This window comes from Salvelinus fontinalis, chromosome 41 (genome assembly GCF_029448725.1).
Source record: "Salvelinus fontinalis isolate EN_2023a chromosome 41, ASM2944872v1, whole genome shotgun sequence".
Taxonomy (NCBI): domain Eukaryota; kingdom Metazoa; phylum Chordata; class Actinopteri; order Salmoniformes; family Salmonidae; genus Salvelinus; species Salvelinus fontinalis.
In genome coordinates, this window is record NC_074705.1 from 17,891,985 (window position 1) to 18,036,163 (window position 144,179).

General features: G+C 43.9%; 2 protein-coding genes across 2 annotated transcripts in view; one reads left to right on the top strand and one right to left on the bottom strand.

Annotated features, from left to right (window-relative positions):
• Window positions 1–11,320: 11,320 nt before the first annotated feature.
• LOC129840428 (parathyroid hormone 2 receptor-like) lies at window positions 11,321–103,156 on the bottom strand. Its single transcript, XM_055908317.1, has 13 exons — window positions 102,332–103,156; window positions 100,609–100,708; window positions 91,543–91,653; window positions 89,832–89,953; window positions 89,514–89,611; window positions 88,724–88,907; window positions 78,751–78,904; window positions 78,424–78,484; window positions 77,930–77,996; window positions 26,757–26,851; window positions 24,113–24,251; window positions 17,062–17,103; window positions 11,321–16,173 (listed from the first exon to the last, which is right to left on the bottom strand). The coding sequence occupies exons 1-13, from the start codon at window positions 102,437–102,439 to the stop codon at window positions 15,799–15,801; spliced, it is 1,656 nt and encodes a 551-aa protein (XP_055764292.1). The 5' UTR covers window positions 102,440–103,156; the 3' UTR covers window positions 11,321–15,798.
• Window positions 103,157–126,170: 23,014 nt separating this feature from the next.
• LOC129840497 (alpha-1,6-mannosylglycoprotein 6-beta-N-acetylglucosaminyltransferase A-like) overlaps window positions 126,171–144,179 on the top strand; it is a 115,758-nt gene continuing 97,749 nt past the window's right edge. Inside the window, exon 1 of the mRNA XM_055908414.1 lies at window positions 126,171–126,336. The gene's annotated coding sequence lies outside the window, so the exon portion shown is untranslated. The remainder of the gene's footprint in view (window positions 126,337–144,179) is intronic.

A 144,179-nucleotide genomic window follows, 5' to 3' on the forward strand; every position in this document is an offset into this window, starting at 1 on the left:
TGCCCACCAACTGTTATGGCCTACATAAAGCTGTCCCAACAGTAGAGTCCCAACAGCAGTCCTAACATCTTACCACTGCTACACCTGGCTTTCAGCGGAGCCTTGTCTGGCAGCGAAACAGTTCATTCAGCCTCATTTACTGCCTTTAAAAAAACCATAGCTGATATGGCTGACTTGCTTAAGAAAATGTGGTTTCTACTGACAATTGTGATGTACAAACTATGGCATAAGTGGACGACAAGCGGATAAGAGGCAATCCGTAATTTAAGACAATGAGTGAGCTTGGACGGACGTAAAGTTAGTCAATATAACTATTTGTTAAGCACTTTTGAAATGTACAGCGACAGAATTCAGAACATGGGCCTTTCTTACAGTACACCAGGTCAGAACCCTAGGATAAATAAAGGGGGCATATAAGCAGACAATGAAAGCTCTTACAATATTCAATGATTACATTTCTCTAAAACAGGTTATAGGCTACAGTAGAACAGCCAGAACAGTAGGTGAAATTAAGAGGGGTAAATAGACTTTCTTAGCTACAGTATACATATCTCCCTGGCATGTTACATCATTTATGAAGCAGAAAACAAAACATTTTTGGACTCGCATTGTTGTGCTCGGCTCACTTGAACAGGAAGGTGGCGCCATGGTCCTCCAAGTTAACAGTTGTTTTGAGCGCAGCACAAATCCTGTTTCGTTGACAGCATGGCCAATGTTGACTGTTTATCATTTTATATTTGGAAAAGAATTCCAGATTTGGGACCACACAGCCACTGTCACTGATTCCTTCCAAACCACTCGCTGAATTTGCGATTTCCAACTTGTTGTGTAATGTTCATGTCCCAATGGCCGATGAGCACGGATACGGTTTATCTATAATTTCTCTTCATATGACAAGGATTAAAAAGGACTTGCCAGTAGACGCTCTATATTTTCTGCTGGCTTGCACCACCACAACAGAAAGCACTGAGCCAGGCTGAAACACCTGCATTTTGGAGCCGCCTTACTCAAGAATACAAAAAAGAGACCATGTTTGTATGCAACTTTATTAACTCAATGATATATATTATTTTTGACATTGTTTGCAAACTGATATGTGACAAGTATTAATGCCAAAATGGGATTAAAAAATGTGGGTCTCAAAACAGGTGCGGTTCTGCCTGGTATACTGTACCCATACCCAGTTTTCTTTTCAGTGGGCATTGCCTATACTCACTCCTTAATCCCTACAATTGCGTATCAAAGTATAGTGGAGGTATACGACGTATTAATTATGTAGTACAATAGAGAAATCATGCACAAATTAGCCTACACAATCGCAAAGCACGTGAAATATATTCACATGCGCGCTGCACACAGCCTAGTTTTAGCGGAATATCATCTGCAGACAGCAAGAGTGGGCAGCTCTCAACTGGTTTTGACATGGATCAGCTCACAGAAGAATGACATCGGTAGCCGGTAGGGTAGAAAAGATATTTCAATTTATATCTACCAGTAAACACTAACTAAGGCAACAATGGGTATGCAAACTACGTATTGAAAAAGTTTGGTCCATAGTCTTGGTTACTAGGCTATTTGAGATGTGCAATTCAGTCATCATGCACTGTTCCCTTCCCCCAAAAAATATTGCAAACTGCAGTTATAGTGCAGTATAAGTGAGTATTCTGCAAACACCGTTTTTTTTTTAACCGCAGTAGATTTGCAGTGTAACTACAGTTCACTATTGCACAGTGGCCTTATGGCCTTTGAGAAGGCAGAAGTTCTACCCATTACAAGTCAATGTGATTGGTTGATTCCACTGTCACTCCGAGTGTTTTGCCATAATACAGTTGAATGGCAGATGCCTTCTATCAGGTGTCTGATGGTCTAGCCAATGGCCGATTTAGCTAGCTAGATTTATCCCCCCAGAGACCACCAAAGAAAAATCCTGATTGGATATTTTTTTCTCTTCGGTGTTAACCCTTTCCTTTCTAACAAGAAAATGCAGAGATTAAATCAGATCATCGAAAATAATAATATAATTATAATATAATCCTTATCATTGATCAGCTTCCATACTCATTTGCGTGGACTACCTAAATAATGGGTAAAATGTACAACAAATAATAATAATAAAAAAAACCTGTAATTCCTCTAACCTTTTTTACACAAACTGTATGTGAAAGTACATTTGGAGTGAGATTGGGTTTACGTAGGCTACATTGACATCTGATTTTCCCAACAAAGGACACCATAACTTCAATGTGTACCTAGGTATAATATCATTCATCAATGGTTGATTGGATCTTTGGAAGTTGTAGTTAACATTAGGCCTATAAATAGGATACCAAATTCATGATATACCTAATACACTTACTTTTACCTTTGAATATTATTGTGTATATGAAGGATGGTTGGTTGATTTAAAATGTAATCTACATGTTATTAATATGTTGCATTCATGTCTACATATCAACCAAAAATCAAAGTTGAAGAAGAGGACTAAATCAAATCAAACTTTATTTGAAGTGCATTTAAAGTTTGCTTTGATTTAGTGCTATTCTTTAACTTTGTTTTAGGTTGAGATGGAGACATGACTCCAACATGTCAATCATTCATTTGTCGACAAACTGGATATTGAATTATGAATGCAACCAAATATCAACATTTGAAGGATCTTGTTTGGATAGTATACTGTATATACTGTAAAGACAATACCCAAAGGTAAAAGTTGGCATCCTATTTATAGGGCTAATGGTAAATACTTCCAACGAACCAATCAACCATGGATGAATGATTTGTATACCTAGCTTCACGTTGAAATGGTGTCCTTTAGGCAAATCAGATGTCAATGTAGCCTATATAAACCCAAATTTCATAACTCTCCTGGGACGATCTGAAGGATCAGGTTACAGGTGGGTCCGCTCTCTCATAGAGGGGGAGAGCAGGAAGTCGATTGATTTATGGTTGGTCATACAATACGTTGCCCCTATGTTCTGTAGCGTTCGAGATCAGAGGGTAATCTGTGGAACACAGAGAGACACTTTGACATCAAAAAGTTAAATAATTAAACAATGTTTCTACTTTTGAGAATGTGGGAATGGTCCGTCGACACTTAAGGGACAGTCATGACGAGTGTGTTTCATTTGGTGACCTCATGAAGGACAGGAAACACACATAACTGTATCTTTTAACGCCGAGCGCCTTCTCCCTCTTACCAGCAGAAACACAAACAATTATCAAAAGACCACTTCTGGTTACCCTCACCGATTCCACAGTACCCAACTCTGTTTTCACCCACCCTGAAACCACAAATGGATCAGCCAAAAGACAAGGGTCCACTTTTTCCAAAAACTTCACTCCTACTGTCACAGGCTCATCTTTATCCAGACCCTCGTTGATTCTTCGCCCTCATTCACTTTAATTTCTCCTCCTGTCTTCAGCTCACTCTGCTTACACTTTCTACCATTCTTCTTTAACAAACCATCTCCCTTTTTCCCACTATTTTTAACTGACTCAAGATCACCCTCTTCCTCCCTCTCTCTCTTAGACCTCCTCTGACTCTCCTTTCCCCTCTATTCCTCCTCCGTATACGTCTCCTTATGATAGTACTGCATACATTTTGTTCTTGCTTTCTCAAGGGACGCCATTTAACCGGCTGTCACAATCTCAGTAAAATCAGCACGAATCCCTCGCAATGTAGCGCTCAACAGTGCATCCCATTTATAAAGCAGCTGCTTCGTCTTGATGTTATTCTTTATCAAAAGCTACCGCGACACTTTTCAATTTCAAACAAGCGCGCTCTCTGCCTTCCTTCTCCGACGTGGATGTGACCGACTTTGCTAGAAGGCAATTAAAGGGGGAATTAACTCAAAATTCTAAATGTAAAAATCTAAACATGGACTCAGAACTCAGACGGAAATTCAGATAGATAGTTAAGATAAATTCAGTAAGATGTTGAGGGCTTAACATTACTCTTCTTTAAGTCACCACACAGAGAGAGAGAGAGACTCGGTTAGTCTACCATTTGAAGTATTTTATTAGGCCTATATGGTCTTAAAAGGAAGGAAAATACAATCATGAGGATACACTTTTATATTTTATACTTTTATACAATATACCGGCGTGCAGACAGCGCATTGCGCAAACAAAACAACCACCCTTGCAATATAAACTGGAATTACATGGGTCTATTACTGAACTTTTTGTTGAAAACAAATATTTGAATGGGAAGAGACTGTTACTGGCAAACATGGTTACAGACCAACAACATTATATAGTATCTCCTCCTCATCAAGAAAAGCACAGGAGCTAATTATAATACACAAAGTAAGCAAAACAATTAAATCATTCCAACATTGCCTAAAATGATGAATAAGATACTAATGAGATATACCTATATAAGCAATAGGCCTATAACAATTGAGATGTACAAACTATGGCATAAGGGAACGATGAGCGGATAAGAGGCAATCTGTCATTTCGATATTAATGAACGAGCTAAGATGGACGTTGTCAATATAACTCTTTGTTCAGCACTTTTGTAATGTTCAGTGACAGAATTCATAACATGGGCCATTCTTACAGTATTCTCCATGTACACCAAGTCAGAACCGTAGGATAAATAAAGGGGGCATATAAGCAGACAAAGAAAGCTCTTACAATATTCGATGATGACAGTTCTCTAAAACAGGCTATAGGCTACATGTGCACCACCAAGTCAGAACAGTAGGCTAAGTTCTGAGGGGGAAAGGGCCCAAATTATTAGTGTGAGGCACATGGGCTACAACACAACATAAACTTAGTATTACTTTTTTAGCTACAGTATACATATCTCCCTGGCATATTACATCATTTATGCAGTAGCATACAAGACATTTTTGGTCTCACTGTTGTTGTGCTGTGCTCACTTGAACAGGAAGGTGGCGAGGGCGGTCCTTCCCCCTTTTGCCCTCAGACCATCCTCAAATGATCGGAGCATGGACTCTACAAGGTGTCAAAGCGTTCCACAGAGATGCTGGCCCATGTTGAATCCAATGCTTCCCACAGTTGTGTCAAGTTGGCTGCATGTTCTTTGGGTGGTGGACCGTTCTTGATACACACAGGAAACTGTTGAGCGTGAACAACCCAGTAGTTTTACAGTTCTTAACACAAGCCGGTGTGCCTGGCACCTACTATCATACCCTGTTCAAAGGCAAAAAATCATTCTTTAACCTGTCTCCTCCACTTCATCTACACCGATGGAAGCGGATTTTACAAGTGACATCAATAAGGGAGCATAGCTTTCACCTGGTCAGTTTATGTCATGAAAAGAACAGGTGTTCTTAATGATTTGCACACTCAGTGTATATACATACCTCTATTTTTAAAGGCTTGTATCTATCTATAATACCTGGAGTGTGAGCACACATTTCATAGCCTGGTTCCAGATCTTTTGTGCTGGATAGCCAACTCGTATGGTTTTTATCATGCAGCACAAACAGATCTGAGACCAGGCTGTCTGCATACAGCTTTAACTGGTCTGAGGCTCAGTGGTGGAGGGAGGTGGCGTAGATGACCTGGAAGCTCTTGCCCTCATCCGTCCCGTCCTCCATAGTGACCGTCCCCCCACAGCCCTCAGGGCTTTCAATGTGATGCTTAGCCCTTCTGATAACAGAATGCTATGTTACCATCACTCCTGACTCACAGCTATCTTATACTTCCCAAAGGATGGCATTGTTGGATAAACCCAGATATTCTGAAGAATAGATCCAAGTTCCCTTGATTGAACCAGTACAACCAGTACTTTCTACCATTGATAACATCTCATCACTGTTCTTCAGGATTAGTCAGCTGATGTACGAAGGGCTATATAAATACATTTGATTTGATTTGATTAGTCACCCTGAATCAGTGCAGCCAGATTTGGAATTTGATCTGAGTGCTAGATGTATTTCAGCATCTAATGCTTAATTCATTCATATATATCAGTGGTTCCCAAACGTTTTATTGTCCCGTACCCCTTCAGACCTCCAGCTGCGTATCCCCTTTAGCACCAGCGTCAGTGCACACACACAAGCCTGCCAGACACACACACTATATGACACATTTATTAAACATAATAATGAGTGTGAGTTTTTGTCACAACCCGGCTCGTGGGAAGTGACGAAGAGCCATCTTACTATAAAACCTTATTTGTTCAACAAAAATTGTGAATAACTCACCACAGGTTAATGAGAAGGGTGTGCTTGAAAGGATGCACATAACTCTACAATGTTGGGTTGTATTGGAGAGAGTCTCAGTCTGAAATCATTTCCCACACACAGTCTGTGCCTGTATTTAGTTTTCATCCTAGTGAGGGCCGAGAATCCACTCTCACATAGTTACGTGGTTGCAAACTGCATCAGTGTCTTAACAGTGCGATTTGCCAAGGCAAGAAACTCTGAGCGCAGCCCTATCCAGAGATCTGGCAGTAGTTTCTGATTAAATTAAATTTTCACAGAACCGCTTGTTGCAATTTCGATGAGGCTCTCTTGTTCAGATATCGGTAAGTGGACTGGAGGCAGGGCATAAAAGGGATAACAAGTCTAGTTGTTTGTGTTGTCCGTTTCGGGAAAGTACCTGCGTAATTGCGCACTCAGCTCACTCAGGTGCTTCGCTATATCATATTTGACATTGACCATAAGCTTGAGTTAATTTGCACACAAAAAATCATACACCGATGGAAAGACCTGTGTGTTGTCCTTGTGAATGCAAACAGAAAAGAGCTCCAACTTCTTAATCATAGGCTCCATTTTTTCCCGCACATTGAATATAGTTGCGGAGAGTCCCTGTAATCCTAGATTCAGATCATTCAGGCAAGAAAAAACATCACCCAGATAGGCCAGTTGTGTGAGAAACGTGTCATCATGCAAGCGGTCAGACAAGTGAAAGTTATTGTCAGTAAAGAAAACTTTATGCTCATCTCTCAAATTAAAAAAACGTGTCAATACTTTGCCCCTTGATAACCAGCGCACTTCTGTATGTTGTAAAGTGTTACATGTTCGCTGCCCATATCATTGTGTAATGCAGAAAATACACGAGAGTTCAGGGGCCTGGCTTTAACAAAGTTAGCCATTTTCACTGTAGTGTCCAAAACGTCTTTCAAGCTGTCAGGCATTCCCTTGGCAGTAAGAGCCTCTCAGTAGATGCTGCAGTGTACCCAAGTGGCGTCGAAAGCAACTGCATGCACGCGCGTTACCACTCCACTATGTCTCCCTGTCATGGCTTTTGCACCATCAGTACAGATACCAACACATCTTGACCACCGAAGTCCATTTGATGTCACAAAGCTGTCCAGTACTTAAAAAATATCCTCTCATGTTGTACTGGTTTCAGTGGTTTGCAGAAGAGGATGTCTTCCTTAATTGGCCCCCCATAAACGTAACGGACATATACCAGGATGACAGGCCAGGCCTGTCACATCTGTTGACTCATCCAGCTGTAATGTATATAATTCACTGGCTTGTATGCGAAGCAGTAATTGTTTCAAAACATTTCCTGCCATGTCACTGATGCGTTGTGAAACAGTGTTGTTTGATGAAGGCATTGTCTGTATAGTTTTTTGGGCCTATTTCCCCCAGCATTGTCCCAGCCATATCCACGGCAGCAGGAAGAATGAAGTCCTCCACAATAGTATGGGGCTTGCCTGTCCTAGCCACTCGGTAGCTCACCATATAAGACGCTTCTAGCCCCTTCTTATTAATGGTATCTGTTGCTTTCATACATGTCTTACTATTAGAAAGTCGTCTTTATTCTTGCTAAAAAAAACTCCCATGGCTTATTTTTCTAAATGTCTGCGCAAGAGTGAAGGTTTTCCGCGGGAGAGTAAAAGGTTAATGTGATTGCATGTTAATTATTTGACTACCTGTATTTGACATTGTGTTGTTATTTCGCTACACACTAGATGGTTTAATTTTATTTTCGGCAGTGAAACGAGGCTACTCAGGCGAGAAAAAAAGCCAAATGTATAGCCCCGTGTACTGTTTGAAAATGTGAAGAAAATATGTATTTATTTTATTATTTAAAAAAACATGTGAATCACATTTTTATTTGGCGTACCCCCGACGGCATTGCATGTACCCCTGAGGATACATGTACCCCAGTTTGGGAATATCTGATATATATCATACAAAATTGTGAAGAAAAAATGTGTGATTCTCATCCTTGATAGCGAAGGTCAGGAAAATCTTTATTAATGATATCTCTCACTCTGAGATGAGAGGGATTAATGCAAATTATAAACTGGGTGGTTCGAGCTCTGAATGCTGATTGGCTGATGCCGTGGACCGCATACCACTTTGTGTCGTGCTTAAGAACAGCCCTTAGCCGTGGTATCTTGGGCATATACCACACCTCGGGCCTTATTGCTAAAATGAACCATATCTGCATCCCAAATTAAAGTGCACTACTTTTGACCAGGACCCATAGGGCTCTGGTTAAAAGTAGTGCACTGTATACGGAATAGGGTGCCATTTGGGATGGAGTTTGTTTCACTCAATTTCATGTTAACTCAAAGAGTATTAGATCAATGGCCAACAGCAAATCCTCTCACTATCTCTGTGTTGCCCACATGCTTGCACAGCATGACATCCAAACAACACTCACACATTTCACAATAATACACTACAGAGACTAATAATGATAACTACAGATAAGGGGTGTAGGCTACTGAAGATTATTGCTCATTATTTCTATGTGTGTGTGTGTGTGTGTGTGTGTGTGTGTGTGTGTGTGTGCGCGTCTGTGTGTGACCGTACTGTGTCTGTCACTTATCAGAGATGGAGACATTACTATCTTCAATTGAGTGCGGTTTCCCCAGAATAGTGGTTTCCTCATTGATGCTTTATTGCACTATTTGTTCTAACAATACCCCTCAGATGATTGGGATCAGAGTGTGTAGATGTGTACCACTGCGTGCCCCATCGGTCTCCACCTTCATTATTCACATTCCTGTCATTATATCCCCCCCACAAAAAAAATGTACAGTCGTCTTTTCACACTCCTTTGTGTCATTGTTTGAATTTGTATCTGCGTGGGTATAAATGGAAAATAACACCACCTATTCCTATCATTATTGCACACAGTATGATCAGAGAGGTAGGTGGAGGTTCCAGGATGATCTAGCTCATCATTAAAACGTCTGGCGGTTTCATGGGAATCTATGGCTGTGTTCCAAATTGCACGTTATTCCCTATAGGTTTCTAGCACATCATAAGGCAAAATATTGTGTAACATGTATTTGAATACCTGCTGTGTGTGAATGGTCTAATAGACCATGCAGTGCTAGATTGGAACAGCTGAGATCAACACAGGTTATTCCTATATTGTGTGGAGTTTTGATAGAATCACAATTTGTGCTTTCTTGCGAGTAATGTGGCTCGATGAGGCCTAAGTATGGATGTAAGTGAAGTTACTCAGTTGCTATTGAATCTAACGTGCCACAGCACAGGAATTGTGTACTCACCATTTACTGAACCTAAGGACATTCATCGACGCCCCTTCTGGGTGTTCGTCGATGCACCTATATCGGCCCTGTCATTTTTCCGCTTTCATCATATCAAAGCCATTTGTTTGGATGGACAGTGAAAAGCAAAAGAGATAACCATAGCAATTAACTTGTACTGACTAAGAACAATTATCTTGATGCAATGTTCAAGTTCATTACAATCTGCCCCATTTCTTTTTTTTTAATCAGCTTTATTATTACGATAGATTGTAGCTTTCATCATTGTAATTGTCTGCATTATTTCCAATCCCCCATATATTTTTTGGTAAATATATATATATATATATATATATATATATATATATATATATATATATATATATATATATATATGTATATGTATGTATATACAGTACCAGTCAAAGGTTTGGACACACCTACTCATTCAAGGGTTTTTATTTATTTTCACTATTTTCTACATTGTAGAATAATAGTGAAGACATCAAAACTATGAAATAACACATATGGAATCATGTAGTGACCAAAAAAGTGTTAAACAAATATAAATATATTTTATATTTCCCTTGACGACAGCTTTGCACACTCTTGGCATTCTCTCAACCAGCTTCACCTGGAATTAATTTCCAACAGTGTTGAAGGAGTTCCCACATATGCAGAGCACTTGTTGGCTGCTTTTCCTTCACTCTGCGGTCCAACTCATCTCAAACCATCTCAATTGGGTTGAGGTTGGGTGATTGTGGGGGTCATCTGATGCAGCATTCCATCACTCTCCTTCTTGATCAAATAGCCCTTACACAGCCTGGAGGTGTGTTGGGTCATTGTCCTGTTGAAAAAGAAATGATACTCTCACTAAGGACAAACCAGATGGGATGGCGTATCGCTGCAGAATGCTGTGGTATCCATGCTGGTTAAGTGTGCCTTGAATTCTAAATAAATCACTGACAGTGTCACCAGCAAAGCACCCCCCCCCCCCCCCCCCCCCCCATCACACCTCCTCCTCCATGGTAGGAACCACACATGCGGAGATCATCCATTCACCTACTCTGCGTCTCACAAAGACATTACATTAACGTCATTTAGCAGACGCTCTTATCCAGAGCGACTTACAAATTGGATATATATATACACTGCTCAAAAAAATAAAGGGAACACTTAAACAACACAATGTAACTCCAAGTCAATCACACTTCTGTGAAATCAAACTGTCCACTTAGGAAGCAACACTGATTGACAATACATTTCACATGCTGTTGTGCAAATGGAATAGACAAAAGGTGGAAATTATAGGCAATTAGCAAGACACCCCCAAAAAAGGAGTGATTCTGCAGGTGGTGACCACAGACCACTTCTCAGTTCCTATGCTTCCTGGCTGATGTTTTGGTCACTTTTGAATGCTGGCGGTGCTCTCACTCTAGTGGTAGCATGAGACGGAGTCTACAACCCACACAAGTGGCTCAGGTAGTGCAGTTCATCCAGGATGGCACATCAATGCGAGCTGTGGCAAAAATGTTTGCTGTGTCTGTCAGCGTAGTGTCCAGAGCATGGAGGCGCTACCAGGAGACAGGCCAGTACATCAGGAGACGTGGAGGAGGCCGTAGGAGGGCAACATCCCAGCAGCAGGACCGCTACCTCCGCCTTTGTGCAAGGAGGTGCACTGACAGAGCCCTGCAAAATGACCTCCAGCAGGCCACAAATGTGGCCTGCTGGAATTAGCTCAAGAATGTATCAGAATATATCGTTATCATACCAGTCATCCATTTATCATTATTACCTCATATCAGTCTCATTCTGATGTCGTTGGCCTCGTAAATCTGCACAAACCCTAGTCTAAATGATGATTCAGCGATACACAAATTGGCTTAATTATTTATTTACTAACTAACTAAACAATAACACAGAAATACATAAACACACACAGTATAGGTTCAATTGATTACTAACATAATGCAATGAAATGTCCCTAGTGGACTAACCCGATGTAGAGGCTTGTTACACAATGGAAAGGGAAAGTGAAAAGTGTTATTGGCTTGTTTATTGTTTACTCCATGTGTAACTCTGTGTTGTTGTCTGTGTCACACTGCTTTGCTTTATCTTGGCCAGGTCGCAGTTGCAATTGAGAACTTGTTCTCAACTAGCCTACCTGGTTAAATAAAGGTGAAATATATATATTTTTAAATAAATAAAAAGGGGTGGGGAAAGAAAGAGCGGGAGAAACAGAGGGGACCCATCTTACATACAGTTGGAAAACTATGCTCATGGAATGTGAATACTTTGCACATGAACGACCGCTCAATCGTAAATAATTGCAATGTATATATTTACGCTTGTATGTCTGTCATCTATCTCTGTTGAAATCGCCCAATGGGGAGTCGTCCAATGCAGGTCTCTGATTGTCCACCAGAGGTCACAGTGTCTTTAGTAGTTGTAGTAGGCTTCTTTGTCTCAGTGTTTGTTAGACTGGATCCTTCAGATGTACCACAATGGTAATGATAGGGAAATCTTCTTCCATCTTCAGTCGAGATTTCTAGACTATTTTACATATACAGCTGCAGACTGTGAATGTCTAGTCTTCACCTTCGTCGAGAGTTTGAGGGTCTTGCCATTTTCTGGTCTCAATGGTTGATTATTCAGGGTACAGCTAGGACCACTTTACACACTGGCAGCCACCCGTCATGTTTTGGTCTCTAGAGATTTTCTTCTTCACGCGTGTTGAGAGTTTCTAACCATTTCGTAACATTCAGAAAATCGTCCCACTTCGCCCCCTTCCTCTCTGGTGGGAGATGGGGGGGCTCTCTTTGATCTTCACCCAGGAGGAAACGTCATGGGATTTGTCATAATCTGTTATATGGTCATAACACTGTCATGACACATATTTCGTCTTGTGACATATATTGCATTATTTTATGGCTAGTTATGACACCTATACAAGAGAATCAAAACCCACAAAACTTACCACACGAGGCAAAACATTCCATTACACCATAGCCTACGTGTCAACAGTATGTTTGTTATATATATATATATATATATATATTTTTTTTTAATTGACCATATTAAATTCTAATTGTAATTGCCCATACATTGATGTCAGACATGCACCTACCCCAATGCTCTTTTGCCGATGACTAGGATAAATGCAGGAGCAGATTTCAGGAGCAGGACAAGACACCCTGTTTTTGACTGATATAAGGGCATGTACGTGATAGGTCTATCTGGCTTACATGATTATGATGGTTCTTGACTGCGTCATAAATTGTATTTTCTTAGTCCAAGTAAAGTGACACAGGATGCTCATAATGCTTCATGACAGTGTCATAAAGTGTATTTTCTACAAGTTATTTCAAATATGATGACAAAACATGACTTTTAAAAATTCATTAAAACAGCAAAAGATTTAAGAAACAAACTAATCAAACGAAAGGAAACTTCTTGGGAGAGAAAAAACAAATTTTAATATATGTGGGATTTGACCAGCCATAAAATAACACAATATATGTCACAACAGGTGTAAATATGGGTCACGACAGTGCTATGACAGGCTATGACAACTGTTATGAAATATTATGACATGGTTATGACACTGGGTGTCAAGTAAAGTGTTACCGAAAAGTGTGTTCCTGGTATTTGGTTAAAGGGGCAATCTGGTATTCAAACGACATAAAAGCAGTCACCGCCCACCACTTTTTCAGCAAGCTGAGGGATGGAACTGGAGAGATGTAACCACTCTCAAATGTATAGATGCGGCTACTAATGAATTCTAAAGCTACTAAAACACATGGGCATTTTTATTGTACAGGTATCGTACTGCACTATAGTACTACCACAAACTAGCCAATTGACATGTTCAGATAAAATGTGGCTGAAACCACGTGCCATTTGGAGAATAGATCTCTGAGAGAGAGGTCTAGGTTAAAGTAAAATGCCAGACATACTACCACTAGCTGTGCCGTGTGAAATTCCACATGCTTATTGGACGAGTTTCCTCTGTGAAGCAACCAGGTATATATATATGTATATACTGCATATACTTTAGTTGTCAGTAGTCACCCAGGTGTTCCATTTAAAACCAAATTGGCATTTGCCTTTTTCTGTCAAATCTCACACTGCTTTGTTGAATCCACTCTGTATTCTGATTCATAGTCATTAACTATTACTCGTACAGGAAACCAGAGTGTTACTGGCTGGAACTGGCTGAGCAGTAATGAAAGCATTTTCTAGATAAAGGCCATTAATTGGTCCATATAGAATGTGTTCAAAATGGCACCCTATTCCCAATATAGTGTACTAGATTTGGCCAGAGCTCTATTGGGCACTGGACAAAGTAGTGCACTATAAAGGGAATAGGGTGCCGTGTGGGGCTCAGATGTAGTGTACTGAAGAAATGACAGGGCAGGAGCACAACTAATGGGGTTCTATTAATACAGACATAGAACATGGATATGGTCGGTACTAAACACATGGGTTTGAAGTAGGGTCTTTAACCTGGTAAGGGGATAAAATCTCTAATGGCCTAGCTTACATCATAGCCTGATCTTACATTACTGTAAGTTGATCATGTGTTATATTATCACTGAATGTGATCGATTTGGTTAATGTGCATTATGCAATCAAGTGTTTTATTATGTACAATTCATTTTGTGGCTCTGCTATCCCGTGAACTGTAACATGGCCACTCAGGAACATTCAATGTCGTCTTGGTAAGTAATTCCAGTGTATATTTGGCCATGCGTTTTAGGTTATTGTCCTGCTGAAAGGTGGATTGGTCTCCCAGTGTCTGTTGGAAAGTAGACTGAACCTGGTTTTCCTCTAGGACTTTGCCTGTGCTTAGCTCTATTCCTTTTCTTTTCATCCAAGAAAATTCCCTAGTCCTTGCCAATGATAAGCATGCCCATAACATGATGCAGCCACCACCATGCTTGAAAATATGAAGAGTGGTACTCCGTAATGTGTTATGTTGGATTTGCCCCAAACATAATGCTTTGTGTTCAGGACAAAAAGTTAATTTCTTTGCCAAGTTCTTTGCAATATTACTTGCCTTATTGCAAATGGGATGCATGTTTTGGAATATTTGTATTCTGTACAGGCTTCCTTTAATTTGTCATTTAGGGCCGGCAGGTAACTGAAAGGTTGCTAGATCGAATCCCCGAGCTGACAAGGTAAAAATCATCATCACCGTCATTGTAAATAAGAATTTGTTCTTAACTGACTTGCCCAGTTAAATAAAGGTTAAATTATTATTATTTAAACTCTACCTGGTTTAAAATCACCATTGGCCTCATGGTGAAATGCCGGAGCCGTTTCCTTCCTCACAGTCAACTGAGTTAGGAAGGACGCCTGTATCTTTGTAGTGACTGGGAGTATTGATACACCATCCAAAGTGTAATTAATAACATCAGCATGCTCAAAGGGATATTTAGTGTTTTGCGGATACTGTATATCAGTCAGGTCTGTCAGTGTCTGCTTTTTTTCTTCTACCCATCTACCAATCGGCGCCCTTCTTTGCGAGGCATTGGAAAACCTACCTGGTCCTTGTTGTTGAATCTGTGCTTGAAATTCACTGCTCAACTGAGGGACCGTACAGATAATTGTATTTGTGTGGTACAGAAATGGGATAGTCATGGAACGTATTATTTTTCTCCTGAACTTATTTAGGCTTGCCATAACAAAGGGGTTGAATACTTATTGACTCAAGACATTTCAGCTTTTTCATTTGGATTAATTTGTAAAAATGTCTAAAAACATAATTCCACTAACATTATGGGGTAGAGTGTGTAGATCAGTGACACAATCTAAATTGAATCAATTTAAAATTTAGGTTGTAATACAACAAAATGTGGAAAAAGGTCAAGGGGTGTGAATACTTTCTGAAGGCACTGTAATTTTCTTCAGCATTACGAATGACAGACACAAACTAGTCTGTAGCTGCAGCACTTCCCGTCCATATTTAGCCACAGACCTGACTGATTGTCTAGCCACCACTCGAAGTGACAAATAACAGTCCATGAAAATAATAACCAATGACCATATAGAAAAAAAAACTGCAACTCTTAAGCGCTAGCTGGCGTAAGACAAGGATATGGTGATATACAGTATCCGCAAAACATCAAACATATCTGCCGGAGTCTGGTCTAGTGGTAAGGCTGCCGCCTCCGAACCACGTATTCCCTTGGCGATGCGAATTCGAGTCTTGAGTTCGGTCTCAGCCACTTTCTGTTTGTGGCCCTCATTCCTGTGTATCTCCCGCTCTACCTTCCCTCTGTCCTGTCATTTAAAAAATATAAAACAGAATTGTTGTCAGCTGTACATTCCCACTTTCCCTCTACTCTCTCTCTCTACAGTGTCTCCTCCATGTCCTCTCCTATGCTGGTGATATTCACAGGTAAGGACTCTCGGAGGGAGATGTCGTCCACCTGCTTGGCTCGCTCGTCTGCCTCCTCTAGGATGGATGGGGGCAGGCTATCCACCTCAGAGTTGCTGAACACGTAGCCGGGCAAGGTGCTGTGGGTGCTGACGCTGTGCCTGGCTTGGCTGCTGCGGTACACATGGCTGGAGAAGAGAGAGGAGGTGCCCGAGATCACGGCCAGCGGCTGGGTCTGACTGGTAGTGTTCTGGTTGAGGCCGTACCGGTAGTTGGCACATGCTGCCGGTTCCTTCCCGTCAAACACCAGGTTCCAGCGAGTCCAGGTCTTCTTGATCTCTGCCTGGACCTGAAGAGAACAAGAGGATTGTGTGGGTCAAGTTATAGTATAGTATGGGTCATGGTATTGTGTGGGTCATGGTATGGGTCAGGATTTTGTATGGTAGCCTATAGTACCAGTCAGGGCAGAAACTTATTTGGGGAGTTCGGACAACTTTTAGAATGGACGCAATGTTAGCGCCTTTGTCCTGAAACCTTTGTTGATGTAACAATACAAGAGCACCTCCGACCATTCTCAATGAAATTACTCGCTGCAAACAAGAAAAACAGAGTAGTGAATTCAAATGTTGTTTTAACCGACTGACATTCACAATGACATTTGTTGACAACACAACACAAGAGACTTGAATACATATTATTGCCAATGCCAAAGTTCCTATTGTGTTGTGGTGCCCACAACTTTCATATTCGCTTTCACTGGACTTTTTCAGAGGTTTTAAAAGCTATCAGAAATAAACAGCCCAACCCAGAAGCGTCAATTATCACTTAGCAACGCACATGGACGAGAGTAGAGGTGCTCTCGGAACATTAAGTTCTAAAGGACCAAACTCTAAATATTGTATATAGGACTAATAAATGTGGAAATTATTGGGGGAAAAGTAGCACTTTATTTTACAGTAGCTACTGTTTTTACAGTGGTATATACCTGGTATTGACCAGCAAGTTATGCAGTAGTAATAATGGGTATTTTCTGGTAGCCTACTTACAATACTTCAAAACCCTGTTTGTGGGTATCACTGATGGGTACAATGCGTACGCACAGCATGAGTGTTCTATTGTTCTAATAAATGACATCACTAAGTTCCATTAGTTCTAATAAGATCTCCCCGCCCCTCTCATAGCTCTAGAGTGTAGAAGACCTTAAACCTTCTGGCCGGGTCTGGTGAACAGTACTCACCTCTCCGTTGCAGTAGCAGTAGATAATGGACACAAAGAAACCCTGCGAAGAGATGAAAGCGAGGAAGGTTATAGGCATGTGTTGAAAGCTCAAATTCCCACTGACAGTATAAATGATGTGACATTCTCTACAAATGAGAGGTGTCCATGACCTTTGGAGAATAATATCGACATGATGTGCTCAGGAAAGAGAGCTCTTAAAGAAAAACAAAAGACAATGGATTGTATTTTTAGTTTTTTTCAAAAGTAGTGTAATGTTAAGATAAAACCATGTCCCACGACATCAGTTGTGTTGTGTATATCCAGCTATACACTTCAATCCCAAATGAATGGAAAAGATGAGCACCATCTAATTTCCTGGTTTTATCTGGTGCTCATCTTTTCATTCATTTATTCATAGCTGGATTTGCACATGTCATGAGATGTGGTTTCATCTTGACATAAGACTACATTAGAGGTCAGAAAACATCTGAAATAATTGAAAGTGTAATGTCCCTTTAAGCTATAATGCTCAAATTCTCACATTTAAAATCGTATCAATATTGCTTTCAAGTGCTGAGCGATTAACTGAAATTTCAGTTATTTTTTTAAAAACAAATAATTTACTAATTAGTTCAATTATTTGAATTTGATTTCATTCCGTTTTTTTTCTGTGAGCTCAATGCGCATTTTCTCACTGTAGTTTCTCGAATAGAGATACATCAGATCAAGCCCGAACTGTGCAATGTAGTAGGGAGTTGTAGTTTACAACAGGCCAATATTCAACATAGTTTAGAGCAGAAAAAGTGGTAATTAACTACAATGACCATAATCCATTGTGCGCCTACTTGTCCGGAGACCGAGAGAAGAATGCACAATCAAGAGGGATGGAGCAGTTGCTTCACGAGGTATCTCTACCTGAAAATACATGATCGATAGTATTCAATTATTCATAAAAGTATTTTTTTTAAATAATTTAACCGATTCGACCTCAAAAAGCACTAATTGCTCAGCACTATTGCTTTCTACAGTTTTAAAGCTATTAGCAATGGACAATACAGTGCATTCGGAAAGTGTTCAGACCTCTTGAATTTACGTTACTGCCGTATTCTAAAATTGATTACATTGCTTTTTCCCCCCTCATCAAGCTACACACAATACCCCATAATGACAAAGCAAACAGGTTCAGACATTTTAGCAAATGTATAAAAAAAAAATATAAAAAAATATCACATTTGCATAAGTATTCAGACCCTTTACTCAGTACTTTGTTGAAGCACCTTTTGCAGTGATTACAGCCTTGAGTCTTCTTGGGTATGACGCTACAAGCTTGGAAAACCTGTATTTGGGGAGTTTCTCCCATTCTAATCTGCAAATCCTCAAGCTCTGTCAAGTTGGATGGGGAGCGTTGCTGCAGAGCTATGTTTGATCGGGTTCAAGTCCAGGCTCTGGCTGTGCCACTCAAGAACATTCAGAGACTTGTCCCGAAGCCACTCCTGCGTTGTCTTGGCTGTGTGCTTAGGATCATTGTCCTGTTGAAAGGTGAACCTTCATTCCAGTCTGAGGTCCTGAGCGCTCTGGAGCAGGTTTTCATCAAGGACCTCTCTGTACTTTGCTCCGTTCATCTTTCCCTCGATCCTGACTAGTGTCCCAGTCCCTGACGCTGAAAAATCCCCACAGCATGAGTCACATGCGCCGAATACAACAGGTGTAGTAGACCTTACAGTGAAATGCTTACTTACAAGCTCTTAAACAACAATGCAGTTAAGAAAAGTGTTAAGTAAAAAATATAAAAGTAACAAGTAATTAAAAGAGCAGCAGTAAAATAACAATAGCAAGGCTATGTACCGGGAATACCGGCACAGAGTCAATGTGCGGGGGCACCGGTTAGTCGAGGTAATTGAGGTAATATGTACATGTAGGTAGAGTTAAAGTGACTATGCATAGATAACAAACAGAGTAGCAGCAGTGTAAAAGGGGGGGGGGGGCAATACAAATAGTCTGGGTAGCCATTTGATTAGCTGTTCAGGAGTCTTATGGCTTGGGGGTAGAAGCTGTTAAGAAGCCTTTTGGACCAAGACTTTGTGCTCCGGTACTGCTTGCCATGCGGTAGCAGAGAGAACAGTCTATGACTAGGGTGGCTGGAGTATGACAATTTTTAGGGCCTTCCTCTGACACAGCCTGGCATAGAGGTCATGGATGGTAGGAAGCTTGGCCCCAGTGATGTACAGGGCCGTACGCACTACGCTCTGTAGTGCCTTGCAGTCGGAGGCCAAGCAGTTGACATATCAGGCAGTGATGCAACCCGTCAGGATGCTCTCGATAGTGTAGCTGGAACTTTGAGGATCTGAGGACTCATGGCAAATCTTTTCAGTCTCCTGAGGGGGAATAGGCTTTGTCGTGCCCTCTTCACAACTGTCTTGGTGTATTTGGACACCAAGGAACTTGAAGCTCTCAACTTGCCTGTTGATGAGAATGGGGGCGTGCTCGGTCCTCCTTTTTCTGTAGTCCACAATCATCTCCTTTGTCTTGATCATGTTGAGAGAGAGGTTGTTGTCCTGGCACCACACTGCCAGGTCTCTGACCTCCTCCCTGTAGACTGTCTCATTGTTGTTGGTGATCAGGCCTACCACTGTTGTGTCGACAGCAAACTTAATGATGGTGTTGGAGTTGTGCTTGGCCATGAAGTCATGAGTGAACAGGAGGGGACTGAGTATGCATCCTTGAGGGGCCCCTGTGTTGAGGATCAGTGTGGCAGATGTGTTGTTACCTACCTTTACCACCTGGGGGCGGCCCGACAGGAAGTCCATGTTTCAGTTGGAGAGGGAGGAGTTTAGTCCCATTGTCCTTAGCTTAGTGATGAGCTTTGAGGGCACTATGGTGTTGAACGCTGAGCTGTAGTCAATGAATAGAATTCTCACATAGGTGTTCCTTTTGTCCAGGTGGGAAAGGGCAGTGTGTAGTGCAATCTGTGGATCTGTTTGGGCGGTATGCAATTTGGAGTGGGTCTAAGGTTCCTGGGATAATGGTGTTGATATGAGCCAGCCTTTCAAAGCACTTCATGGCTACAGACGTGAGCGCTACGGGTCGGTAGTCATTTAGGCAGGTTACCTTAGTGTTCTTGGGCACATGGACTATGGTGGTCTGCTTGAAAAATGTTGGTATTATAGACTCAGGTCAGGGACAGGTTGAAAATGTCAGTAAAGACACTTGCCAGTTTGTCAGCGCATGCTCGGAGTACACATCCTGGTAATTCCTTCTGGCCCTGCTGCCTTGTGAAGGTTGACCTGTTTAAAGGTCTTACATCGACTACGGAGAGCGTGATCACACAGTCGCCCGGAACAGCTGATGCTCTCATGCATGTTTCAGTGTTACTTGCCTCGAAGCGAGCATAGAAGTAATTTAGCTCGCCTGGTAGGCTTGTGCCACTGGGCAGCTCATGGCTGTGCTTTCCTTTGTAGTTTGCAAACTCTGCCACATCCGATGAGGGTCGGAGCCGGTGTAGTACGATTCAATCTTGGTCCTGTATTGACGCTGTCGTGTCTTTGGCTATGCCGGATTAAGTGATATGACATGCTATTCTAAAAAATAATTTCTCTGTAATTAATATTACCTGATTAAGCTAATCATGTAAATGTAATTAACTAGAAAGTCGGGGTACCGCGAACGAATGTTTATAGAGCTGTTATCTTCTGAATAAACTCTTAAAGATCTAGTAATCTTTTACATCAGTAGCAGTCATATTTAATCCTCGCCTTATTCAGTCTCATCTGAAAGTTGTAAATTCTTGGTTATCTTCACGAACCCTGGCTAACAAGTCGAATCAGCAATACAAAATTTGGTTTAATTATTTATTTACTAAATACCTAAATAATCACACAGAATTACATCTACACAGAATGGATCATACATTGATTACAAATTATGTCATAAAGGAAAACGGGATGACTGAGGAGCAAAAAGGTTTTGTCTCTATCGGGCCGTAGGCAGTTATGCTATCGTAAATACAGTATCTTATGCATTCTAAATAACCGCCCATTTGAAAAAGGAGAATGCAATAAATATTTACTCTGAGCTGCGCTTCGGTAGATTGGTTGTCGATAGAAGGCGGGTTGGTCCAGCATGGATCTCTGGTCCTCTGAAGAATGTCTCTGGTGGTAAACTGGATACGTTGTAGTATCGTTGTGTGTGTTAGACAGATACGTCGTCCGTCCTTTCCTAGCCCACGTTTACAGCGACTGCTGCTAACTCAACGGCCAGGAAGTATCACTTCTGGAGTGAATAAGAGTTCAAAGTTCATACCAAGTTGCCATACTTTTAAGCTCATGCTATATTCTGGCTGGTATAGTCAAAATTCATCCTTTCAGCGTGTTGACCGTCATCTTCACGTTGAAATTCAATGCTAATTTTGTTAGGTTATTATCTGAGTACAGTTACAGTTTATGTCGTCCTATCATCAGTAATAATGTCTCAGACGCCAACTGATCTGACATCATATTCATTAAGTACCAACGCATATTTTCAGCTGGTTGGATTACTGAAATATGGTTCAGTTTCCCACCTTTTGATGTTACCAGACTCTCCATGTTAACAAAGGGATTTTCAAGTCACATCGGTAGAGTAGAGAGAGGGTAAGGTATTTATGGGGGTCATAAACCTCCCCCATCAGGCCAACGTCATGACAACGCTTTTCATGTTTGATGTTTCGGCGGAGGGAATACCGGGATTTCTTATAAGCTTCAGGGTTAGAGTCCCGCTCTTTGAAAGGGACAGCTCTACCCTTTAGCTCAGTGCGGATGTTGCCTGTAATCCATGGCTTCTGGTTGGGGTATGTAAGTACATGTGGTGTGGTGTACTCCTCAATGCCATCAGAAGAATCCCAGAACATATTCCAATCTGTGTTAGCAAAACAGTCCTGTAATTTAGCATCTGCTTCATCTGACCACCTTTTTATTGACCGAGTCACTGGTACTTCCTGCTTTAGTTTTAGCTTGTAAGCAGGAATCAAGAGGATATAATTATGGTCAAATTTGCCAAATGGAGAGCTTTGTACACGTCTCTGTGTGTGGAGTAAAGGTGGTCTAGAGTTTGTTTTCCCTCTGGTTGCACATTTAACATACTGGTAGAAATGAAGTAAAACAGATTTAAGTTTCCCTGCATTAAAGTCCCCCGGCCACTAGGAGAGCTGCTTCTGGATGAGCTGCCTCTGGAGGAGCGTTTTCCTGTTTGCTTATGGACGTATACAGCTCATTGAGTGCGTCCTTAGTGCCAGCATTGGTTTGTGGTGGTAAATAGACAGCTACGAAGAATATAGATAAAAACTCTTGGTAAATAGTGTGGTCTACAGCTTATCATGAGATACTCTACTTCAGGCAAGCAAAACCTTGAGACTTTCTTAGATTTCGTGCGCCAGCTGTTGTTTACAAATATACATAGACCGCCACCCCTTGTCTTACCAGAGGCGCCTGTTCTATCCTGCCGAAAAAGCGTAAAACCCGCCAGCTATATGTTATTCATGTCGTCGTTCAGCCACGACTCTGTGAAACATAAGATAATACAGTTAATGTCCCGTTGGTAGGATATACATGCTCGTAGCTCGTCTATTTTATTATCCAATGATTGTATGTTGGCTAATAGGACCGATGGTAAAGGCAGATTACCCACTCGCCGTCAGATCCTTACAAGGCACCCAGACCTACAGTGGGGAGAACAAGTATTTGATACAGGTTTAGGTATTGATTTTGCAGGTTTTCCTACTTACAAAGCATGTAGAGGTCTGTCATTTTTATCATAGGTACACTTCAACTGTGCAAAATGCAAATGAATTACTTAAAAATCATACAATGTGATTTTCTGGATTTTGTTTTAGATTCCGTCTCTCACAGTTGAAGTGTACCTATGATAAAAATGACAGACCTCTACATGCTTTGTAAGTAGGAAAACCTGCAAAATCGGCAGTGTCTCAAATACTTGTTCTCCCCACTGTATGTCCCCGATATCTCCGTCTCTTTCTCCTGCGAATGACGGGGATGAGGGCCTTGTCGGGTGTCTGGAGTAAATCCGTCGCATCTGACTTGTTATTGAAAGAATCTTCTTCCAGTACGGGGTGAGTAATCGCTGTCCTGATTTCTACAAGCTCTTTTCGGTCATAAGAGACGGTGGCAGAAATATTATGTACAAAATAAGTTGCGAAAAAACCCACGCAATAGCACAATTGGTTAGGGGACTGTAAAATGGCAGCCATCTCCGCTGGCACCATTCATGTGAAAGGGATGATGCTGCCACCACCATGCTTCACCGTAGAGATGGTGACAGGTTTCCTCCAGACGTGACGCTTGGCATTCAGGCCAAAGAGTTCAATCTTGGTTTCATCAGACCAGAGAATCTCGTTTCTCATGTCCTTTAAGTGCCTTTTGGCAAACTCCAAGCGGGCTGTCATGTGCCTTTTACTGAGGAGTGGTTTCCATCTTGCCACTCTACCATTAAAGCCTGATTGGTGGAGTGCTGCAGAGATGGTTGTCCTTCTGGAAGGTCTCCACAGAGGAACTCTGGAGCTCTGTCAGAGTGACCATTGGGTTCTTGGTCAACTCCCTGACCAAGGCCCTTCTCCCCGTGATTGCTCAATTTGGCCGAGGGCCCAGCTCTAGGAAGAGTCTTGGTGGTTCCAAACTTCATCCATTTTAGAATGATGGAGGCCACTGTGTTCTTGGGGACCTTCAATGCTGCAGACATTTTTTTGCACCCTTCCCCAGATCTGTGTCTCGACACAATCCTGTCTCGTAGCTCTACGGACAATTCCTTCGACCTCATGGCTTGGTTTTTGCTCTGACATGCACAGTCAACCGTGGGAGCCAATATAGACAGATGTGCCTTTCCAAATCATGTCCAATCAATTGAACTTACCACAGATGGACTCCAATCAAATTTTAGAAACATCTTAAGGATGATCAATGGAAACAAGATTCACCTGAGCTCAATTTCGAGTCTCATAGCAAAGGATCTGAGTACTTATGTAAATGTGTATTTTACATGCAATACAAAGCAGGATCCCCAATTGGGGTGAATGCAAGCACCTGGAAAGAGTTGAAAAAGAGCTCACAGTACATTCGGACCTCCCATCCGACCCCTTTGAACGAGTGTGGCATGCCCACAAACACTATGTAGTGGACCCCGAACACCAGCACCAGCACTAGAGTGGACTTAGCCAGTTTCCTGTAAAAGAGACAGTAGAAAACTGTATAATCCTATTATGAGGGAATCCTTTGTGCAGCATCAGACAAAAATCTAATACAATACAGAACATAAGGCCAGGGCAGGCAAAATCAATCTCTGGAGGGCTGTGTCTGCTGATTTTTGTTTTTTCCATTTAAATTGTGTCCATTTAAGATCTATACAACTGGCTGAGGGGAGTTCTTAATCAATGACCAATGAATGATTGATCAATCAAGTACAAGGGATTGAGTTTGACACCCCTGCATTAGGCTGTATGAGAAAGCGTACTGTCCATGATATGTGTCCGGTAAAGTGCATGCGCTACGTGTCTGGTAAAGTGCATGCGTTATGTGTCCGGTAAAGTGCATGCGCTACGTGTCCGGTAAAGTGCATGCGTTATGTGTCTGGTAAAGTGCATGCACTACGTGTCTGGTAAAGTGCATGCGCTACGTGTCTGGTAAAGTGCATGCGCTACGTGTCTGGTAAAGTGCATGCGCTACGTGTCTGGTAAAGTGCATGCGCTACGTGTCTGGTAAAGTGCATGCACTACGTGTCTGGTAAAGTGCATGCGCTACGTGTCTGGTAAAGTGCATGCACTACGTGTCTGGTAAAGTGCATGCACTACGTGTCTGGTAAAGTGCATGCGCTACGTGTCTGGTAAAGTGCATGCGCTACGTGTCTGGTAAAGTGCATGGGCTACGTGTCTGGTAAAGTGCATGCGTTACGTGTCCGGAAAAGTGCATGCGCTACGTGTCTGGTAAAGTGCATGCGCTACGTGTCTGGTAAAGTGCATGGGCTACGTGTCCGGAAAAGTGCATGCGTTTCGTGTCCAGGAAAGTGCATGCATTACGTGTCCGGAAAAGTGCATGCGTTACGAGTCCGGAAACGTGCATGCGTTTCGTGTGCGTTAAAGTGCATGCGATGTGTGACTGGAAAAGTGCATGTGATGTGTGTCCGGAAAAGTGCATGTGGTGGTGATGGGGTTTGAGAGGGACAGGATGGAAAAGACATGGGTCAAGCTCAACCACATGCATCGAGCTAAAATAAAGATGGCTGCCAAGAAGTTCAATTATCTGACAGTCCCTTGCAGTGCTTGACTTGGACTGAAATATATGCCAGTACTCATTTTGGGTGCCGGTATTGTTTACATTTAGGTGCAGGAGTTCCGCATTAAGTTTGAGGTAATATTCTATAAGAGGAAGAGGAGCTCAAGCAGCAGAACATTTCAGGTGCCGGTACTCCGCTCCGGTGAGCTCCGGCCCGAGTCAAGCACTACTCCCTTGAGCACTTTCCAAAAACAATCCCCTCAACAGATTTGTGATACAAATGTCAATAGCCAAGGATGATTACACATTGCAATCTGCACGTTAACATCAATATCGAGCCAACCTTTGCATCTAAATTGTTCAAAGACACTCAGCAGTTTAAAAAAAATGGAATAAATCACAGCTAGAGAAAGAGTTAGATGAAGTAGAGTGAGGGAGAGAGCAAGAGGAAAACCGTCTACATTCCCTATATTGTGCACTACTTTTGACCATAGCCTTATCAGTGATAATCCTATCTACACCTGTGGGAATGGAGCGGCTCAAGAGACAACCTGGATCTGATGTCGTGTCTGTTTACTAATGACTGACAGGAGGGTTAACCCCTCAGCCTTCAGCCTCGGCACAGACCTGCCAACCAACACATTACCCCAGACAGGAGTGGGAATTAAACAAAGACTCAGGCAGCCCTATAGGGATGGCTTCACAGAATGTCAAAATGTGTCTTGCACTTAGATATGAGAAGAGCGTGTACAAACACTGCAGCTGGGACACTGAGCTGTCAACCTCTGCAGTGAACAGAGTAGTCAGGAAGTCCAGCAGCATCATCAAGGACCCCACTCACCCCAGCCACGGAATGTTCTCTCCCGAAATGGTTCCTGGCCCAACGCTTTTAACCGCTAGGCTACCCGCCGCCCACAACTGGCTTTAATAGACCAGTGGAGGCTGCTGAGGGGAGGACGTCTCATAATAATGGCAGGAACGGAGTCAATGGATTGGTATCAAACACCTGGTTCAGACTGCGTATTGATGTAAAAATAAGCTTTTTGCCTGACCGTAATGCATTATGGGAGTCATGTTCAATTAATCTTTTCCAAAACACATATTAGAAAATAAAATATGCATTCTCTCATGGCTACGACACAATACATTTAATAAAATCCCAACATTTCAACAGCTAAGCTGCCTTCAGGGTTTCGGGACACAGATGAACCCGCTTTAAATTCATAACACAGCCTGTATCCTCAGCCTCAGTAGATGACGTGTTTGCAAACATAAACAAATGGATCGTGAATATAAAAGAAAATGAGTTAACTCAAAGGCACATTTAGAATATGATATTTATATAAAAAAGGCACATTTACTGAAAAGTGGTATTTACAATATCTAATGTTTTTTCCTACAAAATCACATAAATGAGATTGACTAAAGCAACAAGGCACTAATGAGACATCAACCCTACCTGCATTGCTTCCGAGTGTCAAATCTCCCAGCATTTGTCTCTCTGATTTTTGTGGCCAGCACTCTCACAATATTCACAAACAAAATAAAGTTGAGCTGAAAATCAAATCAAAACAAGCACGATTCAATGCTCATTGTAGTAGTTCTACCGTTCTGTAGGTGACATGGTCAGATTGTCTCATTGTGTCTCATTGTAGTAGTTCTACCGTTCTGTAGGTGACATGGTCAGATTGTCTCATTGTAGTAGTTCTACCATTCTGTAGGTGACATGGTCAGATTGTCTCATTGTAGTAGTTCTACCGTTCTGTAGGTGACATGGTCAGAGTGTCTCATTGTAGTAGTTCTACCGTTCTGTAGGTGACATGGTCAGATTGTCTCATTGTAGTAGTTCTACCGTTCTGTAGGTGACATGGTCAGATTGTCTCATTGTAGTAGTTCTACCGTTCTGTAGGTGACATGGTCAGATTGTCTCATTGTGTCTCATTGTAGTAGTTCTACCGTTCTGTAGGTGACATGGTCAGATTGTCTCATTGTAGTAGTTCTACCGTTCTGTAGGTGACATGGTCAGATTGTCTCATTGTAGTAGTTCTACCGTTCTGTAGGTGACATGGTCAGATTGTCTCATTGTAGTAGTTCTACCGTTCTGTAGGTGACATGGTCAGAGTGTCTCATTGTAGTAGTTCTACCGTTCTGTAGGTGACATGGTCAGATTGTCTCATTGTGTCTCATTGTAGTAGTTCTACCATTCTGTAGGTGACATGGTCAGATTGTCTCATTGTGTCTCATTGTAGTAGTTCTACCGTTCTGTAGGTGACATGGTCAGATTGTCTCATTGTAGTAGTTCTACCGTTCTGTAGGTGACATGGTCAGATTGTCTCATTGTAGTAGTTCTACCGTTCTGTAGGTGACATGGTCAGATTGTCTCATTGTAGTAGTTCTACCGTTCTGTAGGTGACATGGTCAGATTGTCTCATTGTGTCTCATTGTAGTAGTTCTACCGTTCTGTAGATGACATGGTCAGATTGTCTCATTGTAGTAGTTCTACCATTCTGTAGATGACATGGTCAGATTGTCTCATTGTAGTAGTTCTACCGTTCTGTAGGTGACATGGTCAGATTGTCTCATTGTAGTAGTTCTACCGTTCTGTAGGTGACATGGTCAGATTGTCTCATTGTGTCTCATTGTAGTAGTTCTACCATTCTGTAGGTGACATGGTCAGATTGTCTCATTGTGTCTCATTGTAGTAGTTCTACCGTTCTGTAGGTGACATGGTCAGATTGTCTCATTGTAGTAGTTCTACCGTTCTGTAGGTGACATGGTCAGATTGTCTCATTGTAGTAGTTCTACCGTTCTGTAGGTGACATGGTCAGATTGTCTCATTGTAGTAGTTCTACCGTTCTGTAGGTGACATGGTCAGATTGTCTCATTGTGTCTCATTGTAGTAGTTCTACCGTTCTGTAGGTGACATGGTCAGATTGTCTCATTGTAGTAGTTCTACCGTTCTGTAGGTGACATGGTCAGATTGTCTCATTGTAGTAGTTCTACCGTTCTGTAGGTGACATGGTCAGATTGTCTCATTGTAGTAGTTCTACCGTTCTGTAGGTGACATGGTCAGATTGTCTCATTGTGTCTCATTGTAGTAGTTCTACCATTCTGTAGGTGACATGGTCAGATTGTCTCATTGTAGTAGTTCTACCGTTCTGTAGGTGACATGGTCAGATTGTCTCATTGTAGTAGTTCTACCGTTCTGTAGGTGACATGGTCAGATTGTCTCATTGTGTCTCATTGTAGTAGTTCTACCGTTCTGTAGGTGACATGGTCAGATTGTCTCATTGTAGTAGTTCTACCGTTCTGTAGATGACATGGTCAGATTGTCTCATTGTAGTAGTTCTACCGTTCTGTAGGTGACATGGTCAGATTGTCTCATTGTAGTAGTTCTACCGTTCTGTAGGTGACATGGTCAGATTGTCTCATTGTGTCTCATTGTAGTAGTTCTACCGTTCTGTAGGTGACATGGTCAGATTGTCTCATTGTAGTAGTTCTACCGTTCTGTAGATGACATGGTCAGATTGTCTCATTGTAGTAGTTCTACCGTTCTGTAGGTGACATGGTCAGATTGTCTCATTGTAGTAGTTCTACCATTCTGTAGGTGACATGGTCAGATTGTCTCATTGTAGTAGTTCTACCGTTCTGTAGGTGACATGGTCAGATTGTCTCATTGTAGTAGTTCTACCGTTCTGTAGGTGACATGGTCAGATTGTCTCATTGTAGTAGTTCTACCGTTCTGTAGGTGACATGGTCAGATTGTCTCATTGTAGTAGTTCTACCGTTCTGTAGGTGACATGGTCAGATTGTCTCATTGTAGTAGTTCTACCGTTCTGTAGGTGACATGGTCAGAGTGTCTCATTGTAGTAGTTCTACCGTTCTGTAGGTGACATGGTCAGATTGTCTCATTGTAGTAGTTCTACCGTTCTGTAGGTGACATGGTCAGATTGTCTCATTGTAGTAGTTCTACCGTTCTGTAGATGACATGGTCAGATTGTCTCATTGTAGTAGTTCTACCGTTCTGTAGGTGACATGGTCAGATTGTCTCATTGTAGTAGTTCTACCGTTCTGTAGGTGACATGGTCAGATTGTCTCATTGTGTCTCATTGTAGTAGTTCTACCGTTCTGTAGGTGACATGGTCAGATTGTCTCATTGTAGTAGTTCTACCGTTCTGTAGGTGACATGGTCAGATTGTCTCATTGTGTCTCATTGTAGTAGTTCTACCGTTCTGTAGGTGACATGGTCAGATTGTCTCATTGTAGTAGTTCTACCGTTCTGTAGGTGACATGGTCAGATTGTCTCATTGTAGTAGTTCTACCGTTCTGTAGGTGACATGGTCAGATTGTCTCATTGTGTCTCATTGTAGTAGTTCTACCGTTCTGTAGGTGACATGGTCAGATTGTCTCATTGTAGTAGTTCTACCGTTCTGTAGGTGACATGGTCAGATTGTCTCATTGTAGTAGTTCTACCGTTCTGTAGGTGACATGGTCAGATTGTCTCATTGTAGTAGTTCTACCGTTCTGTAGGTGACATGGTCAGATTGTCTCATTGTAGTAGTTCTACCGTTCTGTAGGTGACATGGTCAGATTGTCTCATTGTAGTAGTTCTACCGTTCTGTAGGTGACATGGTCAGATTGTCTCATTGTAGTAGCTCTACCGTTCTGTAGGTGACATGGTCAGATTGTCTCATTGTAGTAGTTCTACCGTTCTGTAGGTGACATGGTCAGATTGTCTCATTGTAGTAGTTCTACCGTTCTGTAGGTGACATGGTCAGATTGTCTCATTGTAGTAGTTCTACCGTTCTGTAGGTGACATGGTCAGATTGTCTCATTGTGTCTCATTGTAGTAGTTCTACCGTTCTGTAGGTGACATGGTCAGATTGTCTCATTGTAGTAGTTCTACCGTTCTGTAGGTGACATGGTCAGATTGTCTCATTGTAGTAGTTCTACCGTTCTGTAGGTGACATGGTCAGATTGTCTCATTGTAGTAGTTCTACCGTTCTGTAGGTGACATGGTCAGATTGTCTCATTGTAGTAGTTCTACCGTTCTGTAGGTGACATGGTCAGATTGTCTCATTGTAGTAGTTCTACCGTTCTGTAGGTGACATGGTCAGATTGTCTCATTGTGTCTCATTGTAGTAGTTCTACCGTTCTGTAGGTGACATGGTCAGATTGTCTCATTGTAGTAGTTCTACCGTTCTGTAGATGACATGGTCAGATTGTCTCATTGTAGTAGTTCTACCGTTCTGTAGGTGACATGGTCAGATTGTCTCATTGTAGTAGTTCTACCGTTCTGTAGGTGACATGGTCAGATTGTCTCATTGTGTCTCATTGTAGTAGTTCTACCGTTCTGTAGGTGACATGGTCAGATTGTCTCATTGTAGTAGTTCTACCGTTCTGTAGGTGACATGGTCAGATTGTCTCATTGTAGTAGTTCTACCGTTCTGTAGGTGACATGGTCAGATTGTCTCATTGTAGTAGTTCTACCGTTCTGTAGGTGACATGGTCAGATTGTCTCATTGTAGTAGTTCTACCGTTCTGTAGGTGACATGGTCAGATTGTCTCATTGTAGTAGTTCTACCGTTCTGTAGGTGACATGGTCAGATTGTCTCATTGTGTCTCATTGTAGTAGTTCTACCGTTCTGTAGATGACATGGTCAGATTGTCTCATTGTAGTAGTTCTACCGTTCTGTAGGTGACATGGTCAGATTGTCTCATTGTGTCTCATTGTAGTAGTTCTACCGTTCTGTAGGTGACATGGTCAGATTGTCTCATTGTAGTAGTTCTACCGTTCTGTAGGTGACATGGTCAGATTGTCTCATTGTAGTAGTTCTACCGTTCTGTAGGTGACATGGTCAGATTGTCTCATTGTAGTAGTTCTACCGTTCTGTAGGTGACATGGTCAGATTGTCTCATTGTAGTAGTTCTACCGTTCTGTAGGTGACATGGTCAGATTGTCTCATTGTAGTAGTTCTACCGTTCTGTAGGTGACATGGTCAGATTGTCTCATTGTGCAGTGAGTTCTACCGTTCTGTAGGTGACATGGTCAGATTGTCTCATTGTAGTAGTTCTACCGTTCTGTAGGTGACATGGTCAGATTGTCTCATTGTAGTAGTTCTACCGTTCTGTAGGTGACATGGTCAGATTGTCTCATTGTAGTAGTTCTACCGTTCTGTAGGTGACATGGTCAGATTGTCTCATTGTAGTAGTTCTACCGTTCTGTAGGTGACATGGTCAGATTGTCTCATTGTGTCTCATTGTAGTAGTTCTACCGTTCTGTAGGTGACATGGTCAGGTTGTCTCATTGTAGTAGTTCTACCGTTCTGTAGGTGACATGGTCAGATTGTCTCATTGTAGTAGTTCTACCATTCTGTAGGTGACATGGTCAGATTGTCTCATTGTAGTAGTTCTACCGTTCTGTAGGTGACATGGTCAGATTGTCTCATTGTAGTAGTTCTACCGTTCTGTAGGTGACATGGTCAGATTGTCTCATTGTGTCTCATTGTAGTAGTTCTACCGTTCTGTAGATGACATGGTCAGATTGTCTCATTGTAGTAGTTCTACCGTTCTGTAGGTGACATGGTCAGATTGTCTCATTGTGTCTCATTGTAGTAGTTCTACCGTTCTGTAGGTGACATGGTCAGATTGTCTCATTGTAGTAGTTCTACCGTTCTGTAGGTGACATGGTCAGATTGTCTCATTGTGTCTCATTGTAGTAGTTCTACCGTTCTGTAGATGACATGGTCAGATTGTCTCATTGTGTCTCATTGTAGTAGTTCTACCGTTCTGTAGGTGACATGGTCAGATTGTCTCATTGTAGTAGTTCTACCGTTCTGTAGGTGACATGGTCAGATTGTCTCATTGTAGTAGTTCTACCGTTCTGTAGGTGACATGGTCAGATTGTCTCATTGTGTCTCATTGTAGTAGTTCTACCGTTCTGTAGGTGACATGGTCAGATTGTCTCATTGTAGTAGTTCTACCGTTCTGTAGGTGACATGGTCAGAGTGTCTCATTGTAGTAGTTCTACCGTTCTGTAGATGACATGGTCAGATTGTCTCATTGTAGTAGTTCTACCGTTCTGTAGGTGACATGGTCAGATTGTCTCATTGTAGTAGTTCTACCGTTCTGTAGATGACATGGTCAGATTGTCTCATTGTAGTAGTTCTACCGTTCTGTAGGTGACATGGTCAGATTGTCTCATTGTAGTAGTTCTACCGTTCTGTAGGTGACATGGTCAGATTGTCTCATTGTAGTAGTTCTACCGTTCTGTAGGTGACATGGTCAGATTGTCTCATTGTAGTAGTTCTACCGTTCTGTAGGTGACATGGTCAGATTGTCTCATTGTAGTAGTTCTACCGTTCTGTAGGTGACATGGTCAGATTGTCTCATTGTAGTAGTTCTACCGTTCTGTAGGTGACATGGTTCGATTGTCTCATTGTAGTAGTTCTACCGTTCTGTAGGTGACATGGTCAGATTGTCTCATTGTGTCTCATTGTAGTAGTTCTACCGTTCTGTAGGTGACATGGTCAGGTTGTCTCATTGTAGTAGTTCTACCGTTCTGTAGGTGACATGGTCAGATTGTCTCATTGTAGTAGTTCTACCATTCTGTAGGTGACATGGTCAGATTGTCTCATTGTGTCTCATTGTAGTAGTTCTACCGTTCTGTAGGTGACATGGTCAGGTTGTCTCATTGTAGTAGTTCTACCGTTCTGTAGGTGACATGGTCAGATTGTCTCATTGTGTCTCATTGTAGTAGTTCTACCGTTCTGTAGGTGACATGGTCAGATTGTCTCATTGTAGTAGCTCTACCGTTCTGTAGGTGACATGGTCAGATTGTCTCATTGTAGTAGTTCTACCGTTCTGTAGGTGACATGGTCAGATTGTCTCATTGTAGTAGTTCTACCGTTCTGTAGATGACATGGTCAGATTGTCTCATTGTAGTAATTCTACCGTTCTGTAGGTGACATGGTCAGATTGTCTCATTGTAGTAGTTCTACCGTTCTGTAGGTGACATGGTCAGATTGTCTCATTGTGTCTCATTGTAGTAGTTCTACCGTTCTGTAGGTGACATGGTCAGATTGTCTCATTGTAGTAGTTCTACCGTTCTGTAGGTGACATGGTCAGGTTGTCTCATTGTAGTAGTTCTACCGTTCTGTAGGTGACATGGTCAGATTGTCTCATTGTAGTAGTTCTACCGTTCTGTAGGTGACATGGTCAGATTGTCTCATTGTAGTAGTTCTACCGTTCTGTAGGTGACATGGTCAGATTGTCTCATTGTAGTAGTTCTACCGTTCTGTAGGTGACATGGTCAGATTGTCTCATTGTAGTAGTTCTACCGTTCTGTAGGTGACATGGTCAGATTGTCTCATTGTAGTAGTTCTACCGTTCTGTAGGTGACATGGTCAGATTGTCTCATTGTAGTAGTTCTACCGTTCTGTAGGTGACATGGTCAGATTGTCTCATTGTAGTAGTTCTACCGTTCTGTAGGTGACATGGTCAGATTGTCTCATTGTAGTAGTTCTACCGTTCTGTAGGTGACATGGTCAGATTGTCTCATTGTAGTAGTTCTACCGTTCTGTAGGTGACATGGTCAGATTGTCTCATTGTAGTAGTTCTACCGTTCTGTAGGTGACATGGTCAGATTGTCTCATTGTAGTAGTTCTACCGTTCTGTAGGTGACATGGTCAGATTGTCTCATTGTAGTAGTTCTACCGTTCTGTAGGTGACATGGTCAGATTGTCTCATTGTAGTAGTTCTACCGTTCTGTAGGTGACATGGTCAGATTGTCTCATTGTAGTAGTTCTACCGTTCTGTAGGTGACATGGTCAGATTGTCTCATTGTAGTAGTTCTACCGTTCTGTAGGTGACATGGTCAGATTGTCTCATTGTAGTAGTTCTACCGTTCTGTAGGTGACATGGTCAGATTGTCTCATTGTGTCTCATTGTAGTAGTTCTACCGTTCTGTAGGTGACATGGTCAGATTGTCTCATTGTGTCTCATTGTAGTAGTTCTACCGTTCTGTAGGTGACATGGTCAGATTGTCTCATTGTAGTAGTTCTACCGTTCTGTAGGTGACATGGTCAGATTGTCTCATTGTAGTAGTTCTACCGTTCTGTAGGTGACATGGTCAGATTGTCTCATTGTAGTAGTTCTACCGTTCTGTAGGTGACATGGTCAGATTGTCTCATTGTAGTAGTTCTACCGTTCTGTAGGTGACATGGTCAGATTGTCTCATTGTAGTAGTTCTACCGTTCTGTAGGTGACATGGTCAGATTGTCTCATTGTAGTAGTTCTACCGTTCTGTAGGTGACATGGTCAGATTGTCTCATTGTAGTAGTTCTACCGTTCTGTAGGTGACATGGTCAGATTGTCTCATTGTAGTAGTTCTACCGTTCTGTAGGTGACATGGTCAGATTGTCTCATTGTAGTAGTTCTACCGTTCTGTAGGTGACATGGTCAGATTGTCTCATTGTGTCTCATTGTAGTAGTTCTACCGTTCTGTAGGTGACATGGTCAGATTGTCTCATTGTAGTAGTTCTACCGTTCTGTAGGTGACATGGTCAGATTGTCTCATTGTAGTAGTTCTACCGTTCTGTAGGTGACATGGTCAGATTGTCTCATTGTAGTAGTTCTACCGTTCTGTAGGTGACATGGTCAGATTGTCTCATTGTAGTAGTTCTACCGTTCTGTAGGTGACATGGTCAGATTGTCTCATTGTAGTAGTTCTACCGTTCTGTAGGTGACATGGTCAGATTGTCTCATTGTAGTAGTTCTACCGTTCTGTAGGTGACATGGTCAGATTGTCTCATTGTAGTAGTTCTACCGTTCTGTAGGTGACATGGTCAGATTGTCTCATTGTAGTAGTTCTACCGTTCTGTAGGTGACATGGTCAGATTGTCTCATTGTAGTAGTTCTACCGTTCTGTAGGTGACATGGTCAGATTGTCTCATTGTAGTAGTTCTACCGTTCTGTAGGTGACATGGTCAGATTGTCTCATTGTAGTAGTTCTACCGTTCTGTAGGTGACATGGTCAGATTGTCTCATTGTAGTAGTTCTACCGTTCTGTAGGTGACATGGTCAGATTGTCTCATTGTAGTAGTTCTACCGTTCTGTAGGTGACATGGTCAGATTGTCTCATTGTAGTAGTTCTACCGTTCTGTAGGTGACATGGTCAGATTGTCTCATTGTAGTAGTTCTACCGTTCTGTAGGTGACATGGTCAGATTGTCTCATTGTAGTAGTTCTACCGTTCTGTAGGTGACATGGTCAGATTGTCTCATTGTAGTAGTTCTACCGTTCTGTAGGTGACATGGTCAGATTGTCTCATTGTAGTAGTTCTACCGTTCTGTAGGTGACATGGTCAGATTGTCTCATTGTAGTAGTTCTACCGTTCTGTAGGTGACATGGTCAGATTGTCTCATTGTAGTAGTTCTACCGTTCTGTAGGTGACATGGTCAGATTGTCTCATTGTAGTAGTTCTACCGTTCTGTAGGTGACATGGTCAGATTGTCTCATTGTAGTAGTTCTACCGTTCTGTAGGTGACATGGTCAGATTGTCTCATTGTAGTAGTTCTACCGTTCTGTAGGTGACATGGTCAGATTGTCTCATTGTCATGTAGTAGTTCTACCGTTCTGTAGGTGACATGGTCAGATTGTCTCATTGTAGTAGTTCTACCGTTCTGTAGGTGACATGGTCAGATTGTCTCATTGTAGTAGTTCTACCGTTCTGTAGGTGACATGGTCAGATTGTCTCATTGTAGTAGTTCTACCGTTCTGTAGGTGACATGGTCAGATTGTCTCATTGTAGTAGTTCTACCGTTCTGTAGGTGACATGGTCAGATTGTCTCATTGTAGTAGTTCTACCGTTCTGTAGGTGACATGGTCAGATTGTCTCATTGTAGTAGTTCTACCGTTCTGTAGGTGACATGGTCAGATTGTCTCATTGTAGTAGTTCTACCGTTCTGTAGGTGACATGGTCAGATTGTCTCATTGTAGTAGTTCTACCGTTCTGTAGGTGACATGGTCAGATTGTCTCATTGTAGTAGTTCTACCGTTCTGTAGGTGACATGGTCAGATTGTCTCATTGCTCATGTAGTAGTTCTACCGTTCTGTAGGTGACATGGTCAGATTGTCTCATTGTAGTAGTTCTACCGTTCTGTAGGTGACATGGTCAGATTGTCTCATTGTAGTAGTTCTACCGTTCTGTAGGTGACATGGTCAGATTGTCTCATTGTAGTAGTTCTACCGTTCTGTAGGTGACATGGTCAGATTGTCTCATTGTAGTAGTTCTACCGTTCTGTAGGTGACATGGTCAGATTGTCTCATTGTAGTAGTTCTACCGTTCTGTAGGTGACATGGTCAGATTGTCTCATTGTAGTAGTTCTACCGTTCTGTAGGTGACATGGTCAGATTGTCTCATTGTAGTAGTTCTACCGTTCTGTAGGTGACATGGTCAGATTGTCTCATTGTAGTAGTTCTACCGTTCTGTAGGTGACATGGTCAGATTGTCTCATTGTAGTAGTTCTACCGTTCTGTAGGTGACATGGTCAGATTGTCTCATTGTAGTAGTTCTACCGTTCTGTAGGTGACATGGTCAGATTGTCTCATTGGTCTCATTGTAGTAGTTCTACCGTTCTGTAGGTGACATGGTCAGATTGTCTCATTGTAGTAGTTCTACCGTTCTGTAGGTGACATGGTCAGATTGTCTCATTGTAGTAGTTCTACCGTTCTGTAGGTGACATGGTCAGATTGTCTCATTGTAGTAGTTCTACCGTTCTGTAGGTGACATGGTCAGATTGTCTCATTGTAGTAGTTCTACCGTTCTGTAGGTGACATGGTCAGATTGTCTCATTGTAGTAGTTCTACCGTTCTGTAGGTGACATGGTCAGATTGTCTCATTGTAGTAGTTCTACCGTTCTGTAGGTGACATGGTCAGATTGTCTCATTGTAGTAGTTCTACCGTTCTGTAGGTGACATGGTCAGATTGTCTCATTGTAGTAGTTCTACCGTTCTGTAGGTGACATGGTCAGATTGTCTCATTGTAGTAGTTCTACCGTTCTGTAGGTGACATGGTCAGATTGTCTCATTGTAGTAGTTCTACCGTTCTGTAGGTGACATGGTCAGATTGTCTCATTGTAGTAGTTCTACCGTTCTGTAGGTGACATGGTCAGATTGTCTCATTGTAGTAGTTCTACCGTTCTGTAGGTGACATGGTCAGATTGTCTCATTGTAGTAGTTCTACCGTTCTGTAGGTGACATGGTCAGATTGTCTCATTGTAGTAGTTCTACCGTTCTGTAGGTGACATGGTCAGATTGTCTCATTGTAGTAGTTCTACCGTTCTGTAGGTGACATGGTCAGATTGTCTCATTGTAGTAGTTCTACCGTTCTGTAGGTGACATGGTCAGATTGTCTCATTGTAGTAGTTCTACCGTTCTGTAGGTGACATGGTCAGATTGTCTCATTGTAGTAGTTCTACCGTTCTGTAGGTGACATGGTCAGATTGTCTCATTGTAGTAGTTCTACCGTTCTGTAGGTGACATGGTCAGATTGTCTCATTGTAGTAGTTCTACCGTTCTGTAGGTGACATGGTCAGATTGTCTCATTGTAGTAGTTCTACCGTTCTGTAGGTGACATGGTCAGATTGTCTCATTGTAGTAGTTCTACCGTTCTGTAGGTGACATGGTCAGATTGTCTCATTGTAGTAGTTCTACCGTTCTGTAGGTGACATGGTCAGATTGTCTCATTGTAGTAGTTCTACCGTTCTGTAGGTGACATGGTCAGATTGTCTCATTGTAGTAGTTCTACCGTTCTGTAGGTGACATGGTCAGATTGTCTCATTGTAGTAGTTCTACCGTTCTGTAGGTGACATGGTCAGATTGTCTCATTGTAGTAGTTCTACCGTTCTGTAGGTGACATGGTCAGATTGTCTCATTGTAGTAGTTCTACCGTTCTGTAGGTGACATGGTCAGATTGTCTCATTGTAGTAGTTCTACCGTTCTGTAGGTGACATGGTCAGATTGTCTCATTGTAGTAGTTCTACCGTTCTGTAGGTGACATGGTCAGATTGTCTCATTGTAGTAGTTCTACCGTTCTGTAGGTGACATGGTCAGATTGTCTCATTGTAGTAGTTCTACCGTTCTGTAGGTGACATGGTCAGATTGTCTCATTGTAGTAGTTCTACCGTTCTGTAGGTGACATGGTCAGATTGTCTCATTGTAGTAGTTCTACCGTTCTGTAGGTGACATGGTCAGATTGTCTCATTGTAGTAGTTCTACCGTTCTGTAGGTGACATGGTCAGATGTCCATTGTCTCATTGTAGTAGTTCTACCGTTCTGTAGGTGACATGGTCAGATTGTCTCATTGTAGTAGTTCTACCGTTCTGTAGGTGACATGGTCAGATTGTCTCATTGTAGTAGTTCTACCGTTCTGTAGGTGACATGGTCAGATTGTCTCATTGTAGTAGTTCTACCGTTCTGTAGGTGACATGGTCAGATTGTCTCATTGTAGTAGTTCTACCGTTCTGTAGGTGACATGGTCAGATTGTCTCATTGTAGTAGTTCTACCGTTCTGTAGGTGACATGGTCAGATTGTCTCATTGTAGTAGTTCTACCGTTCTGTAGGTGACATGGTCAGATTGTCTCATTGTAGTAGTTCTACCGTTCTGTAGGTGACATGGTCAGATTGTCTCATTGTAGTAGTTCTACCGTTCTGTAGGTGACATGGTCAGATTGTCTCATTGTAGTAGTTCTACCGTTCTGTAGGTGACATGGTCAGATTGTCTCATTGTAGTAGTTCTACCGTTCTGTAGGTGACATGGTCAGATTGTCTCATTGTAGTAGTTCTACCGTTCTGTAGGTGACATGGTCAGATTGTCTCATTGTAGTAGTTCTACCGTTCTGTAGGTGACATGGTCAGATTGTCTCATTGTAGTAGTTCTACCGTTCTGTAGGTGACATGGTCAGATTGTCTCATTGTAGTAGTTCTACCGTTCTGTAGGTGACATGGTCAGATTGTCTCATTGTAGTAGTTCTACCGTTCTGTAGGTGACATGGTCAGATTGTCTCATTGTAGTAGTTCTACCGTTCTGTAGGTGACATGGTCAGATTGTCTCATTGTAGTAGTTCTACCGTTCTGTAGGTGACATGGTCAGATTGTCTCATTGTAGTAGTTCTACCGTTCTGTAGGTGACATGGTCAGATTGTCTCATTGTAGTAGTTCTACCGTTCTGTAGGTGACATGGTCAGATTGTCTCATTGTAGTAGTTCTACCGTTCTGTAGGTGACATGGTCAGATTGTCCATTGGTCTCATTGTAGTAGTTCTACCGTTCTGTAGGTGACATGGTCAGATTGTCTCATTGTAGTAGTTCTACCGTTCTGTAGGTGACATGGTCAGAGCTTGTCTCATTGTAGTAGTTCTACCGTTCTGTAGGTGACATGGTCAGATTGTCTCATTGTAGTAGTTCTACCGTTCTGTAGGTGACATGGTCAGATTGTCTCATTGTAGTAGTTCTACCGTTCTGTAGGTGACATGGTCAGATTGTCTCATTGTAGTAGTTCTACCGTTCTGTAGGTGACATGGTCAGATTGTCTCATTGTAGTAGTTCTACCGTTCTGTAGGTGACATGGTCAGATTGTCTCATTGTAGTAGTTCTACCGTTCTGTAGGTGACATGGTCAGATTGTCTCATTGGTCTCATTGTAGTAGTTCTACCGTTCTGTAGGTGACATGGTCAGATTGTCTCATTGTAGTAGTTCTACCGTTCTGTAGGTGACATGGTCAGATTGTCTCATTGTAGTAGTTCTACCGTTCTGTAGGTGACATGGTCAGATTGTCTCATTGTAGTAGTTCTACCGTTCTGTAGGTGACATGGTCAGATTGTCTCATTGTAGTAGTTCTACCGTTCTGTAGGTGACATGGTCAGATTGTCTCATTGTAGTAGTTCTACCGTTCTGTAGGTGACATGGTCAGATTGTCTCATTGTAGTAGTTCTACCGTTCTGTAGGTGACATGGTCAGATTGTCTCATTGTAGTAGTTCTACCGTTCTGTAGGTGACATGGTCAGATTGTCTCATTGTAGTAGTTCTACCGTTCTGTAGGTGACATGGTCAGATTGTCTCATTGTAGTAGTTCTACCGTTCTGTAGGTGACATGGTCAGATTGTCTCATTGTAGTAGTTCTACCGTTCTGTAGGTGACATGGTCAGATTGTCTCATTGTAGTAGTTCTACCGTTCTGTAGGTGACATGGTCAGATTGTCTCATTGTAGTAGTTCTACCGTTCTGTAGGTGACATGGTCAGATTGTCTCATTGTAGTAGTTCTACCGTTCTGTAGGTGACATGGTCAGATTGTCTCATTGTAGTAGTTCTACCGTTCTGTAGGTGACATGGTCAGATTGTCTCATTGTAGTAGTTCTACCGTTCTGTAGGTGACATGGTCAGATTGTCTCATTGTAGTAGTTCTACCGTTCTGTAGGTGACATGGTCAGATTGTCTCATTGTAGTAGTTCTACCGTTCTGTAGGTGACATGGTCAGATTGTCTCATTGTAGTAGTTCTACCGTTCTGTAGGTGACATGGTCAGATTGTCTCATTGTAGTAGTTCTACCGTTCTGTAGGTGACATGGTCAGATTGTCTCATTGTAGTAGTTCTACCGTTCTGTAGGTGACATGGTCAGATTGTCTCATTGTAGTAGTTCTACCGTTCTGTAGGTGACATGGTCAGATTGTCTCATTGTAGTAGTTCTACCGTTCTGTAGGTGACATGGTCAGATTGTCTCATTGTAGTAGTTCTACCGTTCTGTAGGTGACATGGTCAGATTGTCTCATTGTAGTAGTTCTACCGTTCTGTAGGTGACATGGTCAGATTGTCTCATTGTAGTAGTTCTACCGTTCTGTAGGTGACATGGTCAGATTGTCTCATTGTAGTAGTTCTACCGTTCTGTAGGTGACATGGTCAGATTGTCTCATTGTAGTAGTTCTACCGTTCTGTAGGTGACATGGTCAGATTGTCTCATTGTAGTAGTTCTACCGTTCTGTAGGTGACATGGTCAGATTGTCTCATTGTAGTAGTTCTACCGTTCTGTAGGTGACATGGTCAGATTGTCTCATTGTAGTAGTTCTACCGTTCTGTAGGTGACATGGTCAGATTGTCTCATTGTAGTAGTTCTACCGTTCTGTAGGTGACATGGTCAGATTGTCTCATTGTAGTAGTTCTACCGTTCTGTAGGTGACATGGTCAGATTGTCTCATTGTAGTAGTTCTACCGTTCTGTAGGTGACATGGTCAGATTGTCTCATTGTAGTAGTTCTACCGTTCTGTAGGTGACATGGTCAGATTGTCTCATTGTAGTAGTTCTACCGTTCTGTAGGTGACATGGTCAGATTGTCTCATTGTAGTAGTTCTACCGTTCTGTAGGTGACATGGTCAGATTGTCTCATTGTAGTAGTTCTACCGTTCTGTAGGTGACATGGTCAGATTGTCTCATTGTAGTAGTTCTACCGTTCTGTAGGTGACATGGTCAGATTGTCTCATTGTAGTAGTTCTACCGTTCTGTAGGTGACATGGTCAGATTGTCTCATTGTAGTAGTTCTACCGTTCTGTAGGTGACATGGTCAGATTGTCTCATTGTAGTAGTTCTACCGTTCTGTAGGTGACATGGTCAGATTGTCTCATTGTAGTAGTTCTACCGTTCTGTAGGTGACATGGTCAGATTGTCTCATTGTAGTAGTTCTACCGTTCTGTAGGTGACATGGTCAGATTGTCTCATTGTAGTAGTTCTACCGTTCTGTAGGTGACATGGTCAGATTGTCTCATTGTAGTAGTTCTACCGTTCTGTAGGTGACATGGTCAGATTGTCTCATTGTAGTAGTTCTACCGTTCTGTAGGTGACATGGTCAGATTGTCTCATTGTAGTAGTTCTACCGTTCTGTAGGTGACATGGTCAGATTGTCTCATTGTAGTAGTTCTACCGTTCTGTAGGTGACATGGTCAGATTGTCTCATTGTAGTAGTTCTACCGTTCTGTAGGTGACATGGTCAGATTGTCTCATTGTAGTAGTTCTACCGTTCTGTAGGTGACATGGTCAGATTGTCTCATTGTAGTAGTTCTACCGTTCTGTAGGTGACATGGTCAGATTGTCTCATTGTAGTAGTTCTACCGTTCTGTAGGTGACATGGTCAGATTGTCTCATTGTAGTAGTTCTACCGTTCTGTAGGTGACATGGTCAGATTGTCTCATTGTAGTAGTTCTACCGTTCTGTAGGTGACATGGTCAGATTGTCTCATTGTAGTAGTTCTACCGTTCTGTAGGTGACATGGTCAGATTGTCTCATTGTAGTAGTTCTACCGTTCTGTAGGTGACATGGTCAGATTGTCTCATTGTAGTAGTTCTACCGTTCTGTAGGTGACATGGTCAGATTGTCTCATTGTAGTAGTTCTACCGTTCTGTAGGTGACATGGTCAGATTGTCTCATTGTAGTAGTTCTACCGTTCTGTAGGTGACATGGTCAGATTGTCTCATTGTAGTAGTTCTACCGTTCTGTAGGTGACATGGTCAGATTGTCTCATTGTAGTAGTTCTACCGTTCTGTAGGTGACATGGTCAGATTGTCTCATTGTAGTAGTTCTACCGTTCTGTAGGTGACATGGTCAGATTGTCTCATTGTAGTAGTTCTACCGTTCTGTAGGTGACATGGTCAGATTGTCTCATTGTAGTAGTTCTACCGTTCTGTAGGTGACATGGTCAGATTGTCTCATTGTAGTAGTTCTACCGTTCTGTAGGTGACATGGTCAGATTGTCTCATTGTAGTAGTTCTACCGTTCTGTAGGTGACATGGTCAGATTGTCTCATTGTAGTAGTTCTACCGTTCTGTAGGTGACATGGTCAGATTGTCTCATTGTAGTAGTTCTACCGTTCTGTAGGTGACATGGTCAGATTGTCTCATTGTAGTAGTTCTACCGTTCTGTAGGTGACATGGTCAGATTGTCTCATTGTAGTAGTTCTACCGTTCTGTAGGTGACATGGTCAGATTGTCTCATTGTAGTAGTTCTACCGTTCTGTAGGTGACATGGTCAGATTGTCTCATTGTAGTAGTTCTACCGTTCTGTAGGTGACATGGTCAGATTGTCTCATTGTAGTAGTTCTACCGTTCTGTAGGTGACATGGTCAGATTGTCTCATTGTAGTAGTTCTACCGTTCTGTAGGTGACATGGTCAGATTGTCTCATTGTAGTAGTTCTACCGTTCTGTAGGTGACATGGTCAGATTGTCTCATTGTAGTAGTTCTACCGTTCTGTAGGTGACATGGTCAGATTGTCTCATTGTAGTAGTTCTACCGTTCTGTAGGTGACATGGTCAGATTGTCTCATTGTAGTAGTTCTACCGTTCTGTAGGTGACATGGTCAGATTGTCTCATTGTAGTAGTTCTACCGTTCTGTAGGTGACATGGTCAGATTGTCTCATTGTAGTAGTTCTACCGTTCTGTAGGTGACATGGTCAGATTGTCTCATTGTAGTAGTTCTACCGTTCTGTAGGTGACATGGTCAGATTGTCTCATTGTAGTAGTTCTACCGTTCTGTAGGTGACATGGTCAGATTGTCTCATTGTAGTAGTTCTACCGTTCTGTAGGTGACATGGTCAGATTGTCTCATTGTAGTAGTTCTACCGTTCTGTAGGTGACATGGTCAGATTGTCTCATTGTAGTAGTTCTACCGTTCTGTAGGTGACATGGTCAGATTGTCTCATTGTAGTAGTTCTACCGTTCTGTAGGTGACATGGTCAGATTGTCTCATTGTAGTAGTTCTACCGTTCTGTAGGTGACATGGTCAGATTGTCTCATTGTAGTAGTTCTACCGTTCTGTAGGTGACATGGTCAGATTGTCTCATTGTAGTAGTTCTACCGTTCTGTAGGTGACATGGTCAGATTGTCTCATTGTAGTAGTTCTACCGTTCTGTAGGTGACATGGTCAGATTGTCTCATTGTAGTAGTTCTACCGTTCTGTAGGTGACATGGTCAGATTGTCTCATTGTAGTAGTTCTACCGTTCTGTAGGTGACATGGTCAGATTGTCTCATTGTAGTAGTTCTACCGTTCTGTAGGTGACATGGTCAGATTGTCTCATTGTAGTAGTTCTACCGTTCTGTAGGTGACATGGTCAGATTGTCTCATTGTAGTAGTTCTACCGTTCTGTAGGTGACATGGTCAGATTGTCTCATTGTAGTAGTTCTACCGTTCTGTAGGTGACATGGTCAGATTGTCTCATTGTAGTAGTTCTACCGTTCTGTAGGTGACATGGTCAGATTGTCTCATTGTAGTAGTTCTACCGTTCTGTAGGTGACATGGTCAGATTGTCTCATTGTAGTAGTTCTACCGTTCTGTAGGTGACATGGTCAGATTGTCTCATTGTAGTAGTTCTACCGTTCTGTAGGTGACATGGTCAGATTGTCTCATTGTAGTAGTTCTACCGTTCTGTAGGTGACATGGTCAGATTGTCTCATTGTAGTAGTTCTACCGTTCTGTAGGTGACATGGTCAGATTGTCTCATTGTAGTAGTTCTACCGTTCTGTAGGTGACATGGTCAGATTGTCTCATTGTAGTAGTTCTACCGTTCTGTAGGTGACATGGTCAGATTGTCTCATTGTAGTAGTTCTACCGTTCTGTAGGTGACATGGTCAGATTGTCTCATTGTAGTAGTTCTACCGTTCTGTAGGTGACATGGTCAGATTGTCTCATTGTAGTAGTTCTACCGTTCTGTAGGTGACATGGTCAGATTGTCTCATTGTAGTAGTTCTACCGTTCTGTAGGTGACATGGTCAGATTGTCTCATTGTAGTAGTTCTACCGTTCTGTAGGTGACATGGTCAGATTGTCTCATTGTAGTAGTTCTACCGTTCTGTAGGTGACATGGTCAGATTGTCTCATTGTAGTAGTTCTACCGTTCTGTAGGTGACATGGTCAGATTGTCTCATTGTAGTAGTTCTACCGTTCTGTAGGTGACATGGTCAGATTGTCTCATTGTAGTAGTTCTACCGTTCTGTAGGTGACATGGTCAGATTGTCTCATTGTAGTAGTTCTACCGTTCTGTAGGTGACATGGTCAGATTGTCTCATTGTAGTAGTTCTACCGTTCTGTAGGTGACATGGTCAGATTGTCTCATTGTAGTAGTTCTACCGTTCTGTAGGTGACATGGTCAGATTGTCTCATTGTAGTAGTTCTACCGTTCTGTAGGTGACATGGTCAGATTGTCTCATTGTAGTAGTTCTACCGTTCTGTAGGTGACATGGTCAGATTGTCTCATTGTAGTAGTTCTACCGTTCTGTAGGTGACATGGTCAGATTGTCTCATTGTAGTAGTTCTACCGTTCTGTAGGTGACATGGTCAGATTGTCTCATTGTAGTAGTTCTACCGTTCTGTAGGTGACATGGTCAGATTGTCTCATTGTAGTAGTTCTACCGTTCTGTAGGTGACATGGTCAGATTGTCTCATTGTAGTAGTTCTACCGTTCTGTAGGTGACATGGTCAGATTGTCTCATTGTAGTAGTTCTACCGTTCTGTAGGTGACATGGTCAGATTGTCTCATTGTAGTAGTTCTACCGTTCTGTAGGTGACATGGTCAGATTGTCTCATTGTAGTAGTTCTACCGTTCTGTAGGTGACATGGTCAGATTGTCTCATTGTAGTAGTTCTACCGTTCTGTAGGTGACATGGTCAGATTGTCTCATTGTAGTAGTTCTACCGTTCTGTAGGTGACATGGTCAGATTGTCTCATTGTAGTAGTTCTACCGTTCTGTAGGTGACATGGTCAGATTGTCTCATTGTAGTAGTTCTACCGTTCTGTAGGTGACATGGTCAGATTGTCTCATTGTAGTAGTTCTACCGTTCTGTAGGTGACATGGTCAGATTGTCTCATTGTAGTAGTTCTACCGTTCTGTAGGTGACATGGTCAGATTGTCTCATTGTAGTAGTTCTACCGTTCTGTAGGTGACATGGTCAGATTGTCTCATTGTAGTAGTTCTACCGTTCTGTAGGTGACATGGTCAGATTGTCTCATTGTAGTAGTTCTACCGTTCTGTAGGTGACATGGTCAGATTGTCTCATTGTAGTAGTTCTACCGTTCTGTAGGTGACATGGTCAGATTGTCTCATTGTAGTAGTTCTACCGTTCTGTAGGTGACATGGTCAGATTGTCTCATTGTAGTAGTTCTACCGTTCTGTAGGTGACATGGTCAGATTGTCTCATTGTAGTAGTTCTACCGTTCTGTAGGTGACATGGTCAGATTGTCTCATTGTAGTAGTTCTACCGTTCTGTAGGTGACATGGTCAGATTGTCTCATTGTAGTAGTTCTACCGTTCTGTAGGTGACATGGTCAGATTGTCTCATTGTAGTAGTTCTACCGTTCTGTAGGTGACATGGTCAGATTGTCTCATTGTAGTAGTTCTACCGTTCTGTAGGTGACATGGTCAGATTGTCTCATTGTAGTAGTTCTACCGTTCTGTAGGTGACATGGTCAGATTGTCTCATTGTAGTAGTTCTACCGTTCTGTAGGTGACATGGTCAGATTGTCTCATTGTAGTAGTTCTACCGTTCTGTAGGTGACATGGTCAGATTGTCTCATTGTAGTAGTTCTACCGTTCTGTAGGTGACATGGTCAGATTGTCTCATTGTAGTAGTTCTACCGTTCTGTAGGTGACATGGTCAGATTGTCTCATTGTAGTAGTTCTACCGTTCTGTAGGTGACATGGTCAGATTGTCTCATTGTAGTAGTTCTACCGTTCTGTAGGTGACATGGTCAGATTGTCTCATTGTAGTAGTTCTACCGTTCTGTAGGTGACATGGTCAGATTGTCTCATTGTAGTAGTTCTACCGTTCTGTAGGTGACATGGTCAGATTGTCTCATTGTAGTAGTTCTACCGTTCTGTAGGTGACATGGTCAGATTGTCTCATTGTAGTAGTTCTACCGTTCTGTAGGTGACATGGTCAGATTGTCTCATTGTAGTAGTTCTACCGTTCTGTAGGTGACATGGTCAGATTGTCTCATTGTAGTAGTTCTACCGTTCTGTAGGTGACATGGTCAGATTGTCTCATTGTAGTAGTTCTACCGTTCTGTAGGTGACATGGTCAGATTGTCTCATTGTAGTAGTTCTACCGTTCTGTAGGTGACATGGTCAGATTGTCTCATTGTAGTAGTTCTACCGTTCTGTAGGTGACATGGTCAGATTGTCTCATTGTAGTAGTTCTACCGTTCTGTAGGTGACATGGTCAGATTGTCTCATTGTAGTAGTTCTACCGTTCTGTAGGTGACATGGTCAGATTGTCTCATTGTAGTAGTTCTACCGTTCTGTAGGTGACATGGTCAGATTGTCTCATTGTAGTAGTTCTACCGTTCTGTAGGTGACATGGTCAGATTGTCTCATTGTAGTAGTTCTACCGTTCTGTAGGTGACATGGTCAGATTGTCTCATTGTAGTAGTTCTACCGTTCTGTAGGTGACATGGTCAGATTGTCTCATTGTAGTAGTTCTACCGTTCTGTAGGTGACATGGTCAGATTGTCTCATTGTAGTAGTTCTACCGTTCTGTAGGTGACATGGTCAGATTGTCTCATTGTAGTAGTTCTACCGTTCTGTAGGTGACATGGTCAGATTGTCTCATTGTAGTAGTTCTACCGTTCTGTAGGTGACATGGTCAGATTGTCTCATTGTAGTAGTTCTACCGTTCTGTAGGTGACATGGTCAGATTGTCTCATTGTAGTAGTTCTACCGTTCTGTAGGTGACATGGTCAGATTGTCTCATTGTAGTAGTTCTACCGTTCTGTAGGTGACATGGTCAGATTGTCTCATTGTAGTAGTTCTACCGTTCTGTAGGTGACATGGTCAGATTGTCTCATTGTAGTAGTTCTACCGTTCTGTAGGTGACATGGTCAGATTGTCTCATTGTAGTAGTTCTACCGTTCTGTAGGTGACATGGTCAGATTGTCTCATTGTAGTAGTTCTACCGTTCTGTAGGTGACATGGTCAGATTGTCTCATTGTAGTAGTTCTACCGTTCTGTAGGTGACATGGTCAGATTGTCTCATTGTAGTAGTTCTACCGTTCTGTAGGTGACATGGTCAGATTGTCTCATTGTAGTAGTTCTACCGTTCTGTAGGTGACATGGTCAGATTGTCTCATTGTAGTAGTTCTACCGTTCTGTAGGTGACATGGTCAGATTGTCTCATTGTAGTAGTTCTACCGTTCTGTAGGTGACATGGTCAGATTGTCTCATTGTAGTAGTTCTACCGTTCTGTAGGTGACATGGTCAGATTGTCTCATTGTAGTAGTTCTACCGTTCTGTAGGTGACATGGTCAGATTGTCTCATTGTAGTAGTTCTACCGTTCTGTAGGTGACATGGTCAGATTGTCTCATTGTAGTAGTTCTACCGTTCTGTAGGTGACATGGTCAGATTGTCTCATTGTAGTAGTTCTACCGTTCTGTAGGTGACATGGTCAGATTGTCTCATTGTAGTAGTTCTACCGTTCTGTAGGTGACATGGTCAGATTGTCTCATTGTAGTAGTTCTACCGTTCTGTAGGTGACATGGTCAGATTGTCTCATTGTAGTAGTTCTACCGTTCTGTAGGTGACATGGTCAGATTGTCTCATTGTAGTAGTTCTACCGTTCTGTAGGTGACATGGTCAGATTGTCTCATTGTAGTAGTTCTACCGTTCTGTAGGTGACATGGTCAGATTGTCTCATTGTAGTAGTTCTACCGTTCTGTAGGTGACATGGTCAGATTGTCTCATTGTAGTAGTTCTACCGTTCTGTAGGTGACATGGTCAGATTGTCTCATTGTAGTAGTTCTACCGTTCTGTAGGTGACATGGTCAGATTGTCTCATTGTAGTAGTTCTACCGTTCTGTAGGTGACATGGTCAGATTGTCTCATTGTAGTAGTTCTACCGTTCTGTAGGTGACATGGTCAGATTGTCTCATTGTAGTAGTTCTACCGTTCTGTAGGTGACATGGTCAGATTGTCTCATTGTAGTAGTTCTACCGTTCTGTAGGTGACATGGTCAGATTGTCTCATTGTAGTAGTTCTACCGTTCTGTAGGTGACATGGTCAGATTGTCTCATTGTAGTAGTTCTACCGTTCTGTAGGTGACATGGTCAGATTGTCTCATTGTAGTAGTTCTACCGTTCTGTAGGTGACATGGTCAGATTGTCTCATTGTAGTAGTTCTACCGTTCTGTAGGTGACATGGTCAGATTGTCTCATTGTAGTAGTTCTACCGTTCTGTAGGTGACATGGTCAGATTGTCTCATTGTAGTAGTTCTACCGTTCTGTAGGTGACATGGTCAGATTGTCTCATTGTAGTAGTTCTACCGTTCTGTAGGTGACATGGTCAGATTGTCTCATTGTAGTAGTTCTACCGTTCTGTAGGTGACATGGTCAGATTGTCTCATTGTAGTAGTTCTACCGTTCTGTAGGTGACATGGTCAGATTGTCTCATTGTAGTAGTTCTACCGTTCTGTAGGTGACATGGTCAGATTGTCTCATTGTAGTAGTTCTACCGTTCTGTAGGTGACATGGTCAGATTGTCTCATTGTAGTAGTTCTACCGTTCTGTAGGTGACATGGTCAGATTGTCTCATTGTAGTAGTTCTACCGTTCTGTAGGTGACATGGTCAGATTGTCTCATTGTAGTAGTTCTACCGTTCTGTAGGTGACATGGTCAGATTGTCTCATTGTAGTAGTTCTACCGTTCTGTAGGTGACATGGTCAGATTGTCTCATTGTAGTAGTTCTACCGTTCTGTAGGTGACATGGTCAGATTGTCTCATTGTAGTAGTTCTACCGTTCTGTAGGTGACATGGTCAGATTGTCTCATTGTAGTAGTTCTACCGTTCTGTAGGTGACATGGTCAGATTGTCTCATTGTAGTAGTTCTACCGTTCTGTAGGTGACATGGTCAGATTGTCTCATTGTAGTAGTTCTACCGTTCTGTAGGTGACATGGTCAGATTGTCTCATTGTAGTAGTTCTACCGTTCTGTAGGTGACATGGTCAGATTGTCTCATTGTAGTAGTTCTACCGTTCTGTAGGTGACATGGTCAGATTGTCTCATTGTAGTAGTTCTACCGTTCTGTAGGTGACATGGTCAGATTGTCTCATTGTAGTAGTTCTACCGTTCTGTAGGTGACATGGTCAGATTGTCTCATTGTAGTAGTTCTACCGTTCTGTAGGTGACATGGTCAGATTGTCTCATTGTAGTAGTTCTACCGTTCTGTAGGTGACATGGTCAGATTGTCTCATTGTAGTAGTTCTACCGTTCTGTAGGTGACATGGTCAGATTGTCTCATTGGTCATGTAGTAGTTCTACCGTTCTGTAGGTGACATGGTCAGATTGTCTCATTGTAGTAGTTCTACCGTTCTGTAGGTGACATGGTCAGATTGTCTCATTGTAGTAGTTCTACCGTTCTGTAGGTGACATGGTCAGATTGTCTCATTGTAGTAGTTCTACCGTTCTGTAGGTGACATGGTCAGATTGTCTCATTGTAGTAGTTCTACCGTTCTGTAGGTGACATGGTCAGATTGTCTCATTGTAGTAGTTCTACCGTTCTGTAGGTGACATGGTCAGATTGTCTCATTGTAGTAGTTCTACCGTTCTGTAGGTGACATGGTCAGATTGTCTCATTGTAGTAGTTCTACCGTTCTGTAGGTGACATGGTCAGATTGTCTCATTGTAGTAGTTCTACCGTTCTGTAGGTGACATGGTCAGATTGTCTCATTGTAGTAGTTCTACCGTTCTGTAGGTGACATGGTCAGATTGTCTCATTGTAGTAGTTCTACCGTTCTGTAGGTGACATGGTCAGATTGTCTCATTGTAGTAGTTCTACCGTTCTGTAGGTGACATGGTCAGATTGTCTCATTGTAGTAGTTCTACCGTTCTGTAGGTGACATGGTCAGATTGTCTCATTGTAGTAGTTCTACCGTTCTGTAGGTGACATGGTCAGATTGTCTCATTGTAGTAGTTCTACCGTTCTGTAGGTGACATGGTCAGATTGTCTCATTGTAGTAGTTCTACCGTTCTGTAGGTGACATGGTCAGATTGTCTCATTGTAGTAGTTCTACCGTTCTGTAGGTGACATGGTCAGATTGTCTCATTGTAGTAGTTCTACCGTTCTGTAGGTGACATGGTCAGATTGTCTCATTGTAGTAGTTCTACCGTTCTGTAGGTGACATGGTCAGATTGTCTCATTGTAGTAGTTCTACCGTTCTGTAGGTGACATGGTCAGATTGTCTCATTGTAGTAGTTCTACCGTTCTGTAGGTGACATGGTCAGATTGTCTCATTGTAGTAGTTCTACCGTTCTGTAGGTGACATGGTCAGATTGTCTCATTGTAGTAGTTCTACCGTTCTGTAGGTGACATGGTCAGATTGTCTCATTGTAGTAGTTCTACCGTTCTGTAGGTGACATGGTCAGATTGTCTCATTGTAGTAGTTCTACCGTTCTGTAGGTGACATGGTCAGATTGTCTCATTGTAGTAGTTCTACCGTTCTGTAGGTGACATGGTCAGATTGTCTCATTGTAGTAGTTCTACCGTTCTGTAGGTGACATGGTCAGATTGTCTCATTGTAGTAGTTCTACCGTTCTGTAGGTGACATGGTCAGATTGTCTCATTGTAGTAGTTCTACCGTTCTGTAGGTGACATGGTCAGATTGTCTCATTGTAGTAGTTCTACCGTTCTGTAGGTGACATGGTCAGATTGTCTCATTGTGTCTCATTGTAGTAGTTCTACCGTTCTGTAGGTGACATGGTCAGATTGTCTCATTGTAGTAGTTCTACCGTTCTGTAGGTGACATGGTCAGATTGTCTCATTGTAGTAGTTCTACCGTTCTGTAGGTGACATGGTCAGATTGTCTCATTGTAGTAGTTCTACCGTTCTGTAGGTGACATGGTCAGATTGTCTCATTGTAGTAGTTCTACCGTTCTGTAGGTGACATGGTCAGATTGTCTCATTGTAGTAGTTCTACCGTTCTGTAGGTGACATGGTCAGATTGTCTCATTGTAGTAGTGTCTACCGTTCTGTAGGTGACATGGTCAGATTGTCTCATTGTAGTAGTTCTACCGTTCTGTAGGTGACATGGTCAGATTGTCTCATTGTAGTAGTTCTACCGTTCTGTAGGTGACATGGTCAGATTGTCTCATTGTAGTAGTTCTACCGTTCTGTAGGTGACATGGTCAGATTGTCTCATTGTAGTAGTTCTACCGTTCTGTAGGTGACATGGTCAGATTGTCTCATTGTGTCTCATTGTAGTAGTTCTACCGTTCTGTAGGTGACATGGTCAGATTGTCTCATTGTAGTAGTTCTACCGTTCTGTAGGTGACATGGTCAGATTGTCTCATTGTAGTAGTTCTACCGTTCTGTAGGTGACATGGTCAGATTGTCTCATGTGTCTCATTGTAGTAGTTCTACCGTTCTGTAGGTGACATGGTCAGATTGTCTCATTGTAGTAGTTCTACCGTTCTGTAGGTGACATGGTCAGATTGTCTCATTGTAGTAGTTCTACCGTTCTGTAGGTGACATGGTCAGATTGTCTCATTGTGTCTCATTGTAGTAGTTCTACCGTTCTGTAGGTGACATGGTCAGATTGTCTCATTGTAGTAGTTCTACCGTTCTGTAGGTGACATGGTCAGATTGTCTCATTGTAGTAGTTCTACCGTTCTGTAGGTGACATGGTCAGATTGTCTCATTGTAGTAGTTCTACCGTTCTGTAGGTGACATGGTCAGATTGTCTCATTGTGTCTCATTGTAGTAGTTCTACCGTTCTGTAGGTGACATGGTCAGATTGTCTCATTGTAGTAGTTCTACCGTTCTGTAGGTGACATGGTCAGATTGTCTCATTGTAGTAGTTCTACCGTTCTGTAGGTGACATGGTCAGATTGTCTCATTGTAGTAGTTCTACCGTTCTGTAGGTGACATGGTCAGATTGTCTCATTGTGTCTCATTGTAGTAGTTCTACCGTTCTGTAGGTGACATGGTCAGATTGTCTCATTGTAGTAGTTCTACCGTTCTGTAGGTGACATGGTCAGATTGTCTCATTGTAGTAGTTCTACCGTTCTGTAGGTGACATGGTCAGATTGTCTCATTGTGTCTCATTGTAGTAGTTCTACCGTTCTGTAGGTGACATGGTCAGATTGTCTCATTGTAGTAGTTCTACCGTTCTGTAGGTGACATGGTCAGATTGTCTCATTGTAGTAGTTCTACCGTTCTGTAGGTGACATGGTCAGATTGTCTCATTGTAGTAGTTCTACCGTTCTGTAGGTGACATGGTCAGATTGTCTCATTGTAGTAGTTCTACCGTTCTGTAGGTGACATGGTCAGATTGTCTCATTGTAGTAGTTCTACCGTTCTGTAGGTGACATGGTCAGATTGTCTCATTGTGTCTCATTGTAGTAGTTCTACCGTTCTGTAGGTGACATGGTCAGATTGTCTCATTGTAGTAGTTCTACCGTTCTGTAGGTGACATGGTCAGATTGTCTCATTGTGTCTCATTGTAGTAGTTCTACCGTTCTGTAGGTGACATGGTCAGATTGTCTCATTGTAGTAGTTCTACCGTTCTGTAGGTGACATGGTCAGATTGTCTCATTGTGTCTCATTGTAGTAGTTCTACCGTTCTGTAGGTGACATGGTCAGATTGTCTCATTGTAGTAGTTCTACCGTTCTGTAGGTGACATGGTCAGATTGTCTCATTGTAGTAGTTCTACCGTTCTGTAGGTGACATGGTCAGATTGTCTCATTGTAGTAGTTCTACCGTTCTGTAGGTGACATGATCAGATTGTCTCATTGTAGTAGTTCTACCGTTCTGTAGGTGACATGGTCAGATTGTCTCATTGTAGTAGTTCTACCGTTCTGTAGGTGACATGGTCAGATTGTCTCATTGTAGTAGTTCTACCGTTCTGTAGGTGACATGGTCAGATTGTCTCATTGTAGTAGTTCTACCGTTCTGTAGGTGACATGGTCAGAGTGTCTCATTGTAGTAGTTCTACCGTTCTGTAGGTGACATGGTCAGATTGTCTCATTGTAGTAGTTCTACCGTTCTGTAGGTGACATGGTCAGATTGTCTCATTGTAGTAGTTCTACCGTTCTGTAGGTGACATGGTCAGATTGTCTCATTGTAGTAGTTCTACCGTTCTGTAGGTGACATGGTCAGATTGTCTCATTGTAGTAGTTCTACCGTTCTGTAGGTGACATGGTCAGATTGTCTCATTGTGTCTCATTGTAGTAGTTCTACCGTTCTGTAGGTGACATGGTCAGATTGTCTCATTGTGTCTCATTGTAGTAGTTCTACCGTTCTGTAGGTGACATGGTCAGAGTGTCTCATTGTAGTAGTTCTACCGTTCTGTAGGTGACATGGTCAGATTGTCTCATTGTAGTAGTTCTACCGTTCTGTAGATGACATGATCAGATTGTCTCATTGTAGTAGTTCTACCGTTCTGTAGATGACATGGTCAGATTGTCTCATTGTAGTAGTTCTACCGTTCTGTAGGTGACATGGTCAGATTGTCTCATTGTAGTAGTTCTACCGTTCTGTAGGTGACATGGTCAGATTGTCTCATTGTAGTAGTTCTACCGTTCTGTAGGTGACATGGTCAGATTGTCTCATTGTAGTAGTTCTACCATTCTGTAGATGACATGGTCAGATTGTCTCATTGTGTCTCATTGTAGTAGTTCTACCGTTCTGTAGGTGACATGGTCAGATTGTCTCATTGTAGTAGTTCTACCGTTCTGTAGGTGACATGGTCAGATTGTCTCATTGTAGTAGTTCTACCGTTCTGTAGGTGACATGGTCAGATTGTCTCATTGTAGTAGTTCTACCGTTCTGTAGGTGACATGGTCAGATTGTCTCATTGTAGTAGTTCTACCGTTCTGTAGGTGACATGGTCAGATTGTCTCATTGTGTCTCATTGTAGTAGTTCTACCGTTCTGTAGGTGACATGGTCAGATTGTCTCATTGTGTCTCATTGTAGTAGTTCTACCGTTCTGTAGGTGACATGGTCAGATTGTCTCATTGTAGTAGTTCTACCGTTCTGTAGGTGACATGGTCAGATTGTCTCATTGTAGTAGTTCTACCGTTCTGTAGGTGACATGGTCAGATTGTCTCATTGTAGTAGTTCTACCGTTCTGTAGGTGACATGGTCAGATTGTCTCATTGTGTCTCATTGTAGTAGTTCTACCGTTCTGTAGGTGACATGGTCAGATTGTCTCATTGTGTCTCATTGTAGTAGTTCTACCGTTCTGTAGGTGACATGGTCAGATTGTCTCATTGTAGTAGTTCTACCGTTCTGTAGGTGACATGGTCAGATTGTCTCATTGTAGTAGTTCTACCGTTCTGTAGGTGACATGGTCAGATTGTCTCATTGTGTCTCATTGTAGTAGTTCTACCGTTCTGTAGGTGACATGGTCAGATTGTCTCATTGTAGTAGTTCTACCGTTCTGTAGGTGACATGGTCAGATTGTCTCATTGTAGTAGTTCTACCGTTCTGTAGGTGACATGGTCAGATTGTCTCATTGTAGTAGTTCTACCGTTCTGTAGGTGACATGGTCAGATTGTCTCATTGTAGTAGTTCTACCGTTCTGTAGGTGACATGGTCAGATTGTCTCATTGTAGTAGTTCTACCGTTCTGTAGGTGACATGGTCAGATTGTCTCATTGTAGTAGTTCTACCGTTCTGTAGGTGACATGGTCAGATTGTCTCATTGTAGTAGTTCTACCGTTCTGTAGGTGACATGGTCAGATTGTCTCATTGTGTCTCATTGTAGTAGTTCTACCGTTCTGTAGGTGACATGATCAGATTGTCTCATTGTAGTAGTTCTACCGTTCTGTAGGTGACATGGTCAGAGTGTCTCATTGTAGTAGTTCTACCGTTCTGTAGGTGACATGGTCAGATTGTCTCATTGTGTCTCATTGTAGTAGTTCTACCGTTCTGTAGGTGACATGGTCAGATTGTCTCATTGTAGTAGTTCTACCGTTCTGTAGGTGACATGGTCAGATTGTCTCATTGTAGTAGTTCTACCGTTCTGTAGGTGACATGGTCAGATTGTCTCATTGTAGTAGTTCTACCGTTCTGTAGGTGACATGGTCAGATTGTCTCATTGTGTCTCATTGTAGTAGTTCTACCATTCTGTAGGTGACATGGTCAGATTGTCTCATTGTAGTAGTTCTACCGTTCTGTAGGTGACATGGTTAGATTGTCTCATTGTAGTAGTTCTACCGTTCTGTAGGTGACATGGTCAGATTGTCTCATTGTAGTAGTTCTACCGTTCTGTAGGTGACATGGTCAGATTGTCTCATTGTGTCTCATTGTAGTAGTTCTACCATTCTGTAGGTGACATGGTCAGATTGTCTCATTGTAGTAGTTCTACCGTTCTGTAGGTGACATGGTCAGATTGTCTCATTGTAGTAGTTCTACCGTTCTGTAGGTGACATGGTCAGATTGTCTCATTGTGTCTCATTGTAGTAGTTCTACCGTTCTGTAGGTGACATGGTCAGATTGTCTCATTGTAGTAGTTCTACCGTTCTGTAGGTGACATGGTCAGATTGTCTCATTGTAGTAGTTCTACCGTTCTGTAGGTGACATGGTCAGATTGTCTCATTGTAGTAGTTCTACCGTTCTGTAGGTGACATGGTCAGATTGTCTCATTGTAGTAGTTCTACCGTTCTGTAGGTGACATGGTCAGATTGTCTCATTGTAGTAGTTCTACCGTTCTGTAGGTGACATGGTCAGATTGTCTCATTGTGTCTCATTGTAGTAGTTCTACCGTTCTGTAGGTGACATGGTCAGATTGTCTCATTGTAGTAGTTCTACCGTTCTGTAGATGACATGGTCAGATTGTCTCATTGTGTCTCATTGTAGTAGTTCTACCGTTCTGTAGGTGACATGGTCAGATTGTCTCATTGTAGTAGTTCTACCGTTCTGTAGGTGACATGGTCAGATTGTCTCATTGTGTCTCATTGTAGTAGTTCTACCGTTCTGTAGGTGACATGGTCAGATTGTCTCATTGTAGTAGTTCTACCGTTCTGTAGGTGACATGGTCAGATTGTCTCATTGTAGTAGTTCTACCGTTCTGTAGGTGACATGGTCAGATTGTCTCATTGTAGTAATTCTACCGTTCTGTAGGTGACATGATCAGATTGTCTCATTGTAGTAGTTCTACCGTTCTGTAGGTGACATGGTTAGATTGTCTCATTGTAGTAGTTCTACCGTTCTGTAGGTGACATGGTCAGATTGTCTCATTGTAGTAGTTCTACCGTTCTGTAGGTGACATGGTCAGATTGTCTCATTGTAGTAGTTCTACCGTTCTGTAGGTGACATGGTCAGAGTGTCTCATTGTAGTAGTTCTACCGTTCTGTAGGTGACATGGTTAGATTGTCTCATTGTAGTAGTTCTACCGTTCTGTAGGTGACATGGTCAGATTGTCTCATTGTAGTAGTTCTACCGTTCTGTAGGTGACATGATCAGATTGTCTCATTGTAGTAGTTCTACCGTTCTGTAGGTGACATGGTCAGATTGTCTCATTGTAGTAGTTCTACCGTTCTGTAGGTGACATGATCAGATTGTCTCATTGTGTCTCATTGTAGTAGTTCTACCGTTCTGTAGGTGACATGGTCAGATTGTCTCATTGTGTCTCATTGTAGTAGTTCTACCGTTCTGTAGGTGACATGGTCAGAGTGTCTCATTGTAGTAGTTCTACCGTTCTGTAGGTGACATGGTCAGATTGTCTCATTGTAGTAGTTCTACCGTTCTGTAGATGACATGATCAGATTGTCTCATTGTAGTAGTTCTACCGTTCTGTAGATGACATGGTCAGATTGTCTCATTGTAGTAGTTCTACCGTTCTGTAGGTGACATGGTCAGATTGTCTCATTGTAGTAGTTCTACCGTTCTGTAGGTGACATGGTCAGATTGTCTCATTGTAGTAGTTCTACCGTTCTGTAGGTGACATGGTCAGATTGTCTCATTGTAGTAGTTCTACCATTCTGTAGATGACATGGTCAGATTGTCTCATTGTGTCTCATTGTAGTAGTTCTACCGTTCTGTAGGTGACATGGTCAGATTGTCTCATTGTAGTAGTTCTACCGTTCTGTAGGTGACATGGTCAGATTGTCTCATTGTAGTAGTTCTACCGTTCTGTAGGTGACATGGTCAGATTGTCTCATTGTAGTAATTCTACCGTTCTGTAGGTGACATGGTCAGATTGTCTCATTGTAGTAGTTCTACCGTTCTGTAGGTGACATGGTCAGATTGTCTCATTGTGTCTCATTGTAGTAGTTCTACCGTTCTGTAGGTGACATGGTCAGATTGTCTCATTGTGTCTCATTGTAGTAGTTCTACCGTTCTGTAGGTGACATGGTCAGATTGTCTCATTGTAGTAGTTCTACCGTTCTGTAGGTGACATGGTCAGATTGTCTCATTGTAGTAGTTCTACCGTTCTGTAGGTGACATGGTCAGATTGTCTCATTGTAGTAGTTCTACCGTTCTGTAGGTGACATGGTCAGATTGTCTCATTGTGTCTCATTGTAGTAGTTCTACCGTTCTGTAGGTGACATGGTCAGATTGTCTCATTGTGTCTCATTGTAGTAGTTCTACCGTTCTGTAGGTGACATGGTCAGATTGTCTCATTGTAGTAGTTCTACCGTTCTGTAGGTGACATGGTCAGATTGTCTCATTGTAGTAGTTCTACCGTTCTGTAGGTGACATGGTCAGATTGTCTCATTGTGTCTCATTGTAGTAGTTCTACCGTTCTGTAGGTGACATGGTCAGATTGTCTCATTGTAGTAGTTCTACCGTTCTGTAGGTGACATGGTCAGATTGTCTCATTGTAGTAGTTCTACCGTTCTGTAGGTGACATGGTCAGATTGTCTCATTGTAGTAGTTCTACCGTTCTGTAGGTGACATGATCAGATTGTCTCATTGTAGTAGTTCTACCGTTCTGTAGGTGACATGGTCAGATTGTCTCATTGTAGTAGTTCTACCGTTCTGTAGGTGACATGGTCAGATTGTCTCATTGTAGTAGTTCTACCGTTCTGTAGGTGACATGATCAGATTGTCTCATTGTAGTAGTTCTACCGTTCTGTAGGTGACATGGTCAGATTGTCTCATTGTAGTAGTTCTACCGTTCTGTAGGTGACATGGTCAGATTGTCTCATTGTAGTAGTTCTACCGTTCTGTAGGTGACATGATCAGATTGTCTCATTGTAGTAGTTCTACCGTTCTGTAGGTGACATGGTCAGATTGTCTCATTGTAGTAGTTCTACCGTTCTGTAGGTGACATGGTCAGATTGTCTCATTGTAGTAGTTCTACCGTTCTGTAGGTGACATGGTCAGATTGTCTCATTGTGTCTCATTGTAGTAGTTCTACCGTTCTGTAGGTGACATGGTCAGATTGTCTCATTGTAGTAGTTCTACCGTTCTGTAGGTGACATGGTCAGATTGTCTCATTGTAGTAGTTCTACCGTTCTGTAGGTGACATGGTCAGATTGTCTCATTGTAGTAGTTCTACCGTTCTGTAGGTGACATGGTCAGATTGTCTCATTGTAGTAGTTCTACCGTTCTGTAGGTGACATGGTCAGATTGTCTCATTGTGTCTCATTGTAGTAGTTCTACCGTTCTGTAGGTGACATGGTCAGATTGTCTCATTGTGTCTCATTGTAGTAGTTCTACCGTTCTGTAGGTGACATGGTCAGATTGTCTCATTGTAGTAGTTCTACCGTTCTGTAGGTGACATGGTCAGATTGTCTCATTGTGTCTCATTGTAGTAGTTCTACCGTTCTGTAGGTGACATGGTCAGATTGTCTCATTGTAGTAGTTCTACCGTTCTGTAGGTGACATGGTCAGATTGTCTCATTGTAGTAGTTCTACCATTCTGTAGGTGACATGGTCAGATTGTCTCATTGTGTCTCATTGTAGTAGTTCTACCGTTCTGTAGGTGACATGGTCAGATTGTCTCATTGTAGTAGTTCTACCGTTCTGTAGGTGACATGGTCAGATTGTCTCATTGTGTCTCATTGTAGTAGTTCTACCGTTCTGTAGGTGACATGGTCAGATTGTCTCATTGTAGTAGTTCTACCGTTCTGTAGGTGACATGGTCAGATTGTCTCATTGTAGTAGTTCTACCGTTCTGTAGGTGACATGGTCAGATTGTCTCATTGTGTCTCATTGTAGTAGTTCTACCGTTCTGTAGGTGACATGATCAGATTGTCTCATTGTAGTAGTTCTACCGTTCTGTAGGTGACATGGTCAGAGTGTCTCATTGTAGTAGTTCTACCGTTCTGTAGGTGACATGGTCAGATTGTCTCATTGTGTCTCATTGTAGTAGTTCTACCGTTCTGTAGGTGACATGGTCAGATTGTCTCATTGTAGTAGTTCTACCGTTCTGTAGGTGACATGGTCAGATTGTCTCATTGTAGTAGTTCTACCGTTCTGTAGGTGACATGGTCAGATTGTCTCATTGTAGTAGTTCTACCGTTCTGTAGGTGACATGGTCAGATTGTCTCATTGTGTCTCATTGTAGTAGTTCTACCATTCTGTAGGTGACATGGTCAGATTGTCTCATTGTAGTAGTTCTACCGTTCTGTAGGTGACATGGTTAGATTGTCTCATTGTAGTAGTTCTACCGTTCTGTAGGTGACATGGTCAGATTGTCTCATTGTAGTAGTTCTACCGTTCTGTAGGTGACATGGTCAGATTGTCTCATTGTAGTAGTTCTACCGTTCTGTAGGTGACATGGTCAGATTGTCTCATTGTAGTAGTTCTACCGTTCTGTAGGTGACATGGTCAGATTGTCTCATTGTGTCTCATTGTAGTAGTTCTACCGTTCTGTAGGTGACATGGTCAGATTGTCTCATTGTAGTAGTTCTACCGTTCTGTAGGTGACATGGTCAGATTGTCTCATTGTAGTAGTTCTACCGTTCTGTAGGTGACATGGTCAGATTGTCTCATTGTAGTAGTTCTACCGTTCTGTAGGTGACATGGTCAGATTGTCTCATTGTAGTAGTTCTACCGTTCTGTAGGTGACATGGTCAGATTGTCTCATTGTAGTAGTTCTACCGTTCTGTAGGTGACATGGTCAGATTGTCTCATTGTAGTAGTTCTACCGTTCTGTAGATGACATGGTCAGATTGTCTCATTGTGTCTCATTGTAGTAGTTCTACCGTTCTGTAGGTGACATGGTCAGATTGTCTCATTGTAGTAGTTCTACCGTTCTGTAGGTGACATGGTCAGATTGTCTCATTGTGTCTCATTGTAGTAGTTCTACCGTTCTGTAGGTGACATGGTCAGATTGTCTCATTGTAGTAGTTCTACCGTTCTGTAGGTGACATGGTCAGATTGTCTCATTGTAGTAGTTCTACCGTTCTGTAGATGACATGGTCAGATTGTCTCATTGTAGTAGTTCTACCGTTCTGTAGGTGACATGGTCAGATTGTCTCATTGTAGTAGTTCTACCGTTCTGTAGGTGACATGGTCAGATTGTCTCATTGTAGTAGTTCTACCGTTCTGTAGGTGACATGGTCAGATTGTCTCATTGTAGTAATTCTACCGTTCTGTAGGTGACATGATCAGATTGTCTCATTGTAGTAGGTCTACCGTTCTGTAGGTGACATGGTTAGATTGTCTCATTGTAGTAGTTCTACCGTTCTGTAGGTGACATGGTCAGATTGTCTCATTGTAGTAGTTCTACCGTTCTGTAGGTGACATGGTCAGATTGTCTCATTGTAGTAGTTCTACCGTTCTGTAGGTGACATGGTCAGAGTGTCTCATTGTAGTAGTTCTACCGTTCTGTAGGTGACATGGTTAGATTGTCTCATTGTAGTAGTTCTACCGTTCTGTAGGTGACATGGTCAGATTGTCTCATTGTAGTAGTTCTACCGTTCTGTAGGTGACATGATCAGATTGTCTCATTGTAGTAGTTCTACCGTTCTGTAGGTGACATGGTCAGATTGTCTCATTGTAGTAGTTCTACCGTTCTGTAGGTGACATGATCAGATTGTCTCATTGTGTCTCATTGTAGTAGTTCTACCGTTCTGTAGGTGACATGGTCAGATTGTCTCATTGTGTCTCATTGTAGTAGTTCTACCGTTCTGTAGGTGACATGGTCAGAGTGTCTCATTGTAGTAGTTCTACCGTTCTGTAGGTGACATGGTCAGATTGTCTCATTGTAGTAGTTCTACCGTTCTGTAGATGACATGATCAGATTGTCTCATTGTAGTAGTTCTACCGTTCTGTAGATGACATGGTCAGATTGTCTCATTGTAGTAGTTCTACCGTTCTGTAGGTGACATGGTCAGATTGTCTCATTGTAGTAGTTCTACCGTTCTGTAGGTGACATGGTCAGATTGTCTCATTGTAGTAGTTCTACCGTTCTGTAGGTGACATGGTCAGATTGTCTCATTGTAGTAGTTCTACCATTCTGTAGATGACATGGTCAGATTGTCTCATTGTGTCTCATTGTAGTAGTTCTACCGTTCTGTAGGTGACATGGTCAGATTGTCTCATTGTAGTAGTTCTACCGTTCTGTAGGTGACATGGTCAGATTGTCTCATTGTAGTAGTTCTACCGTTCTGTAGGTGACATGGTCAGATTGTCTCATTGTAGTAATTCTACCGTTCTGTAGGTGACATGGTCAGATTGTCTCATTGTAGTAGTTCTACCGTTCTGTAGGTGACATGGTCAGATTGTCTCATTGTGTCTCATTGTAGTAGTTCTACCGTTCTGTAGGTGACATGGTCAGATTGTCTCATTGTGTCTCATTGTAGTAGTTCTACCGTTCTGTAGGTGACATGGTCAGATTGTCTCATTGTAGTAGTTCTACCGTTCTGTAGGTGACATGGTCAGATTGTCTCATTGTAGTAGTTCTACCGTTCTGTAGGTGACATGGTCAGATTGTCTCATTGTAGTAGTTCTACCGTTCTGTAGGTGACATGGTCAGATTGTCTCATTGTGTCTCATTGTAGTAGTTCTACCGTTCTGTAGGTGACATGGTCAGATTGTCTCATTGTAGTAGTTCTACCGTTCTGTAGGTGACATGGTCAGATTGTCTCATTGTAGTAGTTCTACCGTTCTGTAGGTGACATGATCAGATTGTCTCATTGTAGTAGTTCTACCGTTCTGTAGGTGACATGGTCAGATTGTCTCATTGTAGTAGTTCTACCGTTCTGTAGGTGACATGGTCAGATTGTCTCATTGTAGTAGTTCTACCGTTCTGTAGGTGACATGGTCAGATTGTCTCATTGTGTCTCATTGTAGTAGTTCTACCGTTCTGTAGGTGACATGGTCAGATTGTCTCATTGTGTCTCATTGTAGTAGTTCTACCGTTCTGTAGGTGACATGGTCAGATTGTCTCATTGTGTCTCATTGTAGTAGTTCTACCGTTCTGTAGGTGACATGGTCAGATTGTCTCATTGCATCAATGTTCTTATGGTCCAAATGTATTGTAATGGGCCAGAACTGACAAATGCAGACATCAAATAACATGAAATCAATGTGAATCTATTACAATTTCACATGTTGCACTGTCACTTAATAGGTTGGGAAATAGAGAAAATTCGGATTATTTTCCCAAAATTCCCAGGTTTTCTAGAAATCCTGGTTGGATTATTCTGAATCAGGATGTAAAATAAGGGAAAACCAGAAACCTCCAACCAGGTTTTTGGTAAAACCAGGGAATATTGGGAAAATTACCAGAATTTTACAACCCTATTGAGCAATCAAATATATTCTATTTTGCAGCATTTCCTCACAGATGAAATATGACAGAGACAACTGAAGGCTGAGCCTGCAGCTGGATCTGCACTGGGTCCCTGAGGAGTAGGTCCGCCAGTCAGTCGGTCCTCTGAAACTCCTCCTGAACTAAATCCACTAATAATACTAGAAGGGAGAGGCTCTATCAGCACATCATTTCAAAGGTCTGACTGACTGCTTTGACATTCTCACTCTCTGGAGTCTGGAGAGAAGAAAATAACTGTGCAGTGACGGTGGTCTTGCTCCCGGCAGTGAAACATATTCCTCTCACCACCAGATACCAGGTTTCAACCCCCACTCCAACCCTCTGTCATTTTGGACTCAATGAAGAAACAAGATTCTGGGCCTCGATACGCAGCGTATCAAATTGACTCCCTCATCATTATCTCTAATCGTGACATTTCTACCGTGATATCATTGAACTTGTATCAAAGGTTTGGATGAGATTGCATTTGAATCAAAAGACAGTAACCTGTAGTCCACTTTGATTTCATTAGGAGAACCTAAGTCCTTGGTCCACCTCATGCGGCCGGTTAAGAGCAATAGTACTGAAAGAGATGCAAATGTATTTATCTCTTCTGAGACTGAGCTAGTGGTGTCAGTCAGAGTGTTGGTGGCCGAGTAAGAGCCCCAGGGAGTCGATAGGCCACTAGGGTGCAGGGACAGGTATGCAGTACACCAGGGAGTCACTAGGCCACTAGGGAGCAGGGACAGGTATACTGTACACCAGGGAGTCACTAGGCCACTAGGGAGCAGGGACAGGTATGCAGTACACCAGGGAGTCACTAGGCCACTAGGGAGCAGGGACAGGTATACTGTACACCAGGGAGTCACTAGGGAGCAGGGACAGGTATGCTGTACACCAGGGAGTCACTAGGCCACTAGGGAGCAGGGACAGGTATACTGTACACCAGGGAGTCACTAGGGAGCAGGGACAGGTATGCTGTACACCAGGGAGTCACTAGGCCACTAGGGAGCAGGGACAGGTATACTGTACACCAGGGAGTCACTAGGGAGCAGGGACAGGTATACTGTACACCAGGGAGTCACTAGGGAGCAGGGACAGGTATACTGTACACCAGGGAGTCACTAGGCCACTAGGGAGCAGGGACAGATAAACTGTACACCAGGGAGTCACTAGGGAGCAGGGACAGGTATACTGTACACCAGGGAGTCACTAGGCCACTAGGGAGCTGGGACAGATATACTGTACACCAGGGAGTCACTAGGCCACTAGGGAGCAGGGACAGATATACTGTACACCAGGGAGTCACTAGGCCACTAGGGAGCAGGGACAGGTATACTGTACACCAGGGAGTCACTAGGCCACTAGGGAGCAGGGACAGATATACTGTACAACAGGGAGTCACTAGGGAGCAGGGACAGGTATACTGTACACCAGGGAGTCACTAGGCCACTAGGGAGCAGGGACAGATATACTGTACACCAGGGAGTCACTAGGCCACTAGGGAGCAGGGACAGGTATACTGTACACCAGGGAGTCACTAGGCCACTAGGAAGCAGGGACAGATATACTGTACACCAGGGAGTCACTAGGGAGCAGGGACATGTATACTGTACACCAGGGAGTCACTAGGGAGCAGGGACAGGTATGCTGTACACCAGGGAGTCACTAGGCCACTAGGGAGCAGGGACAGGTATACTGTACACCTGGGAGTCACTAGGGAGCAGGGACAGGTATACTGTACACCAGGGAGTCACTAGGCCACTAGGGAGCAGGGACAGGTATACTGTACACCAGGGAGTCACTAGAGAGCAGGGACAGGTATGCTGTACACCAGGGAGTCACTTGGCCACTAGGGAGAAGGGACAGGTATACTGTACACCTGGGAGTCAATAGGGAGCAGGGACAGGTATACTGTACACCAGGGAGTCACTAGGCCACTAGGGAGCAGGGACAGGTATGCTGTACACCAGGGAGTCACTAGGCCACTAGGGAGCAGGGACAGGTATGCTGTACACCAGGGAGTCACTAGGCCACTAGGGAGCAGGGACAGATATACTGTACACCAGGGTGTCACTAGGGAGCAGGTACAGGTATAATGTACACCAGGGAGTCACTAGGCCACTAGGGAGCAGGGACAGGTATACTGTACACCAGGGAGTCACTAGGCCACTAGTGAGCAGGGACAGATATACTGTACACCAGGGAGTCACTAGGCCACTAGGGAGCAGGGACAGGTATGCTGTACACCAGGGAGTCACTAGGCCACTAGGGAGCAGGGACAGGTATGCTGTACACCAGGGAGTCACTAGGCCACTAGGGAGCAGGGACAGATATACTGTACACCAGGGAGTCACTAGGGAGCAGGTACAGGTATAATGTACACCAGGGAGTCACTAGGCCACTAGGGAGCAGGGACAGGTATACTGTACACCAGGGAGTCACTAGGCCACTAGTGAGCAAGGACAGGTATGCTGTACACCAGGGAGTCACAAGGCCACTAGGGAGCAGGTACAGGTATACTGTACAACAGGGAGTCACTAGGGAGCAGGGACAGGTATACTGTACACCAGGGAGTCACTAGGCCACTAGGGAGCAGGGACAGATATACTGTACACCAGGGAGTCACTAGGCCACTAGGGAGCAGGGACAGGTATACTGTACACCAGGGAGTCACTAGGCCACTAGGAAGCAGGGACAGATATACTGTACACCAGGGAGTCACTAGGGAGCAGGGACATGTATACTGTACACCAGGGAGTCACTAGGGAGCAGGGACAGGTATGCTGTACACCAGGGAGTCACTAGGCCACTAGGGAGCAGGGACAGGTATACTGTACACCTGGGAGTCACTAGGGAGCAGGGACAGGTATACTGTACACCAGGGAGTCACTAGGCCACTAGGGAGCAGGGACAGGTATACTGTACACCAGGGAGTCACTAGAGAGCAGGGACAGGTATGCTGTACACCAGGGAGTCACTAGGCCACTAGGGAGAAGGGACAGGTATACTGTACACCTGGGAGTCAATAGGGAGCAGGGACAGGTATACTGTACACCAGGGAGTCACTAGGCCACTAGGGAGCAGGGACAGGTATGCTGTACACCAGGGAGTCACTAGGCCACTAGGGAGCAGGGACAGGTATGCTGTACACCAGGGAGTCACTAGGCCACTAGGGAGCAGGGACAGATATACTGTACACCAGGGTGTCACTAGGGAGCAGGTACAGGTATAATGTACACCAGGGAGTCACTAGGCCACTAGGGAGCAGGGACAGGTATACTGTACACCAGGGAGTCACTAGGCCACTAGTGAGCAGGGACAGATATACTGTACACCAGGGAGTCACTAGGCCACTAGGGAGCAGGGACAGGTATGCTGTACACCAGGGAGTCACTAGGCCACTAGGGAGCAGGGACAGGTATGCTGTACACCAGGGAGTCACTAGGCCACTAGGGAGCAGGGACAGATATACTGTACACCAGGGAGTCACTAGGGAGCAGGTACAGGTATAATGTACACCAGGGAGTCACTAGGCCACTAGGGAGCAGGGACAGGTATACTGTACACCAGGGAGTCACTAGGCCACTAGTGAGCAAGGACAGGTATGCTGTACACCAGGGAGTCACAAGGCCACTAGGGAGCAGGTACAGGTATGCTGTACACCAGGGAGTCACAAGGCCACTAGGGAGCAGGGACAGGTATACTGTACACCAGGGAGTCACTAGGCCACTAGGGAGCAGGGACAGGTATACTGTACACCAGGGAGTCACTAGGGAGCAGGGACAGGTATGCTGTACACCAGGGAGTCACTAGGCCACTAGGGAGCAGGGACAGGTATACTGTACACCAGGGAGTCACTAGGCCACTAGGGAGCAGGGACAGGTATACTGTACACCAGGGAGTCACTAGGCCACTAGGGAGCAGGGACAGGTATACTGTACACCAGGGAGTCACTAGGCTACTAGGGAGCAGGGACAGGTATGCTGTACACCAGGGAGTCACTAGGCCACTAGGGAGCAGGGACAGGTATACTGTACACCAGGGAGTCACAAGGCCACTAGGGAGCAGGGACAGGTATACTGTACACCAGGGAGTCACAAGGCCACTAGGGAGCAGGGACAGGTATACTGTACACCAGGGAGTCACTAGGGAGCAGGGACAGGTATGCTGTACACCAGGGAGTCACTAGGCCACTAGGGAGCAGGGACAGGTATACTGTACACCAGGGAGTCACTAGGGAGCAGGGACAGGTATACTGTACACCAGGGAGTCACTAGGCCACTAGGGAGCAGGGACAGGTATGCTGTACACCAGGGAGTCACTAGGGAGCAGGTACAGGTATACTGTACACCAGGGAGTCACAAGGCCACTAGGCAGCAGGGACAGGTATACTGTACACCAGGAAGTCACTAGGGAACAGGGACAGGTATACTGTACACCAGGAAGTCACTAGGGAGCAGGGACAGGTATGCTGTACACCAGGGAGTCACAAGGCCACTAGGGAGCAGGGACAGGTATACTGTACACCAGGGAGTCACTAGGGAGCAGGGACAGGTATACTGTACACCAGGGAGTCACTAGGGAGCAGGGACAGGTATACTGTACACCAGGGAGTCACTAGGGAGCAGGGACAGGTATACTGTACACCAGGGAGTCACTAGGGAGCAGGGACAGGTATGCTGTACACCAGGGAGTCACTAGGGAGCAGGGACAGGTATACTGTACACCAGGGAGTCACTCGGCCACTAGGGAGCAGGGACAGATATACTGTACACCAGGGAGTCCCTAGGCCACTAGGGAGCAGGGACAGGTATACTGTACACCAGGGAGTCACTAGGGGGCAGGGACAGGTATGCTGTACACCAGGGAGTCACTAGGCCACTAGGGAGCAGGGACAGGTATACTGTACACCAGGGAGTCCCTAGGCCACTAGGGAGCAGGGACAGATATACTGTACACCAGGGAGTCCCTAGGCAACTAGGGAGCAGGGACAGGTATGCAGTACACCAGGGAGTCACTAGGCCACTAGGGAGCAGGGACAGGTATACTGTACACCAGGGAGTCACTAGGGAGCAGGGACAGGTATACTGTACACCAGGGAGTCATTAGGGAGCAGGGACAGGTATACTGTACACCAGGGAGTCACTAGGGAGCAGGGACAGGTATACTGTACACCAGGGAGTCACTAGGGAGCAGGGACAGGTATGCTGTACACCAGGGAGTCACTAGGCCACTAGGGAGCAGGGACAGGTATACTGTACACCAGGGAGTCACTAGGGAGCAGGGACAGGTATGCTGTACACCAGGGAGTCACTAGGCCACTAGGGAGCAGGGACAGGTATACTGTACACCAGGGAGTCACTAGGGAGCAGGGACAGGTATACTGTACACCAGGGAGTCACTAGGCCACTAGGGAGCTGGGACAGATATACTGTACACCAGGGAGTCACTAGGCCACTAGGGAGCAGGGACAGATATACTGTACACCAGGGAGTCACTAGGCCACTAGGGAGCAGGGACAGGTATACTGTACACCAGGGAGTCACTAGGCCACTAGGGAGCAGGGACAGATATACTGTACAACAGGGAGTCACTAGGGAGCAAGGACAGGTATACTGTACACCAGGGAGTCACTAGGCCACTAGGGAGCAGGGACAGATATACTGTACACCAGGGAGTCACTAGGCCACTAGGGAGCAGGGACAGGTATACTGTACACCAGGGAGTCACTAGGCCACTAGGAAGCAGGGACAGATATACTGTACACCAGGGAGTCACTAGGGAGCAGGGACAGGTATACTGTACACCAGGGAGTCACTAGGGAGCAGGGACAGGTATGCTGTACACCAGGGAGTCACTAGGCCACTAGGGAGCAGGGACAGGTATACTGTACACCAGGGAGTCACTAGGGAGCAGGGACAGGTATACTGTACACCAGGGAGTCACTAGGCCACTAGGGAGCAGGGACAGGTATACTGTACACCTGGGAGTCACTAGGGAGCAGGGACAGGTATACTGTACACCAGGGAGTCACTAGGCCACTAGGGAGCAGGGACAGGTATACTGTACACCAGGGAGTCACTAGGGAGCAGGGACAGGTATGCTGTACACCAGGGAGTCACTAGGCCACTAGGGAGAAGGGACAGGTATACTGTACACCTGGGAGTCAATAGGGAGCAGGGACAGGTATACTGTACACCAGGGAGTCACTAGGCCACTAGGGAGCAGGGACAGGTATACTGTACACCAGGGAGTCACTAGGGAGCAGGGACAGGTATATTGTACACCAGGGAGTCACTAGGCCACTAGGGAGCAGGGACAGGTATGCTGTACACCAGGGAGTCACCAGGGAGCAGGTACAGGTATACTGTACACCAGGGAGTCACTAGGCCACTAGGGAGCAGGGACAGGTATGCAGTACACCAGGGAGTCACTAGGGAGCAGGTACAGGTATACTGTACACCAGGGAGTCACTAGGCCACTAGGGAGCAGGGACAGGTATGCTGTACACCAGGGAGTCACAAGGCCACTAGGGAGCAGGGACGGGTATACTGTACACCAGGAAGTCACTAGGGAGCAGGGACAGGTATGCTGTACACCAGGGAGTCACAAGGCCACTAGGGAGCAGGGACAGGTATGCTGTACACCAGGGAGTCACTAGGGAGCAGGTACAGGTATACTGTACACCAGGGAGTCACTAGGCCACTAGGCAGCAGGGACAGGTATACTGTACACCAGGAAGTCACTAGGGAGCAGGGACAGGTATACTGTACACCAGGAAGTCACTAGGGAGCAGGGACAGGTATGCTGTACACCAGGGAGTCACAAGGCCACTAGGGAGCAGGGACAGGTATACTGTACACCAGGGAGTCACTAGGGAGCAGGGACAGGTATACTGTACACCAGGGAGTCACTAGGGAGCAGGGACAGGTATACTGTACACCAGGGAGTCACTAGGGAGCAGGGACAGGTATACTGTACACCAGGGAGTCACTAGGGAGCAGGGACAGGTATGCTGTACACCAGGGAGTCACTAGGGAGCAGGGACAGGTATACTGTACACCAGGGAGTCACTCGGCCACTAGGGAGCAGGGACAGATATACTGTACACCAGGGAGTCCCTAGGCCACTAGGGAGCAGGGACAGGTATACTGTACACCAGGGAGTCACTAGGGGGCAGGGACAGGTATGCTGTACACCAGGGAGTCACTAGGCCACTAGGGAGCAGGGACAGGTATACTGTACACCAGGGAGTCCCTAGGCCACTAGGGAGCAGGGACAGATATACTGTACACCAGGGAGTCCCTAGGCAACTAGGGAGCAGGGACAGGTATGCAGTACACCAGGGAGTCACTAGGCCACTAGGGAGCAGGGACAGGTATACTGTACACCAGGGAGTCACTAGGGAGCAGGGACAGGTATACTGTACACCAGGGAGTCATTAGGGAGCAGGGACAGGTATACTGTACACCAGGGAGTCACTAGGGAGCAGGGACAGGTATACTGTACACCAGGGAGTCACTAGGGAGCAGGGACAGGTATGCTGTACACCAGGGAGTCACTAGGCCACTAGGGAGCAGGGACAGGTATACTGTACACCAGGGAGTCACTAGGGAGCAGGGACAGGTATGCTGTACACCAGGGAGTCACTAGGCCACTAGGGAGCAGGGACAGGTATACTGTACACCAGGGAGTCACTAGGGAGCAGGGACAGGTATACTGTACACCAGGGAGTCACTAGGGAGCAGGGACAGGTATACTGTACACCAGGGAGTCACTAGGCCACTAGGGAGCAGGGACAGATAAACTGTACACCAGGGAGTCACTAGGGAGCAGGGACAGGTATACTGTACACCAGGGAGTCACTAGGCCACTAGGGAGCTGGGACAGATATACTGTACACCAGGGAGTCACTAGGCCACTAGGGAGCAGGGACAGATATACTGTACACCAGGGAGTCACTAGGCCACTAGGGAGCAGGGACAGGTATACTGTACACCAGGGAGTCACTAGGCCACTAGGGAGCAGGGACAGATATACTGTACAACAGGGAGTCACTAGGGAGCAGGGACAGGTATACTGTACACCAGGGAGTCACTAGGCCACTAGGGAGCAGGGACAGATATACTGTACACCAGGGAGTCACTAGGCCACTAGGGAGCAGGGACAGGTATACTGTACACCAGGGAGTCACTAGGCCACTAGGAAGCAGGGACAGATATACTGTACACCAGGGAGTCACTAGGGAGCAGGGACAGGTATACTGTACACCAGGGAGTCACTAGGGAGCAGGGACAGGTATGCTGTACACCAGGGAGTCACTAGGCCACTAGGGAGCAGGGACAGGTATACTGTACACCAGGGAGTCACTAGGGAGCAGGGACAGGTATACTGTACACCAGGGAGTCACTAGGCCACTAGGGAGCAGGGACAGGTATACTGTACACCTGGGAGTCACTAGGGAGCAGGGACAGGTATACTGTACACCAGGGAGTCACTAGGCCACTAGGGAGCAGGGACAGGTATACTGTACACCAGGGAGTCACTAGGGAGCAGGGACAGGTATGCTGTACACCAGGGAGTCACTAGGCCACTAGGGAGAAGGGACAGGTATACTGTACACCTGGGAGTCAATAGGGAGCAGGGACAGGTATACTGTACAACAGGGAGTCACTAGGCCACTAGGGAGCAGGGACAGGTATACTGTACACCAGGGAGTCACTAGGGAGCAGGGACAGGTATATTGTACACCAGGGAGTCACTAGGCCACTAGGGAGCAGGGACAGGTATGCTGTACACCAGGGAGTCACCAGGGAGCAGGTACAGGTATACTGTACACCAGGGAGTCACTAGGCCACTAGGGAGCAGGGACAGGTATGCAGTACACCAGGGAGTCACTAGGGAGCAGGTACAGGTATACTGTACACCAGGGAGTCACTAGGCCACTAGGGAGCAGGGACAGGTATGCTGTACACCAGGGAGTCACAAGGCCACTAGGGAGCAGGGACAGGTATACTGTACACCAGGAAGTCACTAGGGAGCAGGGACAGGTATGCTGTACACCAGGGAGTCACAAGGCCACTAGGGAGCAGGGACAGGTATACTGTACACCAGGGAGTAACTAGGGAGCAGGGACAGGTATACTGTACACCAGGGAGTCACTAGGGAGCAGGGACAGGTATACTGTACACCAGGGAGTCACTAGGGAGCAGGGACAGGTATACTGTACACCAGGGAGTCACTCGGGAGCAGGGACAGGTATGCTGTACACTAGGGAGTCACTAGGCCACTAGGGAGCAGGGACAGGTATACTGTACACCAGGGAGTCACTAGGGAGCAGGGACAGGTATGCTGTAAACCAGGGAGTCACTAGGGAGCAGGGACAGGTATACTGTACACCAGGGAGTCACTCGGCCACTAGGGAGCAGGGACAGATATACTGTACACCAGGGAGTCCCTAGGCCACTAGGGAGCAGGGACAGGTATGCTGTACACCAGGGAGTCACTAGGCCACTAGGGAGCAGGGACAGGTATACTGTACACCAGGGAGTCCCTAGGCCACTAGGGAGCAGGGACAGATATACTGTACACCAGGGAGTCCCTAGGCCACTAGGGAGCAGGGACAGGTATGCAGTACACCAGGGAGTCACTAGGCCACTAGGGAGCAGGGACAGGTATACTGTACACCAGGGAGTCACTAGGGAGCAGGGACAGGTATACTGTACACCAGGGAGTCACTAGGGAGCAGGGACAGGTATACTGTACACCAGGGAGTCACTAGGGAGCAGGGACAGGTATGCTGTACACCAGGGAGTCACTAGGCCACTAGGGAGCAGGGACAGGTATACTGTACACCAGGGAGTCACTAGGGAGCAGGGACAGGTATACTGTACACCAGGGAGTCACTCGGGAGCAGGGACAGGTATGCTGTACACTAGGGAGTCACTAGGCCACTAGGGAGCAGGGACAGGTATACTGTACACCAGGGAGTCACTAGGGAGCAGGGACAGGTATGCTGTAAACCAGGGAGTCACTAGGGAGCAGGGACAGGTATACTGTACACCAGGGAGTCACTCGGCCACTAGGGAGCAGGGACAGATATACTGTACACCAGGGAGTCCCTAGGCCACTAGGGAGCAGGGACAGGTATGCTGTACACCAGGGAGTCACTAGGCCACTAGGGAGCAGGGACAGGTATACTGTACACCAGGGAGTCCCTAGGCCACTAGGGAGCAGGGACAGATATACTGTACACCAGGGAGTCCCTAGGCCACTAGGGAGCAGGGACAGGTATGCAGTACACCAGGGAGTCACTAGGCCACTAGGGAGCAGGGACAGGTATACTGTACACCAGGGAGTCACTAGGGAGCAGGGACAGGTATACTGTACACCAGGGAGTCACTAGGGAGCAGGGACAGGTATACTGTACACCAGGGAGTCACTAGGGAGGAGGGACAGGTATGCTGTACACCAGGGAGTCACTAGGCCACTAGGGAGCAGGGACAGGTATACTGTACACCAGGGAGTCACTAGGGAGCAGGGACAGGTATGCTGTACACCAGGGAGTCACTAGGCCACTAGGGAGCAGGGACAGGTATACTGTACACCAGGGAGTCACTAGGGAGCAGGGACAGGTATACTGTACACCAGGGAGTCACTAGGGAGCAGGGACAGGTATACTGTACACCAGGGAGTCACTAGGGAGCAGGGACAGGTATACTGTACACCAGGGAGTCACTAGGCCACTAGGGAGCAGGGACAGATAAACTGTACACCAGGGAGTCACTAGGGAGCAGGGACAGGTATACTGTACACCAGGGAGTCACTAGGCCACTAGGGAGCAGGGACAGATATACTGTACACCAGGGAGTCACTAGGCCACTAGGGAGCAGGGACAGATATACTGTACACCAGGGAGTCACTGGGCCACTAGGGAGCAGGGACAGCTATACTGTACACCAGGGAGTCACTAGGCCACTAGGGAGCAGGGACAGATATACTGTACACCAGGGAGTCACTAGGGAGCAGGGACAGGTATACTGTACACCAGGGAGTCACTAGGCCACTAGGGAGCAGGGACAGATATACTGTACACCAGGGAGTCACTAGGCCACTAGGGAGCAGGGACAGGTATACTGTACACCAGGGAGTCACTAGGCCACTAGGGAGCAGGGACAGATATAGTGTACACCAGGGAGTCACTAGGGAGCAGGGACAGGTATACTGTACACCAGGGAGTCACTAGGGAGCAGGGACAGGTATGCTGTACACCAGGGAGTCACTAGGCCACTAGGGAGCAGGGACAGGTATACTGTACACCAGGGAGTCACTAGGGAGCAGGGACAGGTATACTGTACACCAGGGAGTCACTAGGCCACTAGGGAGCAGGGACAGGTATACTGTACACCTGGGAGTCACTAGGGAGCAGGGACAGGTATACTGTACACCAGGGAGTCACTAGGCCACTAGGGAGCAGGGACAGGTATACTGTACACCAGGGAGTCACTAGGGAGCAGGGACAGGTATGCTGTACACCAGGGAGTCACTAGGCCACTAGGGAGCAGGGACAGGTATACTGTACACCTGGGAGTCACTAGGGAGCAGGGACAGGTATACTGTACACCAGGGAGTCACTAGGCCACTAGGGAGCAGGGACAGGTATACTGTACACCAGGGAGTCACTAGGCCACTAGGGAGCAGGGACAGGTATACTGTACACCAGGGAGTCACTGGGGAGCAGGGACAGGTATGCTGTACACCAGGGAGTCACTAGGCCACTAGGGAGCAGGGACAGGTATACTGTACACCTGGGAGTCACTAGGGAGCAGGGACAGGTATACTGTACACCAGGGAGTCACTAGGCCACTAGGGAGCAGGGACAGATATACTGTACACCAGGGAGTCACTAGGGAGCAGGGACAGGTATGCTGTACACCAGGGAGTCACTAGGCCACTAGGGAGCAGGGACAGATATACTGTACACCAGGGAGTCACTAGGGAGCAGGGACAGGTATGCAGTACACCAGGGAGTCACTAGGCCACTAGGGAGCAGGGACAGGTATGCTGTACACCAGGGAGTCACTAGGCCACTAGGGAGCAGGGACAGGTATACTGTACACCAGGGAGTCACTGGGCCACTAGGGAGCAGGGACAGCTATACTGTACACCAGGGAGTCACTAGGCCACTAGGGAGCAGGGACAGATATACTGTACACCAGGGAGTCACTAGGGAGCAGGGACAGGTATACTGTACACCAGGGAGTCACTAGGCCACTAGGGAGCAGGGACAGATATACTGTACACCAGGGAGTCACTAGGCCACTAGGGAGCAGGGACAGGTATACTGTACACCAGGGAGTCACTAGGCCACTAGGGAGCAGGGACAGATATAGTGTACACCAGGGAGTCACTAGGGAGCAGGGACAGGTATACTGTACACCAGGGAGTCACTAGGGAGCAGGGACAGGTATGCTGTACACCAGGGAGTCACTAGGCCACTAGGGAGCAGGGACAGGTATACTGTACACCAGGGAGTCACTAGGGAGCAGGGACAGGTATACTGTACACCAGGGAGTCACTAGGCCACTAGGGAGCAGGGACAGGTATACTGTACACCTGGGAGTCACTAGGGAGCAGGGACAGGTATACTGTACACCAGGGAGTCACTAGGCCACTAGGGAGCAGGGACAGGTATACTGTACACCAGGGAGTCACTAGGGAGCAGGGACAGGTATGCTGTACACCAGGGAGTCACTAGGCCACTAGGGAGCAGGGACAGGTATACTGTACACCTGGGAGTCACTAGGGAGCAGGGACAGGTATACTGTACACCAGGGAGTCACTAGGCCACTAGGGAGCAGGGACAGGTATACTGTACACCAGGGAGTCACTAGGCCACTAGGGAGCAGGGACAGGTATACTGTACACCAGGGAGTCACTGGGGAGCAGGGACAGGTATGCTGTACACCAGGGAGTCACTAGGCCACTAGGGAGCAGGGACAGGTATACTGTACACCTGGGAGTCACTAGGGAGCAGGGACAGGTATACTGTACACCAGGGAGTCACTAGGCCACTAGGGAGCAGGGACAGATATACTGTACACCAGGGAGTCACTAGGGAGCAGGGACAGGTATGCTGTACACCAGGGAGTCACTAGGCCACTAGGGAGCAGGGACAGATATACTGTACACCAGGGAGTCACTAGGGAGCAGGGACAGGTATGCAGTACACCAGGGAGTCACTAGGCCACTAGGGAGCAGGGACAGGTATGCTGTACACCAGGGAGTCACTAGGCCACTAGGGAGCAGGGACAGGTATACTGTACACCAGGGAGTCACTAGGCCACTAGGGAGCAGGGACAGGTATACACCAGGGAGCAAGGTGTCACTCCACTCTTCCAAGGGGCAGATTGAAAACTTCTGGCCAAGAGAAAAGCAGATGAAAACCTCTCTTCGGATTTGAGTTCTTCAAGAGTATTATACATAACAAGAGTTACAGTCTGGGAGCTACAGCAAGTAGTTTATGCATGATAAAAAGCCACCAGATCTTTGTGAGGACCAGCACTTCTTTTTTGTATGTCAGCATTTCTTGGCACCTGGCGTTCAACTTCTCTCTTATTGGTCTTTATTTTATCTCCCGAAATAAGAACTTCACCCAGAGACTCCAGTTGTGGAGATGTGCAGAGCAAGCTAAGCTATAAGCTTGACCACAAGTTGCTAAAATCTGAACATGAATTCAGCTGTACTAAGAATAAAACGCTTTTTTAAAAAACAAGATAGGAGTCAGCAATGTAACTTTCTAGTAATGGATGCAAATGACCGGATTCTCGCCTCATTGGCAATAACTGATGAATTGGGGAGAGGCATTTTCATGTATTATACTGCAATTGAAGTCACTTACACCAATGGCTGTAAGGATGGGAACTTGATAGATCCATTTAATGTTACCCGCACTTAACTCCCAGCATCTGTTGAGAGAGAGAGAGAGAGAGAGAGAGAGAGAGAGAAGAGAGAGAGAGATTAGAGTACATTTGTACTGCAGGAGCTCCTCACTGCTCTCAAAACAGTGCATGTCGAGGTGCAACAAAAGTGTAGAGACTCGGGGCGCTCCGCACGCACAGCGGATGTGAGAAGAGGCAAAGGTGTGCAGCTGCAACAATAAGGCAAGTAGGCGGCTGACTGAATGAGAACAAGAGTTCTGCAACACCTCGGGGAGATCCTGTTTCCAAACCAGATGATTACGGAGAGCCTAGACAGCTGATGCACAGAGTTCATCTCAGCAGGCTCCTGCAATGCTGCCATGGGCTCCTCCACTTAAAAAGTGTGTTGCTGGAGGCGTATGTGGAACACGGATATGGTAGGTGAAGGAGGGGGCGGCGTGTCACTCTCACCCACCGTGCGTCTGCCAGCGTTGCCCGGACAACAGCCCAGGCGGCGACGAAGAGAGCAGGGACACCTGTAATTAGAGAGGACAATGATTGCTTACTGCGATCTTAAGATCTTCGGTACGCTGAATACATTCAATTGATACTGGCAAGAGCAGTGAGATTTTTGTTTCTTCCTTTAAGATATAAAATGATCCCCACACACCTGCAACAAGCAAACTCATATGTCGGAGTGCTTGTCCTATTTTGAATGACAGCTATAGTAACAGGTGGCTGTCAACAACACGAGCGCTGTTGTGATTGGGGCGTGCGTTTCTAAGACGGCAGAGCAGCTCACCCCATCCAATCAGGGTAAAGCCCCACAGGTATTTGGTGTCCGAGTAGAAGGCCATGAAGATGAGGCTGTGGAGGTACAGCCCCTCTACCAGGATCCAGTAGTAGTTGGTTGCCAGGAAGTAAATGAAGAGCAACACAGTGATCTTGCATCCAACCTGGTAAAATCAACAGCTTGTTAAAAACAACCTGTAGTGCAAAGATCTGTGGTCCAGTGGTAACACTTTCGGCTCCATACACATATGCAGCTCCCTGCCGGCGACCAGGGTTCAATCCCTGCATGCTCCCTTCTCACTGTCTCCTCCTCACTTATCTCCCACTCTAATTTATTATAAAGCGCAAATGAAAAAAAGTGATTGTTAGTTCCACGAGCTGAACCACACAGAACGCTTTGTGACCACAAAACAGATCCTGACTGATTGAAGTATTAGTCATAGTAGGGATATCAGATGTGTTGTTCCAAACAGATTTTTTTTTTTAAATCTATGCACAAATCGTCCCGTTTGTTATGATTTACCTGCTGAGAGAATAGTCTTTTTCCCCCCAGAAATGCAAACTAGATAGTTAACTAAATAGTATGTTTTTCTAGTAATAAAAATTAAGTTCTGGGAAAATAAAAACCTTTGAATGTTATTCTCGTTCCCTGATGTTTGTCTGTCGTGATGGAAGATATTTGTATAGAGGAAACTGCCTGGGGATATCCTGACAGAGGAAAAACTGGAACAACAAGATGGCGCCGACAGAGATGGTCGCCTCGCTTCAAGTCCTATTTTGTTTTTTTTAATGTATTATTGTATTATTTCTTACATTGTTACCCCAGGAAATCTTAAGTCTTATTACATACAGCGGGGAAGAACTATTGGATATAAGAGCGACGTCAACTTATCAACCTTGCGACCAGGAATACAACTTTCCCCAAGCGGATCCTCTGGACCAACACTCTGGATCTAATCAATGGATCTAATCTCAGAAGCCAAGCCAAAACAACGGCACCACAGAAGGGCCAGACGGAGCGGCCTGCTTGTCAGGCTCCGTAGACCTGCACATCGCCCACTGCTCCAAAGTATACTACTCACCAATGTCCAGTCTCCAGACAACAAGGTAGATGAAATTCGAGCAAGGGTTGTTTTCCAGAGAGACATCAGAGATTGTAACATCCTCTGTTTCATGGAAACATGGCTCTCTCAGGCTATGTTGTCGGAATCGGTTCAGCCACCGGGCTTCTCCATGCATCGCGCCGATAGAGATAAACTCCTCTCTGGGAAGAGGATGGGCGGAGGTGTATGCTTCGTGATTAATGACTTGTGTAATCATAACATACAGGAACTCAAGTCCTTCTGCTCACCCGACCTAGAATTCCTTACAACCAAGTGCCGGCCATAATATCTTCCAAGAGAATTCTGGTCAGTTATCGTCACAGTGGTGTACATTCCCCCTCAAGCAGACACCAAGACTGCCCTCAAGGAACTTCACTGGACTCTATGTAAACTGGAAACTACACTGCTCAAAAAAATAAAGGGAACACTTAAACAACACAATGTAACTCCAAGTCAATCACACGTCTGTAAAATCAAACTGTCCACTTAGGAAGCAACACTGATTGACAATAAATTTCACATGCTGTTGTGCAAATGGAATAGACAAAAGGTGGAAATTATAGGCAATTAGCAAGACACCCCCAATAAAGGAGTGATTCTGCAGGTGGTGACCACAGACCACTTCTCAGTTCCTATGCTTCGTGGCTGATGTTTTGGTCACTTTTGAATGCTGGCGGTGCTCTCACTCTAGTGGTAGCATGAGACGGAGTCTACAACCCACACAAGTGGCTCAGATAGTGCAGCTCATCCAGGATGGCACATCAATGCGAGCTGTGGCCATTATGAAGTGCAGTCTAGTTAAGGAACACATATCACCTACACATTTCCTGACACCCTAGACCCACTGCAATTTGTATACTGTGGTAGTTAATGTTACATATAGGGACAGATGTAATACTATAGAGCATACATGTGTTTATCAGACCACAGGAGGAGAAGATGACACTTAAGTGCATTTGCTATTCTGGAAAGGGCAGCATACCAAAGATTAGAGGGAGCGGAACAAACATAAGTATAATGGCCAAGGCCATAAGTGCTTCGGATAAGCTGGACATACCAATGTCAGAGGGACACACAAAGGAGGGTGCCAGCCAACTGACCAACAGATGGAGTATAGGCATAATAAATATATTATTTTAGCACATGAAAGGGTCCCGCCACCATTATAACCTAAATGAAAGCAGATGTGGGCGTTAACAAGCAAGCTCTGAGATGAAAAGATAATATTGGAGAAAAGTCAAGGGAAGCTATTTTCATATAGAGGGAGGGGACTCTATACGTTATGCAAAGACAGAATCCTATAAAGGCAGGACTCTGTAATATGAGAATTTACTATTTTTCCATGGAGGGGCTCGGCCTGTTACGTTTGTGATAGGGTCCTTCCATGGAAGGGCTCATTTTTGCTACTTTGTATTAAAGTCTATATTGAATTCACAAGTTCTTGTAAGAGTGTTATTTTTCTGAGATGATTCTCCACGACAATACCACCCCAATAAATCCATGGATGACGCAATCGCCTGCACACTGCCCTATGCCATCTGGACAAGAGGAATACCTATGTAAGAATAGTGTTCATTGACTACAGCTCAGCATTCAACACCATAGTACCCTCCATGCTAATCATTAAGATTGGGGCCCTGGGTCTGAACCCTGTGCAATTGGGTCCTGGACGTCCTGACGTTAGGCAACAACACCTCCACTACGTTTATCCTCAACACAGGGGCTCCACAAGGATGCGTGCTCAACCCCTTCCTGTACTCCCTGTTCACCCATGACTGCGTGGCGTGTCCAACTTAATCATCAAGTTTGCTGACAACAACAATGGTAGGCCTGATTACCAACAACGACGAGACAGTGTACAGGGAGGTGAGGACCCTGAGTGGTGCCTGAAAAATAACCTCTCCAATGTCAACAAAATGAAGGAGATGATCGTGGACTTCAGGATACAGCAATGGGAGCACACCGCCATTAATTGGGCCGCAGTGGAGAAGGTGAAAAGCTTCAGGTTCCTCGCCGTACACATCACTAACAATCTGAAATGGTCCACCCACACAGACAGACAGTTCTTCAGGAGGCTAAAGAACCCAGTAACTCAACCCTGCATCTTAGAGGCTTATGCCCTATGTACAGTACATAGAAATTGAACACTGGTCACTTGAATAATATTTACATACTGTTTTACCCACTTTGTATGTCATTTTTTTGTGGGCTCCCGAGTGGCGCAGCAGTCTAAGGCACTGCATCTCAGTGCAAGAGGTGTCCCTAAAGTACCTGGTTCAAATCCAGGCTGTATCACATTCAGCCCGTGATTGGGAGTCCCATAGGGTGGCGCAAAAATTGGCCCAGCGTCGCCCAGGGTAGGCTGTCATTGTAAATAAGAATTTGTTCTTAACTGACTTGCCTAGTTAAATAAAGGTTAAGTAAAAACAAATTGATCTGCTCTAAATGTACAGTTTTATAAAGCATGGCTCTAGTCTACCCTTTTCCACTGGCGGTACCAACTTTTTCAGTTGATGGCACAAGATTTGATCGCACCAATTCTTTCACCAGTGAGCGCCGATTAATGACTTGACCAGTGGTTTTGACTATCGCTGTACAATGCATCTATTTCTGTACAAATACTATTCTATCCATAATGTCTATACATGCCATAATATACATATATACACACACTGAACAAAAATATAAACACAACATGCAATAATTTTACTGAGTTACAGTTCATATAAGGAAATCAGGCAATTTAAATAAATTCATTAGGCCCTAATCTATGGATTTCATGACAAAAAATGTTTAAAAGTAGGGGTTGTGGATCAGAAAACCAGTCAGTATCTGGTGACCACCATTTGCCTCATGCAGTGCGACACATCTCCTTCGCATAGTTTATCAGGCTGTTTATTGTGGCCTGTGGAATGTTCTCCCACTCCTCTTCAATGGCTGTGTGAAGTTGCTGGATACTGGCGGGAACTTGCGACATGGGGCCGTGTATTACAATGCTGAAACATGAGATGGCGGCGGATGAATGGCACGACAATGGGCCTTAGTATCTTGTCACGATATCTCTGTGCATTGAAATTTCTATCTATAAAATGCAATCGTGTTCGTTATCTGTAGCTTGTGCGTGCCCATACCATAACCCCACTGCCACCAGGGAGCACTCTGTTTACAACGTTAACAAGAGCAAACCGCTCGCCCACACGAAGCCATCTGCCCGGTACAGTTGAAACAGGTGTGCCAGTGTCCATCGAAGGTGAGCATTTTCCCACTGAAGTTGGTTACGACGCCGAACTGCAGTAAGGTCAAGACCCTGGTGAGGAGGACGAGAACGTAGATGAGCTTCTCTGAGATGGTTTCTGACAGTTTGTGCAGAAATTATTTGGTTGTACAAACACACAGTTACATCAGCTGTCTGGGTGGCTGGTCTCAGATGATCCCGCATGATGTGGAGGTCCTGGGCTGGTGTGGTTACACGTGGTCTGCGGTTGAAAAACCATTCCAAGTGAAGCTGGTTGAGAGAGAATGCCAAGAGTGTGCAAAGCTGTCATCAAGGCAAAGGGTGGCTACTTTGAAGAATCTAAAAATGATTTGTTTAACACTTTTTTGGTTACTACACTGCTCAAAAAAATAAATGGAACACTAAAATAACACATCCTAGATCTGAATGAATTAAATATTCTTATTAAATACTTTTTTCTTTACATAGTTGAATGTGCTGACAACAAAATCACACTGTAAGGGCTGTCTTTCTCCTCATCCTCGGACGAGGTGAGGAGAGAAGGATCATCAGACCAATACGCAGCATTAGGGAAATAAGCCATACTTTTATTTAACGACGATGATGGCAACACGAAAACAAATACACTTACGAAATAACAAAACAAGAAAACGACGTCAACGAAACCTGAACATAAACTTACATAACTACACGTAAACTCACGGACAGGAAACAGACGACATCGAAACGAAAACGAACAGCCAAACAGTCCCGTATGGTACATACATTACACGACACAGGAGACAATCACCCACAAACAAACAGTGAGAACGCCCTACCTAAATATGACTCTTAATTAGAGGAAAACGCAAACCACCTGCCTCTAATCAAGAGCCATACCAGGCAACCCAAAACCAACATAGAAACAGATAACATAGACTGCCCACCCAAAACACATGCCCTGACCATAAACACATACAAAACAACATAAAACAGGTCAGGACCGTTACAGAACCCCCCCCTCAAGGTGAGAACGCCGGGCGCACCAGCACAAAGTCCAGGGGAGGGTCTGGGTGGGCAGTTGACCACAGTGGTGGCTCCGGCTCTGGACGCTGTCCCCACACCACCATAGTCACTCCCCGTTTCTGTCTTCCCCTCCCAATGACCACCCTAAAACTCACATCCCCTAAATAAACGGCCAGCACCAGGAGAAGGGGCAGCACCGGGGACAAGGGGCAGCACCGGGACAAGGGGCAGCACCGGGACAAGGGGCAGCACCGGGACAAGGGGCAGCACCGGGACAAGGGGCAGCACCGGGACAAGGGGCAGCACCAGGATAAAGACCAGCACCGGGATAAGGGGCAGCACCGGGACAAGGGGCAGCACCGGGACAAGGGGCAGCACCGGGACAAGGGGCAGCACCGGGATAAGGGGCAGCACCGGGACAAGGGGCAGCACCGGGATAAGGGGCAGCACCGGGACAAGGGGCAACACCGGGACAAGGGGCAGGTCCCGGCTGATATACTCTGGCAGATCCTGGCTGAGGGACTCTGGCAGGTCTATGCAGGCTGACGGCTCTCGACGCTCATGGCGGGCTGACGGCTCTCGACGCTCATGGCGGGCTGACGGCTCTCGACGCTCATGGCGGGCTGACGGCTCTCGACGCTCATGGCGGGCTGACGGCTCTCGACGCTCATGGCGGGCTGACGGCTCTCGACGCTCATGGCGGGCTGACGGCTCTCGACGCTCATGGCGGGCTGACGGCTCTCGACGCTCATGGCGGGCTGACGGCTCTCGACGCTCATGGCTCTCTGACGGCTCTGGCTGCTCATGGCTCTCTGACGGCTCTGGCTGCTCATGGCTCTCTGACGGCTCTGGCTGCTCATGGCTCTCTGACGGCTCTGGCTGCTCATGGCTCGCTGGCGGCTCTGGCAGATCCTGTCTGGTTGGCGGCTTTGGCAGATCCTGTCTGGTTGGCGGCTCTGGCAGATCCTGTCTGGCGGGCGGCTCTGGCAGATCCTGTCTGGCGGGCGGCTCTGGCAGATCCTGTCTGGCGGGCGGCTCTAGCGGCTCCTGTCTGGCTGGCGGCTCTAGCGGCTCCTGTCTGGCGGATGGCTCTGTAGGCTCATGGCAGACGGGCGGCTTTGCAGGCTCATGGCAGACGGGCGGCTCAGACGGCGCTGGGGAGACGGATGGCTCAGATGGCGCTGGGGAGACGGATGGCTCTGGCCGGATACGGCGCACTGTAGACCTGGTGCGTGGTGCCGGAACTGGAGGCACCGGGCTAAGGATAAGCACCTTCCTACTAGTGCGGGGAGCAGGAACAGGGCACACTGTATTCTCAAAGCCCACTCTATACCTGATGCGAGGTACCGGCACTGGTGACACCGGGCTGAGGACAAGCACATCAGGATTAGTAGGGGGAGAAGATACAGTGTGTTCAGGGCTCTGGAGACGCACAGGAGGCTTTGTGCGTGGTGCCGGAACTGGAGGCACCGGGCTAGATACACGCACTACAGGAAGAGTGCGTGGAGGAGGAACAGGGCTCAGGATACGCACTGGTAGCCTAGTGCGTAGTGTAGGCACTGTAGGTACTAGGCTGGGGCGGGGAGGTGGCGCCGGAAATACCGGACCGTGGAGGCGTACTGGCACTCTTGAGCATTGAGCCTGCCCAACCTTACCTGGTTGAATGCTCCCGGTCGCCCGACCAGTGCGGGGAGGTGGAATAACCCGCACCGGCCTATGTAGGCGAACCGGGGAAACCATGCGTAAGGCAGGTGCCATGTATACCGGCCCGAGGAGACGCACTGGTGACCAGACGCGTTGAGCCGGCCTCATGACACCTGGCTCAATACCCCATCTAGCCCTACCAGTGCGGAGAGGTGGAATAACCCGCACTGGGCTATGCACTCGTACAGGAGACACCGTGCGCTCTACTGCGTAACACGGCGCCTGCCCGTACTCCCGCTCTCCACGGTAAGCCTGGGAAGTGGGCGCAGGTCTCCTACCTGCCCTTGGCCCACTACCTCTTAGCCCCCCCCAAGAAATTTTTGGGAGTTACTTACGGGCTTTTTGGGCTTCCGTGCCAGACGCTTTCCCTCATAGCTCCGGTTCCTCTCTCCGGTAGCCTCTGCTCTCCTCAGTGCCTCCAGCTGTTCCCATGGGAGGCGATCTCTACCAGCCAGGATCTCCTCCCATGTGTAGACACCTTTTCCGTCCAATAAATCGTCCCATGTCCATTGCTCCTTCTTCTCCTGTCCCTTACTCCGTTTATTTTTCCCTTGCCGCTTGGTCTTAGCGTGGTGGGTGATTCTGTAAGGGCTGTCTTTCTCCTCATCCTCGGACGAGGTGAGGAGAGAAGGATCATCAGACCAATACGCAGCATTAGGGAAATAAGCCATACTTTTATTTAACGACGATGATGGCAACACGAAAACAAATACACTTACGAAATAACATAACAAGAAAACGACGTCAACGAAACCTGAACATAAACTTACATAACTACACGTAAACTCACGGACAGGAAACAGACGACATCGAAACGAAAACGAACAGCCAAACAGTCCCGTATGGTACATACATTGCACGACACAGGAGACAATCACCCACAAACAAACAGTGAGAACGCCCTACCTAAATATGACTCTTAATTAGAGGAAAACGCAAACCACCTGCCTCTAATCAAGAGCCATACCAGGCAACCCAAAACCAACATAGAAACAGATAACATAGACTGCCCACCCAAAACACATGCCCTGACCATAAACACATACAAAACAACATAAAACAGGTCAGGACCGTTACACACACAAAAATTATCAATGGAAATCAAATTTATCAACCCATGGAGGTCTGGATTTGGAGTCACTCAAAATTAAAGTGGAAAACCACACTACAGGCTGATCCAACTTTGATGTAATGTCCTTAAAACAAGTCAAAATGAGGCTCAGTAGTGTGTGTGGCCTCCACGTGCCTGTATGACCTCCCTACAACGCCTGGGCATGCTCCTGATGAGGTGGCGGATGGTCTCCTGAGGGATCTCCTCCCAGACCTGGACGAAAGCATCCGCCAACTCCTGGACAGTCTGTGGTGCAACGTGGCGTTGGTGGATGGAGCGAGACATGATGTCCCAGATGTGCTCAATTGGATTCAGGTCTGGGAAACGGGTGGGCCAGTCCATAGCATCAATGCCTTCCCCTTGCAGGAACTGCTGACACACTCCAGCCACATGAGGTCTAGCATTGTCTTGAATTAGGAGGAACCCAGGGCCAAATGCACCAGCATATGGTCTCACAAGGGGTCTGAGGATCTCATCTCGGTACCTAATGGCAGTCAGGCTACCTCTGGCGAGCACATGGAGCACAAAGAAATGCCACCCCACACCATGACTGACCCACCGCCAAACCGGTTATGCTGGAGGATGTTGCAGGCAGCAGAACGTTCTCCACAGCGTCTCCAGACTCTGTCACGACTGTCACGTGCTCAGTGTGAACCTGCTTTCATCTGTGAAGAGCACACACAGGGCGCCAGTGGCGAATTTGGTGTTCTTGGTGTTCTCTGGCAAATGCCAAATGTCCTGCACGGTGTTGGGCTGTAAGCACAACCCCTACCTGTGGACGTCGGGCCCTCATACCACCCTCATGGAGTCTGTTTCTGACCGTTTGAGCAGACACATGCACATTTGTGGCCTGCTGGAGGTCATTTTGCAGGGCTCTGGCAGTGCTCCTCCTTGCACAAAGGCGGAGGTAGCGGTCCTGCTGCTGGGTTGTTGCCCTCCTACGGCCTCCTCCACATCTCCTGATGTACTGGCCTGTCTCCTGGTAACGCCTCCATGCTCTGGACACTACGCTGACAGACACAGCAAACCTTCTTGCCACAGCTCGCATTGATGTGCCATCCTGGATGAGCTGCACTACCTGAGCCACTTGTGTGGGTTGTAGACTCCGTCTCATGCTACCACTAGAGTGAAAGCACCGCCAGCATTCAAAAGTGACCAAAACATCAGCCAGGAAGCATAGGAACTGAGAAGTGGTCTGTGGTCACCACCTGCTGAACCACTCCTTTATTGGGGGTGTCTTGCTAATTGCCTATAATTTCCACCTGTTGTCTATTCCATTTGCACAACAGCATGTGAAATGTATTGTCAATCAGTGTTGCTTCCTAAGTGGACAGTTTGATTTCACAGAAGTGTGATTGACTTGGAGTTACATTGTGTTGTTTAAGTGTTCCCTTTATTTTTTTGAGCAGTGTACATGATTCCATATCTGTGGGACTCCCAAGGTCAAGGGGTCTGAATACTTTACAAAGGCACTGTATATTTATACTCCGAACTCCAATATTGACCACCCTAATTTTTCTATATTCCTTAATTCCGTTATTTAACTTTTAAATGTGTGTGTATTGTTGCGTATTGTCAGATACTACTACACTGTTGGAGCTAGGAACACAAGCATTTCGCTACACCCCACAATAACATCTGCTAAATACGTGTACGCGACCAATATCATTTGGTTTGATCCGATTGTATTCAACGTGTATTTATCAACCCCCGTATGTTGTGCTGCTATTTAAGCGATGACACTTGGGCGCAAGCATTTAAGTGCACTTCATACAACAAAACAAACGGACCTTGAAGTTGAAGAGAAGAACATCACTGTACTCACAAACTGGGAGTTGTCAAGGGGCATCGCAGAGATGGTCTTGTAGTTGTCCATGAGCGCTGTGTCAAACTCCTGCAGACCTCCGTTGGTGTGGACCACCTTGTCTTTGACAAAGATGCTGACGGCACGCAGCATGAAGGACACAAACAGGTGCATGTGGATGTAGTTCCTAGTGCAGTGGAGGCGTCTGCATGGCAGGCAGACAGGGGCAAAACACTCAAGGCTCAACAATCACTATATTCAATCAATGACATGTGTTTTATAAAAAGCCTTTTTACATCAAGCAGTTGTCCCAAAGTGCTTTACCCAGCCTGAACCCCTAAAGAGCTAGCAACGCAGTAGCAAAAGGACAGTGGCTAAAAAAAAACTAGGTAGAAACCTAGAGAGAAATTTGAAACATCTGCATGTTCATTTTGGCATTCAAACCTAGTTTATTGTGTTGAGGAATTTGGAAATGTACAGTTAATACACATACATTATAAAACCGAACTGGAAAATGGTGATGAACAGATGAGGCCTAGTACTGTATGAACTCAGTGGCATTTACACATGTGGATAGAGCAGCAAAGACTTTCCTTTGAAGTGAACATTGAAATATATGGATGAGCAAAGACCAAGCGGCATACATCTGCGTCCCAATAATGTCCTTTCTCCCAAAGTCTGCAATTGTTCACTTCCTTTCATAGACCGAAAGGAAATGACTGGTATAAGAAAGACTATATTTGTGAGAAGGAGCGCACAACTGCACACTTCTGGAAAAGGGACCAATTGTTGGGACACGAGGCTGTCTTACCTGAAGTAGCCTATGATGACAAAGGCCCCTAGAAGAGAGATGAAGGACAGTGCATATCCAACGGTGTACATGACGTACAGCCGGTCAAAGAAGTCCTGCTAGAGAGAAATGGATACGTTATAGACCTGCTAAACTGTTTACGCCGGGAAAAAGTTCGGTTTTTAGCTTCTACGCTAGCTGCCTGTGCTCCCGACGCCCCAGTGTAGCTCCGCTGTTAGCATGAGGCAGAGCAACTCAAGTATTGTCATGAGTCAAGTCTGTAACCACAACAACGTTAATTGGAATCTTAGGTGTGACTGAAGTGGTGATTGGGATTACCTTTTCCTCCTCTTGACCAGGTAAAAGGAATTTTAAGCAGTCGGAATAATTGGACCATGTTCGGTTCAACCCCTCCACAGAAACCCAGGAACCGTTGACATCACACTTCCTGTAAGCATGACCTGGACATACACACAGACACAGGCACAGACACAGACACCACACACACGGTCTAGTCATTAACATTGCAACATACAGTTAACTGCCAAAACAAAGGAAACACCAACATAAAGTATCTTAATAGGGTGATGGGCCACCACGAGCCAGAACAGCTCCAATGCACCTCGGAATGGATTCTACAAGTGTCTGGAACTATATTGTAGGGATTACATTTACATTTAAGTCATTTAGCAGACGCTCTTATCCAGAGCGACTTACAAATTGGTGCATTCACCTTATATCCAGTGGAACAGCCACTTTACAATAGTGCATCTAAATCTTTTAAGGGGGGGGGGGGGGGGGGTAGAAGGGTTACTTTATCCTATCCTAGGTATTCCTTAAAGAGGTGGGGTTTCAGGTGTCTCCGGAAGGTGGTGATTGACTCCGCTGACCTGGCGTCGTGAGGGAGTTTGTTCCAGGGATGCGACACCATTCTTCAACGAGAAATTCTATAATTTTGTATTTTGTTGATGGTGGTGGAAAACGCTGTCTCAGGCACCGGTCCAGAATCTCCCATAAGTGTTCAATTGGGTTGAAGTCTGGTGACGATGTAAACCATGGGATATGGTTTACATCGTTTTCATGCTCATCAAACCATTCAATACGTCAAATCCATTACATGTACATTGCTTGTCTCCATATAATGACCACATGATGCAAACACATGATTTTAACACAATGGTACTACAGTTAAAAAGGTATTCAATATATTCAATTGATACCATGGGCCAGATTTACTAAGGGTTTGCACCAGCTCAGAAATAAAACATTGAAGCTAGAATCCTCATTTGAAACAATAACAAAGTGGGGCCACACCCGCCTCTGTTTTGGTGAAAAGCGTTTGGATATCAATTATTTTTTTATTTTTTTTAAACCCCCCCATTTTCCCTGAAAAAAGCCTCAATTCGTTGGAGCATGGACTCTATAAGGGGTCGAAAGTAGTCCACAAGGAAGCTGGTCCATGTTGACTCCAATGCTTCCCAAAGTTGTGTCAAGTTGGCTGGATGTCCTTTGAGTGGTGGACCATTCTTGATACACACGGGAAACTGTTGAGCTTGAAAAACCCAGCAGTATTGCCGTTCTTGACATAAACTGGCACCTACTACCATACCCCGTTCAAAGGCAATTACATTTTTTGTCTTGCCCATTCACCCTCTCAATGGCGAACATACACAATCCAGGTCTCAATTGTCCCAAGGCTTAAATCTTTATTTAACCTGTCTCCTCCCCTTCATCTACACTGATTGAAGTGGATTTAACAAGTTACATAAATAAGGGATCAAAGCTTTCACCTGGATTCACCTGGTCATGTCATGGAAAGAGGGGGTGTTCTTCATGTTCTGTATACTCAGTGTATACTCTTCAATAATCATTGGGGATATATCATAAATGTATAAGTCCAAAAATGGATATAGCAACTAAATATTATAGTGTAAACAAAGATTTGTTTTGGGGTTTTACACCTTTAAAAAAAAAAAAAAATTGCAAACTTTTTTTTGCAAACACTTAATAAATATGGCCTCATGAGTATAGCCTATCTATACCCCAATACCTTGATGGTTGAAGTCGTAGATGTAGCTGGGGCAGGGAACCTTTGTTAGTGCTCCGGTGGATCCCTGAGGCCAACAGATCAGACCATCCCAGCCAGGGGCACAAAGGTCATCTGGATACATAGTGGGAAAGGGGAGTTAGGTAATATTAGTGGTGGGCACCAATACTGATAATTACATATGATATAGATTTCACTTGATACCGATATGAGCAATTCATATTATATTGGTTTATCCTTCCTGTTATTTTACACTATTATGTAAAAACCCATACTGTACATGACTGTTCCTGCATGCACAAACCCCTCTCACAGACCTTCTCACTGGCTCTCAACTTAGTAACTTAATTGCCTGTGGTGAATGGACTTATTTAAACTGTAGGTTTAGGCTCCCAGAACATTTATATATGGTCCAATGAGTAATCAGCAAACACTTGTGTGGACTTCACAGAGCCAAGGAAGTGAACAGAAAAAACAAGGTTTTTATAAAACCAATATATATATATAGATATATAGATAGATATATATATATATCTCGAAAAAATTCAAGTGATATATTAGTATGGATTTTCCATATTAGTGCCCATCACTAGATAATATACTATGGTAATATGCCAAATATGTAACATTTACTGACATATTGCCATTATACGTCAAATCTTCACAATTACAAACGTCAATATGTTTGATGTAGATATTTTAGGCTTTTACATTCATAAGTGACATTATTTGGACATTGTGTTGGAGGCTATCGTCATCAAAGGAACGCAGGCTCCCAGGCCAAATACCATGGCCAGTCCTTCGGATAAATCTGAACTTAAAAGAAATCATTGCTATTGAACTCAAGGCATTATCATTGAAAGGTTTCATTGACTTGTTGCTTTTGTGCCCGTCAATGGTAAGTGCTGGTGATCTTGTAGACATTGGACATTGATTCACTCAGTTTAAGAAAGGGCAAATATCCAGCAGTGTGCACTCAGTCCACATTATTAATGAAACAAGCTGAAGAAGAATCAATTTACTACATATCGGATCCATGGGCAAAAACTCTTTCTCCCACTAACACATTTCTAATATGAATCTATATTCCATGATGAGAGTGTGAGGTGGAAAGACAAAGCTTATGAGTCACTCATTAGCGACAAGTGCAAAAACATTGCTCATAGTCATTACAGCTATATATACACACACACACCATCTGTCCACCAGATGAGTAGGCTAGTGGGAGAGCACTAGGAGTAATAGGTTGTCGTCTTTTGTCAGCTAGCCCTCCTGATGGTTCAGTGAAACAAGTGACTAGGGAGGGGGGGGGGGGTGTCACAAATTGCACCCTATTCCCTTTATAGTACACAATCTTTAGTGCCATTTGGGAAGCAAGCTGAGACTGAGTAATAAAGACAGAGAAAAAATAAGAAGTAAATAGATTTAAATCAATTAATCTATTTTATGATTGCAATTAGGGTTGCACATTTTGGGGAATATTCAGAGGTGGAAACTTTCCGTGGGAATATATGGGAATTAATATCAATACCATTTAAATGTAGATGTTTTTTTGCATTGGATATATTTACCATATCATATGGAGACAGAAACAGAAACCTTTTACCTCATAAGTAGACATAATTGCAAATTATTAAATCCTTCCAATAGAAATAAAAACAATTTAGTTACGAATTGAACTTTAATTAAATGAGTTGACTCTTCACATGGGATGATTTCACTGAACAACAAAAGAAAAGGGAATATTGAATGATCCCCAATGATCCATCGCATCTCACAAAAACATTTTCAACATACATCTGTAAAATGATTGTCTACAAACTAAAGCTTTGGTTGTCTTCCTCTCAGGCTTCCATGTCTTCTCCCTGGACCTCAATGTCCACCTCTTCTTCACTGTCCAACCTTGTTGAGGATGGCTCGTCGTCAGGCTCAAAAGGCCTAAAATTTGCCCGGATGGACACCAATTTTTCAACCCCTGTATTGGTCAGCTTGTTGCGTGCTTTGGTGGGTGTGTTCCCAAACAAGGACCAGTTGCGCTCTAAGGCGGCTGATGTTGGTGGGATTTGGAGGATGATGGAGGCAACAGGGGACAGAGCCTCAGATCCACAAAGTCCCTTCCACCAGTTGGCTGATGAGATATGTTGGCACAACTGCCATATTGCATCTTCATCCCAAAGCCCTTGCTTGGAAGTGTACTTCTCCAGACTGCCAAGAACCTTGCCCTCATCCAGGCCAAGGTGGTGAGACACAGTAGTGATGACACCATAGGCCTTGTTGATCTCTGCGCCAGACAGGATGCTCTTGCCAGCATACTTGGGGTTCAACATGTGCACTGCGGCGTGTATGGGATTCAGGCGGAAGTCTTCATGCTTTTTGATGTATTTCAGAACTGCAGTTTCCTCTGCTTGGAGCAACAGTGAAGTGGGCAGCGCAGTACCTATTTCTTCTCTTACATCTGCAAGCAGAGTCTGAACATCAGACAGGATGGCATTGTCTCCCTCAATCCGTGCAATGGCTACTGCTATAGGTTTCAGGAGTTTCAGGCTGCTTACCACTCTCTCCCAAAATACATAATCTAGGAGGATCCTCTTGATGGGGCTGTCCATATCGGCAGACTGTGATATGGCCATTTCTTGGAGAGACTCCTTCCCCTTCAGGAGACTGTCAGACATGATGACAACACCACCCCAATGGGTGTTGCTGGGCAGCTTCAATGTGGTGCTCTTATTCTTCTCACTTTCCTTGGTGAGGTAAATTGCTGCTATAACTTGATGACCCTTCACATACCTAACCATTTCCTTGGCTCTCTTGTAGAGTGTATACAATGTTTTCAGTGACATGATGTCCTTGAGGAGCAGATTCAATGCACGAGCAGCACAGCCAATGGGTGGGATGTGAGGTTAGGACTCCACTTTAGACCAAGCAACCTTCATTTTCACAGCATTGTCTGTCACTAGTGCAAATACCTTCTGTGGTCCAAGGTCATTGATGACTGCCTTCAGCTCATCTGCAATGTAGAGATGGGTGTGTCTGTTGTCCCTGGTGTCTGTGCTCTTATAGAATACTGGTTGAGGGGAGGAGATGATGTAGTTAATTATTCCTTGCCCACGAACATTCGACCACACATCAGAAAAGTTTGCAATACAGTCTGCTTTCTCTATAATTTGCTTGACCTTCACTTGAACTCTGTATCCAGCAAATGAGTAAATAAAGCATGTCTGGTTGGAGGGGTGTATGCTGGGCGAAGAACATTCAGAAATATCTTCCAATACACATTGCCTGTGAGCATCAGAGGTGAACCAGTATCATACACAGCTCGAGCAAGACATCCATAAGAATCTCTCTGACTACGTTCCTCCATTGAGTCAAAAACCATTCTGATTCCAGGAGGACCATGAGCTGTTGCTATCGATAAGGTGTCTAATTCATCATTTTCAACTCGAATAGAAGTAGAGGGACTTTTGTTAGAGGTTGCTTGTTGTGAGAGCTGAGGGAACTTTATGCACTTGCCCAGATGATCTTTGTTGTATTCTTCACATATGATTTGGCACAGTATTTTCAAATGTACACAGCTTTCCTTCTACATTAGCTGCAGTGAAATGTCTCCACACATCAGATAGTGCCCGTGGCATTTTCCTGTAAAGATTTGGGGGGAAAAAAAGAGTAAAAAAAAACAAATACAATTCCATGTACAGATAAATTGTTAGCAGTTAGATTAAACAACTCCTGTGTAAGATTTTTTGTTTTTAAATGAAACATGTATGGAAACAGGTGAATTAACACTCCTCAGTTAATAGGCTCAAGCAAGCTAAAACCCATATGGCAGCAAAAACTAACTTGCAGAAATTGTTAACAAGTTTGAAATGATTTAAAAAACACACCTTGCTCTAGGCTACAATTTAATAGTTAACAAAAAAAAATCATGCATATCATATAAATCCTCTTCTCAATAGGGGGTGCTGTTGGCACTTTGTAATAATTTCGTTCCCAAATTAAACTGCCTCGTACTCAATTCTTGCTCGTACAATATGCATATTATTATTACTATTGGATAGAAAACACTCTCTAGTTTCTAAAACCGTTTGAATTATATATGTGAGTAAAACAGAACTGGAGTTAGAGCAATTTTCCTATGAATATGTTATCAGACTGTCATCTGATTAAGTTGTTTCTTGGTTAGTGGCTATTTATATCTTTATTTGGTCGAAATTGTGATAGCTACCTATGCAGGAAAAAAATGGTGGGAAAAAAAAGTTGTGTCTTTTGCTATCGTGGTTAGCTAATAGATTTACATAGTGTCTTCCCTATAAAACATTTTAAAAATCAGAAATGATGGCTGGATTCACAAGATTGGACTTGTGATTTAATGATATTTAGATGCTAGTATTTACTTGTGAGGCTATGCTAGACTATGCTAGTCAGCTTTTTTACTGATGGGGGTGCTCCCGGATCCGGGATTGTGATGAAGTAGAAGTATATTTACCCCACCCAGTATTGTAATGAAAACTTACCAGAAAGCATGTAGTCCTTGGCTCAGACAGTGTAGTAGTGTGGACTGAATAGCATCTCATTAGTGTGCAAGATCTTGAGAATCAGCTGTACATGTGATGGAAGAGTGCACTGTGCATGCAAAGGGTAGTAATTCCAATGAATTGAGAATAGTTTAACCAACATATGCCACACGACCTAGAATTGCCTTATGTGTTTCCCACAAAAATAGGTTATTTTTGACTAGAAATTCCACGCCGTTACACGAAGGCATTGTTGGCAGAAAAGATGGATGCAGTTCAATGCATGATTAAGATAATTCACCAATACATTTCTTGGTAGTCCAAAAAATATTGCTATCAGGTTGTAAATCCCAGCTGGCCTGGTACATTGTTTGTTGCCTCCATTCGGGGTGCACTGTTTCAGTTTCAATGACTCAATATTCTGGACAAAAACAGATGACTAACTAAGGCTGGGAACGTCATTACAATCAAACTAGCAAGGACAGTGATCACAAGTCAGTCATAATGTGGCTAATAGGCTAGCACACGTGTCAAACAAGGCCCGCAGACCGAATAGGACACACAAGCGAGTATAAATGAGTCAACAGTTGAGACATTTACTTTATGAAATTATGCCATGATGCGCTCAAATCGGTGAATTCAACTTCAATATCTGATTTTCCTCTTGAAAATGTCCATAGGCCTAATGTATTAAACCAAGTTATAATTAATGGATTACATAAATTAGAAAAAAATATATGTTTTTACTCATGTACACCAACACGAGTTTTCAGTACATAAAATGTGTCGGGAAAATTGCCACTGTATATTTGTCCTGGTAAACGAGGAAATACTGTGGATACATCCGTCCTTAGTCTGCTCAATTAGCAGGCTTGAAGTGAACACCGACCTTGTTAACGCCGAGGGAGTGGTAATAGGATGGCTAATAATGGTTGCAACTGAGATCAGGTGGGTGAGTGATCTTAGCCCGTATTGATGGTTGAACGAGAGATCACCGGGCAGTAATACGGTGGCCAATAATGGTTAGAATTGGGCCGTTGCCTTTAAAGGAACAATCTCGGAAATCAATACAACAAAGCTAAATAATTGCTATACTGTATATCCTACATTTAAAGACTCAAATGGATGAACCAATCCCAGATTGCCCCGTCATTTAAAATTGAAAAGGGAACACAATCTTATAGGGGAACAGGATGATCTGTTATCATTTAGATCTGGTTTAAGTTATCTGGAAAAAACAAATACAACCGACAAACACACCATTGATTGAGGGGAAGTGAGGTTATATAATTTTTTTAATTTTTTTTAAATTTATTTTACTCTTATGAAAGGCAGAATATCATTTAGCCAATAAGTGGTTTCATTGATGTCATTTCGGTAATATTTTAAGGGTCCATAATAAACCATTTATAAAAATTGTGTGTTCACCATTTATTAATAATTACTCACATTTGTAAACTGTAATGGGAATTTTTAAGTTTGTGCTTTTTTTTTTATAACAAATGTCTGTCTTTTATTCATGTGCCGTTCTAATAACTTATTTCTGTGTTCATGCAAGTGGCTGACTGTACAAATCCTCAATATCAGTAGCTGCAATTTGGCAGTATGCCCAAACCATGTTTTGAGAACAAACTAAAAAGATAGCTGAGACCTTGAAACTGAGATAAGAGAGAAAGAAGCCCCGCGGGGTGTTGGTCTGTCACACATTTAGAACCGGTATTGGTCGGTCACATGAATGAAACAAAACGGTAATGATCAATTATTTATGCTAAATCATGCAAATATAACTTGTCTGTGTATAGCCGTATATAAGACAACTGCTGGGACTGCCGCGGCAGAGCTCCTGACAGATGTTCACTATGGTGCATTGAGTCGTTCGGAACCTCTCCAGCGCACTGACAATAAACAATGATTCATGTAAGATTGACTTTGAGTGTCCCTTTGTAAGAATTTCCACAACAAAACCATTTACTAATGAATAGTAAAGTCCTTTTTCAGTCCCTAATCTAAAGTGAGCACTATTTATACTTTATAAATGTTGAGAGACCAGTGTAATTTCCCACAAATAGATGCATGCCATTGGTAAACATTCCAGCAGTACCTGGTAAAAGAATAAGCACGCAACACAGGATGTTTAAGGAAATACACATATATTTATATAGTGTATATACACACACAAAAGTATGTGGACACCCCTTCAAATTAGTGGATTCGGCTATTTCAGCAACACCCATTGCTGACAGGTGTATAAAATCGAGCACACTGCCATGCAATCTCCATAGACAAACATTTGCAGTAGAATGACCTTACTACAGGATACCACCTTTCCAACAAGTCAGTTAGTCAAATGTCTGCCCTGCTAGAGCTGCCAGGGTCGACTGTGAGTGCTGATATTGTGAAGTGGAAACGTCTAAGAGCAACAACGGCTCAGCAGCAAAGTTCACAGAACGGGACCGCCAAGTGCTGAAGCGCGTAAAAATCATCTGTACTCGGTTGCAACACTCACTACCGAGATCCAAACTGCCTCTGGAAGCAACGTCAGCACAAGAACTGTTCGTGCAGCCGCACGCAAGCCTAAGATCCCCATGCGCAATGCCAAGTGTCAGCTGGAGTGGTGTAAAGCTCACCCGCCATTGGACTCTGAAGCAGTTGAAACGCGTTCTCTGGCGTGATGAATCACGCTTCACCATCTAGCAGTCCGGCGGACGAAGCTGGCGGACACGCTACCTGCCCGAATGCATAGTGACAACTGTAAAGTTTGGTGAAGGAGGAATAATGGTCTGGGGCTGTTTTTCATGGTTCGGGCTAGGCCCTTTAGTTCCAGTGAAGGGAAATCTTAACGCAACAACATACAATGACATTCTAACTTTGTGGCGAACAGTTTGGGGAAGGCCTTTTCCTTTTCCAGCATGACAAGTGAGGTCCATACGGAAATGGTTTGTCGAGATCGGTGTGGAAGAACTTGACTGGCCTGCACAGAGCCCTGACCTCAACCCCATCGAACACCTTTGGGATGAATTGGAACTCCGACTGCAAGCCAGGCCTAATCGCCCAACATCAGTGCCCGACATCACTAATGCTCATGGCTGAATGGAAGCAAGTCCACATACTTTGTCATGTTGTGTGTGTATATATATACACAACATGACCAAAAGTATGTGGATATATATACACACACACACACACACGCGTGTGAATAACTAGCTAACTAACATTTACAAATGTGGGAATAATGATTACTAAATGGTGGGCAAACTGTTTGTAAATGCCTTATAAATGTTTTATAACGGACCCTTAAAATAACGTGTTACAGTCATTTCTGCATCTCTCAGAGTATATAGCAAACTGTATTTTCATAACGCCTCCCAGTGAAACCGTAAGACTTCCGTCATGACTAAATTGGGATGGGTATCAGAAGCTGGTCTGTTTTTTAAGTAGCCAGGATTTACTGTAGACAGTCACCAAACAAACACACTAATTATCCATTATGCTCTAATATCTGTTTACGTTCTGATATTTCTATTCTCCCACCTGGTTTTAACAACTGGTTAGATTCTGGATCAAAACACACAAAGCGGTTTGTTTTTGTCCAGCTCTCACACTGCTACAGAATGTGGGCGGACACACGGAGGATAATAATACGGAGTGCAGCAGCCAGAAAGAGAAACGACCGCAAGGGTTGGGGCTGGTAAATTGGCACAGATTCAAATGAATGGAATAATTCCTCATTTCAGCACCCACAGATTCCGTGGCTAGGGTGAGACACAGCATAATATCGGTGATCTTAAGTCATCTTTGTCTAATCAAACTGCAGTGGTAGTCCAAGTAAATAAAGGCTTTTCAAGAAGTTCCTCCCTCCGCTCTTCAAGAGTGCCTATATGAGAAAACTAAGATGACTTTTTCTAAATGTTTTTAGTGGTTGCCATCAGCCCAGTTATTTTCCTCCCTCCCCAAGACCACTTCTGTCAATTGTAGTTTTCATCCATACTGTATTGAAAGTTGTCTCAAGTTACCGCAATTAAAACATATAGAATAATAATTATAATAATTCGGGGGGTGATAAATCATTTGGATAAATATCAGAATACACATTTTTTGCATGAAGCATTACTCAATTCAGTAAATCTCATGTTGACTGACAATGTGAGAAATGCAACGGAGTTCAGTGTTGTCAGTGTTCATGCAACAGCACCACATCCAGTCTCTTTTACCAACTCCAACCTCTGACTGAGCGAACCCTGGGAAAATGTGGGCAGACGTGGGAGCAGGTTAGTGTTTTCCCGGCCCGCAAAACCCAACCCCTTTTCCAATACGCGGGAGACGAAAAACACGTAAAGTTATGGGATTTAGTCTCTCCAGACAGGATGGTGGGCTGCTACGGTTACCATAAAGGTCTGTCTGGATCCACCCGGAAACACGCTGGCCAATGGGGCTCTGCTAAAGCTAGGTAGACCAATCATCTGCTTAGTGGGTACCGATTACAGAAACACAAACAAACAAAAAGTTTGGAAATGACCTATGCTGCCCAAAGAGTACAATGATGTACGTGTTTGCCCACCTGCAGGGTTGTGTGTGGAGATGTTCTGATGACACTCAACTTTGACATCATACAGCAGGTACATCTGCTCCTGTGCTGTGAGGCCGACCTCTGGATGAACCTACAGAGTAGATTGCAGCATTGGTTCAAAAAGTTGCCCCTTAGATGCTGATCTTTGGTCAGTTTAGCATTTCCCCCACTAATAGTTAAGGTTAGGATTGGGGAGGGCAAGCTGATCCTAGATCTGCACCTAGGGGAATCTTCCCCCCGGAGATCATTTTGAGCTCAAACATAACGAGCAGAAATGGTAAAGTGTCTTTGATATAAACGTTGATCAAATCTAAAGGTCATATTTACAATGACATATACTGTAGCATAACACACTTCATAAATAAAACATAGGTCATATACATTTGGCACACGGTAAGCACACGGTAAGCAATCGCCACACACACACTTGTTGACGCACGGTGCTCATACTTCTGCCTCATTTAAATGCATTCAAGGAGAAAGTGGATGTTGAGTACTAGTCAATAACAAATATGCAAACATTGACTGATGAGTACAGAAGTGGGCATGTCAGAATAGCATACATAACAGACTACATTTCCACATGAAATAGCACCAATATAAGAAACATAATATGGGGGCAACAGGGATCCATCTTAGCTTCACCATTATTTACAGAAGAAGTATTTTAAAAGATATACAGAGAGGAAAGGGTATAGGAGTAGAGGAATAGGGAAGTGTAGATGCAAGACAAAAGCAACCAAATTTGGGGTTTCTGTACAACACTTTGAGATATCAGCTGATGTAAGAAGGGCTATATAAATACATTTGATTTGATTTGAATTCATTGTGCCAAGAACTTTGTCAACTAGACTTGCAATAGCCTGCCGAAACATAGGCTAATAAATGTTTTACTAGTTGAATGGTACATTTCTAACATCTCTTCTCATTTAACCTTGCCCTCACCCCATACCTACACCCTAATATACAGTGAGTGTACAAAACATTAGGAACATTTACTGTAATTCGGCAGACGCTCTTATCCGGAGGGATTTACAGGAGCAATTAGGGTTAACACCTTCCTAATATTGATTTGCACCCCCTTTTTGCCGCCCGAACAGCCTCATATCGTCAGAGGGCATGTACTCTACTAGGTGTCAAAAGCGTTCCACAGGGCTGCTGGCCAATGTTGACTCCAATGCTTCCCACCGTTTTGTCAACTTGGCTGGGTGTCCTTTTGGCGTTGCGCCATGTTTGATACACACGGGAAACTGTTGAGCGTGAAAAATCCAACAGCGTTGCAGTTCTTGACACACACAAACGGGCACCTACTACCATACCCCGTTCAAAGGAACTTAAAAATGTTGTCTTGCCCATTCACCCTCTGAATGGCACACATACACAATCCATGTCTCATTTGTTTAACGGCCCGTTAATTAACCTGTCTCCTCCCCTTCATCTACACTGATTGACATCAATAAGAGATCATAGCTTTCACCTGGTCAGTCCGTGGAAAGTGGAAAGAGCAGGTGTTCCTAATGTTTTGTACACTCGGTGTATATAATCTAGCATCATGTTGCTGGTAGCCTATGTAAAATGGTCATGCAAATTCCGTCTGTGTGTGGTTTATTATATACACAGTGTAGGCTCCTGTAACAAAACAGGGGAAAACCCTATGGATGAATTACTCCACACAAAATACAAACAATATTGCTCTATCGTCTAGCCTACTTACCTGTGCGTAAACGTGTAGGTAAATTACATTCCAGCACACAAAAAACTTCGCAAAGTTACGCAGAAGTATTGTATTCATTCTGCAGATCATTGGTGGACAGCGTTGCATATAGAGGGTTCGATAAACTCCAAAATCAGCTGTGTTTTTGAAGCACGCAGTAGTTCAGGTGTTGCGTCAAATCTCGTGTTACAGTCCGACTGTACGTGGTTCTCCTTCCTGTAGCCTAGCCTACTCTGTGTGTATTTCCATCCGACGCTCTTGAAGTCTGTTGAAAGAGGATGTCAGGAGAAGGGGCGCAGGAATAGTGCAGGCTTGGTCAGAGTTTTGATGTCATCTGTCTGAAATAAGAATGTACCATAAACTTGTTCAAAACGTTTACTGATCACTTGTGGACCTTAAAATAGATAGGCTATATGACTGGCCTTTCGGGCTACTTGTGTCCTGTAGTTTTTCTCTGAAACACACAATTTTAGTAGGCAACATTTGGTTTACGGAGACAATTTGGGCATGTTGTCTCTTCTGTGGGCCATGAGCGTTAAATACCATTAAAATATATATTTTAAAAACACGAATAGTCATTACGGTCAAAAAGCCGCAAGAAAATTTCAACCAGAATTATCCATAGACTAGACGTGTAAAATCGAGTTTGCACCTGACAACCAAAATAACTATTAATCTCTACTGTAGCCTAGCTAACCTACCTATAACTGCATTTCCCGTCTGCACGTGCGTAGAGCAGGCTATCTATCCGTAGATTCGGCAGGCTATCTATCCGTAGTCCTGAAATGTTGCCATGTGGGAAGGGTGTCTGCAGCGGTCTGCACGATTCAGTGTGTGTTCAGTTCGCTCATGAGTGTCTTAAAAACGAATTTTCTAATCAAAGATGAATGCATTTTGAGAAATTTTGAGTGTCTTAACGAAATTACACAAATAAAAAATTTATGCATTTAGAGAAAAATATTGTTTGCAATATTGTTCATGTTGAATCTTGGTCACACTGAGTTTGTGTGAACAGGTTACAGCGTTCAGAAATCTTAAAGCTACAGTCTGTAATTGGCAGTACATCAATTGTTTTAATTTGAAATGAATGATAAAGCCATTGATTCTTCACGAATATAACTTATAAATGCCTCATGATGTTAGAGCAACTGTTTTACCCCATCAGAACCCAAATAATACTGTAATGACCTGACTAGATCATAAAGGAACAATTGTCCAGACAGAGGCTTGAGGATGAAGGATACCCTATAAAACAACCTCGACCTTCTCTTGTGAAGGCCAGACGTAAGAGAGAGAACAATGGCTAAACCTGGTCTTAACTTCCAATGCTCCATCCCCCTGCCCAACCCCCCTCCACGCCACTCCGCCAACCACCAGGATGCCCGGCGTCAGAACATTCCAGGCATCCCCGTGATTGGCAGATAGCAGGTTGATTGACATGTCGGACCCCGCGAACACTTGGTACTGGTAAGTACAACACAACCAACTAATAGCCTAACACATAACACAGCTGTCTGTGCAGGTCGCTCCAATAAACTTGTTTTACTTCATTTAAAAAAAAAATATTAAACACTATAGCTTCAAAACATGGTTTAATCTATCATTTTGATCTCATGGATGGTCAGTCCTTGCATTCCTATCTCTGTCACAGTCATTTCCATGCAAAATGACCCATGAGCACCCTAGACCCGCTACAATTGAATGATCGCTCCAACAGATCCACGGACGACACAATCGTCATTGCACTAAACACTGCCCTATCCCAGCTGGACAAGAGAAATACCTATGTAAGAATGCTTTTCATTGACTACAACTCAGTCTTAAACACCATAGTGCTCATCACTAAGCTCAGGGCTCTGGGTCTGAACCCCTCCCTGTGCAACTAGGTCCCGGACTTCCTAATGGGCCAATTTATTCTAGATACTCCTCGCTCTTTTGTTTGGGTTTCAACCCTGTGTTTTGTATACGTGTTTGTTTGGTCGTTCGTCCCCATGCCTTTACATGGCACGCTGTAATTTTGGTGGTTTCAGTAGCCTGACTGCCATTAGGTACCGAGATGAGATCCTCAGACCCTTTGTGAGACCATATACTGACACATGCACATTTGTGGCCTGCTGGAGGTCATTTTGCAGGGCTCTGGCAGTGCTCCTCCTTGCACAAAGGCAGAGGTAGCGGTCCTGCTGCTGGGTTGTTGCCCTCCTACGGCCTCCTCCACGTCTCCTGATGTACTGGCCTGTCTCCTGGTAGCGCCTCCATGCTCTGGACACTACGCTGACAGACACAGCAAACCTTCTTGCCACAGCTCGCATTGATGTGCCATCCTGGATGAGCTGCACTACCTGAGTCACTTGTGTGGGTTGTAGACTCCGTCTCATGCTACCACTTGAGTGAAAGCACCGCCAGCATTCAAAAGTGACCAAAACATCAGCCAGGAAGCATAGGAACTGAGAAGTGGTCTGTGGTCACCACCTGCAGAACCATTCCTTTATTGGGGGTGTCTTGCTAATTGCCTATAATTTCCACCTTTTGTCTATTCCATTTGCACAACAGCATGTGAAATTTATTGTCAATCAGTGTTGCTTCCTAAGTGGACAGTTTGATTTCACAGAAGTGCGATTGACTTGGAGTTACATTGTGTTGTTTAAGTGTTCCCTTTATTTTTTTGAGCAGTGTATATAGTACTTACTGTTATCATCTAAGCCTGGGCGCAAACCCTCATACTGGTTCTCCTTGATGGTCTGATTTCCTAAATAATTGCTTGGGACAATTTGTGCAAGTACAGTTGAAGTCGGAAGTTTACATACACCTTAGCCAAATACATTTAAACTCAGTTTTTCACAATTCCTGACATTCAATCCAAGTAAAAATTCACTGTCTTAGGTCAGTTAGGATCACCACTTTAATTTAAGAATGTGAAATGTCAGAATAATAGAAGAGAGAATTATTTATTTCAGCTTTTATTTCTTTCATCACATTCCCAGTGGCTTAGAAGTTTATATACACTCAATTCATATTTGAATTGCCTTTAAATTGTTTAACTTGTGTCAAACGTTTCGGGTAGCCTTCCACAAGCTTCCCACAATAGGTTGGGTGGCCCATTCCTCCTGACAGAGCTGGTGTAACTGAGTCAGGTTTGTAGGCCTCCTTGCTCGCACACAATGTTTCAGTTCTGCCCACAATAGTTTTATAGGATTGAGGTCAGGGCTTTGTGATGGCCACTCCAATACCTTGACTTTATTGTCCTTAAGCCATTTTACCACAACTTTGAAAATATGCTTGGGGTCATTGTCCATTTGGAAGACCCATTTGCGACCAAGCTTTAACTTCCTGACTGATGTCTTGAGATGTTGCTTTAATATATCCACATAATTTTCCTTCCTCATGAGCCATCTATTTTGTGAAGTGCACCAGTCCCTTCTGCAGCAAAGCACACCCACAACATGATGCTGCCACCCCCGTGCTTCACGGTTGGGATGGTTGGGATGGTTCCTCTCTAGGTTTCTTCTTCCTAGGTTCTGGCCTTTCCAGGGAGTTTTTCCTAGCCAACGTGCTTCTTCACCTGCATTGCTTGCTGTTTTGGGTTTTAGGCTGGGTTTCTGTACTGCACTTTGTGACATCAGCTGATGTAAGAAGGGCTATATAAATACATTTGATTGATTGTTCTTCGGCTTGCGAGCCTCACCCTTTTTCCTCCAAACATAACGATGGTCATTATGGCCAAACAGTTCTATTTTTTTTCATCAGACAAGAGGACATTTCCCCAAAAAGTACAATCTTTGTCCCCATGCGCAGTTGCAAACCGTAGTCTGGCTTTTTTATGGCTGTTTTGGAGCAGTGGCTTCTTCCTTGCGGAGCGGCCTTCAAGTTATGTTGTTATAGGACTTGTTTTACTGTGGATATAGATACTTTTGTACCTGTTTCCTCCAGCATCTTCACAAGGTCCTTTGCTGTTGTTCTGGGATTGATTTGCACTTTTTGCACCAAAGTACGTTCATCTCTAGGAGACAGAATGCGTCTCCTTCCTGAGCGGTATGACGGCAGCGTGGTCCCATCGCATTAATACTTGCATACTATTGTTTGTACAGATGAACATGGTAACGTCAGGCGTTTGGAAATTGCTCCCAAGGATGAACCAGATTTGTGGAGGTCTACAATGTTTTTTCTGAGGTCTTGGCTGATTTCTTTTGACTTTCCCATAATGTCAAGCAAAGAGGCACTGAGTTTGAAGGTAGGTCTTGAAATACATTGTAACGGTCCTGACCTGTTTTATGTTGTTTTTTGTATGTGTTTAGGTCAGGGCATGTGTTTTGGGCGGGCAGTCTATGTTATCTGTTTCTATGTTGGTTTTGGTTGCCTGGTATGGCTCTTAATTAGAGGCAGGTGTTTTGCGTTCTCCTCTAATTAAGAGTCATATTTAGGTAGGGTGTTCTCACTGTTTGTGGGTGGGTGATTGTCTCCTGTGTCGTCAAATGTATGTACCATACGGGACTGTTTGGCTGTTCGTTTATTTTGATGTCGTCTGTTTCCTGTCCGTGAGTTTACGTTTAGTTATGTAAGTTTATGTTCAGGTTTCGTCAACGTCGTTTTCTTGTTTTGTATATTTGAAAGTGTTTTGTTTTTTCGTGTTGCCATCGTCATTAATAAAAAAAAGATGGCTTATTTCCCGAAAGCTGCATTTTGGTCTGATGATCCTTCTCTCCTCTCCTCGTCCGAGGATGAGGAGAGAGACAGCCCTTACAGAATCACCCACCAAATTAGGACCAAGCGGCAAGGGAAAGCTCGACAGGGCAACAAGGACTCCTGGACTTGGGACGAAATATTGGACGGGAGAGGTCCATGGGCACAGCAGGGAGAATATCGCCGCTACCGGAGAGAGGAACTGGAGTTATGAGGGAACGCGTCTGGCACGGAAGCCCAAAAAGCCCGTAAGTAACACCCAAAAATTTCTTGGGGGGGGGCTAAGAGGTAGTGGGCCAAGGGCAGGTAGGAGACCTGCGCCCACTTCCCAGGCTTACCGTGGAGAGCGGGAGTACGGGCAGGCGCCGTGTTACGCAGTAGAGTGCACGGTGTCTCCTGTACGAGTGCATAGCCCAGTGCGGGTTATTCCACCTCCCCGCACTGGCAGGGCTAGATGGGGTATTGAGCCAGGTGTCATGAGGCCGGCTCAACGCGTCTGGTCTCCAGTGCGTCTCCTCGGGCCGGCATACATGGCACCTGCCTTACGCATGGTTTCCCCGGTTCGCCTACATAGGCCGGTGCGGGTTATTCCACCCCCCGCACTGGTTGGGTGACCGGGAGCATTCAACCAGGTAGGGTTGGGCAGGCTCAATGCTCAAGAGTGCCAGTACGCCTCCACGGTCCGGTATTTCCGGCGCCACCTCCCCGCCCCAGCCTAGTACCTACAGTGCCTATACTACGCACTAGGCTACCAGTGCGTCTCCTGAGCCCAGTTCCTCCTCCACGCACTCTCTCTGTAGTGCGTGTATCCAGTTCGGTGCCTCCAGTTCCGGCACCACGCACAAAGCCTCCTGTGCGTCTCCAGAGCCCTGTACACACTGTATCTTCTCCCCCTACTAATCCTGATGTGCTTGTCCTCAGCCCGGTGTCACCAGTGCCGGTACCTCGCATCAGGTATAGAGTGGGCTTTGAGAGTACAGTGTGCCCTGTTCCTGCTCCCCGCACTAGTAGGAAGGTGCTTATCCTTAGCCCGGTGCCTCCAGTTCCGGCACCACGCACCAGGTCTACAGTACGCCGTGTCCGGCCAGAGCCATCCGTCTCCCCAGCGCCATCTGAGCCATCCGTCTCCCCAGCGCCATCTGAGCCATCCGTCTCCCCAGCGCCATCTGAGCCATCCGTCTCCCCAGCGCCATCTGAGCCATCCGTCTCCCCAGCGCCGTCTGAGCCATCCGTCTGCCATAAGCCTGCAAAGCCGCCCGTCTGCCATGAGCCTGCAAAGCCGCCCGTCTGCCATGAGCCTACAGAGCCGTCCGCCAGACAGGAGCCGCCAGAGCCGTCCGCCAGACAGGAGCCGCCAGAGCCGTCCGCCAGACAGGAGCCGCCAGAGCCGCCCGCCAGACAGGATCTGCCAGAGCCGCCCGCCAGACAGGATCTGCCAGAGCCGCCCGCCAGACAGGATCTGCCAGAGCCGCCCGCCAGACAGGATCTGCCAGAGCCGCCAACCAGACAGGATCTGCCAGAGCCGCCAACCAGACAGGATCTGCCAGAGCCGCCAACCAGACAGGATCTGCCAGAGCCGCCAACCAGACAGGATCTGCCAGAGCCGCCAGCGAGCCATGAGCAGCCAGAGCCGTCAGAGAGCCATGAGCGTCGAGAGCCGTCAGCCTGCCATGAGCGTCGAGAGCCGTCAGCCTGCCATGAGCGTCGAGAGCCGTCAGCCTGCCATGAGCGTCGAGAGCCGTCAGCCTGCCATGAGCGTCGAGAGCCGTCAGCCTGCCATGAGCGTCGAGAGCCGTCAGCCTGCCATGAGCGTCGAGAGCCGTCAGCCTGCCATGAGCGTCGAGAGCCGTCAGCCTGCCATGAGCGTCGAGAGCCATCAGCCTGCCATGAGCGTCGAGAGCCGTCAGCCAGCCATGAGCGTCGAGAGCCGTTCAGTCAGGATCTGCCTGAGTATATCAGCCGGGACCTGCCCCTTGTCCCGGTGTTGCCCCTTGTCCCGGTGTTGCCCCTTGTCCCGGTGTTGCCCCTTGTCCCGGTGTTGCCCCTTGTCCCGGTGCTGCCCCTTGTACCGGTGCTGCCCCTTGTCCCGGTGCTGCCCCTTGTCCCGGTGCTGCCCCTTGTTCCGGTGCTGCCCCTTATCCCGGTGCTGCCCCTTGTCCCGGTGCTGGTCTTTATCCTGGTGCTGCCCCTTATCCTGGTGCTGCCCCTTGTCCCGGTGCTGCCCCTTGTCCCGGTGCTGCCCCTTGTCCCGGTGCTGCCCCTTGTCCCGGTGCTGCCCCTTCTCCCGGTGCTGGCCATTCATTTAGGGGATGTTAGTTTTAGGGTGGTCATTGGGAGGGGAAGACAGAAGCGGGGAGTGACTATGGTGGTGTGGGGACAGCGTCCAGAGCCGGAGCCACCACCGTGGTCAACTGCCCACCCAGACCCTCCCCTGGACTTTGTGCTGGTGCGCCCGGCGTTCGCACCTTGAGGGGGGGGGTTCTGTAACGGTCCTGACCTGTTTTATGTTGTTTTTTGTATGTGTTTAGGTCAGGGCATGTGTTTTGGGTGGGCAGTCTATGTTATCTGTTTCTATGTTGGTTTTGGTTGCCTGGTATGTCTCTTAATTAGAGGCAGGTGTTTTGCGTTCTCCTCTAATTAAGAGTCATATTTAGGTAGGGTGTTCTCACTGTTTGTGGGTGGGTGATTGTCTCCTGTGTCGTCAAATGTATGTACCATACGGGACTGTTTGGCTGTTCGTTTATTTTGATGTCGTCTGTTTCCTGTCCGTGAGTTTACGTTTAGTTATGTAAGTTTATGTTCAGGTTTCGTCAACGTCGTTTTCTTGTTTTGTATATTTGAAAGTGTTTTGTTTTTTCGTGTTGCCATCATCGTTAATAAAAAAAAGATGGCTTATTTCCCGAAAGCTGCATTTTGGTCTGATGATCCTTCTCTCCTCTCCTCGTCCGAGGATGAGGAGAGAGACAGCCCTTACATACATCCACAGGTACACCTCCAATTGACTCAAATTATGTCAATTAGCCTATCAGAAGCTTCTAAAGCCATGACATAATTTTCTGGAATTTTCCAAGCTGTTTAAAGGCACAATCAACTTAGTGTATGTAAACTTCTGACCCACTGGAATTGTGATACAGTGAAATAATCTGTCTGTAAACAATTGTTGGAAAAATGACTTGTGTCATGCACAAAGTAGATGTCCTAACCGACTTGCCAAAACTATAGTTTGTTAATAAGAAATTTGTGGAGTGGTTGCAAAACGAGTTTTAATGACTCCAACCTAAGTGTATGTAATCTTCCGAATTCAACTGTAGATGCCATGGACTGTCTAGTATCAATGTTTGTCAACACAGTATACAAAAATGTATGCTTAAAATACTAATTTCATGCAAGAGTCATGTAAAATTAAATCAAGAACAAGTTGGAAAGAATGCTCAGGAAAAGTAGTTTACCCAGAACAAAATAAACACAAAGTCTCATGACGAAATGCTCAGTAGAGCAATAACAGTACATTCTGAGGACACCACAGAAAAGGCTCATGACGGAATGCTCAGTAAAACAGTAACATTACATTCTGAGGACACCACAGAAAAGTCTCATGACGGAATGCTCAGTAGAACAGTAACATTACATTCTGAGGACACCACAGAAAAGGCTCATGACGGAATGCTCAGTAGAACAGTAACATTACATTCTGAGGACACCACAGAAAAGGCTCATGACGGAATGCTCAGTAGAACAGTAACATTACATTCTGAGGACACCACAGAAAAGGCTCATGACGGAATGCTCAGTAGAGCAGTAACATTACATTCTGAGGACACCACAGAAAAGGCTCATGACGGAATGCTCAGTAGAACAGTAACATTACATTCTGAGGACACCACAGAAAAGGCTCATGACGGAATGCTCAGTAGAGCAGTAACATTACATTCTGAGCACACCACAAAAAAGTCTCATGACGGAATGCTCAGTAGAGCAGTAACATTACATTCTGAGGACACCACAGAAAAGTCTCATGACGGAATGCTCAGTAGAGCAGTAACATTACATTCTGAGGACACCACAGAAAAGGCTCATGTGACTCCCAGTGCTGTTGGAGTCAGACAAGCCTCCCACTCCTCCACTTTATGTAACCATCCTCTCATCACTCTGCATCAAACCACGGGCACAACTGCTTGACATTACAGTTGCCCTGTAATGTGCTGTGAGCTTTTAGAGGTGCTCATTTCCCCCAAAATGGATAATGTAGCAATCATCCTGTGTGGCTCATTTGGTTGCGTTTTCAATTCCAATTCCTGCATGGATCACATATACTGTAACTACAAAGTCTCTTTGGATAAAAGCATATGCTAAATGGCATAAATTACTATTACTACTATCAGATTGCCAAATAGTCTGTGTGTTGTTCTAAAAGAGACGTGTCCATCATTGTGATTCAAAGTGAATGTATAAAATCCCCCAGTTTATATATAGAGTTAGTGAACTCATTACGTCATTCTGTGAGAGTCATAACGTGCCTTTGTACGTCGATGCAGCGAGCAAGTCTTTCATCTGACTGATCTTTCATTTCAAAGAGCCCTAATCCCACCTCTGCCATCTGTTAGCCCCTATAGCTGACAAGGAGAGGGCTTCTTGGGTCTCCTTCCTGTTTTGCTCCTCTGATGGGGCGCTTGGTTGCTCTGTTCTCACATCGGAATATGCTAGTGTATGTTTGACAGCTTTTTTTGCCAGGGGAGAAATAAAAGGTGTCACGTGTGACCTCCAGATGTTAGTTTTACACTTTTATATATATATATATATATATCACATTATGCCTGAAGCTGTGTAAAAAAAAATATTTGACATGGTCACAAGCATGTTATAACAGTTCTCAAATATGATTAAAGTTAACTTCCAACTGTATATTTGACACACTAAAATACTTAAATAAAAAATAAAAAACTATTATTTAGTCATGAGAATGTTACAAAGTTAATTTCCAACTGTTTATTTGACCCACTATGTTCAAAACACTGAAAAAGCCATCTCTTAGTCCTAATAAGCATGTTACAACTGACCGCTTTGCAAAGTATGATCACAGTTTCGGGGCAAAGTAGTTAAGATGTGAGCCAGTCGTGGGATGCTGTATGAAAGAAAGCCCCGGCTCTCCGTGTTTGTTGATCTGTTACCTGCTAGCACCGTCCCCGGTTAGAAGGGAATAAGGCAAATTTAGAGTTACACAGAAAAAACTTTGACACAGATGAAATGGACATGGAAAGATACTGGAATGGTGGTGGTTCTGTAGAAGGAAATGACTATACATACAATATCACGAGAGCTGTAATAACGGTAGTAATGGACTGTATAAATGGCATATAATCCCTGAACATGTTTAAAAGTTAAGAAAAAAAAATCCAAGGTGTAAGCGAGTCCGTCGAGCAGTTTGTTACAGATGCTAAAATGGCTAGTTAAAGACGAACTATCCAAACAGTGACGAGATGGTTAGAAATTGGATTGTTAAATGACAAACTCACCTAGCGCGTGAAAAGCTATTGAGTAATGGCTCATCAGATTTGACTTTGGAAAGATCCATAGACATTGGGCGCTCACACGAGCTAGCACAGGAACAGTGGAGGACCATGACTAGCGATAACAGAGCTAGTGCTGCTACAGCTGGTCAGGCAGTGCATGCTATTTGCCAAAGAGAACACGGAGGACACATACAAGACGCAATGCGTCAGAGCTACGGGGACATTGCAAAGAGGACCAAAATATGTGGAACTTGCAGGAGAGAACGCAGTGACAATGAGGAATGTCCAGCAAAAAGGCAGTGCTTCAATTGTAAGAGATTCAATCACTTCTCCAAGTTATGTAGAGCACATACTCAAAACACAGCAGCCACAGCGCAGGATGAGAACTGTGCATGCTGTAGGACATGGCCACAGAGCAGATGGACGAACTGTACATCGACTGTCACAAGAGAACACATTAGAACAAACAGTGCGCAAGCGTTTGCTGAGGTTGAACTTGGACAAGAAAGGCACAAAGTTAGATTTAAACGGGGTACAGGTGCCCAGGTGAACCTAATACCAGCAAACAGGTTCAGGGATATGTTTTGTAGTGCAGTTCTCAAACCAGCAACACGTCAACTCACAGGGTATGGTGGTGAACCACTGGATGTTAAAGGGACATGTAACTTCAAATGTAGACATAAAGACACTGCAGTCATGTTAGGGTTTTACTTTTTCAGCACACAAGCACCACCCATCTTAGGGCTGAAAGCTTGCCTGGACATGGATTTAAGCAAACTGGTGTTGTCTGTCAATACAAATGCAACACGGGATGTAACTAACATTGAGGAGTTGTCTGACGTGTTCCAAGGTATCAGAAAGTTCCCAGGAGGTGGCAACAACCACATCGACCAAGGCAACACCAGTTGTGTATCCACCACGGAGGATCCCATTCACGCACCAAGCTCGCCTGAACATCATGGAGAAGGGCAAAATAATTTTTGACCCATCAGAGACAGGGTCAATGCACTGGTCGAAGTGGAAAAGCCACGGACTGGAGAACTGAGGGTATGCCTAGACCCACAAGACCTGAACAAGGCAATCCAGAGACCACACTACCCGCTCCCGACATTGGATGATGTCACACCAAAGCTGACTGGAGCACAGTACTTCAGCGTCCTCGATGCAAGGTCCGGTTACTGGGCGATTAAGCTAACAGAAGAATCTTCCATTCAACACTGTAGTTAGCCGATACAGGTTCCCGAGGCTCCCCTTTGGCCATATTTCAGTGCAAGATTAGTTTCAGAGAATGAACGATGAGACATACGAAGGCCTCAATGGAGTTTCAGTAATCGTCAACGACATCCTGTTGCATGGCCATACCAAGGCTGAATACGACACCAACCTAAGAGCCATGCTGGAGAGAACCAGAGAGAGCGGGGTGAAGCTCAACCCAGAGAAAAGCATCATCTGTGTACCAGAGGTGAGGTACTTTGGACACAAAATGATCAGGAGAAGGTGAAAGTGATCAAGGAGTTGGAGTCAGAGGAACACGGCTGAGCTGGAGACCATTCTGGGGATGATCAACTACCTCGCCAGGTTTGCTCCCAGACTGAGGTAAGCGCACCACTGCGTCAGCTCCTGAAAACAGAGCAGTGAGTTTGTGTGAGACACAAGTCATTACGCTGCGTAACAGCAGATGGAAGAGCTCGTCACAAGGCCCTGTACTCACCTACTTTGATCCCCACAAGGAGTTCCAAGAGTGGATTAAGAGCAGTCCTCCTACAAGAAGAAACGCCAATCGCGTATGCTTTATAATTATCAAACCAGACAGAGGAAAACTATGCCCAAATCGAGAAATAACTCTATCCACCCTGTCCAGAAAGTCAATCACATACAACAACACACTGAGTGAGGGCATGGATACACAAGTACACACAGTTATCAACAATGTGCCGGGGAGTGACAGCAAACTAACTGAAAGCAGAAAAGCAACTTTCCACACTGAAACAGACTATTCAGGCAGGTTGGCTTGAATCAAGAAAAAAAAAAAAGAAGCCCAACCACTGTTGTTGAGTCCTGAAACCACAGAGACGAGATCTGAGCTGGATGGTACTCTGTTCAAAGGTGAGAAAATCATCGTGACGCACACACTCAGACAAGACATGCTCAAACGCATAGACACAGAGCACATGGGCATGGAGAAATGTAACCATCGGGCTAGAGATGTTGTATTTTGGCCAGGCATGGGAAACGAGAGAGTCAATGATAGAGGCTTGTAGTACATGCATAGAGCACTGCAACTCTAACCCAAAAGAGCCAATGAAATCACACACTCCATCCCTGAGAGGCCATTGCCACAGATCTAGTCATGGAATGGAGAGGACTATGTAGTCACTGTAGATTACTACAGTAGGTACTTTGATGTTGAGAGACTATACAGCACCACTTCATCAGAAACAAACTGAAATCCCCATATTTTCCAGGCTAGGAATTGCATAGACTCTCAGCGATAATGGGATTTACAGCTCAGCTGAATTTAAAGAAATGTTGCACAGGCATGGGACTTCAAACACATCACAACCAGCACCCATTACCCACTAAGCAATGGGCTTGTGGAAAAAACTGTGAAGTCCAAGAGCAGAGAGGAAGGACCCATACAGAAACACTCCAGTGGATCATCTGAAGTCACTTGTACAGCTGTTGATGAGCAGAAGGCAATGCTCCATCCTCCCTACCACATGTAAACAGCTGCAGCCACAGGTGGTGTGTCAGACATCCGTGTGTGCCAGGAGAGAACAGTGCTAACGTAGACAAAAACCAGATGAAACGCCAGACTGTCTGTTTTGCAGTCAGGAGACATTGTTCGCTACCAACACCACGACACAGGAAACCTGCCACTGTCATCCAAATGGCAGGTACTGAAAGGTCATATCACATCCAAACCAATGAGGGACAATCTTACCGCAGAAACCGCCGCCACCTCCTGCAAACAAAAGAAAATGCACCACACATAAACATCCAACATGTGGAGCCAGAAACCGTTCAAACAACCACTGGAACAGACTGAAACACAAGTCACTCAGGTGAGCCAACACAAGGTCTCACTTCCAGGTCAGGCTGCAGGGTCAAAACAAAGACTATGATTAACCTGTAAATTGTAAAGGGTGAAGGGCAGATCGCTGCCCTAACGGACATTGTTCTACACACACACACACACACAAAAAGAGAGGAAAAGAAAGTGTTCTGAAAACGTTTTGTTCAATATGTTAAATGTAGTACATGTTGAGGTGTATATGTTTATCACAGGTTTTACATACCTGAATGTTTGATTCAGCAAATACAAATGTTTACTAGTTATCCGGTATCCGGGAAAGTACTTAGTGGTAAAAGTAGTCACAAGAATATTATCAAGGCACAAGGCGAGACCCAGATGCAGACACAAGAGGCATATGGTTGGAGTCTTACAATGTTTAATATTCCAAAGGGGTAAGCAAGAGAACGGTCGTGGACAGGCAAAAAGGTCAAAACCAGATCAGAGTCCAGGAGGTACAGAGTGGCAGACAGGCTCATGGTCAAGGCAGGCAGAATGGTCAGGCAGACGGGTACAGAGTCCAGAAACAGGCAAGGGTCAAAACCGGGAGGACTAGAAAAAGGAGAATATCAAAAGGAGTATGGGGAAAAACACACTGGTTGACTTAACTAAACATTCAAGATGAACTGGCACAGAGAGACAGGAAACACAGGGATAAATACACTGGGGAAAATAAGCGACACGTGGAGGGGGTGGAGACAATCACAGGAACAGGTGAAACAGATCAGGGCGTGACAAATATGGTTGAAATCAATGCATACTTACTTGTTATCTTCAAAAGAATGGAGATGTAAATTCCTGCTAGGATATATTATGTTCAGTGTGATTATGTCTAGCCTATCACATCATTGGCATAAAGGTCACGTAAGTTTATGTCAAGCGCACGCAGGGTTGGGTATGTTACTTTCTAAATGTAATCCGTTACAGTTACTAGTTACCTGTCCAAAATTGTAATCTGTAACGTAACTTTTGGATTACCCAGACGCAGTAAAGTAATCTGATTACATTCAGATACTTTTATTACTTTCCCTTTAAAAGGCATTAGAAGAAGACAAAAATGTATGTTACCAATTGAACAACATCTATTGCAGGATAAATCAATGTTAAAGTTTACATAGCTGGCCATACGTGGATGTTAAATTGTACTTTATGGGTTGGTTATGTAGGCTTCTTCTAACCCATTGCTTTCTACTACTTATAATAATACGATTCAATTATATCGTTACATTAAAAACCAAAGTCTATCAGAATTCCAGTCATTCCAGTAAATGTTATACCCCTTGATCTTCAAGAATAGGACTTGGAAATATGGAAGTATAGATTAGCCAAATTGTTTTACCTCAACATGACACCAAAACTAAGGACTTATTAGCCAGCCCTACTCTGTTGTTTATTAGCCAGCCCTACTCTGTTTGTTTATTTTGTTGTCATGGAGGTCTGTTTGGGCTTATTGATTCGAGTTGAAAAATAAATGCTGCGCTCATGGAATGCGCTCATGGAATGCGCTCATGGAATGGCATGCTTTGAGCACTACTAAAAAGTGCTATTTACATGTGAAAAATGATTGCCATATGCTGCATTTGCTTTAGGCCTATTGTTTACCTTTTTGCTGGTGCCAATTTGATATCTTGATAATTAAAAATTAAAATCCAGCAGGATCTGTGGTGCTGGGTGTGGTGGAGAGGTTCCTGCTCTGCTATATAGAGCCTGGGAGGCAGCAGAACCTCCCTGCGGGCTGCAAGTGGCGTCCCCAACAGTTCTCGTTGCAGACATCCCTAGCAAAGTGGCAAAGGAGGGACGTCCATGCTTAGTCCCTCAACCGGATGCACTCAGCAATGTTGCTGGGCCGAGGAGGTGATATATCCCGCAATAGGTCCACTGATCATCAAATCAAATTAAATTTATTTATATAGCCCTTCGTACATCAGCTAATATCTCGAAGTGCTGTACAGAAACCCAGCCTAAAACCCCAAACAGCAAGCAATGCAGGTGTAGAAGCACGGTGGCTAGGAAAAACTCCAGAGAAAGGCCAAAACCTAGGAAGAAACCTAGAGAGGAACCAGGCTATGAGGGGTGGCCAGTCCTCTTCTGTCTGTGCCGGGTGGAGATTATAACAGAACATGGCCAAGATGTTCAAATGTTCATAAATGACCAGCATGGTCAAATAATAATAATCACAGTAGTTATCGAGGGTGTAGCAAGTCAGCACCTAAGGAGTAAATGTCAGTTGGCTTTTCATAGCCGATCATTAAGAGTATCTCTACCGCTCCTGCGGTCTCTAGAGAGTTGATAACAGCAGGTCTGGGACAGGTAGCACGTCCGGTGGACAGGTCAGGGTTCCATAGCCGCAGGCAGAGCAGTTGAAACTGGAACAGCAGCAAGGCCAGGTGGACTGGGGACAGCAAGGAGTCATCATGCCCGGTAGTCCTGACGCATGGTCCTAGGGCTCAGGTCCTCCGAGAGAGAGGACAAGCTGATCACTTGTCCGGTCCTTTCCTGGACTGCAGGTGGGCTGTACAGTATGTCAGGTACACTGTGTGTCCCCAAGAGGCTGCCATGTGGTGCTAGCAAGTCACAAATTCGGTGACAGGAGGACCATGAAAGAGAGCAACCAGGCTCTCCGTGTTTGCTGATCTGTGACCTGCTAGCACCGCCCCCGGTTAGAAGGGAATAAGGCAACTCCAGAGTTACACACAAAGATACTTTACTGACACACACACATGGATGAAATGGACACGGGAAGGTAGTGGAATGGTGGTGGTTCTGTAGAAGGAAAATACTATACATACAAAATCACGAGAGCTGTAATAACGGTAGTAACGGATTGTATCAATGGCATATAATCCCTGAACATGTTTACAGGTTACAAGTTGTACAGAAACAGCATACATAATGCAACAATAACAACTAACTATTAAGAACAATTTATACATGTCACAGAAGTCACTTTGTGCATGCAAACCATCCCACAAGTCTAAAGAGATGCTATTGAGTCCAGTTGTTTATGGGCAGCGACAGAGATGCTGCTCTCTGTCACTGCTTGAGGGAGACTGAGAGGAGGAGGCAGGAGTTGGGGATCTGGGACCCAAGCTGACTGCCTGTGATTGGCTGACCCCACGATGTGATAAGGCCTCTGGTAACCATGACCCCTAGCAAACAATCGGTGACCAGGCCTTAGGTGCGAAGGGCCAGTTTACGACCCCCTTGGCCAACTTGGCTCCAGTGGCGGAGGGGAGCCTTCTGCCAAAGTTATTAAGTTACAGAGTTTGTCTCTGAGAGGGCTGTGCGAATGAGATGGTGCGCTTAGAGTCACCAGCAGGGAATTTCTAACATTGTACATTGCCCTTCACCTGGAAGGCATGTACATTATCCACTGCACTCTTTTCCAAGGCTGCCAATGCCTATTGCCTCTTTATCTCTCCACAGCAGACCATCTCTCATCCTTTCCTCCTCTCTCCTCTACTCACTTCCATTGATGTTTAAAGGATTTGTGGGATATAGGACGCCTCTTCCACCTCCTCCTATATTGGTGCCCGTTTACTCACACCACAGACAGTAAATTCCTGAAATAGACAGAAAGTCCACAGGTGAGTCATGGCGGGTTTACAAGGCTGTTATTTAGCTTTAACTGTTCAACCACTCAGGTGACAGCAATTCCAAGAAAATCGAGCTACCGCTTCGAATGTGGCCGTGACGTTCTATATAGTTTAGCCTCACTTATGGATTGTTTCACAGCATGGATGTAATGCCTGAGGATGAGGGTTCGAAAGCAGTAAACTAAACCCATGCGTGACTGGCTTATACTGGCTTTGTGTGATTCTCTTTCACTGTGACCTGCCATTGTTTAGTCCTGTGTGTGGGTTTGGAATGTTTTGCGTGGGTTTCTACGTTCTGTTCTTAGGCTGAATTGCTTTTGCTAGACACAGTAAACTATCAGTTGTGTGTACTGTCTGTTTTATTCAAAGAGCACCTTGTTTGAATCCCCTAGCATCCGTCCTAATCAAAAAAACTGAAATGTCTTAGTGTTGTACTTGTCATTCTTGCACTAACACCTGCACCTGTCTTTTCTTACTAGCAATCATTTCAATGATAGATGCTTTTTCAAGGAATGGTTTTTACTTGCAATGACTGTGATTACGTGGTTGTCTTACCTACCTTTGTTGAATGCACTGGCTGTAAGTCGCTCTGAATAAGAGCATCCGCTACTGCAAATGAGCAAAATGACAAGTGTACTGTCTGGTTCAGGAGAATATCACTCATGTGTCAATATCACTCTTATGTCTGACTTTAAAATTATTACTTTGATGTTTTTTTAAATAAAATGTCTATTCAAATTATACTGTTGATATATTCACATTGATTCTCCTCACAGTAGTCAAGATAACCCCCGTCATATTACAGTGAGATATCTCCCATTGTGTTAGGCAATACTATCATCTATTTCATGTGCACTTCAAAGGAGCTGGCCTTCCTAAGTGCTGGCTTTCCTAAGTGCTGATGGATAAGGAAAAGAAGTTCAAAAGAAACAGTTTCTTCTCTATTTTCCTTAGTGTAGGCAGGAAAGCTGTCCGACTGAGAATAAGAACAGCCATACATTTGTCCTCCTCGTTCGCTCTCTATAGGTCCATATAAAGGTCATTCATTTGATTATGATACATGGAGTGTAGGTTAAGATTTGATGCAGTATTCACCACATTGTGTGCACTACTCACAGACTGGACTGGCTACGACTTATTTTCGACATGTAACTTCATATGTTATTTGCTGAAATGTTCTAAATTGGTCTCTGTTGCTCTTTGCCACACCCAAAGCAAGTAATCTGTTTGTGAGCAGTGAAAGATGTGGCAATAATGTATACTGTAATAAGCGACGATTTTAGCAGGTAAATCTAGGTGGGCCAAAAAAAAAAAGGGTTTTGATGCATGCCAGCAAAGCCACTACGCAACACAATACACCACACCACTAAACAATACATTAATTGTACTATATCGGTGACAAACAGTGCCCAAAAACTGTTAGGGCCTACAGAAAGCTGTCCCAAAAGCAGAGCTTTCTTTTCAGCACCATGGAGGGAATCCGCTGAGCCTTTTCTGGCAGGGAAACAGTTCATTCAGCCTCATTTACTGCCTTATAAAAAAACATAGCTGAAATGACTGACTTGCTTAAACAACATTTTATGTGGTGTCTACTGACAATTGATATGTACAAACTATGGCATAAGGGGGCGACGAGCAGATAAGAGGCAATCCGTAATTTCGATTAAGACATTAATGAGCGAGCTAGGACAGATGTAGTCCATATAACTATTTGTTCAGCACTTTTAAAATGTACAGCGAAATAATTCAGAACATGGGCTGTTCTTACAGTTTTCTCCCTGTACACCAAGTCAGAGCCGTAGGATAAATAAAGGGGCCATAGAAGCAGACAATGAAAGTGCCTACAATATTTGATGACATTTCTCTAAACAGGCTATAGGCTACAGGTGCATCACCAAGTCAGAACAGTAGGCTAAGTTATAAAGGGGAAAGGGACCAAATTATTAGGGTGAGGCACATGGGCTATTAACAGCTTACTACACAACTTAGTATTACTTTCTTACAGCAGCTACAGTATACATATCTCCCTATCTCCCTGATGTAAAAAGGGCTTTATAAATATGTTTGATTGATTGATATTACATAATTTATGCAGCAGCATACAATACATTCTTGGACTCGCCTTTCTGTACTGTGCTCACTTGAACAGGAAGGTGGTGCGGTGATCCTTCGTAGGCACATTTTTTCATCACACTTTGTCATCATATTCTGGGATTCTCTGGATTTATGGTGCTTAAAGAAAACTGGAAACTCGAGGGGAAAAAAACAAGGTTGAATCATGACGTCAGTGATCTTCAGGCCGGAGCTCTAGAAAGAAGGCAGAGTTCCCAACTTGGAATTCCGAGTTGGATGACCGTTCAAAACGTATTTTCCCAGTCGGGGCTTGTTTTTCCCCCCAAGTTGTCTTGAACTCAGTGAAGTCTGAGATTTCCCAGTTCTGAGTTTCCAGTTATTTTGAACGCGGCAGAAGTCATGCTGGATTGACAGCATGGCTAATGTTGAATGTTTATAGTTTTAAGCTTGGAAAAGAGACCCTTAAACCCAGACTTAGACCACACACCCACTCCACTGAATACCAGGCTAGTGATTGCTTTGCAATGCTTGCAGTTAGCCACTGATTCCTTCCAAACTACTCATTGTTGAATTTGGATTTCCAACTTGTTGTGTAATGTTTATGTCCAATGGCTGATGAGTACCGATATGTTTTATCTATAATTTATCTTTATAATTTCTCTTCATATGACAAGTATTGAAAAGGATTTGCCTGTAAATTGTCAACTTGATTCATGATGATTACTGCTAGCTTGCTGTCGACGTGATCAGTCTAATCAAAGCTACGGTAGATATAACGGGATTTGACGTGATTTTATCTGTGACCAATGACCTTGAGCCTTCTTGGATGGGCACTTCTAATGTAACTCTATAATATGGTACGATATGGTATGGCTCTCCCCGTAGATTTTGCGGTGACTTAGTGTCCCCATGAGTGACAGAACACTGAGCCAATCACAGTGCAACTAGAGAACATTACCAACCCCTACTTTTTCCGCTGGCTGCCCCACCACCACAGAAAGCACTTAGCTAGGCTGAAAACCCTGCATCTTGGAGCTGCCTTACTAAAGAAAGCAAAAAAGAGACCATGTTTGTATGCGCCGTTATTAACTCAATATATATCTTTTTTTACATTGTTTGCAAGCTGATATGTGGAACGTATTAACGCCAAAATAACATGCAAAACAGGTAACACCTGACCTAAATGACGATTCACCACTGACTGTAACCTCTGTCTGATTATGTGTCAGTTACAGTGCCTTGCAAAAGTATTCACCCCCCTTGGCATTTTTCCTATTTTGTTGCATTACAACCTGTAATTTAAATTGATTTTTATTTGGATTTCATATAATGGGCATACACAAAATAGTCCAAATTGGTGAAGTGAAATGAAAAAAATGACTTGTTTAAAAAAATTCTAAAAAATGTAAAACGGAAAAGTGGTGCGTGCATATGCATTCACTCCCTTTGCTATGAAGCCCCCAAATAAGATCTGGTGCAACCAATTACCTTCAGAAGTCACATAATTAGTTAAATAGATTGCACACAGGTGGACTTTAAGTGTCACATGATCTGTCACATGATCTCAGTATATATACACCTGTTCTGAAAGGCCCTGCAACACCGCTAAGCAAGAGGCACCACCAAGCAAGCGACACCACGAAGACCAAGGAGCTCTCCAAACAGGTCAGGTACAAAGTTGTGGAGAAGTACAGATCAGGGTTGGGTTATAAAAAAATATCCGAAACTTTGAACATCCCACGGAGCATCATTAAATCTATTATTCAGATTGTGGCACCACAACAAACCTGCCAAGAGAGGGCTGCCCACCAAAACTCACGGACCAGGCAAGGAGGGCATTAATCAGAGCGGCAACAAAGCGACCAAAGATAACCCTGAAGGAGCTGCAAAGCTCCACAGCGGAGATTGGAGTATCTGTCCATAGTACAACTTTAAGCCGTACACTCCAGAGAGCTGGGCTTTATGGAAGAGTGTCCAGAAAAAAGCCATTGCTTAAAGAAACAAATAAGCAAACACATTTGGTGTTCGCCAAAAGGCATGTGGGTGACTCCCCAAATATATGGAAGAAGGTACTCTGATCAGATGAGACTAAAATTGAGCTTTTTAGCCATCAAGGAAAACGATATGTCTGGCGCAAACCCAACACCTCTCATCACCCCAAGAACAACATCCCCACAGTGAAGCATGGTGGTGGCAGCATCATGCTTTGGGGATGTTTTTCATCTGCAGGGACTTGGAAACTGGTCAAAATTGAAGGAATGATGGATGGCGCTAAATACAGGGAAATTCTTGAGGGAAACCTGTTTTAGTCTTCCAGCGATTTGAGACTGGGACGGAGGTTCACCTTCCAGCAAGACAATGACCCTAAGCATACTGCTAAAGCAACCCTCGAGTGGTTTAAGGGGAAACATTTAAATGTCTCTGAATGACCTAGTCAGAGCGCAGACCTCAAACCAATTGAGAATCTGTGGTATGACTTAAAGATTGCTGTACACCAGCGGAACCCATCCAACTTGAAGGAGCTGGAGCAGTTTTGCCTTGAAGAATGGGCAGAAATACCAGTGGCTAGATGTGCCAAGCTAATAGAGACATTCTCCAAGAGACTTGCAGCTGTAATTGCTGCAAAAGGTGGCTCTACAAAGTATTGACTTTGGAGGGGTGAATAGTTATGCACGCTCAAGTTTTCTGTTTTTTTTGTCTTATTTCTTGTTTGCTTCACAATAAAAATAATTTTGCATCTTCAAAGTGGTAGGCATGTTGTGTAAATCAAATGATACAAACCCCCCAAAAAATCAATTTTAATTCCAGGTTGTAAGGCAACAAAATAGGAAACATGCCAAGGGGGGTGAATACTGTCGCAAGCCACCCTACAATATGTGTTACAGGATGATTAGGGTTATCCAAAGTTGTAAATGTCAATAATTCCCTGGTTGTAATACAGTATATTTAGGCAATCTCGTGATGGAAAGTAAAATGGTCACAGTCATGGCTGCGTCCCAAATGGCACCCAATTCCCTACATAGTGCACTACTTTTGATCAGGGCTCATAGGGCTCTGGTGAAAAATAATGCACATTATAGGGACCATGTCCACCGCACAAAAGGAAGATGATCATAGTAGGCCTATCATTTGCTTTTCTGAATTGACCCAAATCCGTTAACATTACAATCACCTCTGATACAGTCAATCAACCTCCCGACTGGCATAGAATGAGTAAATAATAAGAACATGAATAGAAGATTAATAGATGATATTTCTATGCTGACGAGCATGATTTACTCAGATTTCACAGAGGGCGGGTACAAACCATGTCAAATTATTATGAGCCTTCTGCATGAGTTGTTCACTGAATGTGTCTGAGGCTCTGAGCCATGAATCATGATTGGATTGAGGGGGGATATGCAGCAGAGATGGTCAGTTGCCATAGTAGCATTAACATTCTAATGGGACCCAGTTTACTACAGAATAACCTGCTGGTAGCTACCAGTGGATAGGTGCTCTCCTTTACACTTAGTTTGGATTAGATTGAATTTTGGTAAGACTTTACTTAAAGCCTTTAATGCATTGTTATGCAGTTATAATGCAATGTAAGACTTGTCATAAAGAGCATGTATGACTCCCTAATAATGTCTTATCATAATCATCTTATAATGATCCTGAATAAATGCTGTCCATTTAGTCAGTCCATTTAGTCAGCATTTAGTCCATTTAGTCAGCAGGCCTACACCTGCAGACTTTATTTTCTGCCTCTTCGGATTTCAATGGCAAGTACAAGACATTCTCCTCTCAGAGTTGAGAGGGGCCTCTTCATAGAAGTATGTCTTTAAATCAAGAGGGGCAAATAAATGAATAAATCTGAGCTTTGGGAGGGGGCTTATCTGTAATTTATACTTCCTTTGAAGATGGAGCGCTTTCATAATGCGGTCCACAGCCTAACAATTACAATATCAATGTGATATGGACGGGTTGAGTTGCCAATGTCTAGGCCTGGGGGACTGAGGTATTGGGGGAACTTTGGGAATGCGCCCCAAAATGTTTTTAACTAACCACCATCAAAATCAAAAATATAAAGCAAATCTAAAATACTTTTGTAATGAAAAGTTTGAATATCAATGTGTCACTTGCTATGGATTAGATAAGTGAGTACGCCTGGAATGTTGCTGTATTTTGGCAGGAAAATATCAAAGTAGGATTGGTGTGCCATTTCACATCCTGTTATGTTCTAATTCGTGTCCATAATATTGGCATATAAACCTGTGCTGTGGATGCCCTCTAGTGGGCCTCTCAGACCAACAGTTTGGATTTCTTTCAACTCTATCAGCCAAAATAGATGATCATTTCTGAATCAAGCGACGCACCCAATGTAGTACACAATGTGTGTGACACACTGTGTGTGACATAAGTGAATGACGGTGACTGACGCTTACTTTCAGTATACAAAAGGCCAGCAGATGGCAGCAATCACTAAGCTTGTCTTTTTTATTTTGTTCACCTTTTTAAGGGAGAATGGTGATTTTGTTGTCATATGACACTACGCAGCCTAGGGATTGGGCTGCTGTGTAGATTCGGCTACTTATAATGAACATATATATATGAAAGTAAGAAAACTGAAAGTAATATATAGTTTCAGTTAACATGGAATTATTGACCACATAAATAGTTTATGCATATCGTTTTCCCCTATTTGTGATCTCTTAAGGCCCACAATTCCTTGTATGACACATGCAATTGGTACATATGCGAAATATAAAATAAACATGCTTCTAAATATGAATAAAACAGCACCAATGCAACACGTAATACAATTTATGCTTATCCTTTTCTCATAAAGGTAAATATTGCTCTCTCTTTTTTCGTTATTTCAAGGGGATACTAACATTCAGAGGATCCCTAAATAGCCTTTGCGTTAGGACAAGGTGCTGGAAGTGACAGAGCGAAAGAAAAGGCTCGAGCGCTAGAGCGGAGAACTGTATCAAGCTGGCCATTCATACGGAATCCTGTAGCATCTGTTATCATATCAGCATAACACAAAACCTGAGCCCTGAAGTCAATTTGGAGCACTCTACCAATCGAAAGGTAAGCTGTAATATGATTTCACAACATAGCATTTTCATTGCAGACGCAGTATTCTCCCAATCGTACTACGAGCGACTTGTCACAATAACGGAAGGGATGACCAGAAAGCCAGACTCATAGCTTGCTAGCTATTTCAGTTTGTTCTCGTTTCTTGTCATATCTCTGTTTAACAGCTATTACAGTAATGTTATTGTTAGCTCCATGCGTAGTAAGCTAGCTAGCTAGCCAACGTTAGTTGGCTTGCTGAGAAACTACTGCATGTGACAGCTAGCGCGAACTAGTAAAGAATCTGCATACCGCAGCGCCCAAATGTTGCTAATAATCCATCTCACCTATTCAATATAATGGTTAGATTGTCTGGTAGTTTAAAACCGTTGAAATGCAAACATACTGGCTTCCTTGTTATCCCTAAAAACATAGTGGCTAGTTATGAACGGGGCTACTTTCTTGCTTGCTAAAATTGTCTGTTGTCGATTATATGAGTGCGCGGTCAGACGAGAGTAACTAGCTAGCCATGTTATAGCCTACCTACATATCATTGACAGTTTTGCAGTAACATTAGCAAACCAGCCAGTGTAGGTTTAGTTGTCAACAGATCTAGGTTTAGTTGTCAACAGTCTATTGTTTCACGATAACACAGAATCATAGCTCTGGTTGCATTGATTTAATACTACTACAAGTAATAACAGCTAACATTCTTTTGAATTCGATCCTTGGCATGATATGATAGAAGTGACACTACTGGCTATGTCGCTTGAATTGCTGTTTGAATGGTATCTAGCAAGCTAGAGGTGTTAACAATCCCCCAATCAAATCGAATGAGTATGGTTAATCTGTACGAATCTAAAATACATGGCACCGTTTGACACTGCATGGTATTGCCTAGTTTCAGGAGTGTAGCTCCCACCTGTCATTAAAAAAACAATCTATCACAATTTGTTATGTACAATCTTTTGATTGTCTTTTCACTAGATATATTTTGATAATTTGCAGACTTTTAATTTTTTTTACGTAAAGCAATGTTACTACAGTATAACTACACATATGAAAATGTATCAATTAAAAGGTTTTGTGACCATGGTAATGTAATATATGTGAAGTGTCCTTTTGTGGATAAGTATGAAAAACACTTTCCCCATACTTTCCACTGTGAGAGCTTGCTCACTATATGTTCCTAACTTCCTATAGCTCAGTGATTGGGTTGCTCAATACTGCCTGCCTAGATCCATGGCCATCTTGTAGGTTGGCCCCTGGGCGCTCCACAGGGCCCGTGGATACTGCCTTGGCTGCAATCCTCTGAGTAGATCTGAAAGAGTGCTTCTCTTACAACCCAGGAGATTTATTCAAACACCCAGAAATCCCCTTGGAAACAGTCCAGTGTACTCTGTAATTACAACTGTAGTCCACATTCTCTACAGTATACTTACTCTAAGGAATTTGGCTCAGGTACAGGTAACGTTATGGTTGGTGCCATGAAAACATAAAACATTCCGCTTTTGATGTTTAGTATCTTCTCTTGGAGGTTGGCTCTTTCTTATCCCCTTTGTAATGAAGAAGTGTGATTAAGATGGAGGACACACTGGCAGTTGTAATTGAGGTGATATTGGGTTTCTGTTCACCTCACTGCTTAGCTTATTATCCTGACTATCAAACGGCCATTGGGACTGCAGTTAGCAGAGGTGAGCTGCTGGCTTCCTTGCCTTTATAAAGAGCTCTTTCAAGCGCCTTTGCTGCAGCTCTTGGGGAGTATAAATCTGCTTGAAAGGAGCTTTGCTCCAGTGGCATGCCTTGCTGCTGGCAAGATAAATTGTTGGGACCGCATCATTGGGCAGGGCTGGAGGTGATGGAGGGATGGGACGGATGTGGGCTTGTTGATGGTTTCGCCCAGAGCCGCGGAAGAGTCTCTCTCTGATTAAAGGGGTCCTACTCCTCACGACCTGTACACACACTCCACTGCCTCCCTCTCTTTGTGCCACCCACTCACTGTGCTTGGTCACTGTGTTCGGCTCGAACTGACTTAGGCTAAAACCGCAGGATAGCCTAATACAATCACCTTCTGTTTAAATGGTTGGGCAAGTCCAAAGCTTCAGATTTTTTGGGTTTTCCTTCAAATGTCATATATCACTCTTGAATTCTGTATTGAGATGTAGGCTAATGTTCGCTTCGAGCATGTTTAAAGTTTTTTTTGTAGGGATTGAAGATTGCCTCACCTAGGTGCTTGTTTTTGTATCAAAGAGATGAGCTGTTTATGAATCATTTTGAAGGGAAAGGTAGAGCTTGTAATTAAGCCTTTCATCACTTGATTAGGCTGTAGATTGAATCATATGATATCATCTCACTTTGTCAAGGCAGATGGAAAGGCTTGGGCTAAATGTACAGCAGTCAGTATTTTAACACTGGCTTGTATACCACACACATTTCTATTAAAAGCAAATAGTTGCGTTTTTCAGCTTAGGCATGGAGGAACGCAAATAGGAGCTTTTAGTTCGGAACCGGATTCAATGCCTGTAATAGCACTGTTTATACCATATACATAACCTAGTCATTCTATTTTCAGTCATTCTACCTGGTCTTTGTTTATACAACATTGCAGATATCGCTCTGTCATTTCCTGGTTGCAATTTTTTATTTATTTCCCCTATTTTCAGTTTCTGTAACAAAACAAGCAACTATAATGTAGAGCCCTCAAACTGAACTCTGGCCCTCGAAGCCAGTTCCACTGCTTTCTTCCATTGTTCGCCTCTAATCAGATTTACACCTGGCACACCAGATCGGTGTAATTAATTATCAGTTAGAACAGAACCAGCAGTTCTGTAGATCCAGTAGATCTACCACTTCTTAGACTTGCTTTCAATGACAAGTACAGATCTATAACTCACATTTCTATGTGACTTTGGTCAGGTCGCACAAAAAGTTTTATATATTGCAGTTTTAAGGAAGTCTACCTACTGTGTTACAGGATGTGCTGCAGTACGGTTCAGTACTCAATAGGTTTTCATGACAATCTGCTCCAGTCAAATGATTAATGTCCTAGCACCCATACTGAGATCTAATGACATCTGGTATAAAGTGCTCTTCTGTTTCTGATCTGGTGGATCTCAAACACAATCAGCAGACCAGGATATTAGCTGCTTTCTGAATCTCTGGGGATGAAGGGGGATGTATTGCTATGATTTAGTTAAATGGTCACTTGTTGCTACGCTCGTCCTGCTTGGGTTATTCCTTACATACAGACAAACAGTCCTGTGGCTATTACAGATAATCTTTATATTGAATTAACCTATCTTTCCAACGGCTGTGTGTTGGTTAAACCGATAGGCCTAACTTTATGTAATCTGTAAACCATAAGTCCAAAAACTAAGGTTCCTTTGGGAAACATAAACTCAGTCTCTATTGTAACTATCATCTTATTAATACATAATGAATTCATGTTTCTGAGTATTGTTTTCTTCATCACTGTTGTTTTTGAGATGAGACACTTGACTGTGAAAATGAGCACTTTACTGTACCTACTAGTCCTGACAGTTTTACTGCCGCTTGACCTGAACGGGTACTTGCGGGTTTGGGGTTAAGAGGATCACTGTCTAATACAGCATCCCAATCAGTTTAACCGCTCGGCTCTCCATAGGCTTACAGGAGTGAGCAGCAGGGTCGGTCAAGAAACCAGAGCCCAAGCGGGCCTCTGAAATGTGCCTGCCCTAGGAGAGCGGCCGAGAGGAAACCAATGTTTGATTTACTGTGCGCTGCAGTGCAGTCAACTGCCTCTTTCTTCAGAGGAGGTGGAGAGAACAGAAACGCTCTGTTGGTACGCAACACACAGTAAGGGGTAAACAACCCACACAACTCTTTAACTCTGTGATGGTGTGTAGTGTTGGGGCGTGGTTAACATTTGTCCTATTGTGATTATTTACCAATAAAACATTGTTATATATACGATGCTATTGCCGTCCCCCCCCCCAAGATAACCTTGAAAGCCTGGTAAGTGCAGGCAATGGCAAATCTGTTCTAACCCTTTCTGGTGGAGGTGCAGAACATGTTTTGTGTGTGTTTCTGTCTGTGTGGCGCGCACATGATGGTGCAGTGACTGTCTGATGAGGAATGGGCTGCCTTAACCTAGTGAACTAAGCTATAGGCCTACATCATGGGCTGGATAAGAAGCAGTCTACCTGCTTCAGAACTGGATAATAATTGCTTTATTTGCCTCATAAAAGAGTCTAGTCTATATACTTTCATTCTTGTTATTTTTGAAAGCCACAACTTTAGGACAACACCTTCGTAGGCTAGAATATTTGGGAAATAAAATGCTGTTCCTAACTTTAAATTCTCTTTAAGCTTTTAGGTCTAGTAGGAGGATAGGTTATTGGCCATTTTAGTCTTCAACAGCCCGCATGGATCATTTTATTTCTTAATAAGCTTAAACTTGTCATTGGATTTTCCTTTAGGCTATTGATATTGTTTGTTCTCTCTCATTATTAGACCTCTGGCTAACTTACGTTGTTAGGCTATTCAAATAACCTTTTGTGATGGAATCCATTGTTTGATTGGAGGGAAAGCCATGCATAAAACAATGAAGCGTAGCCTTCAGTCATATTCAATCATAGCCTATCGACTGAAGAGTTTTTTTTATTTTAAGCTTTTTAATTTAACACAAGATCGTTAAGGAGTGTCTGTTATTTAAAAAGAAAAATGGTAAAATGGCTAAATGCCCATGCATCCGACAGAGAGAGAGAATCAATATTTTCCGAATGGACATTCTTGCGCTGCTTTGGTGGAAATATCTGCTCTGTCAAGCCTACATTCCTTTCTTGCGTTGTATAGACTCTATAATATATGTATTTAAATAGGCTATACCAAATAGGAATGGTAATATTTCTCAGAATTTAACTTCTGTGCTACACTGCTGAGCGCCCCAGTGATCGCAAACTTTTGATACACATACACGTACGTACACTACCGTTCAAAAGTTTGGGGTCACTTAGAAATGTCTAGAAGGTCAGCATCCCGGAGTTGCCTCTTCACTGTTGACGTTGAGACTGGTGTTTTGTGGGTACTATTTAATGAAGCTGCCAGTTGAGGACTTGAGATGTCTGTTTCTCAATGTAGAAACTCTAATGTACTTGTCCTCTTGCTCAGTTATGCACTGGGGCCTTCCACTCCTCTTTCTATTCTGGTTAGAGACAGTTTGCGATGTTCTGTGAAGGGAGTAGTACACAGCGTTGTACGAGATCTTCAGTTTCTTGGCAATTTCAGGCATGGAATAGCCTTAATTTCTCAGAACAAGAATAGACTGACGAGTTTCAGAAGAAAGTTATTTGTTTCTGGTTATTTTGAGCCTGTAATCGAACCCACAAATGCTGATGCTCCAGATACTCAACTGGTCTAAAGAAGGACAGATTTATTGCTTCTTTAATTAGAACAACAGTTTTCAGCTGTGCTAACATAATTGCAAAAGGGTTTTCTAATGATCAATTAGACTTTTAAAATGATAAAGTTGGATTAGCTAACACAACGTGCCATTGGAACACAGGAGTCATGGTTGCTGATAATGGGCCTCTGTACGCCTATGTAGATATTCCATAAAAAAATCTGCCGTTTTCAGCTACAGTAGTCATTTATAACATTTAACAATGTCTACACAGTATTTCTGATCAAGTTGATGTTATTTTAATGGACAAAAATGTGCTTTCCTTTCAAAACAAGGACATTTCTAAGTGACTCCAAACTTTTGAAGTGTGCGTGTGTGCGTGCGCGCGCATATCCCGGACTGTGGTGCTGTGTTGAACCAGGCTTGGGCAAGAGGCCAGTGGCAGGATGGTGGTGCCCACCCTGCTGGCAGGCTGTGGCCAGCGGCCCTGCCTGGCTGGTGGGGTGACCGTCACAGATTGGTCACGGTGCTGCGCCCGCCCGCGTCATATGTGTGTGTGGTGCCAACCGTTTGAGAGCAGAGACTGCAGGGAAATGGTAGCTCAGCCGATGAAGGGGAGGGCAGGTGGGAACTGGAGCTTATTCAGTTTGGTACAATGGTAAGCCTAGCACTTTGCAGGTAGAAATGCAGGCCTAATGACTAGAGCTTGACGAATAGGCCTGTGCCTTATTCTACATGACAGATACATGACAGATGTCTGGTCTACACCGGTGCATGTGTATCTGTTCTACACCAGTGCATTTGTATCTGAATGATCTGTAACTGCACTCTCCTTCTGAGGAAGTGGTGATCTCTGTCTCTCACTTGCTCTCTCACTCAGCACCACCACTGTCATGTTAAGCTCAGTGTGGGTGTCGGGAACAGCCTGTTTTGATCTTCTCACTCATCACGCTTAGTATTAAGTTACCCATCCCGTGCCATAGTGTTGCTGTTTTGTCTACAAAGGACACAATGCAGTTGCCTGGTAAACCAGACGCAGTGGTTTTTGTGGTCGCTTAGTCGTTTGCTACAACAGTTTGCTGAAACAAGAAGCAGCAACGTTTCATCACTTTGTCAAAAGTTTATGTTACTACTGAAATGGACTCAACAGCATGTGTCATCTTTTTGAATGCCCGACCGTCCCGTCTTCAGTCAGCTGTTCGTTCCACAACACAAACATCTAAACTGGATAGTTAACCTCCTCTCGTCTCTCCTTATATTGTCAGTTAAATGTAAACCAGGCCTTCTTTTACTTTGCTGTTTTTGGGTAAAGTTTGTCGACTTGAATATGAAGTGTATATATAAAAAATATTTAAAAAAATACGGCTTGGACTGTTATTTTCATGAACGTCTCCATCCATAATCGTCAATTACACTGTCACATCCCTAGGCCTACATGATAACATCTTTTGTCCAAAGAATAAACCGATTAATTTGATATAGACTAGAGCCTGACTGATGAATCGGTTCCACAGATAAATTGGCACATAGAATAAACAAATATGTCTGCTCACTTGCAGTCATACATAATTTTATTTTTTATTCAATGAGTTGCCTGAAGAGGACTGCTCATTGAACATCGTTAAGGCCTAGGTCACAACGTGCGAGATAGTAGGCATGGTGGTTTGACAGTGCGTTGCTTGCCACAGCCAACATATTTGAATAAGTAAATAATCAAAAGTACACTTCTCCAAGCAAGCAGCCCTGTCCTCATCACATTCTTAACGTTAGCTTGCCAGCAATAGCTAGCCAGCAAGGTAGCTAGCTAGCTATCTGTGCTACTTATGTGCTAACACTGGACTGGCGACAAAGTGAACACTTGTCCTTGATACAAAGATAACTCTGTTACTGTCTGTGTCTATTATGTTAGCTACTGGGCTTATTTAGTTAGTTTTCCGCAATCTGCAAAAAGCAAGGCAGTTAGATATGTGCCGTCTTTAAGGCCATGTGCTTGTATTCATGATGAGATAAGTAGCTAACGTCAGCTAGCTAGCTAAATTGGAACTTGTGACTAAAACCTGTGTGGTTAGCATTTTCCTGCATAAATGTTTTTAGTCATTAGCACATGCCATTTGCAGTTGAAATGTATAGCCAATACATTTTGTATTGAGAAACAGTGTAATGTACATGTGGTTTCTGTAAGCAAATATTGTTGTAAGGAACAGCTAGCTTGTGGTCAGTGGATATCCTGTAAACCAGTGGTTCCCAACCTATTTTGGTTATTGTACCACCAATTGCATTTTACTCTGAAGTACCCCCCCGTGCATTTTACCAGTAGGACTATGGTCTCATGAGGCTTCTCAAGTACCCCCTGTGGATAGGCCAAGTACCCCTGGTTGGGAACTACTGCTGTAAACCACAGATAAAATGTAAACTTTTATATTTAGTTGAGAAATCATCATTTAGAATATCTTTTAATCTTTTGGAGCACAATTTGTGTAAAAAAAGGTATGTTTTTCATTCCATTTCTAAAAAACAATATATTGGCAGATATATCGGTAATCGGTGACTTTTGCCACCCTAAAATCGGTATCTGACCCAAAAATTCCATATCGGTAGATCTCTAATAAAGACCAGCAGAATTGCATTCTTGTGTAAAGAAATCTTCATAATGACAACGCAAAATACATTGTGTTAAAAGCCAATCAGAGGTGTTTTTGGGCAGAGTATTGGCCTATTATGCTGTGTGCTGTTCACACCAGTAAGGTATGGCCGTTTGTCTGGACTAGAGCTGGGAATTAATAACTGAATGGAGGCTCTGCCGAGTGTGAAGAAGTAGCCTATTTGGATGCGCAGTCACACTCGTCTCCATGACAGCATGGCCATCGTCAGTTTCACGTCTCCATTACCTTAGACTGCTGCCTGGATGCTTCAAGGGCTGTGTAGAGGGACATACCGGTACCAATTTGAGGCTTTAGTCCTACAGTTTTAAAGTGTTAGGGAATGTCATTCCTATGCCTTAGTTTTGGCTCAATCAACACCTGCACATGTTGGATTGGACATTTTTTTAAGGCACCTGATTCTGACTTATTTTTAGGTGGGAAATGCAGCCTAGGTTATTATTATTTTTTCATTCTGGTCCATTATTGATGTAGCCTATCTATTCACATATCTCATTGCTTTTGTTCAGCTTTTGCAACATGTGAGGTGAAAAGGCTTTTAAAGAACATTATTCCATTTCAGTAGGAGGCTGTCTCTTTCAGACTCGGAGCAATGCAGTGGAATTAATCTAGAGATCCTCGGCCTGGTTTCCCCTATGGATTATTCCCCCCCAGTCTGGGCTATTTTGAGCTCCCATCACAAATCCTAAGGAAATGGACAAAGCTTTAGCAGCCTGCAATGCATGGCCACCTGTCTCAGTCTTTAGGAGGCACGGTGAGGGGCAAGGTTGTCAATATATTTATCAGTGGAAGGTAGCCTATGATGTTGATGATTATCATGGCTTTTTGGGAGTTATGATGTTAAAAGTATGTTTGATTATTATGTTCTTTCAGACCTTTGTGTTGTATGATGATTGGGAGCACACTGACTACGAGCCTAGCTCCTCCTGATAAAACTAGGGTATTGATGTAGCCCATAGGCTTCAGGCAGCCTATTGTTTATACGCCTAGCTATGTGAGCACACAGTATTTTGTGATCTGACAACTGTATAAGCCTAAAAATAATCACAGCTGTTAGCAGCAGTTGGGATTCTCAGCCCTTCTAGAGATAAATTGAGTGTGTGTGGGTTCCAGCCATTAAAACAACAATTCAGTAATTTGTATGTCACCCACTCCAACGGTGGTGGTTGTAATGTATATTGTGAAACCAAAGCTGGCTGTCAGCACGCAGGGTTTCATTGGCGCTGTTGAGTGCCAGAAGGCACCCTGCCAGCCAAATAAAGGTCCTGAGTTAGAAACCTGAGAAATCCGTCTGTATTCTGTAACGCCTCCCTTCTAAAGAACAGGGAGTGGCGTTGTGACAGTCAACGAGCACATTGGGGGTTTCTGTTCGAGTTTCAGGGTCTTGTGCATTTAGGGCACAAGCACATCATAGAAAAACGTTTTGCAACAGATCACAAAAATGTGCGTTTCTTATTGGACAAGTTCAGAAAGTAGCGACCTCCGCTTTAGGTCATCATGCCTATTGAACAAGAACCCGATCTATGTTGACACAGGGTCATGTCTGTAGTGACCCCCAACCCTTCTCCTTTTCGGCGGATAATGGCAACTCATAACTCAGTCTCATAGAACCCAGACCTGTGAGAGACAGTTGATGTTATCAATGCAGCAGATTGCAGAGTGCTGATGTAGGTTTGAGAATTTAAAGCGCAGTGCAGAGATTTTGTTTTTCAAGCCCGAATACGTCATTTCTTTTGCACTGTATTACGCTCGAGATGATCAGCAGAAGAAAAAGATCGACTTGACTGCATTTTGAATTTAATTGAATCATTTTACTTTTTCCTTATCCCATCCTTCATGACTTGTGAAATGATCTCGATAGTCTCAAAACTGGTGACAATGGCAACACGGACGTATAAGTTTTCAATAGAAAAAGCCCATATATTTGTTAGGGGTGGTACGCTTAAATATCCAAGGAACATTGGCATGTAACGGTGTTGAGATTCTGTCAGAAGTATTGCGCTGCCTGTGAAGTTTCACCGCTGGAGGAAAGACTGCTCATGTATTGCAGCGCTGACCCATTTCCCAGGGATCATTTGGAAGGGGAAAGTGAGCCTTTTATTATCCTGCCTTTGAGTTGCATGCAAAGGTGCCGTCAGTCAGTTCTCCACTGCCTCATCCCTGGGCCTGTATTCATAAAGCATCTCAGAAGTGCTGATTTTAGTATAGTTTAGCCTTTTTAATCACAATTAGTAAGAGGGGGGACCTGATCCTAGATCAGCGCTCCTACTCTGAGATGCGCTGTGAATCCCGGTCCCAAAAGTTTTCATTTTCCTTTTATAATATGTCTCGAGGCATTTTATATCTTCAAGTGGGCTTGCTAACGGAGAAAGCCCTTTGGCTATTCAGAAAATGATTTATTTAACTGCTTCTGAAATGCTTGAGGCCTGTAACTATCTAATCCTCATCAAAGTGTTCAAATCGGATGCTTGATAATTGACAAAGCTTTGTGGCAACTGATCTGAATAAAAAAAATATAGCAATGCAAGGTTTCCCTCATTCTAGAATATCATGAAGCTTATTGGGTCTCTAAATAACAAGTTGAAGCTGTTTCACACACAATGAAGTCCAGACTTATCAAAGTGAGTGTGTTTGTCCCAACGTTGAGGTTCAGAAACACATCATATATGTAGCTAGGCTAATCTGTTGTTTTTGGAACATGGTGTGTCTGTCTCAGCTGGCAGCATCACAGGGTGCAAGCAGTCATTACCGTGAGGTAATAGATCTCTGTGGCTACTCTGTGTTCACTTCCTATTGCTAGCAGGGGGTCTTCATAGCGCAGGTCCTTGGGGATCACAGCCCTGCTGGTTTTTGGTTAAACGGTAAAGACTTATTTCAGGAACGACGCGTTCGGTAGGGCATAATGTTCTGATACAGAGTGGGGAATCATGGCAGCTCTTCATGATATTTGGAGATCTGCAATGTTTAAGCTTGTTACACCCTATTTAGCAGAGTGCATGTTTTGTGCTCTCCAGCAAATCAGTAACATCAATAGATCAAGTGCCCCCCCAAAATTATATCAAAATCATTGCCCTTGTTCTGAAATCCACACTAGCATATCACTTAGAATACAATGCTTTATTCTAAGTGGTAGGCAGCCAATGCTGCTAGTATGGACATTGGACAAAATACTTTGTGAGTTGGGCCACCCTACAGGCTGCCCTGGATCTTCCCGGCATCCTCTCTGTTGCCACCTGTTCTGTCATCCCGAGCCACACTGCACGGGCGCCGTTAGCGTCTGCGCACCCCAGGCCATCGGCCAACCTGATGGGATTAGAGCTCTGATGAAAGGAGACAGTAGGGGAGCACTATGTGCCTCCTATGAATAATTATATTTTATTTCAGCGCCTGGCCTTTCAACAGAGCCAAAGTTACCTGGGAGCTGCTGTCTCCCTCTATCTAGATGCTTCTGCTGCAGTAAATGGCTAACTAGCCTCGTAACCCCAGGGTCTGGGAGGATGGCCACACAACACTAATGGCTAGCCATTGTCTCAAATATATTTTGCTCGGTGAGGCCACAGAGATGTAGGCCTATAGTTTCAGGCAGCACTGCCGTTAGAATTTTTGCTCAATTGGCAGCGTTTTACAATCTGGCATGAAAAAAAGTAAACGTGAGAAGAGCCTCGGGCAATCGAATGCATAAACAGGCCTATATTTTTCTGAAAACAATTTTTTGTAAAGGAACTCAGTCCAGCTTTAAGAATGCACAAGGTGCAATTTGGAATTGGGTAGTGCATCATCAGTTCCTCTTGTCATGTCAGTCATTGTATACCTTACAGCTATTTATAACTTGTCAGAAATGTCCAGATCAACTAGCCCATGTCAGCTAACGATTTTTTATTTCGTTTTTTTAGCCTATAGTTATTGTTGTAATTTTCTAGTCACTCAAATATCACATGAATACACATTAGACATGGCAAAATGTATAGAATTGCAAGAAAATGTGCTTTAAAACTGCAAAATGTTCTTTGTACCCCCATGACAAAATGTGTTTAATTGCAGGACATAAGCTTTAAACCTGCAAAATTCTGTCCACCAACAAGAGTGGTGTGAACAGTTTGTGTCATGAACAGTGCCTGTGCCCACAGAAATAGATGTAGCACGTGCACACGGGGGGCGCGGGTGTTCCCCAATGCTGGAAGGGGGGCCACGAGTGAAACGGTTTGGGGAACTCCTCATCTAGCTAATGATTACCCTATTGGGTTAACCAATGCAGATGAGCAACATCATACTTCAGCCATGTAGCCACGATACTGCGTCAGGCTACAGGGGATAATGCTTATCGCTAAAATAGCACACCTGCCTGACAATATGGACGATGTACAGGCCCTAAAGCTATTGCTTTTCATCTATGTTATTGGGCTAATTTCTGGAGGGGAATATTACATTTTAAACGGTTTAATATGTTAAGGTTATACACTACCAGTCAATTTTTAGAACACCTACTCATTCAAGGGTTTTTCTTTATTTGTACTATTTTCTACATTGTAGAATAATAGTGAAGACATCACGACTATGAAATAAGGCATATGGTAGTAAACAAATCAAATTATATTTTATATTTGAGATTCTTCAAATAGCCACCCTTTGCCTTGATGACAGCTGCACACTCTTGGTATTATCTCAACCACCTTCACCTGGAATGCTTTTCCAACAGTCTTGAAGGAGTTCCCACATATGTTGAGCACTTGTTGGCTGCTTTTCCACTTGTTGGCTGGTCCGACTCATCCCAAACCATCTCATTTTGGTTGAGGTCGGGGGGATTGTGGAGGCCAGCTCTCTTTATAATGGGAGGCATTATAACATTCTCCTTGTATGACTGGTGGAGAAGAGTCAGGTGTGTTTTATTCTCTACTGATGCTGAAAGACAAATTCCAGATACAAATAGCTAGCTAGCTAAACAATGAACCATAATCCCAATCCATAGAGTACTAGCAATACAAACGATTGTCATAGCTTGCTAAAGTTAACCAAATAGGTTCAATGTTAGCTAGCTAACATTAGGCTATAACTAGCAAAACAAATGGCTTTCTGAGACAATATGAATACACAGATCATACACGTAATGTTAGCTAGCGAGCCAGCCACCAAATGTCAGCTAGTTAGCTAACAGTAAGCTTTAACTTGCAATGAAAACAACTTTCTGACTTAATTAGAAAAGTATAATGTCTGAATCAACTGTAGTTAGACTCTTACCTGTATACATGGATGAACGCTTTAAGGCAGACTGCAACCCCTTTCATTAAATATGACGACCTGTGTCGTTTTGTTTGTACAGCTTGCTTGGCCTATTGTGTCAAGTCACTCTGGTTCACACTGACCGTGTGCAATGCCATAAGAATCATCAGATGTTTCTCCCTCTCTGTCACGGATACCATAGTTGCCCTTAGTTTGAAGATGTGATCCGCAGACAGGTGTTTTATACAACCGCCTTCTGTGTTCTCTTTTCGACTCCCTCTGCATTTGCAATCAAACACCAGAATTGTGTTTATCTCCTTATCATACTCTGCTTCTACCAGACATTCCACTGATTTCAATATTTAACAACTTTATTTGTATTTACAGATGGCATACAAGTTTGTTAAGGCAAATGAAAGCTCAAATGTTCGAGAAGGCATTTCTTCCAAAAAACACATTTTGATTAAAAAAATACAAATAAATGTTAAAATGCCTCTCCTGTAAAGTCGTGACCTGCAACATAAACCCAATTTTTTTTTTTTTTTTATCAACTTTCTTTCATTGTCCAGTATCCAAAGGTACAATCTTAGTCATATTAGCAACCCATGCTAGTTATTGCATAGTAGATCTCCCCGCTTTCTAAAGTTCTAATGGATATTTTCATCTGTCACATGAAACCGCACAAATGCGAGCGGCGCCCTTTTGCCAAGTGTTTTCCCGCTAATTGCATAATGGAATGAACATTTGCGCGGTACCTACTGCCTTGTGCACATTGCTGCACTTATAATGTGAAGAAATAATAGTTTATCAACATTTTAAGCTAAACTTTCTGATCTGTTGTATCACTCATTGCTTTTGAATGTTAAAAAAATTAATACAATTATTTAGTCTAGGCTTATTAATATGGATCTATCGTCCCACAACTGTCCCAGAGTCTGTTTGGAATAGGCTATTTCTTTCGCAACCATCTGACCAATAGAATAGGTAACCTTCTACTATGTGGGATAGTAAATTGACATAGGATAGTGATTTTGCTGTTTGTCACTCGTCTTGTTGGCTGAGGGAAAGTGCACATCAGAATTCGGTAAGAAGGACTGCATATCGTTGCATCCTCGACTTGCATGTTCTGTTTATATGAAGTACCATAATCTAAATGTGATTTCTATCATTTGACCGCTGTGGGTGGATGCCCTAATCAGGTTACGCACCCAATACATATGGGTCCGGTAAATGTCTCCAATGTCCAGTAAATTAAAATGCTGCCGGTCAAATGTCCGGTGCCACATTTTTCTAACAGAAACCCTGGCGCACAGGCGTGCGTTATGTAGACTAAACACCTATCCTCTAATGATATTTTAATGGTAGTTCCCAGTGCCTAAAATCTACCCACCATCTGCTAAATGCGGGTAGATTTTGGCATTGGCGGGTAAGAAGTCTATTTCACCAGTCACGTTGGCGGGTGCATTTCACTCGCATTTGTGAGTAGAAATAGTAAAGTATGATCATATTTATAGTCAAATAAATGCTGTATTAGCTGTTTTCAAAGTATTTGGTTCATAGCTGGTAAATGAATCGCTCAGTCAAAGAACTACAAATCCTATATAGCCTATTCCACCTCACACTGCAACAATGCCTGTCTGGGGGCTGTGCGCATGTGAATAGCTGAGTGAAAGATTCCTTTTTGGAAGCGCTGTGCACAGTCATAAAAATTGGTCTAAGTTACTTGAAATGAAAGTCTACTGAAGTGAGACTTTGTCCTTGTGTTTCTTGGCTATTTACATTGTTTTATTCACATTAGAGGTCGACCGATTTAATCGGAATGGCCGATTTTAATTAGGGACAATTTCAAGTTTTCAGAACAATCGGTAATAAGAATTTTTGGACACCGATTGTGGCCGATTCTTCATTTTATTTATATATATATATTATATATATTATATATATATAAGGCCTAGGAACAGTGGGTTAACTGCCTTGTTCAGGGGCAGAACAACAGATTTTTACCTTGTCAGCTCGGGGATTCGATCTGGCAACCTTCCGGTTACTAGTCCAACGCTCTAACCACCTGCCTTACATTGCACTCCACGAGGAGCCTGCGTGGCAGGCTGACTACCTGTTACGCGAGTGCAGCAAGAAACCAAGGTAAGGTGCAAGCTAGCATTAAACTTATAAAAAACAATCAATCTTAACAATCAATAGTTAACTACACATGGTTGATGATATTACTAGTTTAACTAGCTTGTCCTGCGTTGCATATAATCGATGCGGTGCCTGTTCATTTCATTTCTCATCGAATCACAGCCTACTTCGTCAAACGGGTGGTGATTTAACAAGCGCATTCGCGAAAAAAGCACTGTCGTTGCACCAATGTGTACCTAACCATAAACATCAATGCCTTTCTTTAAAATCAATACACAGGTATACATTTTTAAACCTGCATATTTAGTTAATATTGCCTGCTAACATGAATTTCTTTTACCTAGGGAAATTGTGTCACTTCTCTTGCGTTCCGTGCAAGCAGTCAGGGTATATGCAGCAGTTTGGGCCGCCTGGCTCGTTGCGAACTGTGTGAAGACCATTTATTCCTAACAAAGACCGTAATTAATTTGCCAGAATTGTACATAATTATGACATAACATTGAAGGTTGTACAATGTAACAGCAATATTTAGACTTAGGGATGCCACCTGTTAGATGAAATACGGAACGGTTCCGTATTTCACTGAAAGAATAAACGTTTTGTTTTCTAAATTATTGTTTCCAGATTTGACTATATTAATGACCTAAGGCTCGTATTTCTGTGTGTTATTATGTTATATTTTAAGTCTATGATTTGATATTTGTTAGAGCAGTCTGACTGAGCGGTGGTAGACAGCAGCAGGCTCGTAAGCATTCATTCAAACAGCACCTTCGTGCGTTTGCCAGCAGCTCTTCGCTGTGCTTCAAGCATTGAGCTGTTTATGACTTCAAGCCAATCAACTTCCGAGATTAGGCTGGTGTAACCGATGTGAAATGGCTAGCTAGTCAGCGGGGTGCGCGCTAATAGCTTTTCAAACGGTGACGTCACTCGCTCTGACACCTTGAAGTAGTTGTTCCCCGCTTTTGTGGAGCGATGGGTAACGATGCTTCGAGGGTGACTGTTGTCGATGTGTTCCTGGTTCGAGCCCAGGTAGGGGCGGAAGCTATCTGTTACACTGGCAATACTAAAGTGCCTATAAAAACATCCACAAATGGTATAGAGAGAAATAGTCCTATTAATTCCTATAATAACTACAACCTAAAACTTCTTACCTGGTAATATTGAAGACTAATGTTAAAAGGAACCACCAGCTTTCATATGTTCTCTTGTACTGAGCAAGGAACTTAAACTTGAGATTTTTTACATGGCACATATTGCACTTTTACTTTCTTCTCCAACACTTTGTTTTTGCATTATTTAAACCAAATTGAACATGTTTCATTATTTATTTGAGACTAAATGGATTTTATTGATGTATTATATTAAGTTAAAATAAGTGTTCATTCAATTATTGTTGTAATTGTCATTATTACAAATAAATAAATAAATAAAATCGTCCGATTTAATCGGTACCGGCTTTTTTTGGTCCTCCAATAATCGGTATCGGCGTTGAAAAATCATAATCGGTCGACCTCTAATTCACATGCTAGGTTGTTTTTCTATGTTTTGAGTCAACTGCTACGGAAGACAATGCTTCTACGAGTCAGACTCAATCTCACAGGCACAAACATGACTGGTGTTGCATTACCACGGTAAGGAAAGAAAAGTGACAATGCTTGCTAATAAGACGACCTAACTAGATGATCACATCGAATAAGCCTCACTGGGTTTGCCTACTTCCGAACGAAACAGAAATAGTATAGTTATAGCTAACCATAGTTATACCACAGGTAGGCTACTTACTTACTATCCAAAGTTACCAAGCCACAGTTGCCGATCAATGAATGACTTGAAGACATCTTGATGTGGTGTTGAATGTAACCTTCTCCGGAGAGTCAAAGGTGTAGTCTTTTCCCTCATGAGAAAGCCACAGGTGGGCTGGGAATTGCAGCCCATCCTTCCCACCTGGATGGTCCCTTAAAATAAGTCCCCCTGAGTTTTGTTTCTGACCCAAGATGTTAGGCTTGGCCTAAGAAGTCTTTTAAATAGAAGCTAAATATAATAGTTTTTTCCCCCCTCCCCACTCGCTCACAAAGAAGTGCTTTTTTGGATTGGCCTCGGTTTCCTCCCCAACGCAAGTTTCGTTTACCATGGTAATGTGTTATGTTAGCCCCCTGACCTTGGCCTAGCTCTGACTACAGTATGTCAATGCTACCCCCACAATAATGACCAGCAAAATATACATATATACACACTATTTTTTTTTGTAATGCATAAACATTACCTTTTGAGCTAGTGTGGTGGGAAAAGAAACAATAGTTCAGTGCATACTGCATAATGCCCTTCATATCCAATTACTAGCAACCTTGGTTTGAGGGTATGGTGTGTATCCCCTAGGAGTGCAGAAACCTGAGGAGCCTGACTGAACAGACCATGGATGTAACTAGCTTCCTTAGCTGGCCTGAGGAGGAGGATGAAACAAC

Excerpts from the sequence above, each read along its gene's own strand:
- LOC129840428 (XM_055908317.1), bottom strand. The coding sequence starts at position 102,439 with ATGCAACGCTGTCCACCAATGATCTGCAGAATGAATACAATACTTCTG. Across the intron at positions 100,709-102,331 it reads ACCTACACGTTTACGCACAG|GTTCATCCAGAGGTCGGCCT; the intron begins GTAAGTAGGCTA and ends TCTACTCTGTAG. Across the intron at positions 77,997-78,423 it reads GCAACGCTGGCAGACGCACG|ATGCTGGGAGTTAAGTGCGG; the intron begins GTGGGTGAGAGT and ends CTCTCTCAACAG.